This window comes from Pezoporus flaviventris, unplaced genomic scaffold (genome assembly GCF_033815535.1).
Source record: "Pezoporus flaviventris isolate CSIRO_AGI_PZ_B2104156 unplaced genomic scaffold, CSIRO_AGI_Pfla_v1 ptg000036l, whole genome shotgun sequence".
Taxonomy (NCBI): domain Eukaryota; kingdom Metazoa; phylum Chordata; class Aves; order Psittaciformes; family Psittacidae; genus Pezoporus; species Pezoporus flaviventris.
Genome location: NW_026892584.1, coordinates 13,875,858 through 14,004,591, shown reverse-complemented (window position 1 = coordinate 14,004,591; position 128,734 = coordinate 13,875,858). Strand labels below are relative to the sequence as shown.

Sequence of the window (128,734 nt, the reverse complement as noted above, 5' to 3'; positions counted from 1 at the left end):
CCACTGGAAGACTATCAAATACTATATCAAATTATATATATATATATATATATATATATATATATATATAAGGAACACACACCATTTCTTTCATAAAAGCTTTTCTCACTCCCTGTGAATAACAAGCTTAATTAATAGTTTGTGCAGCAACGAAAAAAAAAAACAAATTTTTAAAGCAAAACCCATTCCCCTTCAGACTCCTCCATGATCACCTGAAACCAAAAGCTCAGGTAAGCAACGTCACTCATGAACCAAAATGGCATCACTTGGGTGCTTTTCCTATGAGCAATCAGGGCCTTAACCCTACTCTCAAACCTGTCTCGAGGCTCTTGAGATTTGGAGCAGAACAAGAAATGCAGGCTTTGTTCTTCCTTTCCTTGTCCATCTAAGACTAGAGAGGATTTTCCTAACTTAACCTGTGGTTTAAACATCCCACGTCTTCAGTCTTCTGCTGGCAACCATGCTGATAATAAAGATGAGGACAGCAGGACATATCCAGTGGTAGTGCTGTTGATAATATGTGTACCAGGCATTGGCTTGCTCTCAAAGGCCAATGTCATCTACTGACATAAAAACCTGCCAGTGTCCTGCAAGTTCTGGATGAAACTCTGGGAGTGTGTTGGCTGACTCAGAAGGAACTTCCTCCTTCCCTTTCATCCACCAGCTATGCACTTAGCTCATACGGGTAAGAATTTTACACAGCTGCCATCCAAAATGTCAGGTGGATACAGCAATATTACTGCTATATTAAGGCAGACATCACAAGCGGCAGGTTTGACTCCAGGTTTTGGAAAACTTCTAGCCGAGCAAGGCTATAGGAATGGTTCACACCATATTGCTGTCCTCCTCTGATCTTTCAGCCCTTGTTTGAGTGACCCAAGAATAGCTGCAAACACTATTTACATTTGCCCTTGTTGCTTGAATACGTGCAGCTCAACTGTCCCTGACCCAAAGTCTGTACCTAAGGGCCTGGCACAGAACCCTTCTCTCATTCAAGATTTGTTCTCACTGAACCTGGGTTATGTGCCAGCCTGCTTTTTCATAGCTTTGCTTTTCCTCCCTCATCAGGTTTTATCAGGTGCCTGCTCACGTCTCTGTCAGAAGAGATGGGATAATGTGACATTTATTAGTATGATGCATCTGCAGAGCCTTGAAATGAAGTTCCACGTCTGAGAAAAAATTAGTTTCTAGGGGAAAGAGGAAAGGAGCCACCATGTAGGAAGCAGCTTCAAGGCTGTCCATGATTACTGAGCCAATGAACACAGTTTAACTGTAAAATTCTGTGCTTCATTTTTTTCCCCCATAAAAGCCTGCTTTGCACATGTGACTACAGCTTTGACAGCCAAGCTGGGCTTTACTCACACATCCTCAACAATGCACAAGTTCCTATCAAACAAGCCGTGGGACACCTGGGACAGCCCATGCTCTCTTTATGGCACTTCCTGTGACCAGTGGGCAATTCCTCCACAGATCCTAGCAGATGTCTTTCTGCCACAGATGCACAATGAAGGATGAAGCATTGCTCATTCTTTGTGTACTTTGTGCACACTGATCAGAAAGGAGTGAAATATGGGTTGAAACTCTCTGACCCACTCTGGCAGACATAGGTTGTGGTAAGGTCCTCGAGCCTCATCACAGAGCTTCCCACAAGAGAAAGGGTCAGAGGCCATGTTCCTCAGGTCTGGCTCAGAAAGAGGGACATCTTCTTCATGACTTTGTACAGAGCAGCATAGAGACACGCCCATGTGTAGGTGAGTGATACCACAAACACGTTCTGGTCTTGGCTTGCCAAGGTTATTCCATGTAAGTGAACGCGGACCTAAAGGAACTTAATGCAGCATTCAGACACCATGTATAACACCACCCCACCTAGAATAAAAAGACCTCAACTAAATATATTGAGAGTCCAGGGCAACTCAAACTCTTGAAACCTTTTGATAAGAAGTGCCCTGTTCCAAAGGACCCACCTGACAACGGAGAGTGAGAGCACACCTCACAACCAAAGTCGTGTTATTCAGGACATCATGTTCTATAATGATCATGTTATTCAGGACACATGTTAATTCCAAAGTTTCCATTTTAGTATTAGCTTCAGAAACTGAAGGGTGAAGAGAAAGTGGACATCTGTGGTGGAGCATACCCACTTTGGACAAACACTCTGGGGTGAGGCCTGACAAGCCAGTGAATTCTGGGTCAGGAAGCAAGCACTCATTCAAAGGGGATTTTTCCATCATTTTAAACGCCATCCACAGAGAGTGGTCAGGGGGGCCTTCTCGGGTTGAGGAGCTCTGAGACTTTCCTTCTTTTGGGCATCTTAGAGCAACAGCTTAATACCAACTCTTTTACAAGCTAGGTTATATGTTTTTGGAGGGGTTTTATAAGGTAAGCTTTTTCCAGCAAGGACCAATGGGATGCTAACACTTGCAGCACTGGGGTATGTGACAGGACAAAGGGCACATCCAGAACGTCCCTTTCAACTACAGTGACTAGTAATTAGCAACCAGCACCCACACTGCTGGCAGTACACCTGTTTTCTCAGCTGCAGAACAAGTACATGAGGTTCAGATTACAGCAGTGGATTGGATATGCTCCTCTCCCCGCTCCCACTGAGGACCAAGGGGCCTGGTCTCAGAGGATGGTGTTTGGCATGACAGATGACAGTAACAGGTATTAGCATGGCAAGAAGCCTGCAAGCACATCAGCATGTTCTGATGGGTTCTCATACGTGTCTGACAAAGCCCTAGAAAAGAATTTGGCTCACGAAGTTGTTGATTTATTTAACAACTTCCCAAAATAATTTTGAATTCCAAAAATCAATGGGGAAAGTTTGTATTTCATTGATTTTGAAACCCAACAAAGACAAAAATCAATTGTACCTCCACCACTCTGGTTCTCCTGTTAAACACTGGCACCAGGACTTTTTTCTTTATGCTTCCTGCACCACTTGCTGGTTAATAGCATGAAAAGAAAAAATAAATCCATGTTTCTAAACCTAAGTCAGTGCTTCACAGAAAGGAGGATCCACAGCAACTCTAGAGCAGCAGCTGATACTCTGCCATGCACAGGCTGGCTTCTTACACCTCTCAAACTCTTCCCCCTTCATCCTGTGCCTGTACCTTCAAATTCTGGGAGAGCTACTCCCTGGCCAGTGAACTTGCTAACAGGCTGAACTGTGCTGCTGCTATTGGTAATGAAAAAGGGTTGGGGTTATGTTTTACTGCAGCAGGAGCATGTTGTCCTCTGTACTGGCCTCCACTGCTTATGGGTCTTCCACAGCATCAGCATTTCAAGTGCTCCCACCCATCTTGCAGCGTGTGTGGCCAATGGACCCACAGCCACCTCACAGATACCCATCTACACACTTGCAGTGCCTGGCACAGGGTTGTGGGTGCTCAGCTCCTGGGCAGAAAACACCGATGTGGCTGCGGCTGCCCCTGCCCTTAGCCTCATGGCAACCCCTGTTGGGGCTGCAAACAAGGTTTCACGCTCTGGTTTGTCTCCACTTGAGCATGCAGGATGCCAGACTGAAGGCCTCCCAACATCAGGGGATGTTACCAGATAGCACAACTACAGATCTTGATAGCACAGTCCAATGGGAATAACAATAAATGCTGGATAAAGATAGAATAAGATTTTACTATACCCCTAAGGTCAACATAATACTTTTCTTAATAAAACAGCTGAGACCTACTGAAGGAAAAAAAAAAAAACCAAAAAAGAATCTCCCATATAATAGTGTCTCCTCTTTTAAAAATCTAGGACAAAGTGGAGAGTGCCAGATTGTCACTTCCCCTTGAGCAGTTAGAAAAAAGCCATGCTTCCTCCAAGAGATTCTGATCCTGGTTTATAAAAATCAGGGGGGAAAAGGAACTGTAAAGTATGTTAACATCAACCGTTAATGAAAGTTAGCAGTTTAATTAAAGGAGCGAGCAACTTGTGCATGGAGAGATTAGAGACACACATCCATCTCTAGGATGCACATGACTTCTGTCCAGGTTGGCAGAACCCAGGAAACACATATGGGATGAATGCTTCTGGTGTGGTAAACTGACCCCAGACTGCTCTGGCAATAACGGTAGGTAGAGACAGTCTTCCTGGGAAGAAGCCTGCCATCAGAACTTCACACAAGCTCTGCGACCACCCTCAGCACTGAAGCCTTGATTCTGAATCTGAAGTTACGTCGCCGAACTGTCCTTCTGATGTGTGTCATGTTTTTGGATTAAGTGGGTGGTAAAAAACATTGGCTAAAGTATTCATTTATTCAGATTCTCCTCAAAGTGGAGTTTGAGTATTAGCCCTTCTTTTGATGTTTAAAAGAAGGCCCAACCACAGAAGGACTCAGGCGCATGCAACACATACCTACACATTCCTAGATCCTGCTGAACACAACCAGCTTGTCCAAGCACACTCGCAGCCCAAAGCAGTCCCACAGTATTGCTCTGACAACAGGATCCAACCCTCAGAGAACGCAAAAGGATCCAGATGGCACACTCAGCCCTGTGCACGAGACAAGGTGATCTTTTATTAGCCAGGTTTCCTTTTAAAGGTGTTTCTTTTACACACAATATGTACTTTGTACAAAGTCCCACCTTCAGCTTCTGCCCTGACATCTGCCTCTTTCTGTACATCATCTCCTACCTGCTCATGCCTCTTACCCTTGACCCTCTCACCACACACATTCTTTAAGCCCCTCTCTTTGTTGTTGCTGTGGGGACATGGTTTTAGCTGTTGCTCTTTGCCAACACATCACATACACTGTGAGCTTGGAGTAGCTCTCGCTTTTCTCTCTTTCTACGATAACTAATTTGCACCCCATAATGTGCAGAAGGAATCTCGCTCTGCAGATAAAAGGTGGAATAACTCATAATGGAAGCAGCACTTTGGCCTGGAGAGTCTCAGGCTGCCCATGTCCTGCTCCCAGCATACTCCTAGTGCTCCTGGCAGAGGGATGCTATGGCCATTTTGCACAGCCCCTGGTCTAGGTGGTTTTTCACTTCCAGTTTTGCACTGCTGACCATCTTGCAGCTACAGAGCAGTATCTCCCACTTCCAGGAATCCCAGTCACACAGGGCCGTTCACAGTGCTGTTTACCAGATACACCAACCTCGCCTCAAAGACCATGAGCAGAAATACCAGGTAGAAAACACGCACACCTCATCTCCAAATGCCAGCAGGAGATTTGTCTAAGATCACACCTCACCGGCCACCTGAGCAGCCCGTGACAGGAGTGACCCAGCATCGCTCAGCACCGCTGGTAGACAAGACCAAGCTGGCAACACTCAGTGTCTAGTAGTAGAGCTCTAATGCACTGGGTGCTTCTCTCAGCCTGGACATCCTGAGCCTCTGTCTCCTTCCCCCATCTGCCTAGCTCCTCACAACTGGGAAATTAAGGTTTTGGGAACTGCTACCCAGCTACCAAAGCTCCCTGCAGCAGGCTAGCAGCTGTGGGAGAGACTACCACATGAGCACAGGAAGGCAAAGGAAGACTTCCTTGCCTCAGGAGCCCAGCCCAGAAGCCACAGCAGAGCTCTTGGCAGGTTAGCTACCAACCCCACAAGCCGTTTACAAAACCATGGGAAAATGCCACTTACCTTAATGGGGAGAGCAGCAGAACCTCATGCAAACACCAGAGCTCAGAGGAAACCAAGCCCCAGAGGCTGGCAGGGTGGTGACAGGCTGGTGACAGGATGCCGGTGGGGTCCAGTCCCTGGGAGTGTGCTGCTGCCACTGTCCTGGTTCGGACCTGCCTTTGCCATGCCCCAGGAGTGGCCTGCAGGAGTCCTTCTGCAGTGGCAGAGCCCTCAGCCCTGCCCTGCCCTGCCCTGCCACCAGCCCCCCTCCTCGTGGAGACAGGGTCATCTGTGAACCCGTATGAACTCCCCAGCCACTGCCTCCACATGCTGTCCCCTGCCCTAGCCTGCACTCAGCTCACATCTGCTGCATCCAAGGTCCTCAAAAGGGCCTGGATTTACTCCTGATCTGGAAGTCAAAGGTACTGACAGTGTCGGAATCAGTTTCCAGGTGCATCTCCCTATCATCACCCATGCAGCAGAACAGGCTCCTGAGTCCCAGCAGCCTGCAGACCAAGTTACTTGACCTGCTGCTCCCAGCCCTGCCCTAGCTTACTCTGTGAGCTTCAGCAGTGCCAGGCAACTCCAGAAATGCAATGGGCATTACTCATCTCCCAAAGCTGCTACAAGGGCTAATTGCTTGACACTTGGTTGCAATGCCCTCCAGAAGATGAAGGTGTGGTTCAGCACACTCATTATGCGGCTCATTACAGAAGTTAGTATTTACTAGATAAGGGAAATGGCATCCCAGGAGCAGCAGCATCATGAAGCTGCCTCCTTCCCTAGCATCATGTGATTTTGCAGGAGCTTGGATGCCCTTTCAGCTGGTTCTGCTATGAACCCTTGTGCTCCCCCTTCAGCTGTTGTCATCATCTCACTGGTTTCAGCTGTGTCTAGAAATGGACTGAGCTCTTACTTGGCATGGTTATACTCTTGTGGTATTCCACTTCACATCTTTATAGTGCCTGTTCAAGTGCTTTCTTGTGACTGAGAAGGAGAGTGGCTCCAAGTCCTACAGGGCACTGGCAGAGTGATGTGACTGCTACTGGGGAGCAAGTGATAGCCAAGCCATTGGCTGCCACAGCCACCTCTGGGGCAAAGACCAAGGTTCCCCTCTTCTCCACGGGCTGGTGGAGCATTATCTCCTCTGCCCAGCACTGTCGTGCAGATCCACATGCTGCTGCTGGTCACCTACTGCACTCAGAAGCCTGGCAGCAAGTCCCTGGCTCCCATCACTGCCAGACCCACTGTGAGGTTCCAGGGAAGGTGAAGGGCATGGCTCCCCCTCCACATGCTGTAAGGGTTTGAATCCCATCATTGTAAGTGTGTGCAAGGACAAGCATGTGCAATAAAGCCATGAGGTGAAGTTTATTTTGTCATGCCTTCAGAAAGACAGAAACCAGGAAACACATTTTATCTAGCCTCTCCATAGACACATCGCTGTCCCCGTTTCTTTATTGGTGGCTTCATGGCTTACTGCCTTCATGAGACAGAGAGCTGTTGCCATGAGGTCAGGGGACAGGCTGCAAGAGCAGCTTCATTGTTGGACTTGTTTAGTGGGTGTATTGAGATTTTAAGTCCTCTGCCAGCTTCCACAGTGTCGTGGTTTAAACCCAGTCAGGTAACTCGTTCACTCACTTTCCCCCCCTTCTTTCCCTCCCCCTACTCCCGGAGGGACGGAGAAGAGAATCGAAAAGAATGCAACTCCCACGGGTTGAGATAAGAACAGTTTAGTAACTAAGGTATAACACAAATCACTACTGCTACCACCAATGATAATAATGATAAAGGAAATAACAAGGGAACAGAATACATCACCTCACCACCAGCCGACCGATAACTCGCCCCCCCCAGCCCGACCAAGCACTGACCGATACCTCCTCCAGCCCTGCAGTCTCCCAGCCCTTCCAGCTCACTCCCAGTTACATCCCGGGCATGACGTGCTGTGGTATGGAATACCTCTTTGGTCAGTTTGGGTCAGGTGTCCTGTCTCTGCTTCCTCCTGCCTTCCCCTCCCCCCTGGCAGAGCATGAGGCTCACAAAGTCCTTGGCCAAACCAAAACATCCTTGTTATCAGCTCTGTTCCCGAGCTGAAAGTCAAAACACAGCACTGCACCAGCTACCAAGAAGGAGAAACATGACTGCTACTGCTGAACCCAGGACACACAGTGAACACGTGTTCAAAAAAAAAAGGGAGGAGAACAAAGAAAGATATTAACAGGAGCAAAGCCCCAATGCAACCCATCACTTCCCCCAGCTGCTGCTGTGTCTAATCATTTTCATAGTGTATCAGGAAGTGTGAAATCACTGATTAGTTTTATGACAGAGATTTTGATCACAGAAGGTGGGACATGAAACCTTCCTCTCCTGAATACAATTGCAGCTACCAACTCCCCCCCTTACCCAAGGTACTACCGGGGAAAGCAATGAGACAAAACACTCCAAACCAGGTCACCTCTTTTCTTGGATGGAAGCACACAGATGAGTGCCAGTCCTTGCTATAGAAACCTCACAGGATGCTGTGATGCTGAGCAGTGGAAGTTGCCTTCACGGATTTCTTACCAGCACACAGTAAATAAGACACTTCCACACTTACTCCAGGGCCCTACTGCCTGGAAAAGACTTGCACCACTCAGCAGCAGCAAAGGCAGAGCTCCGAGCCCAGCCACCCTGTCTGTGAAACATGAAGCACACAGACTCAGCCTCCAGGCACTCTTAACTGTCCAAGCACTGCATTCCTCTCATCCAGGTCAAAGGTCTCCACATCCTGTAGAACCAATTCAGGAAATGCAAACTCATGAGCTTCGGATGCCTTCTCTGGGCTTTTGGAGAACATGAGGACAAGCTGCCCCATCTGCATCCACAGCTTCCAGAGGAGGTCCTCTCCCTCACACAGTGCATTCACAGAGATAAGTGCAATGAGGTCCTGACCAGTCCCAACATTGCTGCAGTGCACAGGGCGAGACGCAGAGCTTCCAGTCACTTTAGCAGGGTACAGATTATGAAGAGATCAAGCCAAATCCTGATGTTATGGAAATTGTCTGGAACTTTGTCACTGTGAGCAGTATAGCCCATGCTACACTATGAGAGCTGCTGGAGAGCCTGGAGAAGCAGCACAGAGTGGTGGAGGGCAGAAAGCAAAGCGAGTTGTGTCCAGTATCTTCCAAGGGGAATTTACAGAAGCAGAATGAAACTTGGACTCCGTCCAGAACATCACAGTCAGCAGCCCACTGGTGGAGCATATCAGACCTTTAATGACAACTGCTGAGTTGATGCCGGCTACTAACAGGCAAGATCACAGACAAACAGGTCATTGGTTTGCTCCTGGCCTTGAACTGTTCTGGAAGCTGCTGCAGTCACACTGGCACTGCCTCAGTCTCTCAAAGAGACACATGCAACACACATGGAGACCTCCTGATGCAACCTGTATCTTTTCCGTGCGGTGAAGGACCTTGTCCTTCGTACACCACCCTGGGATTACAGTCTGACTGTTTATTATTTAATGAAGCAGGTGGAGAAGGGGATTGCCTGGAACAGCAACAGTTCTTCTGCTTCCCTGGCATGGGATGGTGTTAGCCAGCACAGGTGAAGAGACAGTCCTAATAGGCACCTGCCTTGACCATGTCCAGAAGAGAAGGCTAGTGTGGGCCAGGTCAGCACGCACAGGAGCAGTGCTATGGTCCAAATTGGACCAACCACATCAGAGCACCTGAACAGAGAGAAACCCTTGAGCCAGGATACAAAACTAAATCATAGTTTTATGGGCTAGGATAAAAGGGGAAGGATTTTGAAGTCTGCAAAGCATTTCTTCCCCTTTTTGCTGTGTTTTTTCCTTACTCCTTGTTTTAATATGATGGATCACCCGATAACGGCAGGCAGTCTCTCTGACTGACATGTACACCCAGGATAAAGGAGAGCAGGAAATTGGATCTGAGGTTCCATACTGTATTTCAGTGAGTTCTGGAGCCACCAGAATGAGATACTTGGTTGGATTGCTGGTGTCATCACACTCCCCACAGCTACAGACATGCAGCCCTGTGTTCAATTTCCTGCTGTCACTCATTGTGTGTAGTGCACAGCCAAAGAACAGGAGTATGAAGCATATCTGATTTAGAGATGTACATGAATGAGGCATAAGCCCTGGTTACAGTAGGAAATTGAACTGTTCATGAACACGGTTTTCACCAGGGAGCTTCCTCCTCTCCCTCTCTCCCCCACGCTGTGTTGTCCAGGGCTTAAAGTCACAACTGTTGCCTCTTTCACTAAGACATAGATGAATGGGTTTAATACTTGCTTTTCTAGCCCCACTTTCTCTGATCACTGAGAGGAAATCTCTGTCAATGTGTACCCTGTCACTTCTCCCTTCCTCCCTTGTCCCAGCTACTCTGGGCCATAGCAGAGATGATGATTATGGCTTGACTTCAGGAACAAAGGTTTGGGAAGGGCTTTACCAAGAGCACACCACTTGGTTGCCTTTGCTCTGCCACCCTCTGCAACCCACTGGAAAAGCTGGTTTGCCTGCTGAAGGGGACAAAGAAGGGAGGGGGCAAGGGTAAATTTCCATGATTAAATCTCCTTTTGGTTCCGATGTGGCTTTGCAGGAGCTATCAGGACATTTGGAATCTGTTCCCATTGCAGGCTTTGCGGGGTCCTCAAAACCAAACCCCATCAGACACTTCCTCAGCTGTTAGGCAGGCAGGAAGGCACTCTTCCAGAAGGACCATGAGGCTTACAGAAGCAAAGCCAGCCCTGATGTGGCACTGGCGCACTAAGTTCCGAATCCTCCACTGCTGATATTTTGAAGGAGATGAAGCCTGTGAATCCCAGCCTGGAGAAAAGCATTGCTACCAGAGCCTCTCTCTGAACTGGCCTCAAACAGCTTCATACCCCAGTGGTTTTGGAGTCCAGATCCTAGCTCACAGTCCTCACTCATCCTTTGCTACAAAGAGTCATTTGCACTTCTAGATTGCAGCCTGGATGAAAGACAGATGCAGTGAAATACTCAGGCAAGGTTTTTGCTCAACTACAGCCAGCCAGTCCTAAAATACATGGAGGTTTCATAAAAATGGTATTTTTATTTCAGATCTATGGGCTGGACAAGCATCTGAACATGCACGAGGTTAAATTGCTTCCCAGCTTTTGGGAATCTGCACTCTACCCCTATGGAAAGCTATTCCAATTGCCACACCACCTGGAAAACCACCCAGCAACAATATTCTTTGCCTTGCTGGCCCATAAGGCTGGACTGTAAAAGACAAGATATTGATGCAGCAACCTGATGTAATCAAGAGCTATAAAAGGCAAAGCAGTAAATCATTTGGATTCATCTGTCTGTCTGTGCACTTAGCTGCTCTTGATGTTTTCTAAAGCATCCAATAAATAAAACTGCATTTAACAGTCACACAGCAATTTTCCTTGCAAAACCTTGGGCTTGCACTGGCAATGGGGGGTGGTGGGGGAGGAATGTGGCTGGGAAGTAGGTCAAGAACTGTCCAGAATTATGAATTCTTTCTCTTTTTATTCTTTCCTGCAGGTGGGTCATTGAAACTTATCTCACTGTTGAGCACAGCTGTTGAAAAAAGTGGCTCTTGCTGCTTCCAGGGTTAGAGTCAACCATATTCTTTACTGAGCTTTCCCTCAGTGCTCTTAGGAATGATCATCAAGCCCACTTATAAGACCTAAAATGAGAGCTGCAGGTGTGACAGAAGCTTGTGCAATGCAATCTGGAAATGTGGAGTTAGGTCTGTCTTTAATGCTTTGGTTAGGACCATCAAGACCTGCCCTAGAGGGCAGGAGAAGCCAGGGCAGAGGAAGAAATGCTGGGTGCAGCTTCCCTCCTGAGCAAGAACTGCTGTTGCCCAGAGCTGTGAGATCAGGTAAGCTGGAGAAATGCGCACGAGGGCAGTAGCAAAAGAGGTTCTTATCCTTACAAAAGAGGACCAGGAGCCCAGAGTCCTCTACACAGCACAGAAGTGGGTCGAGGTCTGCTCCATGCCAGGAACTCTGATTTCAGCACAGCCCACAGAATCACAGAGGCACCTTATGGGTTTCAGATACAGTAAAGCACATTTTTGTTCCAGCCCATGAGACAAGCTTTGCTTTTCCTCTGCATCACAAGACTCTGGTTTCCAAAGAATCCGTCAAGATATAAAGAAGGTAAATGAGATCAGTGATTCCCATCAGCTTTTAAAGCAACTGAAGAGACACCTGAGGAGCTGGAAAGAACCATAGGTTACACAGAAACGGAAGAATTTTCTCATTTACCATAATTCCTGACAAGCAGGGGAAGACAAATCCTCTTTCTTCACCTACTTGGCCCCAGCAATTAGACAAACCCTGAGGCCTCCTGAGAGAGAAAACAGTACCAGTAGCTCAGGCTTTCAGTAAAACACTGCGGACTACCTCACCAGAGCACATCCATTGCAGGTGAGTGCTATTGAACCAGCCAGCTCTGGAGGTGGGTGGCTGGTGCCCAAGTGTCCCTGACACTTGCAGAGCTACTTTAACTTACCCCAGCTGAAGATTTTCCCCATTGGTTGACATTTAACTGCCCCGGTTTCTGCAGGATTTATCAAGAAGTCAGGCATTCAAAGTGACTCATCCCAGCTAAGCCAGAGCCAGCAAGAGCTGTCACACTGCACAGTACTCTGGCTGCCCAAAGGGGGGTGTCAGTAATGTAGAGTGACCGGATCCTCCTTTGCCTCATTAACTTGGGCATCAGTGGTGTGTTGCAGGGCATCCGTCATGTTGGATAAACCCCTCCTGTGCACTAGAGGTGTGGGTGATGGGAGACTCTCCCTCTGTTTTGCAATGGGGGAATGTTCATACCAACACTGCGGCAAACTTCAGTTACACCAGAGCACGTACAGAGCAGCCCAACTGGCTTGCATGCAGCTACACTAGGATAAACAGGAAGAAAATCCCTAATTATAATAACCTGTCAAGTATCTTGCACCTTCCCCCACTCTCTTCCATTGCCTTCATAGCCTGTCTCTCTCCCTGTCAGCCTGCTCCTGATTTTTAATGGGTTTGCAGTATATTGGGACTGAGGATAAAGCTTACATGTGAGCAGGTAAATCAGAGGCAGCAGAGCAGTACCCCACAAAGCCTGGAGGAGGATGTGGCATGTGCTCCCAAAGGAGATGGGCACTGTGGTCAGCAGCAGGTCCTTCGTCACCAGGCTCTGATAACAGGCCTATGTGTGCACGCAACAGATTAATTTTACTCCATGGGCCCCCTTCATTCTCCTTCCGATTCCAAACTCCGGGCTTGGACCACAGGCATTCCTCACTAGAGGGCAGCAGGATGCCTTTAGAGATGGACAGAGCAGAGCCAGCTGGGCTACAAGACAGTCCAGCCCTCTGGATCCAGAGTGAGCAATAAATAGGACAATACACAGGCCATGGTTTGGATGGTGCTACCACTGTCACAGCCAGTACATGGGGCCAGGAGGGAGCTGGCCCAGCAAAGCCCTGGCCAAGCGGGCAAAGGGAGGGTTTTGCATTCAGAGTTACACTAAAGGGTCCAGGGCAGCAGTGCCTGATGTTAATATGTTTGGCACAGCATTAAAAGGAAGAGTAAATGAAATGGGAGGCCAGAGCATCAGCCTTGATGTAGCATATGAAAGGAGACATTTGTTATCAGAAGATCAGAGACGAGAAGGCGCCTCTGCAAAAAAAACCACCCAAATGGCTACAGCAGAAGGTTCAGTTGCCGAACAGCCACATGATGGGCAGGAATTTGGAAAGAGCTGCTTCTCCCTCTCAGACACACACACACAAACCTGCTTTTCCCTGGCTTGTTACAGAGAGAGGAGTTATGCGGGAAGGAGATGTGGGGTGAGGCTCTGCTCAAACAACAGAACTGCTAAAAGCTGTGGAAAACCAAACTGGGTGCACAAGATGAATTGAGCAGTTAACACTGAAGCAATACAATGTTTGTCACTGGGACCTCTGGAGTGAAAGAGAAGTGGAAATTACTCAGTGTGGGCAGGCAATCCTCTGTTTGAACAGCAGAAACAGCATTTTTAGGTTTACCGTAAGAGCCAGATTAGTCCAAGGGCATCGAAGGTAGCTTTCATTTTGTGGGCCAGGGATTTTCCATTCCAGTGCAGGCTGAAGCTGATGGACACAGGGCATCAGCTGCAGCCATCATCAACTCAGACCCATTCCTACTCAGTAGCTCCTTGCCTGACACCATCTGGATAACTGAGCAAAACAATTTTGGCCTCCTCCTGTAGATGGGGGTCTCCAGTGGAAGGCTGTTGTCACCATGGCCAGTCATCGCTCTTCACTCACAGCCTTCAATACTAGTTTAACCGTAAGGGAGGAGCAGCTTGCATTGCCCCAGTGCTGTCCCCTGGGATACTGATAGCTATTTGGATAAACCACTGACAGGGCAGGTATGAGAGAGCTTCAGTCTGCAAAGCTGAGCTAGCTAAACACCAAGCCATCCTTGGTCAGGCGGTGATTCTGGGACACAGATCTGCCAGCATATAAGCCAAGGACAACCATGGCCAGCTCCTTCCAAACCCATGCACAGAGGGAAGAAAGGTTTGTGCAGCATTTAAATTAGCTTCTCCAGCAATATTTGGACCTCCAAAATGCTCACATGTTTTAAGATGGCTTCCCAGAGCAATAAGGTGTTCCTATGTGTCTGTATGCTCTGTCACTCTCTGATCCTAGGCGGAACAAGACAAGAGCACAAGTAATTTGCCTGTGTTGTTAGGGAAATGGAAGCAGGACAGCAAGCCCCAGACCTATAAATGGTTAACTTTAAGTATGTAATTCTTAATTACATGCTTAGGCAAAGCCTAGGGTAATTTAGTAAGTTAACCATATAATTCCACTTTAACTGATGGGTAAGTCCCTAAAGTAAATGCTACGTGTACACAGGGCTGCTTCCTAACTCAGCCAAGACTAACTGAGAGCTGGAGAGGCCTTGCTTGAGTGGCCTTGGGGATGCTTTAGCAAGGTACTGTACACCAGTGTGCACACAAGTGGACAACGGAGCCACATCCTGGATTTGCACAACAATTCCAAGCCACCAAGAGTGCAGCTCTGGATGAGAATATCCATGTTTACTAGAAGAGGGGTAGATGTGAACGTACACAGGGCACACAGGCTGACGAGGGCTGGCCCCATCCACACTTTAGGCCAGGCAGCCCTAAAGCCACCCCAGCAGAAGGATGTGCACCTTTCCATCTGCCAGAAGAGCTCCAGCAGCCAGCCAGCCAGCTCACCTCTTCTCACCCCAGCACAGCTGTGCTGTGAGGAGTTTGTTGCACAAACCTGTCTACTTCTCAGGTGCACCACCTATAAAATTAGGTTAAAAATAGATATCCACCTTTAGAAAAGTATCTGGAGATCTTCAGGTGAGTGCTGTGCAAATAGAGACTGTCATCATTAACAACCAAGATGAAAATAAATAGTGGGGGGGAGGGAGATCTGCACTAAACCTTTTGATGGGAAAAAAATTATTGCAGTCACATTTACTCTTTGAAAAATTTCCTCAACTCTGATCAGGCTAAACAAAATTAGCAATGAACACAGGGCAGGCTGGCTGCCTGAGGATGCCTCTGAACCAGCACCTCTCCCCAGGAGCTGAAGGAGTGTCACCTTGTCCTGGGAGACAGGAGCAGAGCATGCCTTGTCCCAGGAGGTGTAGGGGCAGCACAGTGGCTGCAGGACCAGGCTCAGCTCCCTCCACTGGTGTTTGAAGGCTTGCTGCTCTTGGGGAACCTCCATACCCTTAGAGTGAAGTTTTCCATTTCTGCATTCAAGTCAAGACATGAAGCTGTGTATCAAGTGAAAATACACCAGAAAGGAGGAAAAGAAAGCCAGCAGTGTGGCATAATTCATCTTACGGGTGGCTGTCATGCGGTGAGAGGTAAACACGAAACAAAAGTCTTGGTACCGAAAAAACATCACACTTCTGCTGGTGCCAGTACAATGGAGAACGACTTAATTTGACACTCAAGGGAAGAGGTAGAGGGAGGAAGGGAAAGAGGCAAGGATTGCCTGCCACTCTTGGACATGTAAAGGAGGCTCTGGGACAACAGGACCTGTTTAAAGCATTACAGCACTAACTGTGCATCTACCTTGCTTGGCAAGGAGGGTCACCTAAGCCACAGATAGCACCTTCACCAAGGCACAGGAAGCTGCAGCGAACGGCCGTGCACACAACAGTCAGCCCCCCTCAAGCAGTTGTACCCCTCCTGCTTCTTTATCTTCCTGGGCACTGAACAATGTGCTAAAACCCAGTGCAAACCACTCCTCCAGCTCTTACAGCTGGTGCCCACCTGCATCTGCCAGAGCTGGGCCCAGGGACACAGAGTGAACAGCTACAAGTGACCTCTAACTGTCTGAGCTGCATGCCAACAGCACCAAGGAATTTATCCACAGCAGATGAATGTTGTTCTAGGTATTGTGTAAATGCAGGGAGACTAGGCTTTGATTACCAGCTTACGAAGGCTAGGGAAAGGGTGGAAACAACAGGGAATTACTCCCTTTTCCTGGATGCAGCAGAGCAACAGCATGTGATTACAAAGGGAGAGTCTAACAGACCTCATCTGCCTCCTTAGAAATTGAGGGACAATTTCTTTCAACAGCAGCATCAGTAATTTCTCCAATGCCAATAGTCAGCTCAAAATAGACAGCACAAATGCTCATTGGCATCTCAGAGGTGAACAGTAAATATGCATTCATTGTTGAACAGATGCCCTCCTCTCTTCCTCATGATAGATCTTTATCTTTCTGCCTAAGAAGCAAGCAGAAAAGAGCATTGCTAAGTAGCTTCCATTAAGATAACGTCACCTTGCTAGGGCTGCCTACTCTCTGGGCACAACGTGGTGAACATCCCAAAGCATGTTGCGTATGCTGAGTTTTATTCCAACTGGATATAGTTTGGAGGGTAGAATCACCTGGGAAGAGATGCTTGAGAAGACAACAAGCAGAGATGCGTGATGGAGGAGGTACAGCTGAGGAGCTGGAAGAGGAAGGAAGCTTGCAGCAAGGAGGAAATGGTTCTGGCCCTGGCCAATACCAATATCTCTCAGTCAGTCTGTGACTCAGTCAATCCACTCTGAGCATGACATTTTCCTTGGTAGAACACGTCCTCTCTCCAGTTTCTCTGCTCTAATGCACTGATGCTTTCATTTCAAAAGGTGAAATGATTACAAGGGATGCTAAAAATATACATGGGCTTTCATTCCACTCCCCTGTCTCTGGTGGACCAGAATTTCCATCTTTCCTGTTAACCAACACAGAGATTTTATCTGAAAGATGTTCAGGGGCACAAGACCATTTCTTTCTTTTCATTATCTCCCTCCTTTATACAACATTTACAGCCCAGTCTAGTTCTTTGGGTGACCATCAGTTAGCAATCTCCCAGCCCAACCAAAGGAAAAAGCTTTTCTCCTACCCATCATTGTATCTGCCAGCCCTTCAGCATGATTAAAGGTCTAACCCGGTAATGTCCAAGTTTCTCATGCTGTTGGCCACTTCAGCTACTGTTTGAGGTTCTCACAGCCCCTTCCTTGCCATAGACTGAGTATGCAGCAGACACACAGAGCTGGGGCCCATCACACGTGCAGCAGCCACATGCTCCCACAGAGCACAAGCCTCCCAGAGGACAGACACCACAAAAGTCCTCCCAGCTCCTACCGCTCCTGGCTGCCCTGCAGAGGTAGGGGCCCGGAGAGCAGTGCACAGGCTGGGTAAATTGTCCTTCCAGGGGATACGGCTATGATGCATATATCAGGTGTTCCAATACTCATTCCAGAACAGAGATGAATATCCAGTCAGTCTCTATTGTACAAAGCCAGCTGAGCATTTAAAACCAGGAGGGGTTAGATTAAAAAAAAAAGTTAACGATACAAATGTTAAATTTTTCTTGCTCCAAATGCTTAATGTACTTGCAATTATGCTAAAATAAATACATATATGTATATATACACACACACCAGCCTACAGATGATATCAGACAGACTTTATGCAGGGAGCTCTTCAAACTGATGAGAAAGTATTTAATAAAAATACAGTTTATTCATGTAACATTAAGTCAGTCTCCAGCTTTAAATGCTTTTACGTCACATCTGAAGCATTTTCTTTTTCTGCTATGGTTTGAAAGACGTATCCAAATACTAAGTTACAGTAATTCCTGCTTATGCATTAGGTATTCAAAATAGAATCCTTAATTGCAAGTTGCAAAAGCTATAAATGGCAGGCAATAAATCTCAACAACAGAGGATCAAAAGGGAAGAAAAACCAGCAACATGGCTGGTTTTATGTAAAACCAGGACACATTAATCTGGTACAAGACCTCAGTTGTTAGATGGAGAATTTTACCTCAAGCAACAGATTAATGAAACGCTCTTGTATTAATAAGATTAAGGAGATACAAACATTTCTACTCAAAATCATTGTCAGTATCCAAAAAACCCTCAAGCTTTTCATTGCGCTTTTAGAAGAAAATGCCCTTATACCTCTGATTTGTACACACAAAAGCAGGGGACTATTTAATAGATACCTCTTTTAATAAACACTCCAAAATTTTCATTTCAAAATTTCATAGAATAAATGGATGTCTGAAAGCATTTTTACCACTTCTTTTGTGGTCCCCCATGAGATGACTTTAAATTAAAGACTCTTTCACATGTGCTTGGACCAAATGAAACAGTTTTCCAGCTCCTATGATAGTCAAAAATGAACTAAATATGTTTTATATACATATTTTTATGTATAGGTGTGTGTATATATATATACATAAATAAATGCTAAGAGTTTCAAAAAGCTCCAGAGACATTCTTCAGAGCTTCTGCCTCAAGGACAGCACAGCCTGCACCCTCTCCATGTCCTGAGCAGACCACTGGCTCGTGGTGTGAGAGTCCTGCCAGGACCAAGGCACTGAGCCACAGCGCCCAGGAGGGACCGACAGTGATGCTGCCAGGCCCTCACTGCACAGGATGTTCCATTTCTACAGAAACTTGAAGAAAACAGATGTTTTCCTTCCACTGAGCCACCAGCAGCGCCCTGCCCTCCCAGTGCACCGGCTCTCTGCTGTAGTTCACTCCAGCCTGTCTGTGGCTCAGCAGCAAGCCAGCCATGCAGAGCAGCAGTCTTCCAGCAGCCTTCCCAGCTCAGCGGGATTTCCTCATACAATGACATCCCCAACCACGACACGAGGAGGAACAAGAGCCTAGCAAAAGGGGCCAGCAGCTAGCATGACACTTCTCTAGTTCAGCTTCTAATGGGATAATGAAGTGTGATTTCAGGTAGGAACAGCTTCTGTTAGACATCAGAGGCCTGAGGCCATGTACTCCCAGAGAGAAAGAAGCTACCCTTGGTAAACAGATTTCACTTGGACTGAAAATTCGCAGTGTTTATTCACTGATTTGTTTCAGGAAAGCTGTTTCAGTGGCTTCCCTGCCATTATTGATTCAAATACATTTGCTAATTATTTGGAACACAGTTGAGATTTGCCCAGCTGCTGCAGTTATCTGGGATTTACCAAACAAGAGTTACCAGCTGATAAACGCGGTTCTTCCATCAGACAACTCATCAGATTACTTACACACTGGAGCAGGGCGCACTGCCACGTATGGAAATGAGAGCCTTGCTTGTCCCCTGAGGAGAGCCCAAGCGCTCCTACGTCAGTTCAAAGCTCTTCAAAGAGACACAGATAGAGCTTGCCTTCAAAGTAACTGTAGTTTCTTATTTATTTCTACCTTTTCCTTTTTTTTTAATAACAAAACAGTCATAATTATTAATCATGATTGTTTTCAGTGAATCTAATTGCAGTGTTCCCTAAAGCATAGCAATACTCCCTCTGTGCCCAGCCAACTGAAATAGAAAAATCACATCCCAAAAATAGCAGCAAGAGACAGTGAACAAAACCTGGCCTCCCACAGCTTGTGCCATTAAACCAGACGTATCTTTGAGACAAAATCAGCTGGGAGACTAAGACTCTGGAAGACATCACTACATTCCCACAAAAGCCAACCAGAGATTTCCTGCAGCAGAAATCTCCTTCATCCCTCCCTATGCCAAGGCATATAGAGCTAGCTGGTACTGCCCCAGAAGAGGTTTTAGAAGGTACTTGGCCAGCCCTCCTTAGGTGGAAAGCAAATTCACAACATCCTCCATGTATCTCCTCTACAAAGGGTAGCTGCAGAGACAAGGAAGGAGTTTTTAAATGATCTCTGCCAACACAAGGACCGGAAGATACCCTGTAGTTACAGGGTTTGATGTAGGAATGCTGGAGTGAAATTCCTTTATTCAAGTTGCACACAAGGTTCTGCTCTATCATTTTATGGTCTCTTCCAGAGATCATATATGTGGTTTCTTGTTCCATGAGTGACTTAGGGAAAAAAAACCAAACCAAACAAACCAACCCCCACATGCATCATGTACTTAAACTCATGCAACTGTTCCATATAAACCCTGAGGTGGGCCTACGATAGACAGCAAAACAGAGACTGCTCTGGAAAGAAACTGCCAGAAAAATGTGCAAAGATCTCTGGACAAAACCCACTTGGAGACCTCCTCATTTGAAGGGTTAGACTCTGTAGCTGCATCAGGATGAAAAACAAACTGGGAAGGAACACATCACCTGCACTATATCACAGGCTGTAACAGGTGCACCAACTTACTGTCACAGTAGTTAAAATGGGCCACAGCTCAGGAAGGGAAGGCATGGAAAAACCCAACGTTCCAACAAAATCTCAAATAAAATAGCCTCCAAAGTTTTTTGTCTGGGACTTCAGCATCGTACTCCCCTTTCTGACTGCTCAACAAACTTTTCCATTGCAGATTAATAGGTCCCTGTATAAAAACCAGGATTAGGTAAGGTCTTCAGGCACTAAGTCCAGCTGGCAATTACAGTGGCCCTTGTGGATATTAGCTTTGAATTAAAAAGTTTAGAACTACCAAAACTAGAAAAACATACTTATATTACCACAGTACTTTAAGGTCTTCCTACGTAAGAGAGATTTTTTGCCTGGTCCCAGAAGATGCAGGGGTGCAAAGCTCTCAGAGAACTTTACCTGTGGTGTCTTCCAAAATGTTTTGGTTTATATTTTCTCCAGGCATTAAAGGAACTTAAAAAATAAAAAAAAAAAAAATATTAAAAAATCCCCTATTACACGTAAACATAACTGTTGTCCTCCCACTACACTGCAATCCCTCCCACTCTACAAAACCCAGACCCACCTGCCTTTTGAAACAGACTTCAGGACAATGCATCTCAGCTGTGCTTGCAAGGCAGTTTAAAGGAGACTTTTAAAAGCTTCCAGGTCTCTTAAAGAGCCTGAATGATAATAGTTACAGATGGAAAAGAGCTAGGAGGTCACTGACTCCACCCTGCTGCCAGGGCAGAAGAGTCCCCAAAGAGAGGAGATGCCAAGACTTAACTGGTACTACACTTGACCTTAGCCCAAAAACCAAGAAGCAGTAATGGGGAGGGGACTGAGGATAAAAGCAACTGGCAGCTGCAGAAGAGCTATGCGCTCTGCAGAAGAGATTCAGGCAAACCTCTTTGGAATAATACTTAGAATTTATGATGTTAGGCAGATGGTATTTGAGTTGCTGCTCTTCATACATAATCCTGAAAGGTCTGTGCCAGTTCTCTACTGTAATAGTAATGCTGGTTTGCATGCAACAAGAAGCCTGAAGTAGCATCAATAACGTTGTCTCACAGGGCCAGTTTGCTGACACACTGTTAGTGCCCTTACTGTACACAAGATTATCTTTAATGACAGAAAATATGTCTTTATTGCTCCCTCTTGACTTGAAGGAGACTATGAATCCTCTGACCTTGTTGCTCATACAACATGAACTTTGGCTGAAGGATGCTCTATGCAAAACTTTGCTTTTCAAGTAGGAAAGATGTATTCCTGCTTCAGACAGCAGACAGGACTGCACTCAGTGCTGCCCAAGAAACCCTATGGCATGACTTCCCCTTGTCTGTGCCATAGTTTTCCCTGGGAAGGTAGCTTAGATACGTTACCACTATAGTAGGCAACGCTGGGATTGCAATTTCTATCTAAACAGCAGTATGACAGAGTAAGATATTTACTAATCTTTGTAATAATAATTTACTGAGATAATCTTTATTCAAGCTGTCAAGAAACTCAGCAGCTTCTCAAGAGAAAGAAGAAATAAGACATTTAAAAATATGGCAATATCAGAGCTGCCCCAATTTTCAAACTCATTCAGAGCCCATAACTCTGACCCAGAGGGTTCAGGGAGGGAAGCTCAAGGGCACTAGCAGAATAATACAGACTCTTGCTGTTTTTGCAAGCACCCATCCAAATGTTTTATCTTAACTTCCATGAATGTCAAAAATGGAGTCCCCCTGACTGCTTACTAAATGAAGAGATTTCTTTGGGTCCAGCTCACCCAAAGATAGCCTTGTAAAGGCAAAGTGATCAAAGCTCGTAATCTAAGTGCCTTACGCATCAGCCGAAGGGAAGAAGCAGTGGAGCACAATTCAACACCCACTTTGGTGTACATCTACCTTTGTATGAGGTGATCACTGTCTGCATGCACCTTGATGTTAATGTTTGCCTGGACACTTGACTTCAATGGAGCTACCATGTGTGTCAGTGGGAATATTAATTATCTTCTGTATAACCTGGGCAGGCATTCACTGCACAGAACCAACTAAGGCAACAATCCTCATCCCTCAGAGGTGCTCCATGCCAGTCCCCACCTTGGCAGGGCACTGACTGCAATGGGGTGCTATGTTCCAGCTCTCCACTGTCTGTGTACAGAAAACGGAATTCAGTCTTTGGGGCAGCCTAAATATGTGTGTGTGTATGTGCATATGTATGTATCTATCTACTATATTTGATATATAATGCACACAGTCTAAAAAAAAGCTATAACAGTCATATGGCAGCACATGAGACCTTAAGGTATTATATATTCTCAAAATTTCAGATCTGCTACACCTCTTCATGCAAAGAAAGCAGAAAGCAATTGAATCCTCCAAGAGCAAAAGAACAAGGACAAAAGAACAAGGCACAGCAATACCTTGGTTGACTGCTGAAGGAGTTTCTAGATCATGGTTATCTCTGTGCAGAGAGCACAGAGCAGAACTAACACCTGTTCTCCCACTAGTTTCTTGGCATTATGTGAACACACAGAGAGGGAAATGCAAAAAGACTGTATGGAATATGTCAGCTGAAGTGGATAGAGTTTGCCAGCAACAGAACTAAAAAAAAAAAGAAAAATCAAGAAAATACTCCTATTTGGGAGCAGTCTTGGTGGTTTTAATCTTAGGGAGCTGTAGACAATCCCGTGCATCCTTCTACTGCTAGCAAAGAAGATGGGGGGAAACAGTAGACTCCTCAGGGATAAATAGATGTGAGACCTGTGTATGATATGACACATGTAGAGGTCACTATCAAGTTAGTGAGGTTGACCTAAAATAATAATGTGGAAATCTGGCTTTGCCAGGACATTATAGCTGCACTTTGAAGATCATATACAGTATTTGTTAGATGGATCTGACAGATAACATTGAACAACCCTGTGTAGCTTCAAGGGACAGAGACTGCTCCATTTTTAATTTCTGTTGTGAATAATTCATTACAGAGGTAAGAAATCTTCTTGACCAGATGAAAGGTAAGAGATAAAGGTCTCCTCCTCCTACTCGGATTCAAAATCATTGACCATCCAGCTGGGTCTGTCCATAGAAAGTAGAGGTTACTATATCCAGCTTTTTCTTGCAAAGTCTGAATAACCTGGATTAGTGAGAAACCTCAGTACACTTAACAGAAAATGACATTCTATGCTGGCCATGGAAAATACAAAAAAAAAACCCAGACATTCAAACAAGCATTTAAGGTATTTGAATTTCTGATTATTTAAAATATAGAGGGCTTTAGCTAAACTGAAACATACCATGAATATTCCCAGCTGTTCCCTCTCCAATGGCTTCCATAAGTCAAACTGCAAAACACTGTGTTGTAATTCACTTTGAACCTAAAAATCTCGTATGAGCGCCAGGGTGAACTTTCAAAAACTGACCAAACTGCATAGAAGTTCATCCACATTTAAAGGATGATAAAAATAAAGCATGTGATTTTGCTGCCCATTACTGCAGCACAGCCAATAAGGATGTTTGCACTTCACAGGGAGCACACAGCCCAGAAGGCCCGTTACAAGAAATGTGCAAACTCAGACTTTTGTTCTGAGTTTAACTTTAATCACATCTACAGCCCAGTCAGGATGCTTGGAAGGCAAAATGCATCTGCAGTGGGATGGATAGCTAAGTAATGGTAAAACATGACTCCAGAATTGGATGGACTATAGTTGCTTGAAATATATGTGAACGTGAGTAAGACTTCTGTCTTTCATCGCCAATTTGCTACCAGACAGGGATCTTAAAATTATGGAATTTGGCCTGTTTAGGCCAAGCACTTAAACAGGAGTGATGTCTTTTTTTAGACTGGGAAAAATGTTGTCTTTCTTCTTATTATGACATATGAGCACACTATTTGAATATCTAATAAAAAATTACATTATTTTATATCATCATTTGTGGATGCTCCATCCCTGGCAATGCTCAAGGCTGGATGGGGCTTTGAGCAACCTGGTCTAGTGGAAGGTGTTCTTGCCCATGGCAGAGCACTGGAACTAGCTTTAAGGTCCCTTCCAACTCAAACCATTCTGTGATTCTGTAAGATGAACTAAACAGAAATAAATTCAGGTTGTGGTATTTGGGAAAGCAGGGAGGGAGGGGAAGTAGCTTTTAGAAGGAACTTCATCTGTTTGTGTAGAAGTTAAAACAGTATCACCTGAGATAGACAGCAGAATACTGGATGCAGTAAGGGGTAGGTCTTTCCTCTCGAGTTACTGAGTACCAAAATGCTCAGTTAAATTGCAAGCAGGCAACTTCCCGAACACAGGTGTACACATCCACAAAGGTGTGCAGCAATGCACTCATCCATGAGCAGGATCCACATTCGCAACATAATGAAGGAACTGACTGGTACAGCTGATACAAGAACTTTTCCAGTCTTACTTTTTTAGTCTGTTTGATTGATATTTTGCAACCTGTTCATTGTGATGGATCTCTCTTGATAGATCTTTACTGTTATTGAGATCACTTTTTGTGAAAAGCTTGGGAAGCTGTTGAAACATTTTGCGCTGACACTCTTTAAAGTGAAAAACACGCTTTTCAGATTCAGTGGTGGGTTTTCATTTCTAGGGCTAAACTGAGGAAAAAGAATCAAGAAAGGAAAAACATGAAAAGCAAAATAAAACATTGCTGTTCACCCAAAGAAAAGTATTTCTAAAACCACCACCTTGCAAATCGTTATACTCAAACTTTTCATTCTGACTTGAGACAAGTATTTTTTAAGCTCAAAAATTTTTCCTTAGACAGAAACAATTTTCCTTCCTTCTCTATCCAGAGGGACCAGTGAGAAAGAACACACTGTATATTACCATTTTTGTCCCTAAGCTTTTTTCTTTCCACATCTTCTTTTCTCTTATTTCCTTTTTTTCACATTCCTTTTCCTTATTTTTCTTTCTTAAAACGCCCCATCTATTGCAGAACAGAAGAAACCTGAGTCTGAAATGCAAGATTCTTTGCTCTTGCTCTCTTCTTTTTCTCTGTTTATTCGGGAGTATGAAAAGAGCTATATTAAGCTAAAATTTTATTCTGATGTCCTCTGTTCAACAAAAGATAGTCCAATAAAGCCACTGAATCACAGGTAACAGTTCTCTGGGCAACTTTATTAGGAACTGACAGCTGGTGATGGATGACGATCTCATCTTTTAAAGAAAAAGGTACATTTAATTTCCTTTGTACATAAACCATAGAGCACAACATTGTATATCTAAAGATAAAAAGAGACGGTATATGCTGGGTGCCATACTTAAGGGGATCTAATACTGGGTTCATGTTTCTGAGCTTACATTCAGGACACCTTCAAATTAATTTAGAAACCACTGTTCTGCAATTCCTGGTAGGCAGACGTTAAAAAATGAACTTTTTTTTTAAAAAGAGGGTGACATTTTACAGCCAGTTCCATTACAAAAGAGCAGCTCAGAGACAGAGCCATTATTTTTCAGGAGGAACACTGAAAAGCAGGACAGAAAGAGGAGCGAGAATGATTTGTAAGGCACAGAGATGAGTTTACTGATGATCCTGCCTGGGATTAAGCCATACTCCTGGGAGCCACTGGGCCTCCTTAAGATTGATACCATAATGGATTTGGTACCGAAGACCCGCAGCGAAGTTAGTACTGAACATCAAAGATCTCATCAACTACTTCGAAACAGACATGCAACGTAAGTATGGTCATTTTTTCCATCAACTGAAGCACATCAAGCTAGACTCCAAGTGTGCTGTGTGGAAGCGCATAAATTTCTCCTACAGAGGCACTGGCAATACACAGTTTCACCTCATTTCTGGTTTTTGGATTTGGGTTTCTTTTTAACCCTTTCTCAAATGACCTGTGTCTGTGATACATATACTACTTTCTTTTTCACATTTGCGATGTATAACCACTTTTTATATGTGCTTTCTGCAGCACTATCAGCTGCTGCTTTGGTTGAATTTAATTTTAACATAGCTCCCAAGCCACACGGAGATGGTGAGGGTGAGGCTTTAATTGCTGGTCTGTGTAATGCAAGACAGTTAAACATGCAGTTAAAGTACACGTTGAACAAGAAAATACAGTCGGCCTGAGTCCAGTGGTATGAAAGACTGCTTTAGGTTCCTGGGGTGAGGACAAGTTTAAGAAAAACATCTGCATGGAGCTTTTGTTCCCAAGTCTAGAAACTGTGTGTTGGCTGAGTCTGGCTGCAGGTCTTTGCAGGAAAAGGAGACCTAACAGTGAGCACTTACCTTCCTTTGATTAAAACCTTCTAGTTCACAAGTCTAAAACAGAGTGGAAATTTTTTTTGTGAACCTTGCTCCACTGAAGGATGAAAAGAGGTTTTCCACTGAAAACACTGACAAAAAGCAACCTTTCTAACCATCAAAGTTTATGGAAAATTCTTTGGCCATATTCATGTAAAAATAGTTACTCTGCTTTTCCTAAAACTTCACATCATTCCCTTCTTTTCTCTGTTTCTTTGTTCTTATTTCTTTTCCAGTGGACATGAAGTAGTTAGTAGCAAAGGATAATACTAGGCTTTCCCATTTTTTGCAGAAAGAAAAGCCTCCAGAAAATACAAGATCTAAAAATGAAACTTGCCCTGGACTTGTGCTGGAAATTCAAATATAGCAACTCACAGCAAATGCAAGATCATCAAGAAGTACAAGGATCTATGCAGTTATTTCTGAAGGTGAAACCTACTGTTTTAAGTTTCACCTATATACACACACATACAGTGAAAGAAAAAGTGTCTGTGTAAAACATCCAAAGAACAGCGACCTTTAAATCACTCCATGTTGCTGCTTCTCTGTGAAGAAATGGGACCTTTCTGGGACTGTCCCCAGATGATGATGAGGTATATTTAAGTTGTAATTCAGAAGTCTCTACATTCTTTATTCTGGTCTAAAAGTCCCATCACTCATCCGTTATTAAGCCATAACCTTAATTTTTTGTGTAGCTGGAGCCATTTTCAAGACCTTGGAGGATCACTACTGGCAAAATTGTTCTCTGCATCTTGATTCTAAAAGTTTTAAACATCCAGCTGCTCATCCAGATGTATTTAGGAGATCTGAAATTCAACTGCTATGCTATTAAGTAGGTTTTGAAGCCTTTTTTTGCTCACAGTAGCTACAGCTTTCACTGAGTGTCTCCTTCACCTGTGTTACAGCTGAACTAAGATATTCAGCATTTTCTCATTTGGGTCATCCATGAGTCTGCAAATTGAAAGTACTACAGGAGGAACACACTCAATAAGTAGGATCCACAGGGCTGATCTCATACAGAAATCCGGTTCGCATTTTGGGCTACAGATAGCTGCTGCTGGGAACCATCCAGCAAGATTCCCGCTGGTGCTACACTGTGCTCTCTCTACCCCTAGAGACAGGTGTCCCAGTTTCCCTCCCCTCTGTGTCCAACTGCTTTTATTATGGAGGATCCCAGGGACCAATCTTGCCAGTTTCTTTGAAGAATATTTATCCTGTATTGTTAAAACAGGGATTTTGAAACTGATTTTTCAGTCCACATACACACATACACACAAACCCAGTCAGGTTTCCTTCTTTTACTTCTAATTTCAGCAACACAAATCAGAAGATCTGGCTTCTTCAGTCCTCTCTTTTAGCCCTTAAATACTTCACACCTCTCATTAAAGCTTTGCTTCATTCCCCTCAGACCGGTATATGTCAGTTACTAAAGAGGACGAAAAAACGTCAATCACTGTCTCTGACTAACACTTGTATTTAATTACCTCTGACTCCCCCCAGCCACAGATGCTTAGAATAACAATTCAGGAATTCCACAAGGTTGTCTCCAGGTGCCTTAAGAGATAACCAGAAATGCTATAATGTGGCTTTCAAAAGGACAGCTCAAATAAGCAGCCAAACTAAGCACAAATCCTGAACCAATTGAAGTTTGCATCATCTCTTGCTAGTGTTGTGAACTATAATTCTCCACATTTCTGGAGTGGCTTCTACTTTAGGTTACATGACAACTTAAGAGACTTTAACTGACTCTCAACATGCCTTCCATAAGTATTATTATTTCCAATTCACTGGCTAGGAAAAGCATAGCAAAATACATGAAGCCATTGGTCAAGTGCATGGCAATAAAGAGAAACTGCTGAAATAGCTCTCCCTATTTTATGAGAAGTACAGTTGCCAAAAGTTACTTTGGGGCTTTTTTGTTTGATTGGGGTTTGGGTTTGGGTTTGTTGTTTTTTTTTTTTTAATTTATAAATGTGTCAACAGCATTAAAAGAAAGAAAAAAATAAACCATAAAGAATTTTTGAGTGGACTATCAATAGATAGGGGCTGTCTCTTAAAAGGGAAGTTGAAGAAAAGGGTGACTTGGAAAGTTTTCCAACTGCATGTGTTTCTCAGAGATGCTAACATAAATCCATCACTTTCCAGAGACACCACTTCAAAGGTAGTTACAAATATGCCCAACGAAAATACAGAAAATATAGTGCCTATGAAAAAGTGAGGGGTAGGGGACCCTACAACCAGCAAGCAACCAACTAAAACTAGGTCCTAAGTTACGACATAAGAAGTGTTCTCCATAAAAGTAATTACTCACTGTATTCCAGACTTGCTGAAATAAGATGACTATTCCCAAAACAGTCTTTTTGGAATATCAAGTTACTAAGAATATATTAAATATTTCTGTGAGTGTTTTGTTCATCATTATTTTTCACTGAATGCTTTCAAACTAGAATCCACTGTTAACCTGCGCTCTACTTCTTCATTTCTCTGAACAGGAGTTTTACCAGTCCATTGTTAACACCTCATCAAAAGTTTCATTCCATTTGAAAAATTGACTACATGCTTCTTTATTGAACTATCCCAGTAGAAGGGTCCTGAATGGTAGCCTGGTGTCCTCTAACAGCAAACATTTGCCACACAAAGACAAATCTAAAAAGACAAGCATTTCAGCAGAATTCATCAAAAGATAAAAAATTTATGTGCACATGCACAAATATACATGTAATAATACATGTAAGATGAACTTTGCCACTGTACAGTAGTTCAGAAAGATTCTGCTACAATACTTGCTCACAGAGAAACAGTGCAGTTCTTGTTGAGGAAGAATTTTTCCAACTTCAGCTGAGAAGTTGCTGTGCAAAGGTCCTGCCTGCACAAAGATATCAATAAACTAATCACAAAAATCTAACCACAGCTAAAGAAATGTTATTTGACCAATTACAAGCTGACATGCTGTATATGCCTCTGTACGGTTAAGTTCCTGGAAATGACATACAAGAACACTATTTAGCCAAAAATGTGCTCACTGCTTCGAACAGCTCATGTGCCTGTGAAGTCCCTTCCAAGCTTAAGAGCCTGAAGTCATGCAGGGGCTCTCTAGAGCAGCATTTATCTGGTCACATGTATCTAGATGACAGCACTGTTGTTCTCATTAGGATGATAACTCCTGGTACTGACAAGTGACTCCTGAAATGTTATTCCTTGCTGAAGCATCGTGGTTTTGAATGACAGGGACTGAAAAACAATGGAATATTCTCAGTAAAATAATCAGCTATTTTTTTTAATTAAGAATTCATACATGCAGCCTATAGAACTCTGTGCAAACAGATGCAAAGAAAGAGCTTCACATAATACAGTGCCTTTTGGATTGGTTTCAGTTACTTGTATGTACACCAGCTCAGTGCAATCCCCTCTTCCCATGTGTATTCATGAAACTGTATTGAAAACTGAGACAGTCCAGCCTGAGACTGTTTTGTTTGGTTGGGTTTGTTTGGTTGGTTTTTTGCAGAGGCACCAAAGTAGGCTTGCTCAGTCACTGTCTCTTGAGACGGAGAGCTTCCCGCTGTTGCTTCTGAACATTCCTAGAATCTTCCCCCAGACGGGGTCCTCTGATGTTCTCCCAGTTATTTAGGCCAGTCTTATTCAGCTTCTGCAGACAAACAGCAAAAATAACAGTGTGACCTTGACAGCCCATGATTTAAAGTAAGTATTATTATAAATGGTTTTCTTTTAACACAAGAAGCTCAGTATCAGTATTGGGTTGATGAACTTTCATCTACCCTGCAAGAGAAGTTCAACAGCAAGGAAAAAAACACATGGGAGTTATCAGTATAGTTACATTAATATAGTTACATCACTCCATCTGCTTATTAACTGAGAAATAGAAGGAAGCATTATCGCATCTGAACATGACTGAAGGTATCCTGTATTCACTTCTTCTTTCTTCTTTCACCTTGTTTTCCAGATCTGTTCTTCAACTGCAAGTCTGCCATGTACTGAAGTAGTGGAGCATTGGTATAGCTCAAGCAGAAGATTAGCAATTAGTGATCTGAAGTATCCTGTCAGCACAAATACCCTGTCAACACAAAGCACACTGGAAAAGTTGAATTATCTAGCACAAAGGAAGACAGTAATAAGGCAATCCCCTTCAATTCATGTGAGTTTAACTTCAGAGAGGTATGTAATGCTTTCTGCTGCCTAAGTTTCTCATGGCACCCAGCCATCACAGATAAGTCTCTAAGTCATGTATGAGATACACTAACTGACCAAACTGTCAGACATTTAAAAACTATCTAGATTTTATTTACCACACTGCCTATTCTTATCATTGCCAGTCAGAAGAACTAATAACTGCCATATTTATCTAGCCTTAGAGACACACAAAAATGAAGAACAGGAGTTCTCCTGACCTCACCTATCAAGTGCTGCAGTTGAACAACACAAACATACTGCATCTCCACAGTCCTTAGAGACTGACACTTAGAGAAGAGACTTAGAAGGCTGTTCCCAGCAGACACAGGGAATACCAGCCAGAGGGAATACTCACATACCAGCCTGTGGAACAGTACATCAGATATAGTGGGGGTCTGCCAACAGGAGACTGAGGAGGGGGTCCACTCCATTGCCAGAACCAGGGCTGCTCTACACACTAGTAAATAGGGCAATCCTCCATACCATTAATGATACATACTGCAGTGGGATTTAAACATCTGGTTTATGATCAGGGCCTCATCTCAGCAAATGCTGTAAAAATACATCAGAAAATAGTTAACCCTGCCCTGAGCCTGTGGTCTAATTTGCTTACTGTCAATTGTCCAAATCAATGCTAAACACTGAAAGACCTGAATAACAGTCACAGAATAATTCAACAGCTATAACAGAACTGCTGCTATTAGTCCGTGTTACGTAAGAGTTTTCTGCCACTTCTACAATTGAGGAAATTGCAATGAGTTTAGTCAGATATCAAAAGAAATTAGGTAACATTCAACAGAAGTTACATAAGAACATGTACACAAACACAGCAGACTCACAAAGTAGGAGCAATTGAATATTTTGTACAGTGGACTTGGCACTTCTTTCTGAAGAATTGTCTTCACTACTTTATACATCTTATGATTAGCCAATACTTCATTTCAACGGGATGGAATCTGAGCTGACAGGGAAAGAGGGAGAAGGAGGGAAGGTATCCATCATTCCATGCAGCAGCAACTATCCATTCTGGTTGCAAATTAAGAATTTATCATCTTATTCTATTGGAAGTGTCAAAGAAACTACACTGAAAATAACCCTGTGCTTTAACAGAAGCATGCTGATTTTATTAAACACAAAGGCACCACACAGCTGTGAGGATCTGAACTATTGCCAAAGGTGCTCAGCTCCCAAAGTCTGAACAAGAAATAACATTTAAAATACACATAACAAAACTTGTAGTATCTAAAGACAGGCTATATAAAGAAGTCTATCAAAAGAGACATGCATACTGGAGGTCCTTACCAGAAGTCCATATTAATCTGCCACTGAAACTTCACAAAGGCTTTTCAGAGAGAAGGTTTGTCCAAAACAGGAAATATTTCAAAGCTAAACAAACTGGTACAAGAAAATACTTTGGCAGTTTCCAACAGGAAGCATAAAGGTACCCAGAAAACACTGTGATATACTGACAAAATAAAGCCACTAAGGTTTATGTACAGCAAATGGCATTGCCTGAAACTACATAACAGATGAGATCTATTGATAGTTATTTTTATCAATTAAGATATAAAGATTAATGAATACATAGACTGTATTTTTAATTTTTATTCTCATTATATTTATAAAGATCATTAACATTTAGTGTCACGTATAAAAATTGTCTTTGATAACTGGCTGCAATTCAAGAAGAAAGCATCTTCTATACTGGCACATGGCAGTATCTGCAGAAATTAGCAGTTTATGGGACAGGTATCTGTTCAGTCATCAGAAGGCAGCATGATTAGACAATGCAATTTTCTAAACTGATGCTATCAATTTTGCAAGAATAGAAGACTCCTGATGCATGTGGATAAGCACAAGGAGTATCACCAGTGAAAGGGGACCTGAAAATCTGGTCTGCAATGCTTTCCTACTGTACAGGTATTTTTGTAAGTATCTACCTGTGCTGGTTTTGACTGGGATAGAGTTAATTTTCTTCTTAGTAGCTAGTATATGGCTCTCTTTTGGATTTGTGTTGAAAGGGATGTTTTCCTTATTGCTGAGCAGTGCTTGCACAGGGTTAAGGCCTTTTCAGCTTCTCACCCTCGCCCACCAGCAAGGAGGCTGGGGTGCACAAGAGCCTGGTACAATTTCTCATTTAATTTCTTTTCCCTTTTTGGCCACCTGAACTCTGCTCAATTAACTTCATGGAGACATCACATAAGGACGGTAAACTATCACTTCTGGCTTTTACTAAATTGAAATCCATATGAATTGGCAGTCTAAAAACCAAAAAGCTTTTTCTTCCAATTCAAATGCACTATGTCAGTCATCGGAGACTACAGTGAAATGTAATCAGATCAGACCAATACCACTTTTCCTGCTTGTCTCAAATAGCCCAAAGGATATTGAAAATTAGCTGTTTAAATTAAGATCAGTGTAGTCCATTAAATCTACCAATTCACTTCCTAAATCAGCTAAACTGCCTCTTAAAACTACAAGTCTGACAGAAGCTGTAAATTTAAGAAAAAAAAAAAAAAGAAGCTGTGCAGAGGGGCACAAACAACAACAACAAAAAAAAACAAAGCTCAACAAAAAAATCCTGTTGAACCATTTGCCACGCACTTGACTTCTAAGACTTTAGTTAAACAACTTGCCTGGTGCAAAGGTACCTATAAGGATGTAGAGAGATCTTCACTTCTTAATTGCTGGTTCAGATGCTTGGTATTAAGTAAAAGCCATAATCCTCTCTCAGCCTTAAAATACAATAACATTTTAAAAAAGAGCTTGAATTCTGTTCTTGCAGGACAGCCCTCATTTAGAGCTACTGGTGCTCAGGCTGAGTTCATTCAAGGTGGTCACTTGCAAAAAAACTATTTGACTTTGGTCTTTTGTTTCCCACATGCGAAAGGACGGATAAGAAAATCCTGTTTACTTTACAGCCTGATACAATAAATTCTGTGATGAGCACCACAGAAAGAAATTGTTCTAATTCAGAGAGACAATTACTTTCCATCATTATAGTAAGCAAACCCATTTTCAGATAAAAGATAAGCAGGGAAGAATGTGTCCTCATGGCTGAAAGATGCAGTGAAAGAAATGCATGAAACAAGCCCAGTTTTGCACAGGTGTCAAAACAGCTTGAAGACCATATAAGAGATATTTAGGAACTCTGTTATGACATATAGATGCAGAAGTACAGTACTAAGGCTAAAGCTGAAACTGCTGTCTTGTGCATAAATCTTAACTTTACCGTCACACTGATATGGCCTTATTGGTTTTTTCACAGCTTTCTTCAAGAGCCAACTTTCTGACATCTCATTTTTTTAATATAAACTTAGTGTTACTTACTCTGTTTAGGACGTGACATGATTTAATATCTGTGATCAGTGATTTAATAATCTGTGATTTAACAGACTGTGATTAGTGATTAAATCCTAAGATTCTAAAAATTCTTTTTTTTTTCCAACTAGAGAATGTTCTGGTTTTATGCTATTAGTATACAAGCAAGTCAGCAAGCAGCATGCTATGGCCAGAATAAGATTCTTCTGTTCATCAAGAGAATTTGGTTTGTTTTGGTTTTTTACATGTAAGCATCCAAAGAGCTGCTTCACTTTTTGGCTTTGCTGAAGACTGGCAAAAAATACAATGCTAAAACCAACAGAAGTTCCGTTGCTTACTTCAGTGGGATCCACTATCAGCCATCTATGGCACAATTAACTGATTTATGGTGAACTCATTTAAAGGCTGTTTCCCTATTTTCACTTTAATTATGCCAATTCAACACTATGTGGAGCTATGCCCCAATCACAAAAATAAAACAGATTAGGAAAACAAATGCATACTGCTTATGAGTGAACCTGTTTAAGCATAAGACGGGGCAAACACTTGAACTGGCAAACCTGGAGAAATCATTGACAGAAAACAGAAACATCTGCAAATGGCTATATTGTAAAAGATGTGTATCAAGGAACTGCACCACCAATTTGTCTGTGCATCATTTTTCCATTTTTTTCTAAGATCAGAACTTGCCTCCATCTCAGAGATGTCACAGAATTTAATTAATATCTGCAGAGTGCTGCCATAGTTTTGTGTGGAAATACTAGAGTGATGCAAATTACCCAGTAAACTGAACAATTATAACACTTGGTTAAAACTACATGATTACACAGCCCTGAGTTTTTAAAATAACAGAAAATAACGCAGGCAGATAGACCTCCATCTAGGAACTAGGATTTGCCATGATGTCCTCCTAACTGACAGTTTCCCTTCTTAAAATGAAGAAAGTCTTAATAACCATGTTAAATGTCAGAGGATAACCCAGTGCCATTTATGCATTACACCTGCAGATCACCCAAGATGCACTTCCCGGTCACAAACTCTATGGGTAAAGTTAAGGGAACTCATCTATAGGTCATTTACTTTCAGCTTATCTTCTTTTCTTCAGCAAAAATGAAACTCTGAAAGATCCACTGTAAAGAATAGCATGAGTGCAGCACTACACTTTCAAGATCAAACATCCAAAATTCAGCAAATTCCACTTTTAATTAAGCAATGAAGTACATTTTCATTTCCCTTGTGTACAGAAGTTTTCTCAAGCTACAGATAAAGTTCCCCAGAAAGAGAAGGACTCCTTATTAAGGTTTATCTCTGACTTTACTGCTTGGGAGACCTACCCAAGTTAACAGGACCAAAGAACTTCCCAACCTTGAGAGCCTGATCTTGCAAACTTTCAATTATATTAAACTTTGTAAAGGTATGTCTTAGTTACTGCAGCACAACCCTCTAAAAGAAGAGCAGTCAGGGACAGGCTTTTGGGATGTTTTCAGGATCTTGTTCAACTTACATAAAGGTGAGCTTGGCTGAAGGGGATATGTGATCTTTTGAAATGCAGGAGTGCAGTTAAGAGCATAAAATGACAGTCCTGTGGCTGGTAGGAAGAACATACGGATTTCCACAGCACATCCCTGTCTGGAACCAACAAAAGCCTCCTGACTCCCCAGAGAAGGTTTATTTCAAGCATCTTGCTAGAACTATAAATACCTGGAAATGTCAAGATTTTTTTTTACTTTGTGTATATAAAATCTGGCACTTTATGTCCACCTAATAATGATAAAAAGATACTCTAATCAAAAAATAAAAAGGTGTACGAGGATCAAAATGTATTAGATGCATGATGTGGTTTTCCTTCTGAAGAGATGTGAAAAATAAGCTTTTACAGGTTTTTATGTAAGAAGAAGAAGCTGTGATGAACATCACAGCAAAAGGCTAAGAGATTACCACAAGAAATGATCAGTTGCCACTATGAAACTACTTGAGAAGTGGGTGGGTATAAGAAAAGAAACAACTAGAGAAGGCTCAGGACAACATGTTAAATTAAACTTAAATCCAGGCCATTAAACAACTACCTTAAAGTAACACGCTCCTTCAAATCATCAACCAACCTTACTGAGTAGTTGACCCTTCTGAACTAGTGAGTTAAATCCTCTGTTTCTCACATGCTGCTCCTCTATCCTGGCCTCAAGTTATTTCAGCTAACAGTCACACAGAGTTAGTGTAGTTCAGGACTTTTGTTTCTTATCTACACTTTCCTGCTGATTTTCCACTCATCTCTCTTCCAAAACTTGCTTGTCAAATACTGAAACAGAATGCTTTTCTCTGTGTAGAAACTACAGAGAAATGTTTTGTCTAACATTAACAGAGCAACTTCAGTCCTTTCAGCCATAAATATTTTCTTTCAGTTCTGTCAGTGGCCACTGTTTGATCTGTGGTGTTGGGCAGATTTCCCACAGGAAAAAAAAAAAAAAGAAAAAAGAAAAGTAGTGGTTCTGTTTGATGAGGACAGTAATATGAGTGTTAGTCCTCCACTATATTGCCAGTAACAGAAAAGCTACTTCTCAGCAAAAAACTGCTAAATATACAGTATGCAAATCATTTGAGAATAAATCTACTTTTCACTGTATCAGAACCAACAGGTCTTCAAAATCAAAGCAGAAGGACTTCTATCTGAAAAGGATCAAGACATCTACCTAAATTTTCACAAGAGTGAAGGGGAAGTTTTAGAAGGTAAGTTCTGGGGTCTTTCTATAGTTGGAGGCTATTTTGGTTTTGAACTGCATTGCACTTGAAGACTCTCCTGTTATTTTCATGTTAGAGCTGTAAGATGGCACAGCAGGACACCTGGCTGTCCCATCAGTTGCTAAGAAGATGCTATGAACAAGATGGAGTATTACATACTGAATTGCCAACAGCATTTTCCTCATCCTCTGAACTTGCTCAGTGATGTCTCCCAGCTATACTTGGGCAAAACTCAAGTCTTACCACATATACAATGAAGTCAGAGGTTGAAATAATGAAACTCCCCATTCAATTTTCAAATTTTTGATTATTTTAAAAGTGTGTAAACTCCATGGTCAGTCTCCACCATCATCTTGCATCACATTTTTCCATTTGATCAGTAAGCCTCTTAGGACAGACAGTAACCAGCACTCTGACAGTAACTTGCTATTGCAGAGTATATTTGTACAGTATAGTTAGAGCCTTAAAGATGGGCTGCAGTAATTTGAGACTAAAAGAACACATAAGAATTGTATAACAATGTTTTAAAGTATATTTCAAATTTAGCCTAAGCATCCATGTGGGCATCATCTGGAACTATGCTGACAGTCACAGAATATTCCAGATAGTGTTTATGAAATCGGCAAAAAAAAGCACAGTAAAACAAACAGAAGGATATTCTTGCAAAAAGGCACTTTGCCTGGTTGACAAGACAAGAACAAGAGCTTCCTTCAAAACTATCTATCTGTTTTGCTGTACCCCTCTTCAGAGGCACTCCATGAGAGGAATGTATATAGCCTCAGCTGTGTAGCTAAATTCCCATACACTAAAGTTACTAACTAAAGCTACTTCATACCAAAGATCTACCAATTCCCCACAGGGGGCCCATTAATATGACAGAAGTGCTTAACATTTCCACCTAGTCAGCTGCATAAGAAAATATTCCCAATACTGCCTGGTAGAAGTTAGCGGCATCCCTTAGGACAATAAATGAAAGAATTCAGCCATGCTGTGTGGATGCCACTTTTCCTACTCAAACTTCTTTTCTGTAACTGAGACAACACACAGTGCTGGCCCTAACATGGTAAGAGTTGGTTCATTCCTCCGGGACTAAAAGAAAAAGGGAGCACAAGCAGGTATGAAGGATTCTGTTTTGGAGAAAGGGTGAGGAGAAGATGTTATATTTAAAATAGGTATTTATATGTCCTGACCATGTTTGCTGCCTGACTGCACTGTTAACTGCTTCACTTTGTTCTCCATTTGTGAGAAATGAGTGTCTTCTTATGGGAAAAGAGAACTGCAAATGCCACACACATGAAAGAAACAACTCACAGTTAAAGAAAACCATGTGCAAAAAGATACGCCATAAATATAAGCAGGAAAGAATTTACAGGGCTGCTCAATAGAGATGAGTTCCAGATATAAGACCAGTAAAAAGGAAAACCCTGTGAAGTTTCCTCTGGAGGCTGAGTGTCTTTCTTCCTGCAAGAAGGCTTTTCCACCAGAACTCTTCCTGTGCCATACCAGTCACCAAAACACGCCTTCTTGCGTTTCTCTGATCACATTTTGAACTATGGCACAAAAGACGTGAGATGTCAAGAAAAGGAGCAAACTATAGCCTCGCTATATCCTCACGACATCCACTCAGAATAAAATGCCTAGCGCAAACTATTTTAACTAAAATCCTTGCCCCTGGCAGTTTCCATTAATAATAAGCTATTATCACTTTGTTCTTCTCTACAAAACAGTAAGTAATGAAAAATTACAGTGAAATAAAAACTCAAGATCATTTTACACATGAATAAACTGAAATCCAAGAAACCCCGCTCATCCCAGACACAACCTGAAGGACAATTGGAACCTAATGGCTGGGCTGAACAACGCACTGACCACAAAGAGCTCATGGAAGGGATGGAGCAATTAAGGGGCGAAAGAATAATAACTCAATCTCATTTAGTCAACAGTCACAAGGAGGGCTTTTTTCCCAACATGTTTGTCATATCTCAAACAGCTCAAGGTATTTAGCCACTAGTATCTTCACAGACACTGAAATAAACCTATTCAATACCCTAATCTGTTAATTCTTCAACAACAGCAAATTCGCTAATCCTCTGGTACTGATAATGGCAGCAACAAGATACTTGCTGATTTCAACTACTGGCATTGAGGAATTACTTTCCTTCTAGAGTAGTCCTGGTGTCCAGACAATTCAATGCATCTATTTAGTACTATAAATTACTATGTTAGTAAAAGTTTCATCCTTTCTGCTGGCACTACAACCCCTGCAGTTATGTCAAATGAACTTTAACTGGTTTGAATCTTTTTCAGAAAAGCTTATTCAAATTCTTTTTTTTTTACTCTTAAGACAGGAAATACACAGGTTCTATTCCCAAGCCACCGCTTCATGTATCTGCTTTTACTTTGTGAATTGTCCTGAATAAACATTTTAATACTGTAATTGCAATACTTTTGCTGTAAGTCTCAGGACAAACAGTTACACAATTTTTGTCCAGAGATAATGTTGACCTTTTAAAATTTATCAGATTATGAGGCACAAAAACTGTTCAATATTCATATACTTAAGTCAAGAAAGCAGCGTTCTCTATACTGCACATTCACAGACCAGCATATACTTATGCTACTCACTTATGTCATGCTGAGTCCAATAGCTTGCAACCAGTTGAAAGAAAAATTAAAACAGCTTTGATACTCTGAAAGGCACAGAACCTATTTTGCTTGCTGTTGTGTTCAAACAGTGTTCCCATGTATTAATAATGGACCTTAGTTCTAAGTTTAGTATCCTTGATGCAATAAAAAAGAAAAAAAATCTTCAGCAGCTAGCACCTCCTTCTTATGAAGGTATTTATATATATAACTAACATTGGGTTTGGTACCTTTAAAGAGATTTAAATTGTTACATTTCTTTTAAGGCACTTTCTCGAGACCTAAGTTGATGCATTCAGCCTGTTCTGCAACCTATCCCATTTTTAAAGCCCCGTTCAAAATGTGGACAACAGAAGTAGAATCATAGAATGGTCTGAGTTGGAAGGGACCTTAAAGATCGCCTAGTTCCAGCCCCCTGCCACAGGCAGGGACACCTTCCACTAGACCAGGTGAAAGCCCCGTCCAACCTGGCCTTGAACACTGCCAGTGATGGGGCAGCCACAGCTTCTCTGGGCAACCTGTGTCAGTGCCTCACCACCCTCATAGTAAAGAATTTCTTCCTAACGCCTAACCTAAAAATACCCTCTTTCAGTTTAAAACCATTCCCCCATTAAAGTAGATATAGTATTTCAGTACTAGCCTCATCAGTGCCACAGCCAGAAGTAAAATCACCTGCTCCTACCACCTATCACTCCTGTTTATATTCATAAAGACTAAATCAGCTTTATGTGCAACAGCATCACGGTAGAAGATCAATCCAAATTATTTATTCACTCACTCCTAAATCTTTTCCAGAGCTGCTGCTTTCCACAATGCAGTCCACTCTGGCCTGCATTTCCAGTTTTTTAAACAAGTATCTTTGGCTGCTTTAAAAGGTACTTTGCTTATTTAATGGGCCCAGCTTACCACGTCAAACAAACAACTCTCTGTCCCTGACTTGCCATACTTTTACTGTTTCAATACTTTTGTGTCACATGCACATCAGTAATGATTTACGATTTCTTCCATATCCCTGAAAAAAGTAGTCAGTATTGCCCAGATATATCCCAAATTTCACAGAACACTTAAAAGTATCACCATCCTGTCTGTTTACGATTCCCAAAGAACCATTAATTCCCAGATTGTGATTTTCAGCAGCCATTGAAGTCTTCCAAGCATTTTCTTGGAACTCTGCAATAAACCAGCAGACCCTAACAGATATTAAATAACATCTTGTTTGGTTATTGAGAGGTTTGGAAGTACATCTCTTGTCTCTTCTGATTTGAATACCATTTTCTCTAAAAGAAATATAAATAAATTTTTTGAATGATGCTACTCTGTCAACATGGTTACTCATGATTTTACATCCTCATTTTATTCTTAGTCTCCTGCAACACCATCCTCTTACCCATATCCTTGTCAGCTTACTTATCAGACAACTCTCTGTTGTCTTTACTGTCTTTTATCAATCTTCTCTGCTTTATAACTTCTCATTTACTGTTTCCATAGCAATCCTTCACACTACTTATTTATTGTGATTTTTTTTTTCCTCTGCCTTCAATTGCCAGTGGTTCCCACTGGATATCACAAACTTGATTCAAACTTAATTGACTTTTCTATTTTAACATGTTAATAAATTCTACTTGAAGATGTTGTTTATTTGATTGAAAAAAAACTAAACAATTCTTTATTCTGGGAATTGACGTAACTGACTAAGGCCAGCTTTTTTAGTGTGCACTAGACCATTAATTTCACAGAAGTTCAGAAACCAAATGTTAGGAATTAGGAATGTTATTTTGAGATAGCATTCAAACAGTGAAAAGGAAAGTACTGTGAATGTTAAACATCTGTGAGAATGTTTTTCATTCATCACATTAATCAGGTTTTTATCCCCTCTCTTTCAAACAATATATTTGTCCTTTCAAATAAAATACTCCAGGCTTTTGTCACAGGTCAAACACTTGACATTTTTTACAGGGTGTTCTACAAGACCCAGCTCAGCAGCAGAACTACATTCACATTAGTATCAGCGTCACTAGTGGACAGAGGCATGATTTATTGGGCAAAAGGAAGCAACAAGGACTAATTGGCCATATGAGGACACATAAGTGTGTGAGAGGAATACAGAAACAGCAGGGAAGACATGCAAAGGTAGCTTGCTCTTCTGTCATGCCCCAGGGCCCAAGATAAATGGCATTATTAACAGAGCTGAGATAAAAGAAATTCAGTACAAATTACACATGCAAATTCTTCCTTCCTTAGAATAGTATAAGAAAATATAACTACATGAAATAAAATACTTTTTGTACAGATTGAGAAAATATACTTAGGTAAATTAGAAGGTGAAAAACTGCCTCTATGTGATTTCCTCACAGTAAATTGATTAAAACTGTGATTACAACTTTTTAATCACCACCAACACACTGGAGACAAAATGCAGACTTCAACGTGTTTGAAATCATAGAATCATAGAATAGTTAGGGTTGGAAAGGACCTTAAGATCATCTAGTTCCAACCCCCCTGCCATGGGCAGGGACACCTCACACTAAACCATCTCACCCAAGGCTTTGTCCAACCTGGCCTTGAGCACTGCCAGGGATGGAGCATTCACAGCTTCCCTGGGCAACCTATTCCAGCACCTCAACACCTTCACAGTAAAAAACTTCTTCCTAAAATATCTAACCTAAACTCCCCCTGTTTAAGTTTTGCAATATGCACATAAAGGCTTATGTTTACAGCAGAAATGATGACTTTCTAAAAGAATTCAGTATGTATTTGTCCTGGGTTCAGCAGTAGCAGTCATTTGTCTCCTTCGTGGTAGCTGGTGCAGTGCTGTGTTTTGACTTCCAGCCTGGGAACAGTGCTGGTGATACCGATGTTTTCGGTTGTTGCTAAGTGATGTTTACCCTGACCGGGGACTTTGTGAGCCTCATGCTCTGCCAGGGAGGAGGGGAAGCCAGGAGGAAGCAGAGACGGGGCGCCTGACCCAGGCTAGCCAAAGAGGTATTCTATACCACAGCACGTCATGGCCGGGGTGGGGGGTAACTGGGAGTTACCCGGAAGGACACGGGCTTCCGGGTGGGACTCGTTTCTTGGCCGGTGGTATCGTATTCTCTTCCCTTGTTATTTTCTCTTGTCATTGTTGTCGGTGGTGGCAGCGGTGGTGATTTGTGTTGTACATTGGTTGCTGGACTGTTCTTGTCTCAACCCGTGGGAGTTGTACTCTTTCGATCCTCCTCCCTGTTCCTCCGGGAGTAGGGAAGAGGAGAGCCCTGGGGGGGGGGGGGGGTGCTCGATTGCTCTCAGCCCAGCGCCATGAGTGAACATGCTGTCTGGCTAGGGTTTAAACCATGACAGTATTCAATACATACATTTCTATAAGAACAATAAGTTATTTATAAAAGTCTTAGGGAAGGCCAATAGACATTTGCATGCATCAGGTAACCATGCTTCAGAAGAGCTGGCCTGGTATCCTCAGTAACAGCTGCAGATATAATGCTAATAATACTGTAAAATAAGGCTTTACATATCAAAACAGCAACCTTTTTTTTTTTTTTTAACTGTCCCTGATCTCTTATCATGCCCTATTTAGTAGGAGCCACCAGTGTAAACCTCCTGTGTGACCTATATACAGAATTAGAAGATGTCCTTAAGAGCTGCATTTTGGACAAGTAAAAAAATAAATGGGGAAAAACCCCTGTCAAGACTCCCTAGCCTTGAACACATAGGGTCCACGGAATCCTGCTTTCCTAAATGTCAGCTGTAACTCTGTGATTGGCTAGATTTTTTGCACCAGAATAAAGAGGTAACATTGAACAAAATTGCCAAATACTCGGTGTGGAGCCTGCTGGTATGAAGCATGAAACGCATATGCCTAGTGCTTGCAAGTTGGTGCCCATAGTAAAGCATATATTGAGATTAGAGTTCAAAACAATAATCTGAATCATTATGTTGAAATGCCAATTTTTGTTGAACTGCAAAATTTTGTTGAACTGCTGTGTCCTCTATAACATCCAAACACTACTGGGAACATTCTGCAGTTTAGATTAAGGAAAAAAAAATAATAAAAAGATTGCTTCTGTCATTTCTGTCCATCAGGAAGTAGCCTCATTACCCAAGCAAGCTTGTAATATGTTGTTATGCTAGTTGTATTTTATTACCATTGATTTATCTACAAAGATAATGCAATTATGGCTATTTAAATATTATCCTTCAGCTATTTACTTCTGGAGAGCACGCAAGTCATATCTGAATACAGATCAGTTGATTTTGAGGTTAAGTATTGAGTTAAACAGATATATGTGGTTCTTTTTACTGCTTGTGGTTCTTCCACATAAGTAAACCAGAGCAGCCTTACAGTATATTCTATGGAAAGTGAGAGACACAATAATCCCAGAGGCAATCAGAACTTAATGGATTTGTATTTTTTTGAGTTTCCACTGGAGCTCTCCGTATGTACTCAGGGATCAAATCTTTTTATTCCCTACACAGATATTTTTATTCCCTTTTTATACATCATAAACTACAGTTCTTGGTAGAAGGGGAACAGCCCAAAACTGTTTACAATAGTAGTAAAACACTGCCACAAACCTGGCAGGTAGGCAGATGTTCTGTGAAAAATACATGTGAAAAAGGCATGTGAAAATACAAAAGTTATTTTTATTTCAGAAAAATGAAAAAAGAGTGATACAAAAGAAAGTTTTTATTAGCAAGACCATGTGCTGCCACTTGGACATCTAAATATGAGAGCTATGGGTGCAATCAAGCTATTCAAAGGCTTGTTACAGGAATGTGGTATGGGAAGAAAAAGAAACCCTGTGTTCAGCATACAGACCATAGAGATAGATAAAGCATTAGCAGGACATTTTATCCAAGTACTTTTAAGACATAAAAAAATCCCTTAAATAGCTTTATGCTTTGTTTCTAGATAAAGGGAGACTTTTTCTCATTTTCCTAACATGACTTTATTTAGGCCTGAAGATTTATGAAACTCTGGATATTAAATTGGCTAAAACAGCCATTTTGGAGCTCAGTAATATTTGAAGAAAATAAATCATTGAGGAAAGAGTGAAATATTTCTCTATTAAATTTTCTGAAATACTGAAAAACGAATGGCAGTTTTACAGAAGACACACATTAAGTTTCTGAAGCAAGAAATAACAGAAAGCACATCAAGCACATTGTTTTGTAATTTGGTCTAAAGACCATCAAAACCTCATGCAGTACAAGTGCTGGCATATATGTACACACATTCCATCTAAGGCCAACATCAGCCCTACACCTATAGACTAGTTAACCACAGAAATAGTGGATTTTGTTTGTACCACTGTACTTGGTACCCGGACAGCAAAGTAAAGCTGTGTTCAGAAAGAAGCACTGCATGTTCAAAACCCTTTCTTTACATAAAACCTTGTTTTTATTGGACATCACTGAGTCAAAGGCAGATGGCTGATCTAATTTTAGTTAGGGACAGATACAACCCACCAGTGGCCAGAGTAATCAAGGGTAGCCAAGCTTACGAGCCCTAAGCAACAAATTTATTTTACCTCATATTCAGATTCCAGTGTCACAGTGTTCTGTTTTAATTTTTCTTTCAAAGCTGGATCAACCTGCAAGACAAACAAAAATACAGCAAAAATGTTTGCTTTAAGGAATTTTACTTTTTTTTTAAGAAAACTTAACCTCAAATAAATTAAATATTGGTACAAGCAAACCCTTCTCTCCTTTAAATGAGTTTATATGCTATTTGTTCATGTACCAGGATGAGACAGGTCAACAGCCGAACTCTTCAAATCAAAAAGCAGCATTCTTGAAACTAGCCCTGCACTTGTATCACCTCAGATACTTAAATGTGTAACTCTTCAGTTCGAAAATGTGAAACTAAAGAAAGCCTTAAATGAAACAAGACCAAGAAAGAGAAAATTCTTATCACATTACATATTTTCCTCCTGAACGTTGTGTTCAGTGAGTAGGTATACAATACATTCTGGTTTTCAAAGTCTAAGCATGAGTCAAACATCCAGTTTTCTGGGGAACACACAGCTCTTTCTTAGTTTTGATTATGTACTGACAATGCCAGCAATTCCTGCCACCTTTCAGAGAAATTTGTTCAAGGAACAAATGCAAGAACAGACATGCCAGTGAACCACAGCAGATGCATTCCAGGTTTTAACTTTTCCAGAGCCCAAAATAAGTTATGTTCATCCCTCCCTTTGCTAAGTAACATCTGTCTCCCACAGGCCTAAGCACAAAAGCAAAGGAGAAAAAGATAATTAGCATTCTTCATACTTAGAGAACACATTTTATGTTCTCCTCAGACATCAGCCATGTATGCAGTATTCAGACATAGTCATTGGCTAACCAATTAAAATATCAGATAAATCTGCCATGAGAAAACATTCTCATTTTCAGACCTTAAATACAACCAGTGTTAAACAAACCAGAGATGTAAAGAGACTGGCAACGTGCTTAGTTCTATATTCCTGGTACACTAGTCTAACTAAAACTAGTTCAGTGAAGAAAAGTTGTTATTCTTCACTTGTTGCTTCTTGATCTGAATGAAAAGGGCACAGTTACCCTCAACACAACCAACCTGAAATGTCTATAAGCAGTCTAGAAAAGAAAAAGGAGGTAGCACATGATATAGAATTTGCCTGGTTGATGAGAAGACACATTTTCAGATTGTGCACCAACACAAGCTCCTCATACTCAGAGGTACTTGAAATACCTATACTATCTTTATTAATACTGCTCTGAAGAATAATTTCCCTAAGCCATAATGTTCCACTTGATTACAGTTACTGCCTACTAGTTAGTATGCAGCCTGTGAGACTTCAATTCCTACGGATGCTCAGACAGGTAAGTCTAACACCATCTGTACAAGGCCAGAGGTTTGACTTCCCTATCTCATCACAACCCAGGAGGCAATCAATCTCTCAAGCAATCAAGGAGGTTCCTTGATTGTGTGGAAGACAACTTCGTCTTGCAAGTAATAGAGGAGCCGACAAGGAGAGGTGCCATGCTTGACCTCGTGCTCACCAACAGGCTCGTTGGAAACAGGACCCTCCAGGGCAGCCTTGGATGCAGCAATCACGAGATGGTCGAATTTGAGATCCTCAGGACAGTGAGAAGAGCGTGCAGCAAGCTCACTGCCCTGGACTTCAAGGGGGCAGACTTTGGCCTCTTCAGGAACCTGCTTAGTAAGGTTGCATGGGACATAGCCCAAGAGGGCAGGGGGGCCCAAGACTCTTGGTTGATATTCAAGGATCACCTGCTACAAGCTCAGGAGTGTTGCATCCCAACTAGAAGGAAGTGCAGCAGGAGGGCCAGAGGACCTCCTTGGATGGATAAGGAGCTCCTGAGGAAAATTCAAATGAAAAAAAGAGGCTTATAAAAAGTGCAAGGACAGGCGGCCTGGGAAGAGTACAGGGATATTGTTCTGGAAGCTAGGGACCAGGTTAGGAAAGCTAAGGCTCAGTTAGAATTAAACTTGCCTAGGGATGCTAAGAATTACAGCAAGGGATTCTACAGGTACGTAGCACATAAAAAGCAGACAAGGGAGAATGTAGGCCCCCTCTAGAAGCTCTCGGGAGAACTGGCTACACAGGATTTGGAGAAGGCTGAGGTTCTGAATGACTTCTTTGCCTTGGTCTTCACTGGCAAAAGCTCTGACCACACCACCCAAGTCTTGGAAAGCAGACGCAGGGACTGTGAGAATGAAGACCTTGGGTTAAAACTTACACAGGGGAAGATTAGATTGGCTATAAGGAGGAAATTCTTTCCTGTTAGGGTGGTGAGGCACTGGAATAGGTTGCCCAGGGAACCTGTGAATGCTCTATCCCTGGCAGTGTTCAAGGCCAGGTTGGACAAAGCCTTGGGTGAGATGGTTTAGTGTGAGGTGTCCCTGCCCATGGCAGGGGGGTTGGAACTAGATGATCTTAAGGTCCTTTCCAACCCTAAATATTCTATGATTCTATGATTAAATCTGGTCATAGAAATTATGTTTTTGCAACCTCCAGACTCTTTACATATGGGAAAGAAGCCAAAACATCTAAAATGGTTAGAGTTTGTACAGGATACAGCTCCCACCTTCTTTGTAATTAAAAAAGCTGTATAAAACAAGGCACTGTCTCTGCAGTGGCCCTCAACATCAGATAAAAAATTAAATGCTATTTTTCTGCCTTGGCATTCAAGGCTTCCATAGAACTGCCCTTCATTAAAGATGGATTGCCTCACTCCTGTGACCATGACCTCAACAACAGCCATGCTTCATTAGAACTACAAACCCATCCATCACATGTGCAGAAATGCAAACTCTTTGGGCAGCCAGACAGGCTTTGGAGCTTGCTTTCACAGAGATAAGAGTGATCATGGACCTCACTGTATTCAGAACTAAATGCAAACACTATTCGTTATGCTTGGTGTTCTTGCAATACACATACGGGGAAAAAAATGCTCCAGAAGTAAAGGAGCAAGAGAATTTTATTTCTTCGTACATTTTCCCTTCATTTAATAATAAGGCACCTGAGAAAACATAGCGGGAGCAGCATTTTTAGTTAATTAACCCCAGCCAGAATTTATCTTACAAAGACAGCTCAATATCCCCACTATCAAGTTTTATTTTAACAATTTTTAGCTCTCTTGCATGACCACATTTGTGTAAGGTAAAGGGAAACAAGCAATCTACTGCTGCTTATCCTCCCAGGACCCTCTATCCTCAGACTTCCTTGTGTCTTCTTTCTCTATTGCCTCACAAACGGAGAAGACTAGCTAAAACTGATAAAACACTCATAACTTTTGATGCTGTTGCTTTAATATTGACAAAAAAGCAGGAATAAAAGAGGCTAATTGAAATTTCTTAGGAAAAAGTTATCTTGTAAATGAGAGATGAAGAGAAGCTGCTGCTTCTTCAGAACCAGGAATTTTATTCAGCAAATTAACTTAACAAAAAAAGGCTAATTAAGCCCTGTTTTGAGGGCAAACTATATCCACATCTTGTCAAACTTTTAGTATTTAACATACAGGTACATGAAAGACTTAAAGTCCACTCTGCAGGGCATATTATTTTGGTCAAGACTTAAAGTCCACTCTGCAGAGCATACTATTTTGCTCAAAGTTCCACAAAAACAAAAACAAAGGGGACACAAGCACACAAGTGTGCATTTCTTCATCTTTACCTTCTCTTTACCTTTATTGCTCCCTACATACTTACCCACATAGCATAATTTAAACATGCTTGACTCCACACAGAAATTGAGTCATCTGCACGTTCTAAAGCCTTGACTGCAAAACCCTGTTTTGCAGTTGCCAAATGGAAACAGACAGGTTACCATTTTCAGAACCAAGATGACAGTTGAGAAGAAGTGTATTATAAAGTCCTGTTTCCACAGTGTTTGTATGATGCTGCACTATTTTTGCAACATCAAAAGAACAAAAAGAAGAAAAGAAAACAGAATGGTGCTATTTTCATTCAGAAAAGGCAGAAAAATATCAACAGGAGCCATGATCACAGATCGTAACCACAGAACACTTAAAATGGGGGCAAAGCCATTAAAGTGCCCATGCCAAAGCAGTAGCTCCTTTGTATTACACGTTTGCCACAAGATCCAAATAAAAACACATACATTTTGCTTCCATGATGACTGCTATGCCAACACATATGCTGCCAAATGAGCTAGAAGTATTCAGCTATGTACTGGTAAATGAATCATCAGCTAAATTATGAATACAAATCTCTATTAGTAAATAGGATAAGGGGAGCAGAAAAAGTCCAAATGCCAAAGTAGCCTGGCAGTGTCCTCTGCGCCATTATCTAGGAGGCAGGAAGGAACAGGAAAAAATATCCCTTTATGCTAGTGGACTCATTCTTGTCAGGCAAAATCTCAGATTCTCCTTTAAGTCCATTTACAGTCAAGCTTTGTTTCTAAATACGGAATTCAAAGATGTGTAGAACTATAATTACAGCGTAACTTCATGTTAAATTCCTACTGAAATACTTGATGTAAGTATTCAGACAGCTTTCATGAGATGGTGACTACAAGGCTTCAAAACCGTTGCTGTAAATTGCGTTTTTCAAGTCTTTACTGTTGGGTTGTTTTTTTTTTTCCTGGGGCGTGGGTTGTTTTCTGTTTGTGGGGTTTTTGGTTTGGTTTGTTTTTTTTTGTTTTGGCTTTTTTCCTTTGCAGCACTTGTGGCAAAAATGAAACATTCTCACGGTTATTTTCCATATTACATCAATTAGAAGTGCAAGGGCAGGTATATTGACACATTTCAAAAAGGGTTAAAGAAGAAAGTTTTCAAATTAGAATTCTGTCCCATTTCAGACTCCACTGTCCCTGCAGATTTATCTTTCCTTAACTTCAAAAGATACAGACTTAAAAATAAATAAATTCTTAGATGGCTAAAAGTAATAGGGGTTAAGCACAAAAATATTCCTAGAAATCTTAGTAGGCAGCTATTTGAGGCTTTAAATCCCTAAAAAAAAATTTAAAATGTGGCTGCCACTTCTCTTTCCAATGAGAATCTGGACAGAATTTCTAGGTGGAAAAAAAGGCGCATCTCAGGGTGCAGGCAAGAGGCCTCACTTTAGAGCAAAGCAGGAATATCTGGTGCTTGCCATCCCTACCAAAAACTAGGGACTCCTGCAGCTCACTGTGACAAACTGTTGGCCTCTCTATATTCATTTCAGTAAAGGGAAATTTTGTTTATGACACAAATATTTCTGGTACAGTTATAAACCTAAATGTGCTGCTACTAAAAAATATCTCTCGCTAACAATTTTGTACTGATCCTCAGTGACCACAGTTCATTTTGGTTCAGAGGCAAATAATACAGACAGAAAGCAACTGTACAATTTGTGAATGTCACTAACTTCACCTCCAGGATATGGAAAGAACAGCTCTCCCACAATGGAACCCGAAGAACACCACTGCTATCCCCTTTTAATGTTCAGAGGGATGGAACACCTCTCCTATGAGAAAGGCTGAGAGAGTTGGAGTTGTTCAGCCTGAAGAGAAGGCTCTAGGGAGACCTTACTGTAGCCTTTCAGTACTTAAAGAGGGCTTTATCAGGAAGATGGAGACAGAATTTTTATTAGAGCCGTTGTGATAGCACAAGGGGTAAAAGTTTCAAATGACAAAAGATTTAATCTAGATAGAAAGAAGATACTTTTCACAATGAGGGTGGTAAAACACTGGCACAGGTTGCCCAGAGAAGTGGTGGATGTGCTATCCTTGGAGACATTCAAGGCCAGGCTGGATGTGGTTCTGAGCAACGTGATCTAACTGAAGATGTCCCTGCTCATTGCAAGCGGGGTGGACTGGATGGTCTTTAAACGTCTCTTCCAACCTCAACCATTCTATGAAACAGGGGAATGCAAAGCAGACTAGTAGTGTCACTCCTGTTCAGCAGAGTCAATTCATATTCTAATTTTCAGGGTAGCACCCCAGGTGTCCACAATATATGTATGCCTAGATCTCTAACTTAAATAGCCACCTTTCACAAGCAGTCTCTCTCAGATATAACCATTATTATTTATTTGTCCACTTACTATTTGTGACCATGGGTTTTAGCACTAACCAAGTCTCCAATATACTGCATCTTCTAAAATTAAGGGTTCAATTACTACACAAAGAAACTGTCAGGAGAAAACCACGTCATGAGAAGAGGACTGTGCTTTTAACAGTCTCCTCTCACAAAAGTCACTGCAGTAAATTGTATACTGGGTATCCAGAGACTTGCATGTACTGACCAAATATTTGCATGCAAAGTCTTAGAACTCCAGCAAACATTTCCAGAAGGCAGTAGGAGATGTTTCTACACTAAAACTAGTTATTTTTCTAAAACATGAGTATCCTTTCCTATCCTATCCTCCACAAAAAGAATATACCATTGAAAAAGATTTTACCTTTTAATCTGGAAATGGGTAAAGACAATGGCTTGAATGCAATGAACATGAATTAACCTTGGTTTATTTCCATCTGCTCACACTAGCATAAAAGATGGGACACAATTCTGCTGCAGTATCCACAGCACAGAGAGTCCATAAAATGACTGTTTATATGAAATTCTTCATTTTGCTCTCCCCACCCATTCTTCAAAATTAAAGAGTAAATTAGAACCACCAGGTCTGGCTCTCCCAAAAGAAAATCTTTGAAAACATTTAACATATGCCTAACTCCCCTACATAGAGAATGAGCAATCTTGCATGGATCGGTCAGCTTTTATCTTCCTTGACAAGAAAAGACTCCCATAAATTGTTACAAGTCTGTCATAAATATTGCAAATTGTGGTCTCTGAGCAGAAAGAGAAGCTGTAGACAAGAGAGGATAAACCCCAGGACTCAGGAAGTGCAGTGTAAACCACAGCAAAGCTGATCACCATTCTACTTAAGGAATTAAAGAAACAAAGCTTGTAAAGACTGTAAAGTACAACAAAAGTTGTACTTATGCCAAACTCCTGGCATACATTTTTTTGGCAACAGAGGCAAAACATACCAAGTTGTGCAACTTCATTTACAAGATCCTTTAACTATGTTATTTATAACATTTAATACATTAAAAACACTCAGGTAATGCTACATTCTTCACTACGAGGGTGTTGAGGCCCTGGTACAGGTTGCCCAGAGAAGCTGTGGCTGCCACATCCCTGGCAGTGTTCAAGGCCAGCTTGGACAGGGCTTTCAGGAACCTGGCCTAGTGGAAGGTGTCCCTCCCCATGGCAGGGGGTTTGGAACTGGATGATCTTTAAGGCCCCTTCCAACCCAAACCATTCTATGATTCTAAACTGCTTATACTTGGATAGGAATAACACAGGGGAGACAGCTGAGACTATGTGCAAAACCTGGCTTTGTGTCCTTTGTTTCCTAATATCTGCATAGAATACAGACAGTTAAACAAACAAACAAACAAATCAACCCAGTCTCTGACATAAAACAATGCAGACATTTCCAAAGGAGCAATACAAAATAGCAGCAGTTCCCAGAGTTACAGTACACGGTGCACCAGTCATCTCCTAAAATCCAAATCTTTTATTTGCTTACAGATGGACCAAAAAAAAAAAAAAAAGACCTACAGTCCCAAATGCTGAACCATGCATTTTCACATGATAATGCCATGGAAAATGCAATTAAGCTAATTGCATAAAAAAAGCCAATATGATGATCCCATACTTCAGCAAGCACTTAAGCATTTCTAGATTTCTCATATATAAGGTCATCAAAACTAACAGAAGTTTTATAGCTTTCAGTTCTGAGAAGAAAGTACTCTGGCATTTAATCAATGATTTGTATGCTTTTGCATCCAGCTTGATTTGCAGGTGCACAATTTTGATTTATTTGATTTATAAAATACAAATCAGAGCCTTAAACCTCAGCTCCGAGTAAGCTAGCATTAATTTAATTTCACAGTAAAAATCAGTGCAAAATTTGTTCCTTCCAGTATAAAGTATTTCAATAGACAAAAAAAAACAACAATCCACAAGTCTGAAACCAACAAGAAGACCCTTGGTACTTCTGAAAGGACCCTGCAAGGAAAAGCAAATTTTGCTGCATGCATAAAGATGAACCAGTTCCAAGTATAGACCCAACCACACCTCTTCCCTCAAAATCATAATGGCAGAGCTCTCCTATACAGCATCTCAAAGCTGGCATTCCTGGGATTTGCTACATCTTTTTTTTCCCGCAATCCAACAGTACAAAGAGCACGCTAAGTATTTGTGCAATGTCTCCCAATCCCCTTTCTACTTTCTTCCAAAAAAAGACGTATAGGAGTATAGGACCTCCCAGGTGAAATGGCTGGAGTATGCCAGCCACAGGTCTAAACTATGGAAGAAAGACGAAAGTTGGTGAGAGAATTCTATGCATTTATTTATCATCACAGGAAGGAGTGAAAAGTAAGACAACAGCACATTCCTTCCTGTGGGTCAAAATGTGGACTGCTGGTCACAAAAACTGTGATTCTTAGGCTGGAACAAGAGTTGCTGAATTTGCTGAGTCAGCCATCACAAAACCCCGACAGAGAAAACAGCAAGAGGAATGAGCTGCCTATTTCAAAAACATTAAAATACAACTTCTCAAGGTGCCTTTGTAAAGGCTCTTTAATATGCTACACCTGTCCTGCTACAGCTACTTAGACATCGTGAAGTACAGGGCATAAACGAAACACCCTTAAGGTATCAGTGCAAAAAAGGAAATGTTACATAAAGCAGTACTTAAAAAAACCCTTTCCTTCTCCTCAATGTGTAGGTATAATACATGAAAAATTAATGAAATCTACTAAAAGGCTTCAAGTTCTGAAATACTGGTTTTATCATAATTTAACTTACATGTGATCTCTTTGGAGGATAAACCTCTGAAAATTCGTTATAATTTGTCTGCTGTTAATACACATATTTGACATCCACATTTTCAAATGCATTTTCTACATATTTCAGTTAACCCATCAGCATGCTATTTAGTTACTATCAGTACAGCATTAACCAATGTATGCAAGATGGAAGTCCAGTTCTAATCCCTGGAAGTGTTCAAGGGCAGTTTGGATGGGGCTTTGAGCAACATGCCTGGCCCATGGCAGGAGGGTTGGAACTGGATCATCTTTAAGGTCACTTCCAACCCTAACTTTTACTGTATGATAATATACAAAACGTTGAACTCCTGCATTCAGAAACACGTCATCTTTTTTGGCAAAAGCAAAAGCTTTTACTTTGAATAAAAGCTATACAAATACAAAAGAAACTTTGTTAAGAGTTCTTGAGTATTTACTAAGTAATTATTTGCTGTATCTAAATTACAGGGTTAATTGGTCTCATGTGCACCAACTTGCTGGGAGTAATGGACATGCTACTGAAAGATGCATCTAAGGACTTACAGAGAGTGTGAGTTTGAGACCAGTATTTAGGTAAAAAAAAAAAACAAACCATACAAACAAAAAAAACCCACCTTTTGCCTCTAAATGGAAGATACTTAATAGCTAGAAACAATAAAGACAAAATACACATTTTAGATGCAAATCCTGCAGAGTCAACATTCTTTATCATATTTTTAAAATATTGCTTTTTAATGGCTATGTATCTACTATACAAGTTAAAGCTGGAACATTGGTGCAAATACCATTTAAGCTTTTCCTTATTACTCCCTTAGTCACATCCTAACTGGACAAAATTAGCCTCTTTGTGGTAACTCTGAAAAACAGAAAAAGTCACTTAAGTTTCTGTTAAAAGCAAGTAACTTCCAGACAGAAATCATAAACTGGCATTTGAAGCCATCATGCAAGCAGTCTGTGTTCCTCTTGTTTTCATACTTTCATTCCTGTACTAGCAGACAGGATAGGATTGGAGAGGGTGTACTCCTTAGTTCTGTGCTTCAGCAGAAATACCTGTGCACTGATCGTTCAATTCGACTCATCTTGGTAAATTAATCCTGGCAGCAGCTCATTTTAACACAAGAGCACAACCAAAGGCACCATACAATATCTAAACCACTATCTTTTGCTTGGTGTATCAGGGACACATTTAAAGTGAAAAGTCTAACTACCTCATAGGAGGCCAAACCTTAAAGTTTCAGTGAATGCACTGAAGCTTCAATAAAACAACAAAACCCACCACAAAAACCCAAACTCCCAAAAATCGCAACAACCAACCTTCTCATGTAGGAACAGAGCTACTCTGATTCTTCAAATGTCATATAAACACGTAACACAGTTAAAAGAACGCACAAGCACACATACAGATTAGGAATGCTTTCCTGAATCAAACATAAACATATGTAAATGTTTATGCATTTTTTTTTTTTCTAAAAGTATAACTTAATGCCTAAGGCCTGTCCTGAACCACGTGAAAATATACTTGCTATCCTCATGCAAACAAGCCCAGATTTCACAAAACAACAGCAAGAAAATATATATACAACGTTTCCGCTGGCTCAAAATAACCAACAGTGTAAAACCAAACCAAAATGTCTGCTCTTTTGTTAACACTAAAATCTGTTAGTTATGTTTTAAAATTTAGTTTCTATTTATAATACAAACCTCCAAACTTTCAGTAAGCATTGAAACCTGCTTTGATGTTTTTCTGTCTGTTTGAACAGAAACAATTATCAGAATCCAGTGTGAACTTACCGAAATTGCTTTCGTTGTTCTGAAACTGCATTTCTACAAATTATGTATTGAGAACTCCCCAACTACCAAATTCTAATAACTGCCATCCTAAATTTGCATGTCTTAAATTAACACTTCTCATCATACGGTTCACATAACATTTAAGTAAAAATACTTTCCACACTGACATCTAGTGAAGTTTTACAGTAAGAAAAAAGCCTATTCTAATATTTTGCACTTACAGAAAGCTTTTAAACTTCCGAATTACCTATATTTTCTATTGCTACAATTTGCAACATGATTATACATCATGCACTATTTTCTTTTGAGAGATATTTTGCCACCATTTTAATAAATAACATGTTTACCTGCCAAAGGTTCAGACATTCTGATCAGTAAAATAGAAAAAGTTATGTAATTAGATGTAAAACATCAGTAGCAAAGTTACTTTTCTTCCTATCATGCCAGATGTACTTAAAAAGCTAAACATCCAATATTAACAAAACAATTCTATTACATTCACTGGGAATTATGAATGCAAAATATTTTAATTCATACATTTTAGTTACTAATAAGACAAGTCATCTCTCTTCCCTATGCAGTATCCAGAAATCTTGTATCCCTACATTCTTTCAGTAATCAATGAAAAAAGAGAGATTCCTCTGGGAATACCTAAATTAGTCTCCTGCTCTAAGTCATCCCAGAGCTTGGTAGGCTTTATGAACAGTACACATAGTCTTTGAGAAGACTTCGCAGAAGTGAGGGACTGTTACAGAGAGCTTGTGAATTTCTTGACCCCATAGCTGCCATATATGCATAGGGACAAAATACTATCTCAGATACCTTCTACCCTCCTCGAGCTGCACTCCAGGGAGGCAAGACATGATGTTGTACAAGCTACAACATTAATTTCAGCACTCATTAAGTTTCTAAAGGCAAAGTCTCATTTTTATGCCTCATTGAGAAAAGGCAGTTAAGCACTGCCTGACAACATACAGGAGGTTCAGTGCTGACTCTGGGGAAAACGTATCACCTATTGAATCACAAGCAAACCTATAAATGCTTTCTGCAGTGACAGATATTTGAAGAGAGACAGATAATGCATTTTCCCTTCTCATTAGTGATCGTACTCCAGATAAAAGTTTGGGCTATGCTATTTCAGACAGCTGCATAGCTGAAGTTTGCAACAGAACAAATTGACTCAAGTCTTTCTAACCTCAAAACACAAAGAAGAAGACAGCAAAGGACCATTTAAGTAGAGATTGCACCTCAGAACGGAAACACTCCTGGGTAAATTGTATTCAACACTTTCTTGGTAAAAACTGTAGTAGACTTGTAAACTTCTCCAAGTCCAGAAGTGCAGAAAATCGTGACCTAAGAACTGAGACTCCAGAACTTCCTTTTGAGCTCCAGTATGCTGACACCATGGCCATTGGCTTCATGAGATGAGTCTGAAAAGCTGGATGTTTTCTGGTGCTTGATGGAGGTGAGGAGAAAAATTGCTGGATATTAAATTATGTTTTGGCTAAAAGCTGCCTGAAGCTAAATTACACACTTGTAATCACTTCAATTGCAAGGCAAAAATACCAGTAATTAATTGTGGCAATGTGACAAGATTTAGAGGAACCAAAATGAGTTCTTGATAGTATATAAAATGTAAAAATCTGAGAGCTATCAACATTTCATGTACTTAAATTAGTTCCACTTGCAGTGGCGTCAGAACGAGTTTCTCCGGTTAACAACCTTCTCTTCATCTGAATCTAATCTTGACAACAGAAACTCCATCAAGAATTATGAAATGGAAAAATGGCTCCTGTTTAAAACAAGGAACTCTTAATACTTGCACTTTATTTTGTATTTCATCACAGAGAAGCTCAATAATCTGAGGTAAAGCTGCCATATGTCCAGGTTAATCCAATCACAGCGCTTTTTTTCAACACAGAAATCTCGTCCTGGCAAAATAAATAAATAAATAAATAAATAAATAAATAAATAAATAGCATGCAAATTTGGCCATGTGCCTGGAATTTCCAGATGGTGGGCAGCACAGTCAGGTGGCAGCTTTAATGTGGCTGCTTGATGCTTGGAAATCCTGAACAATGTAAATCCACTGGGACTTTTGTGCATCTGACTTATGTGCAGAACATACCTAACATGTTCCCTCTACTGAGTACTCCCAAGTAAGATCTGCCAGATAGGATCCAAACAATGTCCTGTATTTCCTGGCCATAAATATGAGAGCCCTCACATCAACTACTCATTCTAATGCAATCTTTTAAGGGCATCCACAACTGCATATACATGTAAGAAAGCAAATTAAAATAGGCAAATAGCACTTGGCACACGTATTAGTACACACATCTGAAGATTCAGAACTAGATTTACAGAGATCTAGCACCTGGTTATGTAGCAAAATCCACAGCCTGAATTAGACTTCTGGAATTAAAAAAAAAGGGCAAGAGAAGATTTAGATTCTTAGAAAGAGGACACACACTGTGAGGCAATTAGAGCAGCAGTAACTACAGACAGACAAGAGGAAAGACTGAAGAGTTTTTAAGAACCAGCCAACTCACCCCAAGATTTGAAAAGATACCTCCTTCCAGTTAGGATTCATAGTCTTCAGTCATCTCAGAGTGAGGCAGACCACACTTTGTTCATTTTAAAGAAAAGAACAAATCCCTCGTTTCAGAGAAGGAACAATGTCCTTACAAAATGGAACTCTACTTCAAGATGCTTAATATCAAATACTCATTTCATAAAAACACAGAAATTCTAAATGGCATAGAAATTAAGACCCAGGTTTCCCCTACTTCACATATCTAATCTAACCACTAAGTCACAATAACATTTTCTCTCTCGTTCTCCCAATTTCTTAATTACTTCATACTGAGATGAATTTTAAAAAGAAAAGCTGGTAATGCCTGTAGCTTCAGGCAATCTACAAATTTACAGTTACTGAATGTTTCCCAGAGAAAGGACATGTGCGTTGAAACTCCCATCCACATCCTCTGTCTGAAACAATGAATCACAGGAAGTTCGTGTGAAGCCTCACAAGTTGCGCTCACAGCATGTTTACCAGAGCTCACATCTCAGCTAACACAAATTGAAGAACATCTATGTAATGGAGCCTAAAAGATTTACTATGTATTTAAGAAACGCCAAGCTATGCAGCACCACGAAAACTATGGTAGTAGAGAGCCTGTCCAAAAGCAGAATTTTAGGTACGTAAAGGATCTTCAGTCTAAAAGCAACATACATGCAGGTAGTTGAGAATGGAAGTTTTAAGAATCAAAACTCTCAATCTGAAACTTTAAGTTAATTTTCCAAATCTTTATAAAAGGCACAAGAATCCCCTGCCTCTTAGATACATGCCATTTTTGACTGAATTATGTTTATTAATGTATCCTTACACACAGGATATAGCATGACATCACAGCATAGACAACAGAAGAGCCTTGCAATTTCTACAGCAGTAACCATGCACACCTAGAAACTCACAGGCAAGGGCTTTTCTTCATTAAAAAAAAACTTATTAAAAAATTTTAGACAAGGATTCAGTTGAACACCTCATCATAATTATTATTTAGCATCTGTGGCCAAACTCAGTATCATTAACAATATATTTTCATATTCATTGCCAAAAAATTATGCTGGCACAATATTACAAGATTGAAACTAAAGACCCATTTAAAAAATGGATATTTCAAAGTTAAAAATTAGAACAGCTTTAATTCTTCATCAATAAATACGCATATTACCAAAATAATCTCTGTATTACTATTAACATCATCCCATCCAGATTTCATGAGACAGTCCCAACTTTTAACAACCACATTGTGATTTTGAGAGCCCATAGCTGTTTCAGGGTATTAACTGAAGTCTTTTGGTATTGAGAGGTCTCCTGGTTTCATCAGAACAGGCCAGATAACCTTGGTCTCATTTTTTTAAACATTATGCAAGATGGTATGAAAGGACAATCACAAGTAATACATCATCTCCGGGCTGTCCTACAGTGCTTTAAGCTGTTTGTGGTGACAATAAGCAGTAGGTCTAGGTGGATTCAATCGCCGGAAATCATTCAAAAACACACATATAGTGTCAGCCTCAGAATGGGGAAACAAAAATCTTACTGAATTCCCAGACTGACCCTGTATTTATCTTTTACAGAAAAATGGTGGTTAATGCACTAAACTGAAACAATGTCTGATAAATGAAAACATACACCTCTGTCTGACACCACAGCAAATTCAGTAAGCTGCTGTTTAGAGACAAAGTGGGGAAATTATCTGAGATAAAGCAAAATGGATTAGTTTTTGCTGAAATCAATGCAAAAAACATGAACCCCAACTCGAGCAGCTGAACCTCAAAATCTTCAAGAATAGCATGGATAAAGAGCTCATTTTCATACAATCCTCTGGACTGAACTGAAACAAGAAAGAAAATTTATGTCTGAACATCTGGTACCACCACAATATAGAGTAAGAAAAGCTCTGCTACCCTTTCATTTCTGTGCCATATTGCAGGACTGAAATTACTACCTGGGATGGTTCTGAACCATGGTCAAAAGATGTAACAAGTTCCAAATTTCCCCTGCCAACAGAAACAAAGGGCACCTGCTTAGCCATCAATCAAAAGCCAGGCTGCCTTGCTTAACATCCAATTCTAAAACCCTCCACAAAGCAGGCCATGCTTGAAAGCAAGGTCTGTGCTTTAATTTAGTAAAATGTGCTTCATTACATAAACAACTTACAAAGATTTTTTTTTTTTCTCCTGTAAGCAATGATAAATGAATGTCTCTCACATTATCTAAAGCACCAAATAACATTTCACTGTATTATTTTCTTAATTTTGGGGGGACCTAGGACCAAGCTCATTAATGAATTTAGTTTTTGAAAATCAACTAAATCTACTTACACAAGGAAATTAGCCAAATTTTTCCTTCATTAGACTTGAGACTCACACTAACCTGACCTGCTTAAGCAAAAATAAAAGATAACAATAATCACCAACACCGATCCCTTGCCACACTGTGCTTGTGTAATTAGCTTACTGAAACCAATTAAACACATGAATATATATTTATAAAAAAAGAAATGCTAAAATGATAGATGAGAAGAGTTAATTATTCTTCCAAGTTCAGTGACACTAAAATGATTCCAAACTCTCCAGAACCACAGAATTCCTCAGACACAAACAATGGATTAAGTAAGAGCTTCTCTACCTTCAAGCCATCTGCTAGACTGCCAATAAAGCTCCAGGGAAATAATATTTAGGGCAGGCTTTATCTCACCTAATTCTATCCATCTCAACTTTTGACTTGAAGCATAAAGTCTGTATCTAGGCTCCTCCTACTATCAGCTGAACAGAGATGGGCATATCTAGAGAAAATAAATCCCATTTTAACATATGTGTCCCAAAACCTAACTCATCTGCACCTGAAGTTAGGCAGAGGTTTATCTCACCCACCATTCATTGGTCAAATGAAATATAAATAAATTCAGACACAGAAATAGGAGCAGGTATTTATTTAAATTTCACTAAATTCTAATAATACAAATAACCCAGAGTATTTTGAATACTAACAGTGTTAATTTAAATTGACCTTAGCATAGGTAGGGAGTACTGACACAGCAGGAAGTCTAGAGAATGAGTATAAATTCATGTGGAACAAAATCAAGCAGAAAGCCTGCAGAACACACAGGATAAGTAAGTGCATGGAAAGATCTGGGCTGACAGCAATAGCATTAAGTCCATTAGTTGTCATTAGAACAAACTACACCACCGTGGGCTTTGCCAGTCCAATCCAATCACAATGACTTGGCTATCCAGATTACTCCTTGAAATGGTGAAATCAGTCAACTTTTGGCCAGGCCTTTACATCCTGCTGTAATACTGCTTGCTATCTCAGTTAAATTGTTAGTATCTTTGATAGCTTTGCAGAGAGAGCAAATACTGCTATTTATACTCAAATAAGAAAAGTAAGATACTTTGCAATAAAGCAGCTCTATCTAGCACTAGTAGCTCGCAATATGTTTAATGATAGGGACAATCTGCTGACTTCCACAACTATAAGTAAAAAACAGCATTATTTGTGTCATTTTAAATGCTACAGACATATTCAAAGGTTTAGGTTATTTTGGTTTTAAATCTTCACCTCATATGATATACATTATTTAAAGGAAGAAAATTATGTGACATATAAAAACACAAGACATTTTTCAGTAACCATACTAACTTTACAATCTTTTAAATTACATTTAATTCTGTAACACTTTTATCTTTCTCACAGCAACCCCCCCCCGGGAAGAGGGTGTAAACCAAATAAACCGAAAAACCGAACCAAACTTTTGCTGGGGCACAGAAATCCTATCCAGGTGGAGTTCATAGGCAGGTAAAACAGAAGCAATAATCAACAATTTTAGTTTTAATACTTCAGGGCACGCCTATGTGTGTGTACAACTCCTGCAGACATCCCTGAGCAAGTTTACATAATGAAGCAATAAGAATGTGCCAGCCAGCAACACAGCATGGTCTTGTCCAGTCACTCACAAATGTATTCCCCTTTTTTGGGTGGATGTTGCAACCTCATTCAAGCACTGCGCTGCTGCAATTGTCACCATCTCAACTCAAATGTTTGAAACAAACTGCAGGCTGTCTGTAAACCAGAGTAATGTTTTGACTGCAACACAAAAGCATTCTAATAGGTGGATACCACTTCTCAACTATCCTGTTATTATAATGAGAAAATACTGGACTGATACCCCAGTCTTTCCTAAGGCAAATGCAAGTCGTGTTCTCCCCTGATATAAAGGCCTCATGGAAACCGGTCAGTCTTCTGTTCCTGTTTCCTCCTACACTACTTCACCCCGACTCAAAACACTTGAATTAATGGATCTCACCTCAGAAAATAGTTTCTTAAGTACTCATAAAAATGTAAAGAATTCCTTCTATTTGAATTAATTAACTTTTCTTTCCCCATGTAAAGTAGAGCAGTAGTAATTATCTCCCTTTTGTAGACTGAGAAAGCGAGACTCATTAGAACTCAGTGACTTGCTCACAGGCAGAGAGGACCTGAGGCAGAGGGAATGGAGGCAAGAACCTGAACGATGGAAATAAAATTTCCAATGAGATCAGTTATTTAAACTGCATGCTGCTATGGGTCCCCTAACACCATTCATGAGCTGCAAGACACGATGTTAAAAGGACAACACCAGGAACCCAGTAACAATATTCTAAAACTGTAACACTGAGTATAACCGACCAACAGTCAACACATTTAAATCACTATCAACCCCAATTATGAGAGCAGGTATAAACCAGTGACGTGTCAGAATGTCATAAGCGACCATATTAGCTTTCTTTCTCTTCCACTCCTCATTCTTTTCTTTTTCAAAGGTCAGCAAAGCTTCTGGGATAATCCTCTATACACCATATGTGCTCTTCTTCCCAACTCCAAGTTCTAGGATTATAAAATGAAAGCCGAGATCCTCACAGTTATATCATTTCACGAGTTAGGACTTCAAGACACCAAGTAAATACAATGCATGAGAATTGACAATGACAACATTAACACTTTGCAGGTGTCTATAAGCAATATCTCATGGATAAACACATGCCAATCAATTGGTCAAAAAGATTACCTACGGAACTCAAAACACTGCCATTCCCTTTACAGAAATTTTAAAGGCAATCTACTCAGTCTGCACAAAAAAAGCTTTACATTCCCAGCACACCTACTTATGAATATGCTTCACATGACCACCATAGCTCCTTTTATACTCTTTTTGGGTTTACAGTTTTATTGCTCATAAAGGATGGATGGTACTCTGAAAGAACACGTCAGGTATTTTCATTTTCACTTGGATTTTAATTCCTAAAGTACTGCACAATGGTCATATACATTCTAATGCACAAGAGCAGATTCAAGGATGAAACTCGTGCAGGAGAAAAGATCAAACTTCTGTCTTTTTGACTCTTTACTACCTCTACTTCCTGCTTCACTAAGACAGAAAGCATTATTCTTCTCATATTTTAGCATTCTACTTTTAGGGTGCACTCAATTTGCACAAGACAAAGTGAATAGGACCTACACAGTTTGTAAACACTGAAGAGGCCAGTATTGTAACAGTCATACGTAATCCACAGCAGGAACTGCCTCCAGACTTCAAAGGTTAACTGGTATTTGGTTTCCTGACAAAATGACCCAGAGATTCCTAAAAGTGCTTCTGCTTCATGTTACCCTGGAGGAACTTGCTCAGTCCCATCCCCTCCCCATATTCTGAGAACCTATTTTGCAATAATATTTCTTCAACAAAGCCGTTTTGGAGCATACAAACTCTATTTTATTAGTCTAATTGATTTGCTGATGAGATGGAAGTCCAGATTTTCCCAGGTAGTTAATATGCTGCTTCTCTTCAACACCCTGCAGTAAGTACCACTCAGCAGTACAGACCATTCCACATGTCCAAGATTCTTGTATCCAAATCAGATCTGAATCAGCAAGTATCTACCATGCTTTGAGTGTCAATAGTAGGCACATAGTAAACAATTTTTTATTATGTACTTAAAATATTTTCTGTATATTTAATAGAAGTCACATTTTCTGTAAAAAAACTCAGTAAATAAGCATGTCTGTTCAGTTACATACTCAACAAGAAGACAGACAAAGGGCCTAGTTTTCCAATTAATTGTAAAGGCATTTGGAAAAACGCCTATACAAACATACTCATTTCTTCTCCATTAATTCTACATGATTTTCCCATAAGCATACCTGGTTTTATATAACCAATTTTCATTTGCATAAATTCTTCCCAGAAAAAAAAACACTGCCTAACCTAATGATTTCTCTATTAATGGACATTTTGGCAACAATAGATAACGGAGAAATCCTTGATTAGTTTCAGGAGAATTCTGACTAGCCTAAACAGGCACTTGCATCAATAAGAGTCTCAGGGTAAGCTCATTTTAAATGCAGAACATTCAGTATGCTGAGGGAACATGACTGATGTAGGTATCCTGAGCAAATTAAGGTGTACCTAAAATGGTCTATTTTTGTTGCTTTTGCAAGAGACGGGCATATATGAAGCCCTGATATCCAAAGATGCTATACTAAATGGGTAAAATATCTGAGATGCTAACATCTCCTCTTCAACTGTAGCTCTAGGCTCTGCCTCTTTCTCATACACATCGTCTGAGCCTTAGCCCAAGATGCCAGGCAATGGCCCAAATGAACAAGAGGACAGAATTCCTTTTGTAGTCCCTTCCCACCCCCACTCCAGTCACAGCTGTAGGCTCCATCTCTCTCACAACCGTAACCCTCATCCTACACCAGTGCATCACCACTACACCATACTCCCTCAAAAGTCCAAACCATTTTCTCTTAAATTTTTATTCCTTTATCAAGCAAAACATTTCAAAAGCCAGTCTGACATAACATAGGCATTATCACTAATGCAGCTTTTGCTCATTAAGCCACAAGAATACAAAGTGGCAGTTATAACCCCTTAGCCACTGAAACACAGACACTAGTTCTACTATAACACTTCCTTCAGAATATCACTGTCAAGTGAGAACTTGCCTACTTACGTGATTTTCCTCTCAGCACAATGAGAATGGTTAGACTGAAAAAGGACAAATACTTTTGAAGGGCAGAGATCCTGGTTTAACATTTTAAATATAGTAGAGATATACCACAAAAGGTTGCCTGTCTATCTAGCAGTTTAATTATCAAGAAAACAAGTTTAGGAGTAACTATAATATAGAATCATAGAATCATAGAACAGTTCAGGTTGGAAAGCACCTTAAGATCATCAAGTTCCAAACTCCCTGGGCAGGGATGCCTCACACTAGACTATGTTGTCCAAGGCTCTGTTCAACCTGGCCTTGAACACTGCCAGGGATGGAGCATTCACCACTTCTTTGGGTGACCTGTTTCAGTGCCTCACCACCCTCACAGTAAAGAACTTCCTCCTTATATCTAACCTGAACTTACCCTGTTTAAATTTGAACTCATTACCTCTTGACTTATCACTGCAGTCCCTGATGAGGGGACTCCATGCTTACAAAAGCGGGGATATTATAGTTTGCAAATCCTTACAACATGACCAGAAAAGACAGACACTAGGTATTACAAATCCTAGGCTACTTTTGGATGTGTTGCTTAACTTCCTGCAACCTCAATTTTTTCAGTAGTAAAATGGAAATAATCCTGCCTTTTCTGACAGTAATGCTATAAAGCTTAATTCATTTAAATTCTGTGAAAGTCTTTGAAGCTTCTTTTATGAAAAGTGCTATTTAATTAAACATTGTTATTATTCCAAAGGAGCAACTGTAAGAAAAAAATCCTATTTATTTTATTGCCTACTGCAATTTGCAAATACCTGTCCAACCCCCAAAAAGGCACACTTGTCCCTGTTCGCATACGGATTTACGTTAGCCCAAGTGCGTTAATATGAGAAAAGCATATTCTACTCCAACACAGAAACATTTTAACCAGTGACAAACTAAACAGATGTTATGACCATCAAGATTTTTAATAGCAGTTTTAAATTACTTAGATTAACATTCTTTTTCTGAGTTTCATGTACATTTTAAGCTAGTTTCTCTTTATGAGTTAAAATATACTTTAGTCTCTTTTGCTGTCTTATTTAATGAATTAGAATGGTTATTAAGTCTGTTTTTATGGACATAGAAACAGATATTAATGGCACACATTGCTTTGATTTGTCTTTCTGCAAACAAGCTCAAAGTTGGTGCTGCTAGTTCTCAGCCAGTACTGCATCGTTCTTCATTAAAATTTCATCTATTCTCAAATAAAATCATAAAGAATAAATAAAAATAAAACCAAAAGAAATGCTGTAACCTTAAGTAATAGTAATACCAGTTAGAGCAGAATCCAGATGTCCTATTCTAGCTTTCAGAGCTTAGGAACTCCAGGGTGTAGTAGCTTCCCCTCAGAGCTTTCATGCATTATTATCTATTTCAGAGATGCTTCCCTTGCTAATAGATGCTGGGACAAGTTGCCTCATAGATCTAAATAAGCACAACTATTACCATCTTCCCTCAGCTGCAGTCACAGTGCAGATCATGGAGGTCAAATGTAGTTCACTGAATATGAATCAGACCAAAATACTGACAGAAACACAGCAGGCAAATTCTTGACAACCCCATCTGTTGGAAAACCCCTCAGTTTTCCAACCCTATCTGGTTGGAAAAACAAGGCTCCAACTGGTCCTAAATGCCCACGACTGAAAGGAAATAACTAAGATAGGACTGGAGAAAACATTTGTAAAATAACTCTCCCCTGTCTATGGGCTGTGTAAAATACGGAACTGAACACAGGTATGCCACAAAGTGCTTATCTCGGCCAACACAGAGCCAAGCCCTGAAAAGCATCTGACATTATATACTCCATGCCAAGCATTGTTTGAAAACAAAACCTTTCAAAATACCAGTTTTCTCAGTCTACCTTAGTCTCTGTCTACATTAGTCAGAGCCCAGAAAGCCAACCGTATCCTGGGCTGCATCAAAAGGAACGTGACCAGCAGGTCGAAGGAGGTGATCCTGCCCCTCTACTCTGCTCCTGTGAGACCTCACCTGGAGTATTGTGTGCAGTTCTGGTGTCCTCAACATAAAAAGGACATGGAACTGTTGGAACAAGTCCAGAGGAGGGCCATGAGGATGATCAGAGGACTGGAGCACCTCCCGTATGAAGACAGGCTGAGGAAGTTGGGGCTGTTCAGCCTGCAGAAGAGAAGGCTGTGTGGAGACCTCATAGCAGCCTTCCAGTATCTGAAGGGGACCTATAGGGATGCTGGGGAGGGACTCTTCATTAGGGACTGTAGTGAGAGGACAAGGGGCAACAGGTTAAAACTTAAACAGGGGAAGTTTAGATTGGCTATAAGGAGGAAATTCTTTCCTGTTAGGGTGGTGAGGCACTGGAATGGGTTGCCCAGGGAGCTTTTGAATGCTCCATCCCTGGCAGTGTTCAAGGCCAGGTTGGATGAAGCCTTGGGTGAGACCGTTTAGTGTGAGGTGTCCCTGCCCATGGCAGGGGGGGTGGAACTAGATGATCGTAAGGTCCTTTCCAACCCTAACTATTCTAGTCTTAGTCTACATTTCTTATTCTCTGTAATAAACTCCTAGACGTGCTATGCTTCTTTCTCAGGATTCAGAACTGCCATTTATAATCAGTCAGCCTAAGGAAAAATGTTTTTCTGTTACTTATGTTGATCTGTTTCACAGACAGTAGAAAGATTTATCATTGTGTCAGCCCCTTTATTGCCACCTACACCACTCACTGTCCAAGAGACAGCTGCAGCCCAGGGCCCAGGGGTGAAAGGCAATCCCCAATACCTATAGCTTGCTTGTCCTAGCAATTCTTTAGAAGACAGTAAACATACAAAATGAAATGAAAAGAAAACCATTTCAACTACCTTGCCATGTAGTTTGTGGACATCATATCTTATTTGAGCAAATTCACGGAGTCCCAAAGATCCTCCAATAAGATACAGCTGAAAAACAACAAAATGAAAACAATGTGTTATTACTATTATGAAAAAGAACATTTTGCATACTTATAAAGAGCACTCAGGGAGCATCCTGACCCAATTCATTTACCAAGGGACCCTACTATTCTTCCAACAGAAACACCAGGAGCTGAAAAAAATAACCAACTGAAAGGTATGTATAGGAGAGTAAGTAGATACAAAATCAGAGCCTTCTTCCACTCTCTAGGTACAGATTTCACAAATTTCTCTTATATACCAAGACAGCTGCTTCAGGACTCATATTTTCCAGGGACTTCCTCTCCTCAAACACCTTCTTTTCCCTCCCCACATGGCTTCCTGGCATAACTGCAGCAAAGCAACCTTTACCTCACCACTACTGGATTTACTCTTATTATTTTCCAACTCTATGGGGAAGTAACAATGCCACATTGACTTACTCTGATGTCTGTCAGTAAGAGATCTAACTAAACATCAGAACAGCTGATTTGAGCTGTGGTTCAGTGACACATTATCACATAGGCTAAGAAATCATATCCAGCACACCTACGCTTTTATTATTGCCTTCTTAGTTGTCTTTCAACTCTCTCCACACCTGTAAAGCTTATGAATACAAATAATAAAGGAAGAAATGAGTGGGGGGGGAAACTTCATATCCACATAAATTGTTCAATTATCCTTTATTATGACAGAGGGAGATCATAAAACTGTCTATATTTTACAACTAAAAATGGCAGACCAACAGAAGATCAAGTATCGTTAACAAACACCATTAAGGACTTGAAAAATTAGTGTAGAAATCTAGCTACTCTGTGGAAGAATCACACTTCTTGCTCTTGCTCTGACCTGACAGACTGTCTGCTGTTCTCTGTTAAGGCAGACATACAGGAGGCCAAAAACCGTCACTTCTAAAGACATAAATCTAAGGAAGGTGGAAGCATGAGAAAGCTCTAAGGACCTGAGTGAAAAAAAAACAAAAAGAAACCCCACAAAATCGAAAAACAAAGCCTAATACCACCGCATTTTATCATCACACATTAGTGTTACAGCCCTTCAATACAGGCTGTTGCTGCACGGGATACTGCTTTCTACACATTGCTGGTAGATTTCTTGCTACATATTAGGTTTGCAGCTATGGCCTGTGTCCAACAATTGTTATAATTATGCTGCACAGGTAAGGTAGTCAAAAATGTGTTTTTCCAAAAAGTATGCTATCCAATGTTCAGGTCACTGAGACAAAAAGCCATATTCATTCAAATTAATGAGGGAAGGGGAAGAAAGGGGGAAAAAAGGAAAAAAAAGCCTTCTATGTTTATTTTTTCTAAAAGTTGCAGGACTTGCAGGGCTACGTTATTTCCTATCAATCAGGTGAAAACTACTCACCAGCATGTGAATGTAGCGCCCACACTCACTTAGATACTAGTAAGTTACAGATTAGCAGCCAAGAACTAATGTACTCTCTTCACAGGACAGGGAACTCTTCACCAATAGGCAGGAGTTACAGGGCCCACAGTCTCTTTTTGGCATGGCCCTTTCAATAAGCCTAAGAAGCTAGCTGTTAATTAGAAACAAACACATCAACATTCTGTGATACGAACATCCAGCTGACAGGCCACAGAATGCTGATTTCAGAAAGCCAATCAGAAAATCATCATGTGCTAGCAAGCTAACTTTCAGTGACTAGAAATTTGACCTAGCAAAAATCGGATGGCACTGTCCTTGTATCATAACTGTTCAAGGAATTAATGACACTCTTGCAAATACTGAATCATCAAAATACACAATAGAAAAAAAGGTGTTTGTATAAAGGGGAACAGTCTTCCTCATACATCAGTATTTTGGTAAGAAAGAGCAACAGGAAAGAGAAAAAAAAGTATTCAAAATAGTTAAAAAACAAAACAAAACAACATTAGTCAGGATTTATTTAACCAAAGCAGAAGATTTGTCAGCTGAACATACGGTAATGCATAATGCCAAAAGTCTCAAGGATCAGACTGTAATTGAATTTTAATATGGTTGACACCTCAGCATAAATTTTCATTAGCTGCTTTTCTCTAACTCCTAACAAGTATTATGCTAATTAACAGCCATGAGTTAACTTTGAGCCCTAAAGAACAGAAATCAGAAGTGCTACAGACAAATTTATGGCTGTTACAAACCACAGTTCATTGTTGTTAGAGTGGCTATGACAGGGCAAAAGCAACTACACTAGAAATGGTTTAGCACACAGTTGTTAAACAAGGTAGAAAGTAGCAATTACTTGTGACAACAACTGAAAATTAGTTTGCCTAACAACAAACTTCCAGGGAGTATATACCATTATGAGATGCAATACAAACAAGTGGCAGGCCTTTAACTGGCCCGCTCCTCATAATCCAACTATTATTTAAAATAATGAAAAGGTACATTGTGGCTTACAAAGCCATTCTCCAAGCTAAAAAAAGAATTCTTACATTCTTTACCTTTGATCATTTAAAATTATGTAACATACACTGTAACTAAGGCAAATTAAGTAGAAGGTTTTTAAGTGAAATAAGTCATGTGCTACTTATTTTGTCTCATCATACCCTATCACTTGCTTGACAGCAACCATCTGGTTATACAGTGCATTTTACATTGGCAACTATACATAAAATAAAGAAGTTGCACACATACACCTCAGTTCCTATAGAGAGGTTTTATCATGTGACTAATTTTACTCACATCACCTTTATACTACTGGGGTAGTATAGCTGTCCTGGGTTCAGCAGTAGCAGTCATGTTTCTCCTTCTTGGTAGCTGGTGCAGTGCAGTGTTTTGACTTTCAGCTCGGGAACAGAGCTGATAACAAGGATGCTTTGGTTTGGCCAAGGACTTTGTGAGCCTCATGCTCTGCCAGGGAGGAGGGGAAGCCAGGAGGAAGCAGAGACAGGACACCTGACCCAAACTGACCAAAGAGGTATTCCATACCACAGCACGTCATGCCCTGGATGTAACTGGGAGTTAGCCGGAAGGGCTGGGAGACTGCAGGGTTGGAGGAGGTATCGGTCGGTGCTTGGTCGGGCTGAGGGGGGGCAAGTTATCGGTCAGCTGGTGCTGAGGTGTTGTATTCTCTTCCCTTGTTATTTCCTTTATCATTATTATTATTGGTGGTAGCAGTAGTGATTTGTGTTATACCTTAGTTACTAAACTGTTCTTATCTCAACCCGTGGGAGTTGCATTCTTTTCGATTCTCCTCTCCATCCCTCCGAGAGCAGGGGGAGGGCAAGAAAGGGGGGGAAAGTGAGCGAACGAATTACCTGACTGGGTTTAAACCACGACAATAGCCCACCTGGTTTCTGATGTGCTTTTGCTCTTCATGCAGCATAAACAACGCAACTACCCTGGCAAGTTGGCATATTTCGCTTATGAGGCATTACAGGTGTGGTTAGTTGCCTTTACACTTCCAATACTGCAATGGTTGATTTACCTTATGATGAAACATTAGTTAGGCTGCATCAAAACATGCTGATGCTGTAAGAAATTACAAATGCCACTGACATATTACACAGTGTAATGCTGGAAGGTTAGGATTAAGATTTAATAATTTTCAAAAGCACAGAATATACATAAAAATATAAGTAATATGTTTGCAAGTTTACCTGACCAATTTTCTAAAGAACCAAATACGATGTCTAAGATTTCATTGTAAAACCAGACCAGAATGATTTAATCAACCAAGAATATGTCAATATAGTTATCTGACAGCCCTGAGCAGGAATTGCTTTGATCTATACAAGCCAGAACAGCAATGAACAGCTATTCAATCAAATTTTTGAAAACTCTGTTCAAAAGCCAATAAAAGAAGGTATAAATGAATTTATGCAACTATGATAGCATTAAGGGTAGTAAAGGACTCAGTGACTGACAATGCATTGAGTGGAAATATCAGTCTTGGTTTAAGTCTCTCCTTTCTCTTTTTTTGCATTAGAAGATGTCCTCACTACCTTCGTTTAAGTTGACGGCATTTAAAGGGAAGAACGTACATATGCAAACAACAGTGAAGCATCAGGAGTCACCAGTCAAAATAATTCGAAGTGGGATAAGACTCAAAAGGTCCAGCAACATTATCAGCTTGTTTGGTTTGGCATATTCTGTATGTTTCACAGACATTTCTGGTTTTCCAATTTGTAACATAATCTCTATATTAATGAATACATACATGAAGGGCCTAGAGCACAAGTCTTATGAGAAGTGGCTGAGGGAACTGGGGTTGCTTAGCCTAGAAAAACAGGAGGCTCAAGGAAGACCTTCATCCTCTCTACAACCACCTGAAAGGAGGCTGTGTGTTGGTCTCTTCTACCAAGTAGCAAGCAATAGGATGAGAGGAAATGGCCTCAGGTTGCACTAGGGTAGGTTTATTTTGGATATTAGGAAAGATTTCTTCACCAAAAGGACTGTCAAGCACTGGAACAGGCTGTCCAGGGAAGTGGTGGAGTCACCATCCCTGGAGGCGTTTAAAAGATGTGTAGATGTGGCACTTTGGGACATGGTTTAGTGGTGGATCTGGCAGTGCTTGGTTAACAGTTGGACTCAATGATCTTAAAGGTCTTTTCCAACCTAAACAGTTCTGTGATTCCTTGCAAAACACTCTTCAGTTAAAAAAAGCACTACAATGGACAAATTTGCTCAATGCAAGCCAAGGGAAACAGTGAAGCCGAGTATGTTCCATCCACTAGTCCAGACATAAAGGAAACAGTAGAACCTATTCAGGACACCATATAAATAACACAGGTTGGCACCATTCTAATTAAGTCAGGCTCAAGTTCACCCTCCCGTTAACAGAAAAGGAAAAAGCCATGCCATATATAATGAAAATTTAAAATATATTTTCCTTCATTCTGATTTTAGAATCATGAGATGTTATGGTATTGGTATCTGAAGAGCACTCAAACTGGGAGTTAAAAAATACCTGCATTATTTAATTGCAAGGGATTCATTTTATATGCTTCAGAATGTGGAGCAAAAAATGTTACTATGTAGTGAACATCACCTGTTTAGATACTTGAATACATTCAGCAGACTGATTAAATAGTAACAATTTCTCACTTTTTTTCTTACACCTGAAGTTTACCATAAGAAAGCAAAAAACATAAAACATACTAGTTAACCAGCACTTAACACCAAAGCAAACAGCTTAACAGCACTGTTAGCACAACTCCCATTAAAGATCTCACATTGGATTATTTCTTTATGTTTCAGTGAGTACACAAAAAACCTCTACAATGTTGTAATGCAATTATGCATGCATAAAAGACTTGCATGTTCCAAAACAAAATGTATGACAGGATGTGACATTGGAGCACCATCTGTCACATACACTCAGAAACCTCAATAAATGTTTTATGTAAAGAAATGACATCAAATTCTCTTTAATAACATTCTTTTAAAAATTCTATTTGTTCACTTCGCCACTGGGAAGTGTGTTATGCAATGAGTTATGGATGGCATCAGACTGATCCCTTTAACCACATCTTAGGATGGGAAATACTTAAATTTGTTACCAACCACAATGAGATGGCCACTGGGGACTCATAACAACAATACCAGGGACTTAGAGCAGATCCCTGCTTCTTTAGTTTCCTGCATAATCTGAAGCTGCCACTTTCAGTTCCTTGGGTTAACAAAGTAACAAGAAACTAATCCTCCAGCAGCACCAGCAATTTACCGTATTACAGGCATCCCTGTTGTTAGCGAAAGCCGTTCCTACAATAGCACCAGTTGTGAAAGCCAGATTACAAAATTACATTTGTCATAAATCCCTAAATTAACCAAATCACAGTATTTAGTGCTGGCAATACACATTATGCAGTGGTGGAAAATGTCATGATACATATGACTAGAGAAGGAACATCGTAATTTTCTGACCTCTTCTTCAAGACTGCTGCTGCAAAACCCTCCAGCTATTCATTAGGAGCTTCAAAACTAGAACAGTCATGTGAAATATTTTATTTTAGTTTGCAGTGGTCACAATAAAAAAGGTTTTGGGGGTTCCTTTTTAAGGAACTGATACATGTACAGTGCAAGACTGGTGAAAGATGGCAATTTGACAGCCCAGAAGACTGAAGTCTCTATTATGTTCCCTAAATAAAGTAGGAGGGCAAACTGCCAGTCCCAGAAAAGACCTAGGCAATTCATCTTAACCTGAAGCGCCCCCCTCTGCCAGCTCTAACTCTCAAGAGTTTATTCCCCAGTCATTCCAGTACTTGTCTCTAATGCAGAAACTGCTGAGAGAAAAACAGCTCAAAGTCTTCTCAAAAACTTCCTAAATCATCTCCCTACCGTTGATAGGAACAGAAGGGGTCTACCTTTTCTTCTAGTCTGCAACAAATGAAATCATTTTTAGTTCTGATCAAAGGCCTCCTTTGGGGGAAAACAGAAACCAAAACTATGAATCCCTTAGTAGTTATTCTGTTCAAAAGCTCAACAAAGTAAGAGAATGCACTGACTTACCACACATACAAGAACTGACAAACTGTAGAAAGATTGAACTGCATTATATTCAAAAATGGATGATACATGCTAGTGGATGACTGCATGGATATGAAGCTGGCAACCCAGGCCAGCAGCTAGTTTGAACTGGAGCCAGCTGTAGCTGACTGACAGAGCAGAAGAGTGCAGTTTTCACAGCATGCAGAACTCAGCAGAATATTAAACTGGACCCAAGTTTATCAATATCAGGTTAATTGGCTCAGTACAGAGAATGGTCAAAGCAATTATTTCTGAAATTGCAAATACAAATGGCTATGGGCCAGAGCACAACAAAAACTGCCCATATCCTTTCAATGCTACTATTCAATGTCTCAGGAAAAAAACTAAACCTCTGTTTACTAAGATGTCCATTTCATAACAGGTTGGGAAGCACAAAAAAGATCATTTAATAGAAACCAATATAAGAACAGTGCAGAAGAGACAGAAACCCATATGTTCCTCAGCACAAGTGAAAAAAGCCATTTTCAGCCACAGCATTGTCATTTTGCACTATACACGTTGCTTGGGCTGGTCAGATGACAAGGGAATTTCACCCCGCAGCTGCAACTGTTTGAAAACCAAGTCTGTCGTGGTGGTGAAGCTGCAGTTTCTGAACACCATCTTCTCATCTTTCATATGCTTCTAAAAGCCAAAATCTTGATTCCTTATAAAAGTACCATTGTGATTACTAATTGGCTCAAATCAAGCCAAAGTGTACTACAGTGGGAAACTGTTTACGTCTCACGACATCCTTGTGTTCTTGTGATGTGTTAGGATGAAACTTGCATTAAAGAACATAAAAAGAAACCACTACTGGTCAAGTAATACTTCCCTGTTGACAATGGTAGACAGGGATGAAGATGAAATGTACTACAGAGAAAATATTAATCTTACACCATTACCCTCACCACCCTATGAAGAAGGTGGCTAAAAGCACTAAGTGAAAACTGGCAATTCTGTACTTATGTTTCTGTTCTGAGGATCGACACAGAACATCAGCTCCCCGCAGTGCCAGTTAGTCCATTCTAACAGCAATAAACAATGCAAATACATTCTTTATGTTTTAAAATGAAACAGAGGGGATATCTGGAAGACCTAAAGAGCGTCTATTTTCTTGTCTAACATTTACTGAAAAATAGTAATCAAAGATTAAGAATCAAAAGTTTAAGGCATTGATTCAAAATATGAACTCCCACATTTTAAGGCCTGACGGTCAACTGAAAGATGGAAGTCAGCTAATTCAGACTGAACAAGCTGGGGTCCACAGAGGCCCATTCAGCTTAAACACACTGGCTTCCACTCCTGCACAAACAGTTCCAGGGGATGGTTTTGTCTGAACAGCTCCACACTCTGCTGTGGACTCAAACACACACAGACGAAGAGGAGATGCAAAGCAGAAGCACAGCAGAAGTCAAAGACATATCTCATCACAAGCTTAGAGACCCAATATTTATAATACAAGTCACTGAAGCATAAAAGCAACACTCTGTGATTTGCTGATTGGGAGCAACCAATTTGAAATTCTAAACCCAGTTTTGTATTTATTGCTTTTCTATGCTACAAACGTAATGCTTGTGACTTTTACAGTCAATCACAATTTATCTACAAATATTAAAAGTCAGAATTCTCTTCTCATAGGTAAATGTTAACTTCTAGTCATCTCTCAAAAGCATATTAACATTTAAATCAACTGTTCTGCATATGTCAAATTTTATTGCAAAGCTACATGAAGTAATATATATTAATAAAATTGCTGCAATTCAATATTATGAATTGTTCAAGGCAATAATGTGAATAATGTTAACAATAACACTGACATATCTAAAAGTGAAAAATGCTGATTGCAGTAATCACATAATAAACAATATCAGAACAAATATCAGAACAATAAACAATATCAGAACAAATATCAGACCAATAAACATTTTCTATGCATAGACACCAGTGGCAACAATAGATCTCAGAAACATCATTATTCCTGAGAAGACTTTCCCGTATTTCTCAGTGTTCAGGTTTTATAAGCCTGAATCCCTCCAGAATCCATGGGAAAAAAATTGTGCCTTGTATTCAGCATAGCCAAGGACTCCGAATTCAGCAGTTTTTTATGAAATTAATTAGTAATGTTGTATTTAGATAAATCTGTGGCAACGTAGCTATTTAAATACATTTAAAAGATGAAAATATCACTTCCCTGCCCATTAATCTTGTAAAACTTTTGCTTTCAGCAACTCACAGCACCAGAAAATACCATTTCACAATATCTGCAGAAAATTTCTGAGGAGTCCAGATGACCCTGACTTCACCAGTGAACAAAACTAATGCAGAGACATGTAATTTCATGTCCTAATGTCTGGGAAAGGCATTTTGTTTTGTTTTGTTTTGTTTATCAAAAAGGGTGAGAGACAACTGGTTTGTTAACAAAGGCCTGAGATGCCACTGACCTTCTCTAATGGTGCCTGGAAGAACTGACCACATCACTTCAGCACTGTTAGGGACTCTCTAACCTGACCTTTTTTCTTGTCCTCTACATGATGTGCATTCTTGGCGTCTCTTGACAAAGTGTTTATCGAAGTAAACTTGCACTTGCAAGGCAGCAATGTAGATGGCATTGTAGTACAGTCTGGGTACACAAACACTGATGGAAGCAGATTTTAGAAACATGTTTCTTCACCAAAAAAAAAAGGATAAAAATTCACTGTTCAAGCTTCCTCCATCTTCTCTTTTGGCAACACTAGCACAGCACATAGAACACTAAAGACAAGATCCAGGAAGAGAAGCAAAGTACTTGTAAAAGTAGTCAGTACAGGACGGAGTGGGGGGAGGGAGAAAACAAGCAAAAACCCCCAAATAAAGTAATAATCTACAGCTATATAAATATGGAAAATGTTGCAGCATACTGCAAATTTGAAACTTGCAGCTCTACATATATCGTACAATATACTTTTTTTTAGGAGTGCAATAAAAATCAGCAAATGAGCCTCAGACTACATTTGCTGTTTGCTAAGATGCCGCCTCAGATCCTCAGAATTTCATTTTTCCCTTTGAACACAGTTGACAGCAGAACTGCAACTGCATCTATGCATTCATTTTGCAACTTACAGAGTATGAAAGATCCTTGTCTAGAGTTGTCTAGAGACAGGACCACAAATGTAAGTTTTGGAAAGTGGTGTGAGCATATGATACAATGTTTTTTTAATACGTGTGTTAGAATAGTATTGCTTTGCAATTTCAAAATCCAAACATGTTTCCTCAATGATCTAGAATCACCATATCATACCTGTCTGAAAATATACATTTATCTTGTCTAAAAATATAACTTCCTGCAACCTTTAAACATTCTAACAGCACTACAGAAGTAACTTTAGATGTCCAGTGTCTCATAAGAAGTGTATGACACTGGATCCACTAGCTGTAATACCAAAGAGCCTTCCTCTCTCAGGATCTTATAGAAGCATCACAGCAGCAACAGGATATTAATAGACTCACCAGTTCTGGTCACAGAATCATAGAATGGTTAAGGTTGGAAGGGACCTTAAAGATCATCCAGCTCCAACCCCTCTTCCATGGGCAGGGACACCTTCCACTAAACCAGGGTGCTCAAGATCCCCTGAGGAATATAAAGGAACAGTGACTGAAGCTCTTCTTCTGTAACAGAACCAAGAACACTGAAGAGTTGCAAGATAAGCTTCAGTATAAGGAAAGAGTTCCCATTATCATGATAGGAAACGGTGATGTCAGTACAGATGACAAAGATGGTTTAAGTTACCACAGAGGTAGCAGAGCTTTCCAGCACAACAGCAGTTTTTACACATACATCTGTAAGGTCACTGGAGTTCATCCCAGCATCTACACAGATGTTACTATCTTTACCAATGCTTTAGGACTACTCACCCTGTAGCAATCAAGCTGTTAAGATATTCCATGCCAGTCTACATCACTCTCCCCTGCATGCTTACTGTTTTATGCCATGTAGAGATATCTGTAAGATTTACATAATTAAACAATCACAAATTAAGGTTTTCTGCAGGTTTCATTCTTACCTCCTACAGTCTTGTTGATGCTTACAAAGAAACACACCTATCTTCTCAAAAAGTATGACTGAAAACTGTGATTTACACATCTTACTCTGAAAGCTGCTGTCAGTTTGAGGTTTAAAGGTCAACCAAGAATATTTCTTTTTCACTGAAATATTCTAAGAGCAAAGAACAAAGCAAAAAGGATCAAGATAATTTACACTAAAAAGAAGTATTTTAAACGTATATTTGTGCATGTGTGTGTATAATGAGAAACTCACCTGTCTCTGAATTATTTCTTTAACTATCTCTAACTTTGGAGCCCTTAGAAAAAGTAGCACAGGGATTTTTTCATCTAAATTTGCAGTGTAAGAAGGGAAGACATGAAAGCCGTTTGATTTTTTTTTCCTTTGAAAAATCAAATATGGTACTGATGAAAAGTCCAGCAGTACTAAAGAGTAAAGTCCAGTAAGTTCCTAGTAAAAGAAATGCTGCAGAGGATGTAAGAATCTAACAGAAACCTTTGGTTTCAGTATTATCAATAAATTCAGTAGAATTTAAAGGGTTAAAAAGGCATGCTCCTTCTAATTCTGTGTATAGCTTCACTGTCTTTTTTGCTGTAACTTATCTTCTAGCACAATTCTGTTCAGCTTCAGAGATGCTTTCAGAGTTCAATAGACACCTGGGAAGCTGACAAGAATTACATGAAGTTTCCTTTTTCTTACTCCTCGGGAAGCCTTTGGGCAGCAACACAGAAACATTCTGAAGCATTCAGAGGAGAGAATAATTTTAAGGCAGGGAGACATGAAACCTTAGAAAGAAATATAATAGACTATTTCTCTATATAACATTGTCTCTGGAGAAAAGAGCTCTGTGGTAACAGAAATGGAATGAAATTAGGTAGTACAAAGTCAAAGAAACCAGCCCCAAAGATTTCTGCTATAACCTCTGTCAGATTGTACAAAAACACTAGGAGGGCCAAAAAGACAACCACAGGTCTACCTTAGCCTGCAAAGCTGAAGTCCTAGCTCCAGCACTGACGAAGAACTTAGAAAATCTATGCCTCTGCTGCCAGACGGCTGTTAACCTCTCCTTAAAAATCCTAAGCATGTACCACGAGTGCACTTTCCTAATGAAGAACAGTATTTTCCTTACATCTTCTCTGAAGCTAGTTTGCTTTGGTACTTCTTTCCCAAGCTATAGGGAAAGCAATCACCACTCTCAGTATATGATGTACAGAACTTCTCAGCCTTTTCTAAAATAAACTAAGTCAATTCCTTCAAGCATTCCTTAAAGGTGGAATGCCTGCTGTATCTTTCATGTTTCTCTAATCCTGACTTTACAGCTTGTCTTTGTCATCTCTGCAATGGCACCACAATGCTGGGAAATTACTCCAGCTGAGGACTTTGAGTAGACTGTAAGAGTCCTGTTCTGTGTTTTACACTACTTTTGACAAGTTTCGGTGTCTTACAATAACATCTCTGTCTTTTCACAGTATTACAGCTCACAGCTGAAGATGTCCCTGCTCATTGCAGGAGGGTTGGGCTAGATGACCTCTGAAGGTCCCTGCCAACCCAAACTACTCTATGATTCTATTATTCTGCAAGACCTATCCCACCTAAGATACCTTTCAATTTCAAAGGCACCTAATAACTACATTTTATAATGTATTTTTAATCCTTTTAAAGTCCTTACTCTAGAACCTCTGTAGTATGACTTAAAAAAAAAAAAATGGGCTTAAACTTTTTTAACTCCAACAAGTGTCACTGTCCTTTGGGCCACTCCATTTTTTCTGCTGCATGCTGCTTCATATTTGAGGAAAAAGTCAATAATTTCTCTAGCAGTATTATTAAAAGTTAGAATTTAACCTACTTTAACCTACTCTTTATCCACTTCTTTTTTTGCTTACTTTCTGTGAACCAACTGTATATACAGAAAACCAGACATGAATTGCACAAACAGAAACAACAATGTCCCGGCGGCAGTTTTTGTCCATCTCCCGGAGTTTTTATACATAAGTGCACCCAAGTTGTTAATTTTTTCCTCTAATGCGCACAGGTACTTAAGATAAGCAAGTGCAATCCATTACGCTGCATCTCTTACAATCTTGGTTTATTCCTTTGACTTTATTGACCTTTTCTAGCCTCAACTATTCTAAGTAGTTACGCCTCACCTATTAGTTCTACTATAACTCTAACCTATCAACTCTAACTCAAATTCTTTTAACTGTATGTACAAATTACCAGATGATTGCTGCTGCGGCTTGAAATCCGCTGAAAAGCTTAAGAAAGTTAGACAAACACGCAAGCAGTGCTTTAAACTAGAAACACCAAAACCTGATCACCAGAGAGGCTGCTCAGGTATTGGAACAGGATTCCCAGGGAGTGGCAGAATCACGGTTCCTCCAAATGTTCAGAAACCGTGTGGATGAGGCCCTCAGTGACATGGTTTAGTGGTGGTCTTGGCAGCCCTGACTTAACCGTTGGACTTGATGATCCTAAAGGTCTTTTCCAGCCTCGCTGTTTCTATGATTCGAAGACGCGTTTTCCTCATCCCTGTCAGGACACACCGCAGAGTCCTACCGGCCGCTCCCCACAAGCATGCAGGCGGCGGCACCGTCCCGCAGCTCACTCAAAACCCGCTCCTCCTCCTGCCACCATAAATTCATCCCCCGCTCTCCCCTGACACCGACGCGGGCTTCCCCGCAGTGCACCGGCCCCATGGGCGGGCCGGGCCGGGGCGGGGCGTACTGCCAGCCCTGAGGCACCGGCGGGAGCACCGCACGCTCGGAGGCCGCTCGCCTAGGCCGGGGTGGGGCCTGCCGCCGCTTCTCCTGCCCGGTGCCGGTACAACCCCCCATTCTGCTCACCAACAGAGGGACCCCGAAGGTCATGGTGCGGCTCCTCCAAAGCTTCCGGAGCCTCTCCATCGTCCTCCCGCCTCCGGCCCGGCATTAGCGCTTCCGGCGAAGCACGGGTCCGCCGCCATAGCGGCCCCTCTGCCGCGGCAACGCGCCCGGGCAAGACGGGTTCCGCGGCCGTATCTGCGGGTTGCGCTGCCGGTTGCGCACCAGTGGGTGTCTGGTAGCAGGAGCCGACTTCGGAGGGTGGGCCTTTGTTTTCCTGCGTCGTTATCCCTTATCCCGATTGTACATTTGAAGTAAGAAAAGTGCTAAAACAAACATGCTGTGCCAGGAATGAATGGTAAATTAGGCTTTTAAAATGTCTTCGTGTTTAAGAATCTGTTATAAAATGCTGTTAAATTTCAGAGGTAAAGCCCAATACTTCAAGCACGTATTCATGTCCCCGAGGAGGCTGAACGTAGCTTTCTGGTCCAGGTTACCATACAGTGAGTTAAGCATTCTTTTACCTTGTGAAATACTGTAAGAAGGTTTTCTGTGTGAAGCATGCCTCTGGAGTCCTGGTTCTCTCCTATTGCTTTATGTGGAACTCGGGGGCAGAACAGAAACACAAGCGTGATGGCTGGCTGGCTTTTGTCCCATCACGAACTGAGTGTTTCTGGAGAAAAGCTCTGGGGAAGCCTCTTATCACTTTCCTCCAGAGAAGGACCAGTGCACATAAAAATTCAGTGCACATAATCTGCTGCTGGCTATTGGCAGGCACTCTGGAAACTTCTGACGTATTAAGCCTGCACTGCTGGTTTAGGCAGCGATGACCACAACTGCAGGGTGCAACAGTACATTGTGTAACTTGATTTCTGGACAGCAGGATGGAGAACAGGATGGAAATCTTATTAAACATCCATGGACAAGCCAGAATTGGTGCTGGACTGGATACCAAGAGCTGCAGAAATGCTCACAATTCAGTATTGGCTGTGAATAGGCAAGATTAATAAGGAACATGACTTTAGTTCAATACAGAACTTGAAGCAGTTTGCTCAGAGGATGACAATGGGAGGTGTATTGTAAGGGGTTTGTTGCCCAGACATGCATCACTTCAAGAAGTGGTGGAGTGACGGCCCAAAAATAGGCTGGGGAAGGGCGGCTCTGGAGCCAAGTTTTAGATCTGTGGGAGCAGAAGGAAAAGCTGAAGGAAATACTGACCTTCCCAACAGATATTTTCTTCTACTGATCTAATATAGAGCCAGTCCTAACTTTAACATTCTAACCATGGACACTACAAGAAGCCACTTGGAACATAAGAAAGCTCTCTAGATTTGCAAAAAGTCACTGATTTGCAAAAACACAACTATTTTTATTTGGAACAATAAAACATAAATAAACTCATATATATAGGCGATGATAGTCTCCATCACCAAGCTCTGTCTTGCAGGTTGGGCAAGTGTTGGCATTCATAAGGGAATAATAAAGACAGTGGTTGCAGAAGACGTGGCCGCATATGGTTGCCACAAGATGTCATCCGTTTTGCACAATCTGGAAGAAAAAACAGCACAAGAGGAATTTGGTGTGAAGAATTATGCTTTGCTGGTCTATTGGCACCAGGAAGAGAGGACTTGGGTGCCTGGGATCAGTACATTACTGATTAAAGGAACCCAAAGGTCTTTCAGTGCCCCCTTGGGAAGTGTTTCTGGCACTGTGTTGACCACCAAGAAATGACTTTGACTTGCAAGCCAGCTTGACCTTCACAGTGAGGTCTGTACCTCAAACCAGCTGTCTGCAGCATCCCACATCACCCAGCAGAGAGGCTCGGCTCACCCCGCACCCTGTTCTCCCTCTGACAAAAAAGAAGCCACGACAAAATGCAGATCCTTACCGCCAAGTAGAAATCCATGTAGATCAGACATCTAATGGTACCAGGTGGCCTTGTGGTAAAGAGAACAAAAGCAGAAAGAACACACATCCATTAATGTCACTGTGCATTGAGGGTAACAGGTTCCTATAATGTCATATCATCCCCCAACTGCACAGATTGGCCATGATGCATTTCATCTGAAGGTCCCTGTGTACCTTTCACTCTCTTCATTTGTTGCATGTAATAAGCAGTTAGGATGACCCTTCCCTAAAGGAAACAGGGTCTTGCTTCTCATTACGGGGGATGATGTAGTCAGTCCCCCTGCTCTACTGTTACAAGTAACAGCAGTCTGTAGCACAGCGCAGCACAGGTATGACAGCATTAATCTTCAACAGGTCAGAAATAAGGGGTTTGTGACAAAAGCATCTAGCTGTCCTTTGGAAACCGTTCATTCCACGAACTCTTTCCTTATCAAATCTGTCACGATAAGAAGCAGGTTTTCAGATATTTTGGGTGTGTCCTTCAGGTATTACAAGCATTTCAACATACGTCAAGCCATACTGTAAAATATATTAGATCCTGAGTTGATGAACAATAGAAGAAAACCTTGTGTTCGGTTTTGTTGGGTTTTAAAAAAAAGAAGTTCTATTCAAGAAATGCAAATAGATTTTATGACTGAAATTCACATGGTAATCAAACATAACCCAAAAGCTTGGAAAAAATCAGAATTTAGAGAGACACATTAGCTGTTACATACATATCATTACATCTTGACTCATCTGGATCACCTCTAGCTGGAACAGTGATATCCGACTGTTGCTGGACTCTTGGTCCAGAATTTCCCCCTTCTTGCTGGTTCTCTGTAATTTAATGACAGCAAGTTAGATACAGTATAAAATCTATAGCCCTGGAACTATCCTGAATTGTGTGGTTATGAATAGCTTTCAACATGTCCTACACTGCAGGAACTCCACTGCAATAAAGGATAAACCCCTCTTTCAACATTTTCTTATTCAAAGCAGGTGAATTCCAGTGCTAAAAGTGATGATTACAAGTGACTTTGTCCTTACAGACTTTCTGTATTTGGAAAACAAGAAAACATATTTTGAGCAGCTTTGATGCATTTTATTTCAGATACATCCTGCAAGCTCTGATAGTGACTGTAAAGTACAGAATAGATCCATTCTGAAAGACACTGTCCAGATATTTTAGCACTGTCCTCTGCCTTTTGGAAAAGCAGTTTCAATCCATGCTGCTCATGTTCATTGGAAAAAAACAAAACCAAAACAAAAAAAAGTTGAGGAAAAATCATTAGCAATTGTAAAACGTCAGCTTACCTTCAGCAGGCCTCTTCCGGTATATATGGTGTCATGGTTTAAGCCCTAGCCAGACAGCATGTTCACTCACTCCCAGTGAGTGGTGCCGGGCTGAGAGCAATCGAGGCCCCCCCCCCCCGGGGGTCTCCCCTTCCCTGCTCCCAGAGGAATGGGGAGGAGGATCGAAAGAGTGCAACTCCCACGGGTTGAGACAAGAACAGTCCAGCAACCAATGTACAACACAAATCACCACCGCTACCACCACCGACAACAATGATAAGAGAAAATAACAAGGGAAGAGAATACGATACCACCGGCCAAGAAACAAGTCCCACCCAGAAGCCCGTGTCCTTCCGGGTAACTCCCAGTTACCCCCCACCCCGGCCATGACGTGCTGTGGTATGGAATACCTCCCTGGCTAGCCTGGGTCAGGCGCCCCGTCTCTGCTTCCTCCCGGCTTCCCCTCCTCCCTGGCAGAGCATGAGCCTCACAAAGTCCTCGGTCAGGGTAAACATCACTTAGCAACAACCGAAAACATCGGTATCACCAGCACTGTTCCCAGGCTGGAAGTCAAAACACAGCACTGCACCAGCTACCACGAAGGAGAAACATGACTGCTACTGCTGAACCCAGGACATATGGGAAGTGAGAGAGAAGAAAATACAGTTAGACTTGGTGTGCGCACCGGTGTTACATACCTTAAAGATCAAAACATTAGCTAAGTGCTGACAACAACAGCAGCTGAGAAGGGCAGGGTATCATTCTCTCATTTTGATGAAGAATTTTAGAAGTAGTAGTAGATTAGCTGCTACTCTGGAAACTAGCTGTTGCTTCTGGTTTTGCTCAAGATGCCGCAAAAGGATAGAAATGGAGGCAGCTAAAGAAGCCCCTGAACACCATCTTTCCTTCTCCCCCTAATTGGATTTAGGCTGGAAGAAATTCCTTCTTTTCTGATATCAAGAAACACGCCTATCAGACTAAAAGGTGCTGAAAAAAACAACAAGAAAACCAAGCCCACTACGGTCTCTGATGGAACTAAAGGTGGGGCAATGCAGATTCTGCCATAAAGCTCAATGCCTTCCCTTTGCCAAGCTCAGGAACAATCCCAGGAGGAAATACCTCTCCACATGATTCCTGCTGCTTGCTTCTGGTTTGCAAGGCAGCAATGGAATCTCAAAACTGAGGTCATACACAGCACTGTGGATTGGATCAAATACTATTCTACCATGGAGCACAAGAGAAGACTAATTTGACTACAAGGTTTAGCTAAGAGTGCCATTCACTAATTACCTCAATATGAACAATGAAAATGACAACCATTTCTTGAGGAGGATTAGGTTCACCTGATTCAGGAGAGTAAGAACATGAGAATGTGAGAATCAAGATCAGAGGCTGCAGAGGAATAAAATGTCCTGCCACTATAGAACTGTATTGAGGAACAAAATTTCCCTAAGGTAGATAGAGCATAAAACATACAGCTCTGGAACATTCCTTGAAATGCAGGATTATCTAGAGTCTATAACTTCTTTAGTTCGTAGAGCCATAGAATCATGGCATGGTTTGGGTTGGAAGGGACCTTAAAGATCATATAGTTCCAACCCCACTGAAACTGGTGGCAGATGATTCCGTCACACAGTACAGGCCAAAATATCCCTTTTGTCCATTTCTTACTCAAAGCAAGAATTCCAGTGGTAAAAGCGATAATTAAATTAATATCAAATTTATGTTTGCAGAACTTGTGCATTTGGAACATAAGAAAACATTTTGCACAGCTTTGATTTCAGATACTTCCTACAAGTTCTGACAGTGACTATCAAGGACAGACTGGATCCATTTGTATGATGCTTTAGCATTATCATTTGCCTTTTGGAAAAGGCAGTTTCAATCCATGCTGCTCAAATTCATTGGAAAACACAGCCCCCAGGACATGAGTTTAGGACAATCCCATTATCAATTGTAAAACATCAATTCACCTTCATCCTCCAACTGGTATCAATACATACGGGAAGGGAGAGAAAAGAAACTACAATTAGACTTCGGTGTGCACCCCCAGTGTCACATACAAACCACATCAGCTAAGCAATGTCAACAAAAAAGCTTAGAATGGTAGGATATCGCTCTCTAATTTTGCAGAAGAATATGAAAAGTAGTAGCAGATCAGCTGCTGCTCTGAAAACGTGGTTGCTTCTGCTTTTGCTCATGCTGCTGCAAAGGGGTGGAAATGAAGGCAGCTTATGACCAAGAATAACAGCCTCCTCCCGCCCCCCCCAGCTTCAGAATCCCCTAATTGGATTTAGGCTGGAAGAGATTCTTTCCCCATTTCTCCCTCAAACAGGCCAATTCAGGTGTGATATCCAGAAACACTTCCTATCAGACCAACAGCTGATCAAGAAAAAAAACACACAACCCCAAAGCCCACGATGGTGCCTGCTGGAACTAAACCTGGGCTATGCAAATATTTGTGTAAAGTCTGAGGCCTTTCCTTTGCAAAGGCTCAGGAAGAAGCCCTGGATGTGGTACCACCCCATGTGATTCCTGCTGCTTGCTTCTGTTTTGCAAGCTAGCAGTGGCATCATAAAAGTGATGTTAAAAACTACAGTATCAAATGGATCAAGTGTTATTCTAGCTGCAAAAAGAGCAGTAAATGTAAAAAAAGATTTTTTAAGGCCTTTAGGAGTAGTCCTAGAGACTGAGTCATACAGACCCTGTATGTACTACTTTACTTAGTGAAAAAGAGCGTCTACATCCTTAGGAATGTTGTACTTGAAATGTATTTATCATCATGTCTACTCTATATAGAGGCATATGATCACCTCTGGACTGCTTAAAGTGATGCACTGACAACTCAACATTGAATGTAAAATCCATCTTTAACGATGCATTCCCTCAGGAAGCACAACAGAAATCAATTAGATTTGACTACAAGGTTTAGGTAAGTGTGCCAATCACTCCTTACCTCATCAGAATCATCCTGAGTGGGAGCAAGGATATCAGATAAAGAAGATTCACTTGAGGAGGAATCTACTTCTTCAGGAGCTTAAACACAGAATGTGAGAATCAAAATCAGAGATTGCAGGGGAATAAAACTTCCTGCCACTTCTGCAAGTTGCACTGCCAGAAGGACAGAATTTTCCTAAGTTAGAAAGAGTGTAAAATATATAGCTCTGGAACATTCCTTAAAGTGCAGGATTCTGTAGTGTCTGTAACTACATCTATTTTCCTCACTGCAATACATGCTAAAAATAATCTTCTGGAATATTTCATATTCAGATATTCCAGTGGTAAAGAACTTGTGAATTAGGAAAATAAAATCAGACTTTGCACAGCTTTGCTTTCAGATAGTCTCTACAAGCTCTGAGAGTGACTATCAAGCATAGATTGGATCCAGTCCCCAGATTACTAAGTACTGTCCTTTGCCTTTGGGAAAAGGCAGCTTCAATCCATGCTGCTCGAGTTCATGCAAAAACACACCCCCCCAAAAAAAGATTAAGTTTAGGACAATCCCATTATCAATTGCATCAAGTCACCTTCTGCATCAGTCTTCCATCAGATCATATGGGAAGGGAGAGAAAACACAATTAGACTTTGGTGTGCCCACCTGGTGTCACGTACAAACAACACATCAGCTAAGCAATGTCAACAATTAATGTTATGAACCACCAGAACATGCTCCTCCCTCCTCCCCACTTTCAGTACTCCCTATTTGGATTCAGAATCAACCCTACGTTTTACATCTGCATTCACGACCTCCATTTACTTTTACCATACAGATCTTCAAAGATAGGTCCAATACACATTTCATTGAATTCTTCAGTGCCCTGGCATTCAGTCTTCCAGATCCCTCAAGCTCAGTACTTACCAGTAGAGTTCATTCATGGCAGCACCATGATGAGTGTCCTGGGTTCAGCAGTAGCAGTTAGTTTTCTCCTTCTTGGTAGCTGGTACAGTGCTGTGTTTTTCACTTTCGGCCTGGGAACAGTGCTGATAACACCGATGTTTTTAGTTACCGTTCAAATGTTTTAGCCTGGCCAAGGACTTTCTGAGCCTCATGCTCTGCCAGGGAGGAGGGGAAGCTGGGAGGAAGCAGAGACAGGACACCTGACCCAAACTAGCCAAAGAGGTATTCCATACCACAGCACGTCATGCGCGGGGATGTAACTGAGAGTTACCTGGATGGGTTAGAGGACTGCGGAGTTGGAGGAGGTATCAGTCAGTGCTTGGTCAGGTGGGGTGGGGAGAGTTATCGGTCAGCTGGTGCTGAGGTGTTGTATTCTCTTCCCTTGTTATTTCTCTTATCATTATTATTACTGGTGGTAGCAGCAGTGATTTGTTATACTTAGTTACAAAACTGTTCTTATCTCAACCCGTGGGAGTTGCATTCTTTTCAGTTCTCCTTTCCATCCCTCCGGGAGTAGGGGGAGGAAAAGAAGGGGGGGAGTGAGTGAATGAGCTGCCTGACTGGTTTTAAACCACGACAATGAGTATGCCAGACTTTCTCTGAGCCTTGGGCTAACACTCAGTGAATGAGGGGTCTGCTCCTGAGAGAATGTCATACACGAAATGCATTTCTCATCATGTCTACTCTACAAAAACGCATACAATCACCTCTAGGCTGGGTAAACAGGTGCACTGACAACTTTGAATTTCAAATCTTTCCTTAAGGATGGATTCTATCCGGAAGCAAGACAGAAAACCTATTTGACTACCAGGTTCAGGTAAATGTGCCATTCACACCTTACCTCATCAAAGTCAACCAGAGTGAAATCAATGACTGCAGGATTGGAAGACAGGCCTACAAGATCTTCTAATTCTTCAGGAGCTTAAAAGCAGTGCCTGGCCCTGGCACTGAGGCAGCTCTGAGCGGCCCTGTCCCACCACCAGCCTCTCTCTCCTGCCCCGGCCCTCACCTGGTGCCTTCTCTGCTCGCTTGGCCTGCCTCTTTATCCACGGGCATCTTCCACATCCTGGGACACTGAACTGCCGTGGGCTTCCAGGGGTCTTTCTCAGTCAAAAACCCAGAGAAAGGAAGAGGTTCAAGTACAAAAAGGAATTGCAAGGAAGCAATAACTATCGATTCCTTTTACTCCTTCAGGTAGCACCTTGTTCAAAAGTGCAGATCACTCACTGCCGGAGAACAATGTTCTTCCAAACCTACAAGAGGAGAAGAGAGAACATTACCTATCCGTAATGATTGTCCTCTTCAATACAGCCCTCTCCAAGGCTCGCATTCCTGACTCACCACTTTCTGTCCTAAGCTAGAGGGGATGACCCAGAAGAAATAATGCCCAGTGCCAGATTTCCGGAGTTGGCACCTTCCAGTAAATCTTGTCCAAAGAACAGTTGCAGGCGCTTTAGGCAAGACCTGGCAGAGACACCAATGGACACAGAAAAACATCATCTAGAAGCACAAATGGGGAGAGGAGCAGCTGGAGACGAGCCTTGCAGAAAGGGAGCTGGGGGTGCTGGTTGACAGCAGGCTCAGTAGGAGTACCTCCCCTCCTCAGCTTGAGGCCATTTCTTCTCATTCTATCCCTTATTCCTTGGGAGAGGAGACCAGGCATCTCCTGGCACCAGCCTCCTCTCAGGCAGCTGTAGAGAGCAATAAGTTCCTCCCTGAGCCTTCTCTTCTCCAGACTAAGGCCCCGCAATTCCCTCAGCCGTTCCTCACCACACTTGTGCTCTAGGCCCTTCACCAGCTCCGTTGCCCTTCTCTGGCCCCACTCCAGCACCTCAATGACTGTCCTGGAGCAGGAGCCTAGGTCTGAACACAGCACGGGTGGAGAACAGATCTCGCCTCAGTACCCAACTCAGTCAGTTGTCAGTAAGCTTGCTGTTTCTGCATACCATACTAGACTCTTGGTAAAATCCAAGGTTTCCCTTCACCCCCCAGAAGGGGCCAACCAACTGGCAAAAACACAGGTCAAGGCTATGGTGAGCACACTGTGAAAGAAGTACAGGAACGTGACCACCCTTCATCCCCAGAGGTAACCCACTAAATCCACAGCTTCTTGTCCCTCTTGCGCTGGAGCACCCAAGGAAAACTGGCCTTTTTCTTTTCTTCATCTTTTTCCCTGTAAGGTACCACGAGCAAGCAGCTGCTATGGCCCTTAAAGCACCTCGACAGCATTAACACTGGGCTGCTTCTCTTCATTCAGCTATCGCTGTAAGCAGTCTCTACAGTTGTTCCATCAATTCGCTGCTTTTGGGGACACAAGTGCCAGCTCCTTGTTGTCACTGCACTACCCTGGGACTCCTGCAGTCCTTACCTGGGGTTTGTATTACCCACGTGAGCATGCAGTAACTAAACCTGTGTAACTTTCCAGCAGTTCCCAGACTGCCACAATGCAGAAACTGCATATTCCAGATACTGGCACTGAACCAAAGCAATTCCAAACCAGGGTGGGAAGGGATTGCATTTCTTCAGCAAGCCTTCATGGAACAAAGCTCTGTCTACATGACTCCATCCAGAAACATCCCTAAACATCCTCATAAGAAACCAAAATGCTCTACTTTTGGGTTGCAATCTTCAAAACACAACTTGAGACAGCTCATTAGAAGATCTGCTTTCATTGAAGGCTTCCCACAGATCCCTCAGACAGGCAAGCAAAAACACCTTAGGTACCAACGTCAATTAAACGCATTCTACAACTGTGCTGCCCCAGAGCGCAGAACGGTGCACATCACGGTTTTCTGGAGCAACCAGCTGCCAAAAGGTGTCTCAGCTTAATTTTGGAGCTTCTCATAGATGCAGATGTGGATCATAGAATACTGATTTTAATTATCTCTCCTATATAGATTGATTTGTTTGTATTGCTCATCTGGGATTCCACATCCCAGCTTGCAGATTTTAGCTGTAACAGGTTTAAAGCAGACATTTATGACTCAGTCCTGTAGAGAAAAAGGCAAAACCAGCTGTCTGGATAACAGTGCATAAACTTGTGTGTTCCTGCCTTGCTTCAAGAGAGGAATGCTCTCTCCAGGAACATGTCTCAGACTTCTCTTCTTTTTCAAAGATGCACATTTCAAGAAAGCTGGACAACCCTCAGGGCAAAGGGACATTAAACTTCTCTCTCAACAAGCTGCTGAGCCACTATTGCTACCAAGCATCCTTTAAAGCCTCAGCTTCCTAAATCCAGGGCAATACAACTATTTACTGTCAAATTCTATCAACAAGGCTAAAACCATCAGGTGTCACTGTAACAACTGAAGAGAACAGCCAAGCAGTCGCATTGAACTTGAAGCATTACACTGGGAACGCTCGGTACTGTAGAAGCTCTGTGGGTACTTTGGGATTCAGCTGACAAGAGGGCAGCAGACATAGAAAGAAATAGTACAAGAGAAATAGGGAGAGAGGTTATTTGAGGGCAGAGTGGGCTATGTCTAAAGGTTCATGATGTGGCTGAGGGGCTCCTCATCTGCTGTGTCCCCCTGATCCTCCTTGTGGAGGCTGAGGCTGACATGGTTCTGCAGGACTGCTGGGGTCAGCCACTCCTTGAGGAGGCAGCTCTGGAGGAGGGGGATGCATGAGCTGAAGTGGGCCAGGCACTTCACACAGTGGGGGATCTCCTTCCCACATAGAATCTGTGGAGCAAACAAAAAAAAAAGGAGCATAGTTAATAGTACCACTACACGTGCATAGTGGCAATGTCATCCCCATCTGCACCACCACCTCAGCAGGGTGAATTCTGTGTTGCTTAGAAGAGAGCTGTTTGAAATGTAGGGAGCACCTTCTGCAGTCAGAAACAGCTGTGAATGTGCAAATACACAGAGCCCCGCCAGCCATAGCCCTTGTCAGCGTCATAGCAGAGACAGGGGAAAACATTCGTGGCTTTGGGTGTTCTGTTCTCCAGGCAGTCCGTGGATAAAAGGACAGGCCTGCTGGCGCTTCTCAACCGAGACAATGATGCTCATTTCCCAAGTAACCCAAAAATTTTTGAAAAATATTTAGGCTGTTGCTGGCCAGACCCTGAGGAGCACAGAGCAGGTGGATGGAGATGGCAAAGAAGCTGTTCTTGCTGCTCACTTTTCTTCCTTGGGCTGACACAACAGATCAGTCAAGTTAAAGTATCTTGAGGGTCCTTTCCTGTCCTAGCACATCACCCTTTAATTTCTCTTCATATGGCATTTCCTAAATGTCAGAAAGAAAGCAACAAACAGAAAAAATACTAGCTTCTCAGTAGGCCTGTGTTTCATCATAGATGCTCCTGGCACTGATTTGGGTTACACTCTGCTACCACAGATGCTGTTTTCCAAGGTCATACCATATTCAGCACAGTGAAGCAACTTGCTGTGTACAGGCAGACCCTTTCTTCTGTAGCATTTGACCACAGATATGTACAGGTGCCAGATTTTAGTAGCTGTAGCTGGCTTAGGCTACAGAAGGAAAGTTTCCATTTTACCGTTTCCCTTACCAGACACAGGAAAGGCACGTGGAACTGATCAGCCACGATGCCTCAAGAGCTGGTCTTTAGAAAATAATAGTGTTTGTGTGGCCCCACACCAGCATACTAGACCCTGAAGTCTGTGGCAGGTACAGGTCATAATACCTAAACTCTCCGTCCCTCCCAGTGCTGTCTCCCACGGAGCCAGACAGGCAGGGAGGAAACTCCACCCCAAAGACCTTGCACCACAATTTACATGAGTTAGTGGTCCCAGGGTTGTCCATACTATACCTTCTGCCAATACTAAATTCCTCTGCTTTTCCTCCATCTAAACCTACACTTAATACTAATTACTACAAAAACTAAAGGATGTTTGTCCGTATGAAGACAGGCTGAGGAAGCCGGGGCTGTTCAGCCTGGAGAAGAGAAGGCTGCGGGGAGACCTCATAGCAGCCTTCCAGTATCTGAAGGGGGCCTATAGGGATGCTGAGGAGGGACTCTTCATTAGGGACTGTAGTGAGAGGACAAGGGGTAATGGGTTAAAACTTAAACAGGGGAAGTTTAGATTGGATATAAGGAGGAAGTTCTTTACTGTGAGGGTGGTGAGGCACTGGAATAGGTTGCCAGGAAGGTTGTGAATGCTCCATCCCCAGCAGTGTTCAAGACCAGGTTGGACGAGGCCTTGGGTGATACAGTTTAGCGTGAGGTGTCCCTGCCCATGGCAGGGGGTTGGAACTAGATGATCTTAAGGTCCTTTCCAACCCTAACTATTCTATGATTCTATGATTTGAAACCAGGTCTGGCTTTCCCAGTGACCTCTTAGCCTCCCAGCATGTCAGATTGGACTGATGGTTTGACTTAGCAGAAGTGAAAGGAGATGGGAGCTATACATTTAGCCATGTGTGTACACATGGATAACCAGGAATGAATAATTATCCACTGCATTTGCTACTTAGGGCTGCGGTTCCCAAAAAGCACTGTCTGCACTGCTTGATGATGGTCCGTACAGAGCAATTTCCATAGACCCTGTAAGTCTGTAACGGAGTGTGTGTGGGGGAAGAAGGAGTAACAGTAACTGGGTGACTTCTCAGAATGTTTCTAAAACATATTCATTGTGTTAAACAGCTACACATGCTCTGCCCTGCTGATTTCCATGCAAGTAATTGCTCCAACTGATCCTAGCTTGTTGAGTTGCTGCAGACTGGGTAGCATGGTTGCAGGCAGGGTGGAGAGTCAGTATACTGGGTCTGCTCTTTGCAACAGCTTGACAGCACAGGCGGGTGGGTTCGAGTGGTGGTGTAACTTGGTGTTTTCCAGCCTTTTGAACTTGTGATTTCCTTTTGGAAATCTGCCTTCAATCAGATGAATGACAGCAGCTCAGTTACAGAATGTGCTGTGATTTCTGACTCTGTGTTTTTTCTTTCATTCTCTTAATACAGTAATTACAGATGTTTCTTACTCCTTTACCTTGAAAGAGCACAGTTGCCACTACTAACATCAGTTTTCTAATACTCCAATGATCTGTGACTTTCTTGATGCCCTTTTTGAAACCCTCTGTTTGAGAAGTACAAATAATTAAAGTTATTCATTGTTGCTTTTTGTACTACCACTTGGTACAGAACTGTTAGGTTTTTGAGCCTATGGTAACAAGTGGCTCTTTAAACACACAGGACCTTGTTTTGATTTGGAGGATGTGACTGGCTTCAGTGGAGTGACTCTGGACTTAACACCAGTGCTGAAGCAGAATCTGGCTCTCTGGTACATCCAGGCCAAATATTATGGTCAATTATCCCTCAAGTTTTTTGGTGGTGTTCTAGGCCAGGTTGGACAGAGCCTTCGGTGACATGGTTTAGTGTGAGGTGTCCCTGCCCATGGCAGGGGAGTTGGAACTAGGTGATCTTAAGGTCCTTTCCAACCCTAACTATTCTATGATTCTATAATCCACTCTAGATTATTTGGATTATTTGGCAAGATGTCTGTCACTGGCAAGGGAAATGCAGGGCTTGGAGGTTTCAAGAGAATTTCAGGGAGCACATCTGGAGCAGTTGCTAGAGGATGGGCTGTGCCGCATTATACTTGTTACAGCTGATAACCCATGTGTCCTGAGCATGATCTAAGCCCTACTCCAACAGTCACCTCGAGGATAAGGGAATTAGCTTGCTCCAACAGCATAGGGTTTCCAAAGAGGTATGGAGAAGGTGGCAAATCTGTAACTGTCCTTATTTGACTACAGAATTCCCTTTCTTTAGACATGCATTGTTTAAAAATCAGTGTGTGAAATTGAAGACATTATCATTAGGTATCAAAGAATAAGCTGAGCCATTTAGCTGCTAAAATTACTTGCAATCATAGACTGTTCTTAACCTAATACACCCCAAGGACTTTTATTTCACTTCTTACCGCATACTACTTCACCTCAGATACAGCTATGTGAACCTGCATTTCAACATTTTTAATCTGGGGACAACTACTTTATTAGGAATTCTTCCTCTCCATCCAGATCCCTGGCTTTTATTGCTAAGCTATCACCTGAGCCTATAAGCAGATGACCTCTCCCCCTGCATTTAAGACTCATTCATAGAAAACTTGCTGATCCATTTGATTTTCTCACCAGATATATCTGACCATTTTCACAAGATACTTAAAAGTGTATTCAAAGTGTTCTACTCTGATGCTGAACCTGAGGCAAAGCCAAAAAGTGCAGCACAACTGCCTCTACATTTTGCAGTGTTTCTCTTTCTTCCTCTCCAGGAACTTGGGCAACATATTGCCAGTGTAGAAAGTGACTCAGTTCAGGCTTCTTGTGGTGTATGAGTGCATGCAAGTTTAGTTCTCAAGCAGTCTTAACTCTCGATAAAGACTTCCCCCCAGATATTAACAGAAAAACAAAACCAGGGTATGATTCTTCAGAAAATTAGCTGAAACAACAGAACAGCACAAGATAAGATTCCCTGAAATGGAAACACCATTTTCAAGAGTTGGCTTTCTTTGCTAAGCAGATCCCCTAGCAACTAAAATAGCATTTCCCAATGTGGAAGCAATGTTGAGATGTTTGCCTTTCATGTATGAGAGCTTCTTCACCCAGAATGAAATAGTGAGGCAAGGCAGAGACAGAAGAACAGAGATGAGTGGGCATGAGGTCGTCAATCAGCAAAAGGCACTTTGCGGAGCTTAAGGATAATGATGAAGTCAAAGTGCTTTCCCTTTCCTCAGTCACGCATGTCCTCACCTCTTGTCCGTGAAGACTTGTTACTATTCCACAGCAAAACACAATGCTCAACAGGAGCAAAAGGGCAATGGTGGGGAATGGGGATATGTTTTTCACTCCTTGACATAAAGAATATTGTGCTGGAGCATCCAGCAGGACCTAGCTAATGAAGAAACATTAAATAAACCTGATGGAATGAGATTAAGCCAACTGAGTTTAAATAAAACAGCACAAGCAAGATGAAGTGGCTGTTTTCCAGTTGCGTATGAAGCCACAGAGAAATCTACCTACTGCTGCTCTTCAGAGCAATTGTCAGCTGAAAACCACAAGCTGTAACGATAATAAACTCATAGAACCCTGTTACCATCTATTGTTTCCATCAACAGGACTCTTTTTTTAGATGTTTTAGAGTTTAGGATTTTATAGGATTTTTTCTTCCTTGCCAAAGTGAGGTTTTCTCTTTTAAAAGGGGTAAACATCTTTGTGACGGGTCACATACTTGTTCTGTCAGAGTTAGCAAATAAACTATTATGGCTCAGAAATCACTGGTCCTGTCCATCATACCAAATAGTCCTGATACCATCCCTTCAGGAAACTTAATATATCTGCAGTGGAGCCTGAGGTTGACACTGGACAACAAAGTAGCTGAGGCTTTTGATACATAGCAGACCAGAGAGGACAGTCAAAGAAACAAATAGTCACAGAAGGACTAAGCCTGTATGAGATACAAGCCTGATATGAGCTCAGCAGCTGGTTACAGTTTATCTGAGGCAGAAGAGTGGGACGGGAAGCCCTTTGGAATACTTATGTACTCCAAAGACTGGACTTCTGGCAGCAGTGCCTGGAACACCTCAGCCTACATAGGGCTTCCCTAACCTTTGAAAACCTGCTGTGCCCAGCTATGATTTTCGAGCATAGCACTTCCCTTCCTCATCTTTTGCTCACCATCAGGTCCCTGGAGGTGTAAATTATTAACCCACAGAGGCAGGCAGTCCTGATCACAGACTGAAAGACAGCACTTGGGATAGTAAGCACAGCTTCTGATTACTCACCAAGAGACCAGTTCCCCTTTCAGGCAGAAACTTCATCGAAGGCTGCATACACTTGCAGCTTCCACTGAGCGGCATCTCATAATAGAAAGCCAAGTCTCCCACAGCGGCACCTGCTTCTGGGAACTGTATAAGAACTGCAAATGACCCAGCTGGCTTCTGCAGAGTCAACTGGAAACAGCAGTTCAGACATCCATGGCTGAAGCCAAACATACAGGAGAAATGGGACCTGACATTTTGGGTGCTATTTCTAGGCAACTGTCAAATCCACACCAGGACTTGAACTCATCAAGAAACAAGTAATTTGGGATACAAAAAGATCCTCTGAACATCTTAAGCTTTGTTGTTTTGCACTAAACAGTCCCTGGTTAAAATGTACAAACTGCCCTGGGAGTAAGGGCTGCACCCCATTACTCCTTCCTCCCCTAAGTACCCTAAGAACTAGGCATTGCTGCTCAGCAGGGCCTTACTGCTTTCCCTGTAAAACTTTACTGTGAGCAGGGGAACAGACTAACAGCTGGGAAACAGGAATTTAAATGCCATCCAGTAACGGAAGAAGCAGTCTCTCCTGCCTTCTAGAGGACAATGCTATCAATGCACTGCATTTTGTGAAGGCTTTGGGTCTATGTGCATATGCTAGACATTATCTGAGATAGTCTAACAGGCTGAGCCCCTTTCAAAATAAAGTGAAGGGCTGGTTAGTTGTAGATCCTAAGAGAAAGCTCTCAAACGTAACAGGTCCTGTGCTGTGCTGAGTGGTGTAATTTGGGCAATTCAGGCTATGCACAGAAGTATAACTAAAGGCACTTAGGAATTTTTCTTAAGTGAGCCCTCCCAAAGGCACCATGTAGGGCTATGATTCATAAAAACAAAGATGAGCAAGGCAACATTACAATTTCTCAAACAATACATGGTAATTACTTCCATTTTTGTCTTCATACTGAGGCTTGAAGAGTTCAGCATTGAACATCTGCTGAACCACCCACTGCCACTCCCACCTGGTAGTCTTGCTAGAAATACAGTGGCATCCACATGGGGCATGTATCCATTTTGTACAGTATTCCCTTGGAAGTGTCTGAGAGAGTACAACGGACTTCTATTGGTGCTTGAGGAGTTTAACACACAGCCCAGAGCACCCTAAGAGCAAAGCCTTTAGAGCCTAAAGAGAATCTTTGCAGTGTTTGCACAAGCTGGCTCGTACAAGGCCTAGACAATATAGCATATGCGATGCCTATCAGCATTTCCGAATAAGGCCATTAGATACAAACCAGCACATGTGCCCAGGCAGCCAAAAATTGTACGTAGAAAGAGCAGCACAGCAAAGCAATGAAGTTGAAGTTTGTATATGGACACATCTGGAATAAACCATTAGCCTAATGCACCAAGTTTTTGCCACCTTGCAAAAACTAAAGTTGTAGTAGAACTGCCCAGTGCTGGCAGAGCTAAAGGAGTTTGAGTGCATGAACAAGGAACATACCTCTAGCTCTGCACTCCTGACAGGCTGCTGTACATGGTGCAGATACTGAAAATAACATTCCTGACAGAGAACAAACATACAGCTTTCACAACACACTTGAAAGCATAATCTCACCTTGGGAGAGTTGGCAAGCTAGGATCAATTGCTTGAAACAGATTTATTATAGAAATTGTCCTTTTTACACAACAACTATACTCTAGGGAACATAACTAGCCTGTGGGGATCAAGAGAATAGATGTGGTGGCACTATAGGGCCATGAAGGTGCAGGCAGCACACATTTAGCAGAGCCAGGAATGGCCTGCATCTTGCAGAGGAAAGGATACAGCTGAGAAACTGTAGATGAGAATGAACAAACTCTGTAATGAGGAGGTAGCAACTTCAGCCAAAGGCAAGCAAAGAAACAAAAAACATTTTAAATGAATTTAAGCAACTGCCTAAAATGTCCCCATTCTCCTATGCAATCCCTTTTTGTTCCACAGCAGGCAGGACACTGCCACTCCTATGGGTCCTCTCCAAGACTTCAGGTGTTTCTCTCATGTAAAGCAGCAGAAACATCTGCATTGTCTGTCTGAGACTAACCAGGAGTGAGGAGAAAGGAAAGCATTGAAAGGAGAGACTGATACCCACAGTTTTTCTTACCCCTGATGATGTTAGTTTGAACATGTCAGTCATCTCTGTGGTCCTGTGTTGGAAGGACATAGGTGCCTCTAGGCAGGAGTTTGCATGCAGGGAGATGCCAAGAACAGACACGATGGAGTCTCTGGGAGTTTAACCCAGCTCTGGGTGAAATAAGACAGCTGCCTTATAGCACCTCTGCACTGTTCCAGCTTCACTGGCCAGGCCACAGTGGAGAGGCCTGGTGGCTGGAAATGTGATATCTTGATGAACCACATTCAGCGCCGAATTCTGAGTGGCATTGCTGATTAGTTATGTACCAACACTGGAGAATGGCAGTACCCTCTTTGAGCAAGAAGGTCCTTGTAACCAGCACTTACAAGTGCAGCCAGCAGCTGCAGGGTGACAAGGTGGCCAGCAAGTGGCCTCGTAACAGATGACCATTTTGGGAATTCTGAGTATAATTAAGTCCAGGCTTGTTAGTGGCGTTTATATTAACGATTCTCCCACCAAATGAATCAACAACTACAATTCATTCATGTTATCACAATGGCATAAAGAGGAACTGCTTTCTATCAAGTGCTATTTCAAGACCGTTGGCTGAGAGCAGCTGTTGCCTAATAGGGTCACCCTTTCAAGTGTTATGGACATGCTTGGACATGCCCAGGCCAACCCCTATGCATAGAAGGATGGACATCAAGAGCATCTATTTCTTTTCCTGAATAGCTAACTATGAAAATCCTGTGTTTCAGTCTCAAGCCTTGTTTCCTACCATTAAGTGAGCAGCAGGTTACTGCGGTTGGAGATACAATCAGAAGAGAGAATACAAGAACTCGCAGGAACAGGGAAAGACCTTTCATCTGGCAGTGTTGGCAGACCTCATAAGCAAAAGGTTCCAGTCTCAAAAACCTATCAACATGCTTAGACAGTTCATTTACGCTGCTGACACTTTATCAACAGGCAGTGGGGAAAAGGACAGGGATTTTCCCTAGCGTTTTCTTCTATGGAAAGAAGGCAGCTGTTCTCAGCCATTCGCACACACAAAGGCGCAGTCCCATGATGGTGTGACTAGAGATGAATTCCCAGAGAGTGCGAATATTATGCTTATTTATAAGAGATCACGAAACTGGGGTTTGGTTTGGTAAAACAGATTAAAAAAAAAAAACTAAACCAAACCACAAATACAAACAAACAACAAACAAACAAAAAATCCAGATAAAATAAGTACCTTTTTGGTTAGGAAGATCATCTTAAAGGGCAAACCTGAAGTAACTGCAGAAGCACACGTGACAAATCAGCCCTTTTCCAAAAATTTAAATGATGTGCTAAAATCTTGCCATTTAGGGGACTTGATTTTTCCATCCTAAGCCATAAGGATAAGTTTATGGGTGCAGGGTGCCTTTATTTATAAGCTTCTTCTAAACATACGTGGCAGTTAAAAACCAGAAAACAAACGCAGCCTGTTCCCCACAGCGCTAACAGCGTTCAAAGGCTGCAGCAACGAAGCAAGTCTCTCCATCAGCTTCTGTGAGGAGTGGCTCAGGCACCAGGAAATAAAGCTTTACGAATGTTCTTTCATGTCCTGTGGTTGGTTGGTTGCTTGTTCATTCATTTTCTCCTTTCCCTTTCGTCTGTTGGAAGCACTGTGCCCCTGCCATTAACAGAACTGCGTGTAGGCTTTTATGCAGCAGAACACCTATCTTCTCCTCCGCAACAGAGGCAACTGAAAAGCAATTGTTGACTAAGGAAAACATGAGTATTACTTGGCTCCTTAGGATCTGCTGAAGACTGGTTTGTAAAAGGCTCTGCTGCTTTTCAATTCAAATAACACCTGCAGCTCCCTTCTCTGGTATTTAATCCTTTCTCTCTGATAACATTCAAGCTAAGGAGAGCTTCCTAGTTTTTAATAACATTATGATAAGAACTCATAGGTGCCTGAGGATGGACGTGAAAAGCTTGATTCTTGAACTATTTCCTGATGATTAAAATATTGCCTTCATTTGGTCCTTGGTTCAGCAAACCTGCCTTTTTCAGAGAAAAGTCAAGCTCCTGTATGGAAAGCAGGATTCTGATTTAACTTTGTTACATGCTGCCAGCTCTGCCTTCACTGAAAAAGGACAGGTGGATAGCCAGAGAGAAAAGAATATGCACTGACTACCACCTCCCGTCACTTCAGCACAGCTCCTGGTGGAATTTGAGTAGCTGCAGCGCTTATTACATGGATGAAAGTAGCTGTGGTGGAGATTGAGTAGCTGTGGAACTGGTCATCAGAGTTTGAGTAGCTACAGTGCTTGTCATGGAAACTGGAATAGCTGCAATGCTTGTCTTTGGGGCTTGAGTAGCCACAGTGCTTGCCACGGGGGTTTGAGTGGCCTTAGTGCATGTCACAGGCATTGATGTAACCAAAATCCCTGTTGCCAGAATTTGAGTATCCACAGTGCCTGTCACTGGAGTCTGAGTCCCTCTCCTTCAAGGCACAGTGCTCCTCACAGGGGTTGGAGCAGCCACAGTAAGCTGTTTAAGCCTAAGCAACATCTGAACCATACTCAACAACATGCTAGCTCGTACAAATACAGCCAGGTTGGTTTCAAGGGTATTCAAAGGCTATTCCAAATCTTTAAACTTGTCAGATACTGCTGTAATTATCCTGGAGGAGAAGGAAGATATTGGAAGGAAGGAAAGAAGGAAGGAATAGGTAAAGGAATGACGGAAGCCGTAGGAAGCCATTTCTGCTAACGGTTGGCTCTCCATGTCCAAACGCGCCATTGTTAACCGTTGCCACCAGATGGCTCCCGAGGAACAAAAGTGACCACAGTACTGAGAGCACAGACAGGATGAGCCTCGTGACCAGCGAGTCTATCGGATCGTAACCCAGCACTCCAAAGTACAACAAAATTATACCCTTAGCCCAAGCCCCATGGATAAACATCACCACAGGGAATCACAGGATGCTTTGGGTTGGAAGGGGCCTTAAAGCTCATCCAGTTCCAACCCCTGTCCCACAGGCAGGGACGCCTTCTGCTAGATCAGGTTGCTCAAAGACTTCTCCAACCTGGCCTTGAACACTGCCAGGGATGGAGGATATAAAAAGAACCATAGCAGTAGCAACTGCACACCAGCTGAGGATCTACATGCAAGTGCTGGTGAATTGACTGCTTTTCCTTTGGCTTTCCTAGTGGGTAATAGCTCTCAATATTAGACATTTGTTTAAAACACAAATCAGCAATTAAAGGGCAAGGATAAACCTAAAACTGACATTAGCACTGCCTGAACACACTTATATGCCAGGTCCAGCAATAAGAACAGAAACAAGTCAGAGCAGATGAATCTGAGCTGTTCACCACATACATGCAGCCAGTGTGTGAAATCTCCATACAGAGATGAGGACTGCAAGGAAATGTGTGTGCATGACACCCAGCCATGTGTACCACTGCTCTGAGCCATAAGACCAGCACCACTCAGAACATGCACGTCAGCCAGCACGAAGCAGCCACTGCAATACACCTGGTTTGTGGGAATGCAGTAGAACAAAAGATGTCCATTCCTCCTACATCCAGGTCCCCCGTATTTTCCACTACAGATATGATGGCGTAAACTCATGCTGGACCCACTTTATGGCGCTTTCAGGTTATAAAATCATGCTCAAGTGTGCATAATGACACATAGAACACATGCTCAGTTAACACTGGGTGTCAGAGCATGAGAAGACATCAGCAGAACTGTATACTAAAAACGTCATGGAGAAAAGTTGCATCTAGGCCCTTAAAAAACAAAAGAAGCAAGACACTCTACACAAACTAACCAATTCTTCATGGTTTCTTCAAGCAAAGTTTTGGATATTTCCAGCATGCACTGCTTTAAACAGACATCTCAATTCCTTAATGTCCCTACATTTTCCCTTGAAAATCCAGTCACTCACTGAAAAAGCTACTACATTTAAAACTAGGTACATTACCTAACCCTGTAAACCCAGGTATGCAGCCAGACATCTCAAATACATTATCAGATCTTCAGCTTGAATGTTTTTCACCACTGAAGCTTGAAATTTTGCTTGCAAATTACTCCCATTGCCTTGGAAAAGCATGTGCCAGGAGACTTTCCTTAGAAGACAGAGGCTGCAGGTTGCATGGATGTGCCAATTAGAAGTGCAGTAGCAGATAACCAAAGTCTGTTTTCTGGCAGATGGGTTTATAAATCCAGAAGGGAATTTGCCGTTAAAACAAAAAATAAAGATGTCTGCACCAACATGTTAAGACTCACGTAGTCTGCAATTTCTCCCTAAGACCATACATGCACATATACGTACATTTTTATATCCACATATATATACATAAAAACTAGAAACCAAGCAGCAAACATGCACAGCAAGTGTATTAATCTACTAGAGACATGAAAGATAATAAAAATTGATAGATTCCATCTAAACTATCCATTATCGTGTAAGGGACTGCATTAACATATATAGTAGTGGATAATCACAGTAGATAAGTAAGATTGATACAGAAATACATGCACTTTCAAGAGACATGCTACATCAACATGCACCTTACAGCCTGGTTTTCAAAGCTACTGATCAGCCAAAAACCCTCTGAGGTCTAAAGGGCACAAAAGTTTAAAAGACTCATTAGCAGTGAGTTTACCTCACTCAGCTGCAACTTAGCTCAAGGTGCAGAGAGTCAATACTTCTATGGGTTTGTTCCTCCAGTAAGCAGTTAACTCACTGTATCAGTAGACAGGAGTGCTGCTGCATGACCAAGCCTAGCAGGGATTCAGTTGGCCAGCATATGAGATCAAGGCACCTGACGTGACAGGATGCTGAGACGGGATTTTTCTTTGACAATCCTAGAAGACAAAACTTGGGAGACAACAAAGAGGAAAGTTAAGGCATTCACTGAATACATTGGAACAATATCCACTGTGGAAGGATGTGAGGGTGGAAGCACAGACCCAGAGATAGACCCCAATCTTGTCCCATACTCCCTTCTGATAAATATTAGTTGATGTTGCCTCAGGGGCATGGGTCGAGACCCATATTAACAAGTCTTTCAGTCTATCTTCTTTCACAGTAACCCCCTTCTTTGCTAGGAATTTTACTAGTACTCTGTACACCGATTTGTGCTCAGGGGATACTGAATTTCCCATGTCCCCGTTCCCAGCCGCTTACCTCAGTCAGGAGTATCAGTTAATTGCCGCAGCCTTTCGGAGTTTGGCTGGGTGTCCTAACCGCTCGCCGAGCCACGGCCCTCTGTCTTGCCCCTGTTTGGGCGCCATTTGCTTGAGTAATTATTTCTAAACATAGTTCTCTGCTATCACTACTCATTACATCATCACTTCCACTTCCCCTTGACTACACATTCTTTATCTTGTCTTAAGCATCCTCCTGTTTCCAAATTTACAGTCCTCAGAAATTATCTTGATGCTCCTTCTTCAGTTTCACCCGATGTTCTTTCTCCAGTTCTTCCTGACTTGTCCCGTTCACTTCTCCCAAGGTTTGTGGCTGGTAAGAGTCCAGATGTCCGGGCTCTCGTTCAGATCTACTGGCGCAGCTTCTTGTGCAGCACTCCCCACAGAAGGATATCTAACAGGATGCTGGTCAAAGAACAGTATTTACCAGATCCCAGCTGACACTTTGCTAATATTGCCCAGAGTACAGTGAGACCTACTGAGAACCCTTACTTAAGGTACAGTAAGATGAAAAAGATTTCAGTACCATACCACACAAAGCAGGATTCCATTTACAAAGGTAATCTCAACTGCACACACTCGACATTCTTTATTCAGACACAAGATACTTGTACGTATCCGTGCTGCCATGCATGAGGGTGATCTGCTTCAGACACCGTATTTTTGAGGTGGTCTGTAAGGCCTAAAAACTTCCCATTTCAGGCAGTGATTTACTTGCCAAGTCAGTCAGCCTCTTCCCGGCAATGAAACCGAGTTTCCCCCGCTCCCACCTCCCCAGGGCCGCAATCGTGTGAACACACGCACATCGTACTGCAGAGGAGCACCGGGTGAGTGCAAACCACGGCAGCCACGACTGGGCGCAGGACGAACCACCGCCCGGACGGCCGGCCCACCCGCACCCCCTCGCAGCCTGGCCCCGGCCCCGGCCCCGGCCCCGGCCCCGGCCCCGGCCCCGGCCCCACGCTACCACACACACCGAGGAACTAGCGGATCCCGCCGACCCGCGCGGAGACACGCGCCACAACCAATCACCGCCCCGGACACGCCCCTCCGCCTCTTATTGGTCCGCCCGCCTGACGCCCCGCCCCTACCGCAGCGCGATAGACGGGTTTGTGCGGGAGCTGGTACGCGAGCCACTGTCCTTTGTGTACACCAGGACGTACCAGGGGCCGGTCGTTGTTCCTGTGTATTTAGAGGTTTAGTGGCCTTGGAGTTCCGGCTAGGATATGCTGGTGAGAAGCCATTGTGGTTTAATCCCCAGCCCGGGCGGGATGGGGAGGAGAATCGAAAGAAAGTAACCCCGTGGGTTGACATAAGAACAGTTTAATAACTAAAGTACACTAATAATAACAAAAATAATAATGATAAGGGAAATAAGGGCAGAGAATATAAAACTAAAAGGGAAAAGGAAAAGAAAACAATAACCAGCAGTGATGCACAGTACAATTGCTCACCCCCCACCAGCTGATACCCTGCCCGACCCAGGCAGCAACTGGTCCCTTCCAGGTGACTTCCCCCAGTTTATATACCGGGCAGGACGTGCTGTGTTATGGAATACCTCTTTGGCTAGTTTGGGTCAGGTGTCCTGTCTCTGCTTCCTCCCAGCTTCTTGTGTCTCTCCTTACTGGCAGAGCATGAGACAGAGCAGTCCTTCATCAGAGTAAGCACTACTAAGCAACAACTAAACCATGGGTGTGTTTTCAGCGTTGCTGTCAGACTAAAGCCAAAACACAGCACTGCACCAGCTACTAGGAAGAAAAACAACTCTAACCCGGCTTAAACAAGGACAGAAGCAGTAGTCTGATGAGGTATATTCATTCTTCTGAACATTTGTAACATGACTTTCAGTATCCACCACCTTTTGCAAGCTGTGGCGTAGCAGCAGGAGTGCCTTTCTGGCAAAGCTCAGTTTAATACCAGTGTGTTTTGGACATGTTTTTTGCAATGAGTAAAGGAACAATGGCTGAATAAGTTGGATTCAGACTTTGATAATTGCCACCAAGGAGGAAAATGGAGAAAAATGTACAGGCTAACAGGCTCTTGCTACTCTGGACTATGAAAAACACAGGCATTCCACCATAACCTAGACATAACTTTTCTCATATAACCCCTAAACTATGCAAGTCTCTGGTTTACTAGACATTATAGTCTACTGGCAACAGCATTGCTTAAGTAGAGACTGCTGAACTAAATACTGAATCAAATAGTAGAGATCAGTTCCTTGTTGATTGTTTTGCTATTTTTAGTGCTGCTGCCTATGCTAAAAGGTTACACAGCAGCAGCTGACAGCTGCTTGGGCAAACCCTATCAGCAGTGGATCTTTGAAGCTTTTATATATCACATTATGTACATGTATATACAGACTCATATATATCTGAGCTACATCCTGGAGTGTGGAGCCAGCACCATGAAATGGTAGCAGGCGCAGGACTTCCTTTAAGGCATGGGTGCCCATTTTAGAACAAGCACCCTATCTCCTGGAGTCAGCTCCTTTGAGTTATTTCTGGGTTACCCGAAGAAGAGTCATCAAAAAAAAAGTGCAGAAAACAGCATTGTGCACACACAGGGGCAGTCCACATTTGAGATGCTTTTACATTGTGCCAGTGGCATTGAACAGGTGAAGAAAGAGCTCTTGCTATCTCAAATCATGTCAGGATTTCAGCTACTGCTGCTAATCTGGCCACAGATGAAAGTGTCGCTGAAATCATTCACACATCCCAGTGTAAGTTTAGATCCCAGAAATTTGCTTTCTGAATGAGCAATGAGGAGGAATTGATACTGTGGTCCATCAGTTAATTAAAAGTAGACAAAATACAGAGCTGGCCAGCACTCCACATTAAGGACTCAATTTAAGCCATGTCTGTGTATATATTGTACTGACATATCATCACATCTTTCATGTAGGACACTGATATCTACTGAAATGTTCCCTCCCTCATTTCCAGGGAAGGAGGAAGGGAGAAGGAAACTGCAATTTAAGAGAATTAGAAGAGGCAATTGAAGGAGGGAGGAGGACTGTCTGCTGTAGAACACATTATCTGGCAGGACCAAGCACAATAATGGAGGAAGTAATGAGAAGCTGTTGAGCTAGGCTGGGGGGGCACATGGCCCTTAGGGTTGGTGTAGTGGGGAACAAGCACATTTCGAGGAAGAACAGTCTCGGGCAGAAAAAAGGAAAATGCTCATGCAGAAGCCCAGATGTGGACTAGGAAAATATGGGCACTGAAAACAAAAAGCTGTCATCAAGCAAGCAAAGAAAATGGGATGTCATGAATGTACTCACCTCTTTCCCTGTGATGCACAGTGAGCGTCAATCAGTCAGGCTGTTTCCTCTGGGAATCCCAGAGGACATAATTTTGAAGTGTTTAGAGATCTTTGCAACTTTCGTACCTCGTGTGAAAATGTGGGGTGCTAAGACATGCTTGCATTAGCAGATTTTCATAGAATATGAAAGTAGTATGAAAGGTAGGGATAGGACAAAGGGTAACAGGCTAAAACTTAAACAGGGGAAGTTTAGATTGGATATAAGGAGGAAGTTCTTTACTGTAAGTGTGGAGAGGCACTGGAATGGGTTGCCCAGAAAAGCTGTGAATGCTCCATCCCTGGCAGTGTTCAAGGCCAGGTTCGACAGAGCCTTGGGTGACATGGTTTAGTGTGAGGTGTCCCTGCCCATAGCAGGGGGTTGGAACTAGATGATCTTAAGGTCCTTTCCAACCCTAACTATTCTATGATTCTATGATTCTATGATAATATAAATGAGGGCTAAGCCACCATTGAGCTTTCAGTTCGTTTGTATTTGTGCCGGATTGCCAGGAGAGCAGAGATTATGAGATGTAATGAAATTCTGTTAAAGGGGATTGGGCTGGAGGTGCAGGAAAGGGGATTTTATATAAGTTTAAACAGAATGGCTCCGATATAGTCAAGCTATGTCCCAGACCTTAACCCATTCAGGGATTTTGCACTGACTGAGCTAGAAACCAAAAGGTAGGTCTGCGTTTAAGAAATAAAACATTTCTGTTTTAAGAACAGATTTTGGTAGGGAATATTTGCTCTTGTAGACTGTTCACATAAACTTAGCCAGTTGATGCAGTGCAAAGAATAGCCAAACGTCTCCTGTCCATTTTGTCTAAGAAAAGGTGGAACTACATCCCTTAAAACACGTGGAAAGTTCAAACTCCCTCCTTTGCATTGTAACCACCCTTTTCATCCCCTCCTGCCAGGGAGAGCTGTCCCCTAGAAGCATCATCCCTCCAACCCTGTATGTGGTAGGTACAAGCTCCTATAACACTTTTAACTTGGTTTAGGCCAGATTCACCTCTGGTATAACTCCAGTCTAATTAAACCAAGAACCTATTTAGCTGCTACCATTTTTCTCCATAACCATCTTCTCACAGAGGATATGCCTCTGCCAACTCTCAGGCTGTGATTAGGGAAGAGTCTGTATGGAACTGTTGACAATATGTTTGCAGAGTACTAAATACCATTTAATATGATCTGTAAATATTTCCACTTGGAGGAAGAGATTTGCTCTTTGCATAGTTTGCATGCTGGCATCTGCTAGGCTGAATAAATTACTACTGAAAAAAATAGTCCATGCTTATTTTTGGAACTATTTTATTAAAGAATTTTTGGAACTATTTTATTAAAGACAATGGTGTGATAAGGAAATACATTCCTTGTGAATTACATTCTCCCTAAGATTTCAGTGCTGGAGTTCGTACTATTGCTCTGTGCAATTGGGGAAGCATACACTGCAGAAGCACAGACTTTCCTAGCAAGGAACCCTAGTAAGGCTGACACAAGGGACATTTTAGCTGGGGAAGTAGAGTCCTTATCCAGCAGGACTAGTGCCTGCAGTCAGCTCTACAATGGCTAGCTTTGGCATGACAATCTTGAAGGGATTTGACCACAGTTCCTCTCTGGTCTTGCATCTTTCCTAGCCCTGAATTCAGTTCCCCCAAATCATAAGTCTGGGCAGCTCTTGTAATTTTGAGTCTTTTCTGAGCATTCTAGCTTCCTTGGTCAAGATACTGCATGAGAGTCTTGACTGGCTTTTAAAATAGCTTTTGTGTATGTGAGGCGATGTCTGAAAATGTGAAATAAGTGCCCCTAGAAGTGGAAATGTGGGTATGCATATCTCAAGTGAGCTGAACTCCTCATTCTTGAGCATAGGGATTCCCATCCATTGACAAGTCAAATTTAATAGCTAATGTTCAAAATGCTCTTTATCAAGTTATTTTAAAGCTAAGATTCTCATGTAATACCATAATTGTAGCAGTGCGCACCAAAGAATTGGTCACAGGGACAGAACATCAAACAGACTGCATTTTGAGTTATTATAAAGAATTAAAGACCTTCAGACATCTAAAAAACATCTTCCCTGTGCATCCACAGAACATTACAGCCACAGGTATAACTTTACTCACAACCCATCAGGATGTTCCAGTTGTGTTCAGACTCCTAGAACTGTGCCACTGGCGTCATGTTACTGTAGCTTCATCATGAAAAACTGATATCACGCTCTGCCAGAAATCCTGCCTCTCTGAAGCCATGGGAATTTCTGAAGCATGAGTTAAAACATATATTAACTCCTCACATCTAAAAAGCAGCATGAAAGGTATTTCCAGCAGGCCATCAGCAGGCATGTATTGTATCTGACATCATGGCACAATGTGTTGCAATGTCCTGTACTTTAGTAGCTTTTTCCTTAGTGGCTAGCTTTGTCTCCTAGAGCAGCTCCTTGCTAGGCTTATAATCCTTGATAGAATGGAAGACAACGTACAGACTGAAAGCAGAGGGGACCTGGGACAGAAGAGAGCGATGGACTGTGGAAGAGTTAGGGCAGAAAGGGGATGCTAGCAAGTTTGCCTTTGGGTGATAGTACAAGGCAGAAAGCAGCTCTTGAGAAGTTTCTAACCACAGTCCCACCATGTTACTCTGCTATCACACTGCAACATGGAAAGTCTCTTATCAGATACTTGCATCAGAGACTGCAACATAATAGTTCATCCATGGCAGATGTGTCATGTGAGGCTGGGTGCAAATGCTGTTGTAGCTCATCTCTGCAGCTGACAGCTACACTCCACTGATGTGGCCTGGTATATAGAATCATAGAATAGTTAGGGTTGGAAAGGAGCTTAAGATCATCTAGTTCCAACCCCCCTGCCATGGGCAGGGACACCTCACACTAAACCATCTCACCTAAGGCTTCATCCAACCTGGCCTTGAGCACTGCTAGTAGGCGATGGTGCCATCATATAGCATAGGGTTATATAATAACACCAGAACTGGAGCATACAATACAAATTCAGAACAATTCCCAAGGGTCAAATTTCAAGCTTCTTGGCTGTCCTAGCATTTTGGATGTCTCATGATGCAGTGATTCTAACATCACTACAAAGGGCGAGCATGTGGTGTTCTCTACCGCTGGTTTGTAATGTTCTTGCGAAACAGATGTGGAACGTGTCTGATGGGTACTGTACAGACATACACAACAAGAGATGGTCCTCACTCCTGAAACACAATACTGAAGAAGAGTGGACAGCCTTTGTCTTCACTAATGGGGGTGGAAAAGGAGAAGGGACATCAGGGCATTAACTGATGAATTTTTCTTAAGGCAAAGGGAAACATGCTTGGTCAGTACAACCTGCCCTGTCCACACAAAGATTTTAAGCACACTTCTCCCTCTGGTGTGGCCATACAGGGAAGTAGAAGGGTTGGGAGAGAGATCAGAAGTGCCATGCCAGGGATATAGCTGAATCCTCGTGAGAGCTACTACTGTTGACCTGGTTTCTGCTCTGCTGTGTTTAGCTCATCCGTAAGGATTTCTGACTCCCAACAGAATGCTCTGCATTGGCTGTTTCCCCTTTTAAAGGACAACCCAAGCTGATGCGAAAGATGTATTTGGGAGCAGCAGTCAATCCCTTCAGAAAGTAAAGTTGGAAAACCAACATAAGCAAAAAGCTAAATAGTGGGAAAAGTGGGTTCCTGAGTGGGGTGGCAGAGAATAAGCAACCACCATCTTTAAAAAATAAAAAAAGAAAGTAGTCACCAAATCCCATCTTTGCTAGAGCTATGCCAGGAGGATTCCTAAACTGAGAGATTAGGGGTGCTTAAAAATAATAACCTGGAACTTGAGCCTGTATCCTTTAGGATGAAAGCAGGGTTTGTCATGCTTGAAGAGATCAGCCACATAAGGAATCAATCTCAAATGTTACTTTCCCAATCAACTAGGCAGCACACTTTGCACCACACCTGATTTTGAGTGCAACTTATTCAAATCAAATACAGGGCTTCCTGCTTCAGTCCTCTTCTCCCTCCCTTCTCACACCGTAAACCGGGACCTTTATCCTATGCCAAGAACACCTAACAATTACATGCAGCTGAAGCCAGAGCTAACTAAATGCTCTGCAAATGTTGCTGTTGGTTTGATTTTTTCAGCCTCTGTGTGCACGACAATGGATTTGCCAATGAATTTTGCATTGTTTTCTATCTACTCTCTGCCTCAACAGTAGCATCCATTGAACATCAGCCTTCTGCCCTTAGACAGGCATAGAAGGAAGAGACTGTAGTACTTACATAACTCAGAAAAACAAAGATCATTGCAACAATGCCTGGCAGTGCTGCTGTCAGCCTCGTGCCTCATGGCATTTCTGCAAGACACCATTCTGACCACCACCTTACCACTCCAGGGTTTATAGCTTCGATGTTAAAATGTGAAGTTAACAGAAACCTGCACAAATGAATTCGGCGTGGAGCAGGTGTGATTTCAGTGTGTTGTGATACAAAACCAAAGCTAGTTATTTTAAAGCAAAGCCTTTTGACTGGATTCAGACGAGTTCCGAGGCATCCCTGTGTAGAAAGAGGCACTGTGTTATTAACAAGCCATCACTGTCTGTACCTGTAGTTTTTTAAAGAAAGAAAAATCACCCCAAACAAATCACAGAGTAGTCTAAACATTGGAAGCACTGATGGAAAGACACAGTAGCTGCTCTAATGATATAGCACATGCACAAACACCTACATCTTTATTTTTAACAGGGGTCCATGCAGTGTCTGCAGAAGCTGGAAGACAGCAGTGCATGGTGCCATTCTCCTCCTGAAATCAGGTACAGCCAGGACAAGAGAGGTCAGTTAAGCAGTAACATACTTTCTGGTGCTTAGTTTCCTAAATAACAATCCATTTAACATTAACTGAGCTGATTATGGATTTTTTTCCCTTTCCATGTGGGGGGCATATCCCAGCTGAGGGATTCAGAACTTCCCCAGGGCTGGCAGGGGAAAGGGCAGCAGAAGGCAGCAGTCTCAGAGGGGGAACTCTTGGTGGTGTATGGGAGTTCCCACTCTAGTCTGCCCAGGACACTGTGGGCTTCCCAGCCTCCACCCACGAAAGCCCAGGGGATCAGAGGGACTCCACACGATCTCCTGTTGCTGCACCAGTTGTCCTGCACAGCTTGGCAAAGCAGCTGCGAAGAAACACCAGGCTGTCAGAGGGGTCAGCCTAACATGGGAGCATGTAGGGGAGCCTTGCTCATTACCCCACACACTGTTGCACATTTCTGAGACAAGCTGGGCTGTTTTGTACATGTCCAACTCCGGCTCTAAAGAGATCTGAGCTTCATACTGCAGTCTGGGCTAAGATGTTCCCCAGTCTGCTGCTGTTGTGGCAAATGGGCCTCCTTTGACCTCTACGCCCCTCAAAGACCACTTCTCACAAACAGTGCAGAACAAGAGACTGTCATGAGCTGCTTGCTTGGATCCGTTACCTTTTCGATTGACTTCAAAGTGCTCTTCAAAGTACTTGATCTTACAGTTCACTGTGATCTCAGATCATAGCAGTGTCTCCTGCTCCTCATTCAGGATGGCAGGTGTGCACTGCCTCCATCCTTACAACTGGATCATTTAACTCTGAAACCTAATGATAATAACTTTAAAATATCAGTCGTTTAGAGGTAGCACCCAGCTGCTCAAGCCTAAAATGACACTACTCTTTCCTTACCCTGTAATCATACACATAAACAGTGGTGGGAAAAATAAAAGTGGCTCCAAAAATATATATACACAAAAATACATCCATGTCTCTAAACCATCAGTGGACAAATACTTGCTTTCTTTGGCTTCACATGCTTTATTTTCATTAAGATGACAGACTGAATGTGAATGCAGAAGCACTGCCTAACACAACAGCAAACTATAAGTATGCAAATGTCCATATTAGTGATTAGATATTTTATCTGTTGCTTTGTATATATGGCCTAAGTGTTGCTTTCTAAATGGTACTAAAATGTGTGTTCTTATATTGTTCTTAACCGCTCCTACATACACATTCAGTATACCAGAGATCACCACCTGTCAGCATCCCTGTTCAGGACTTCAGAGCATCACCTTCAAAACAGGAAACGACCACTTGCAAAACATTGACTCATACTGACCTTGCTGGCCCACAGGGTAAATAATAGCCTCTAGCTTCTGTATATGCAGAAACCAGATAATCTCTTCTGGGTCATGTGTTTTCTGTGTGGCTCTCCTTCCTCTGAGGTCTTTCTGTTCACAGTAAAGTTCAAATATTTGCAATGTCTAGTCCTGTTGTCACCTTGGACTTCACATGTAAAGCTAAGACATTCCAGGCAGACCAGCATGGAAGGTGAGGTGTGTTGTGGTAGCGTGCATCAGTGTGCACGCAAAGAGTTGTAGTCAATGGCTCAATGTCTGGCTGGAGACCAGTAACGAGTGGTGTCCCTCAGGGATTGGTGTTGGGACCAGTCGTGTTCAACGCTTTTGTCAGCGACATGGACAGTGGGATTGAGTGCACCCTCAGCAAGTTTGCCGATGACACCAAGATGTGTGGTTCGGTTGATACGCTGGAGGGAAGGAATGCCATCCAGAGGGACCTCGACACACTTGTGAGGTGGGCTGATGCCAACCTCATGAAGTTTAACCATGCCAAGTGCAAGGTCCTACACTTGGGTCAGAGCAATCCCAGGCACAGCTACAGGTTGGGCAAACAAGAGGTTCAGAGCAGCCCTGAAGAGAAGGACTTGGGGGTGTTGGTCGATGAGAAAATGAACATGAGCCGGCTTCAGTGTGTGCTCGCAGCCCAGAAAGCCAACCGTATCCTGGGCTGCATCAAAAGCAGCGTGACCAGCAGGTTGCAGGAGGTGATCCTGCCCCTCTACTCTGCTCCTGTGAGACCTCACCTGGAGTATTGTGTGCAGTTCTGGTGTCCTCAACATAAAAAGGACATGGAACTGTTGGAACAAGTCCAGAGGAGGGCCATGAGGATGATCAGGGGACTGGAGCACCTCCCGTATGAAGACAGGCTGAGGAAGTTGGGGCTGTTCAGCCTGGAGAAGAGAAGGCTGCGTGGAGACCTCATAGCAGCCTTCCAGTATCTGAGGGGGGCTATAAGGATACTGGGGAGGGACTCTTCATTAGGGGCTGTAGTGACGGGACAAAGGGTAACAGGTTAAAACTTAAACAGAAGTTTAGATTGGATATAAGGAAGAAATTTTTTCCTGTTAGGGTGGTGAGGCACTGGAATGGGTTGCCCAGGGAAGTTGTGAATGCTCCATCCCTGGTGGTGTTCAAGGCCAGGTTGGACAGAGCCTTGGGTGACATGGTTTAGTGTGAGGTGTCCCTGCCCATGGCAGGGGGTTGGAACTAGATGATCTTAAGGTCCTTTCCAACCCTAACTATTCTATGATTCTATGACCCAGGCCTGCCCTTCAGCAATGCCAATTGGTCTGCTTGAAGAGTGTTTCATAGAGGAGAGAGGGAAAGCACTGAAGAGAGAAGTAAGAATGTTCCATTATGAGAGGAAAGAAGAGTTTAAGCAGGAGCTGTTGCATAGGTCCTTAGAAATATTCTTACACCAAACTCCACCAGGTCTCATGGGTAGAGTATGGTACTCAGACTAAATCTGTTTTTTTGTAAGAAGAAAGAGGACAGAGAGAAGAAAATGATGCAAATAATAATCACACTGTACTGTCATCTGACAAATATGCCTAAGGACAGCACAATACTTCCAGGTGGTTCAACTCCTGCAAAACTACTTAGTGGTTACAGAGCAGTATCTGCCACCATCAGTCGTATGGCATGGACTGGATTACTTGGCCATGGGCCCATTCAATCAAAGTACTTTTTAATATAACCCTGTGAAAGAAGGAACACCAAGAAATAAGAGTTTTATTCCAAGCTGACAAGAGTGGTGTGGAGAAGAGAAAAGCACAGGCTATGTCTTGGATAGAGACACGGTGACTGTGATAAAACACAAGCTGAACACAGAAATATGGAGCCTTGCAAAAGACTTAGCAAAATCAGCTAATACAGTTTTGGGATGAGTTAACAGGAGCTCTCTGTTGGTATAGAGGAAAAAATTTACTTTATTGGTTACTAAGAATTATCTTTGGGTTGGCAGAAGCCACATAGATTGATCATTCTTGAGGGAAGAGAAAACAGATCACAAAGCTGACTATTCAAACAAAGCTTCTTTTCTTGCCTTTTACTCTCATGAATTTTCCTTGCCTGTAGGAGAAAAAAATAGAGCTAAGTTACTGGTCTCTGTATTTCCCTAGCTCCTTTCTTTGGGGATAATAACCCAGTTCAGCAGCTGTTACGTCCTTCGGGCCAGTAACCTTAGCCAGACATTTCATGCCAAGAGAGAAAGAGCAGAAGATGAGGAGGGAGCAGGTGGCTTGGGAGTTCATATCAAAGGTTTGTGTATCCTAAGGAGATGTATATAGGGGGAGCGCAGTAAAAAGGACCTGAAAATTATTCAGAGCTGGCAACTGGCAATCAGATTTAGAGGCATGAGTCATATCTGTACATTAGACACCTCTTTGGTAATTTAGAAGTATTCCTTCAACAGTGAGAAATAAGATAGGACTCAGTATCCCTGACACTGCAAAGGCATAGAAAAAAAATGCATCCATCAGGAAAGAAAAACCCTTAAGCAAACAATTATACTTGCAGCTTTTTTTGTCTATCTGTATGAAGCAATACGGCCACGTGCCACTTCTCTACTTGCTTGGTCATCAGAAAGAACCCAACTAGAGCAAGTTTCATCACTCCTGTCCAGATGAAATGTTCACAGCTGTTGGCATAGAAACAGTGGAAAAAAATCACTGACACTGTATGAGGCCCCTACTTCCGCTTGATCTGAGGCTGGCATCATGCTATTTGAATTAATAAGGTACTGGTGCAGACCTTCTAAACCCTGAGTGGTTGCACAATGCATTGAGTGAGAACATAACACACAGAAAAAAACTGTCACTGCTGGCATATGAGTGAATGAGTGAGATATGTGGCCCCCCATTCATTAATGACTTAAGTGCGGCAACTATTTTTCACTACATCTTTCAAACCACATCAAACCTTCATCAGACCAAACAAGTTAGACAGTACTTCATATAGTTCACACATTTACCCAAAATCCTATGTAAAACTCTCTAGATTTTTAGTAGATCACAAGCCATTTTTAGTAGTTTTTAACTTACTTATATTAGATCACAATATCTATTTTTAATACACTAGAAAGCAGAAGGGGAAGTGAAAGCTGGAGTTCCCACACAGGAGGGCTAGCACCCTTCAAAGAAGTAACTACATTTATGGATAGCAACCATGGCTTGCAGCCTTCCCTTTGAAAGGGCTAAAGCCTCTAAAAGAGCCAGGGTATCTTCCACAGAGAAAGGTATTGTTCAGGTCTTGTGCTTACTCAATGATGTACCTTTCCTTTGGTGTTTGTGGGAGCAGCAGGTGGGCTTCAGAGTTTATCTCACTTCAGAAGCTCAACTGATCTGGGAAATGGTATAGTTTATAGCCACTACACCAGGTCAGGAGCTGCCAAAACCAGCTACAGAGTTAGCCACCCTTGGAGTACCAGAAGGGATCAGTTATTGTCAGGCATCTCAGGAGGCTGCTGCCACTTTCAGCCTCTGATTTTCACCTGCTGATGTTGCTGCAAAACACAGGATTATTCAGCATCCTTCCCGTCTTCTGCTAGCTTGGTGTTGACTACTTGCTAGGTACCAGGAGACATTACTCATCACATGAGAATGAAAATTGTGATTAGCCATATTTTTTGCAGCTGGGCTTTCAAACTAGTTTAATTTTGCCAAGGGTTACTGTTGTCAAGCTGTTCTTTTCTTTTTGGTTCATGTTAAGTTTCATTTGAGCTGATTGTTTCTCCCTGGTAAAGCAGCCACAGACCTGACACAAAAGAGGTTCCCAATCCAAGCACTTTTTTTTAATCCTCAGGTACATATTTGTTGCTCTGCCTTCCCCATGAACTGAAACTTATAGTCCTACCTTCCAATACAGCTGGGGTGTGTGGGAAAGAAAAGTTGTATTCTCTGATGCTGAGTTCCTATGAGCCGAGACAATAAGGAGGAAGGATCTTGGCAGTACCCCAATAAACAAGAGGAGGCACAAAGCCTATATCCATTTTGAGACAGAAAGAAAGCCACACAATATGCATGATGATCTAGGAGTCACCAGAACCACCCATCTTACCTGGCTTTTCTTCTCTCTCATCACAGCACTGCCAGGATAAATACAAACCTCAGGGGAAAACAGCATTTGTTGCTATATTGAATGGTCTCTAGTAATTGCTGCTGATTTTGCCTTCTCACACAGCCCTACATTGTTAATCAAGATCACCCTCATCAGAGAAGCAGGAGCCTTTAGGAGGAGGAATTTCAGAGATGACCTTTTGGAAATTAACTCTGATGCTTTGGGCCTGACTTACCTGCAGCATTGTCAACTCTGGCTATTTTGCAGTCTTGCAGTAGGGCTTTGGGGCCGTGGGTTTCCAGCCTCCTAGTGATGATTTACATACCTGAGCTTTCACTCACTAGTAATAATACAGACTTATAATTCTTAGGCTTCTATAAAAAAGTTTAAGAGCAAGAGTATCCTGTAGCCTACAGTAATCATCAGAGAGCTATGTTTTTAGGGAAAGAAAGCAAAAAAAAATCCTGTTTCAGGGTGCTTAACATTGAACTAGCACATACGATTCATATGATCACACTCCCCCTTGAGGCATCTCAAGGTTAAAATCAATCCTTGACTCTAGCCAGATTCTCACTGGGCTAATAGAACACCTTCTTCCAACCTAGTTGTCCCACCACCACAGACTAAGGGCACCAGTCCTTCTTCACCATCAAGTGACAGCTCAGCTAAGCCTTTCATTGCTCTCTACATCCAACAACTTTAGCAGGTGGAGCAGAACAAAGTAAATTGATCTGTAATTCATAGAATCACAGAATGGTTTGGGTTGGAAGGGACCTTAAAGATCATCCAGTTCTAATTCCCTGCCATGGGCAGGGACACCTTACACTAGACCAGGTTGCTCAAAGCCCTGTCCAGCCTGGCCTTGAGCACTACCAGGGGTGGGGCATCCACAGCTTCCCTGGGCAACCTGTGCCAGTGCCTCATCACCCTCATAGTAAAGAACTTCTTCCTAGATCTACCCTTTTTTGGTTTAAAGCCATTCCACCTTGTCCTATCACTGCTTGTCCTTGTGAAAAGCCTTTCTCTAGCTTTCACGTAGGCCCCTTTAGGTACTAGAAGACTGCTATATGGTCTCCCCAGCTAACCAAGCCCAACTTTCTTAGCATGTCTCCATAGGAAAAGTGCTCCAGCCCTCTGATTATCTTTGTGGCCCTCCTCTGAACTCACTCCAACAGGTCTACATCCTTCCTTTTGGTCATCCAAGACCTGTGTTAGAAAAATATGATAGCCACCCCACTCCTTGACAATTCCTTGGGCTCACAGTGTTATAACAGGGCTAAAAACCCCAAACCCAGCAGTGATACACAAATCTTGTTGTGCTCTCATAAAGAATTACTCTGTCCTTGCAGCTTGTGTTCTGATGCCTCTGATGGTCCCTGGGACTGCTTCACCCTGTGGGTGACACTGGGTTGTGTGGTCTTGCTTTGCTGAAGGGAGCTAAACCCTTGCTGAAAGCTGGCAGGGAAAGTGACTGTTTTACCATCGGAAGCTAGGTCACCTGAGAGGAGCAGCCCTCCCTCCTCCCCACAGGTTTTTATTTCTGATCCAATGGAAGTCAGTACATGTATCATTAAAACCTGGTGCTTCTTTTTCCAGCTGTTTCTTCCTGACTCTGGAAATCTTCATGCATGGCGATGCATGAAGATTTGTAATGCAGCATATCTGTATGCCCTAGAGGTTGCCAGTTCCTGCCAATGCCAATCCATATGGGATTATTCAGGTGTAAAAGAGTCCAAGATTTGACCCCTAGCCTATGAACATTTCTGTTTGCAAGGGAACTTTCCAAGTATTTCTTCTGATTTTGGGGTGACAGGTGGTCTGCCTCCATGCTCTGACTCCCCAGACATCTAAGCAGATGTTAGCAGGTAGATGACATCTGGAATTCACCCTTGTAAACCACTGAGTCAGCATCAAGCAATAAAACCACATTCCAGCTCAGTTAGCAAGGTCTTTCCCTCAGGGCTGGACTGCAGTGGCTGCCAAAGGAAAACAGAAGGAATTGAAAGGCTCCAACAACACCATCAGACTTCAGAGCAAGGGCATGGGCAGATCTGTGGGCATCCTGACTTTACCCTTTGCCAGCCAACCTCTTCCCCCTTTGCTGTTCACTAATGTAGATTTAGCATCAGCTGGCAGAAAAATTGTGCAAGACTATACAAGGTCAGAGATCCTTGTATTTCGCAGAGTTTTCTTGGACTTCATCATTTGCTACTGGAACCACTGCCCCTAGTACCACGTTACAGATATTGACACCTCCTCTTAAGCAGGATGTTTAAGAAGCAATAGCCTCTTATTGTGGCAATAGTCACAATAATAGACAACCTTCTGGACAGCATTTGCTACTGGGTTATGAAGGACAACTGACTGATGAAAGTCTCTACCTAAACAGAGAGGTACCTTGTAGAGGAATCATATGCAGAGTAATTTGCATGTTTTTTTCTCTCTGCAGACTGTTCTGTATTCACTGTTAGGCGGAAATGAGTGGCAGAAAGGGGAAAGTGCCAAGCCTTATGTTAAGAGTCGTGGCTGGCAAACTGCTGTGGGTGAAGAGGTCTCCAGGAGGATGAGCTAAGTTTTGCTTTCCTGGGGTTGGAGGGAGAAGGAGGGTATTTTTGTTTAACAAAACCCTGCAAAGGCAGCGACGACTTGGCTGCAAACCGAAAAGGAAGGGTAAGGCAGGAGAGGGCGCCACCGGTTTGCTGGCAGATCCCACTTCCCCTGGCAGGCTTTGCTGATCCCGGCTGACACAAGTCCGATCCAAAGCTGATTGAGCTGTTTCCATCAAGTGCAGCAAACTCCGGATAAAGCGGACAGCAGAGAGATCAGAGCGCGACATGCTGAAACTTCCCTTCAAGGAGGGGGAGGCGGGTTGGTAATGTCCCTTGTAGGGTGTTATCCTAAGGGTGAATTTCTCCTGATGAACGCTCTGGCTTAAACCCAGAGGCACCACACAAAACATGCTCATGGCCTGTGCAGCACGGAGCAGCTGTGGCTCTGTGAGTCTCATGGTGTGTCACTTACTGTGGGGCAGTATGTCCCCCCTGCGTTCCTCTCTCTGCCTTGCTCCTGCCACCGATGGTAGAGGAATCGCTGCAGGAAGCAAGCCACAGCCTGGGCATGAAGGGAGTGAGGTGCTGGGCACATACTTGCATGCTGCAAGTCCCTTTGTGCTGCCACTTCCCGCTTGAGTTGTGACAGCTCAGCTTCAAAGGTCCGTCACACTCGTGCAGCTTCCCAGCATTAACAAGCAGGGGAGGAGGAGGGCGTGCTGCTGAGGTATCTGCAGTTCATTTTCTCCTGTCTTGAAGGAACACAGCTGTGCCTTCACTCTGTGCATAGGAGGAGCAGTGCAGGCTGCCGCTAGGAAGGGAGAGAAGAGTGGAAAGCTCTCATTTGCAAATATGATGTACAACTGCTTTTTCTTACTCAGGGTACACACTGAAGAGCTCACTGGCCTTGCAACATACTGGTTCCACTCGCATATTGCTGAACAGAAGCAAATGGGAGTATTTGGGAGCAAGAAGTAGAGGGATCGGGAAGGGGAGGGCACTGCAGAGTGATCCCTGAGTCTCCTTGCAAAGTATCACAGACCCTTTCTGAGAGCCTGCATTTTCAAACACACAGCTGGAGGATAGCTCTGCAGGTATGGGGTTTGGGGAAGAGGGAATGGAGTCCGGCAGGGAGTGGACCTCGTGGCTGGGGTTGAGGATGATACAAAGCCCAGCAGACAGGAAAGCTGGAGGAGTAAAATAGGGAAATGGCACAAAGCAAATTTTCCTGAGTCCCCAGGGATTTTCTGCTCCCCAGTGCAAGGCCTGGCAGAGGCCTCAGGATCAGGCAGAGCTCTGGAGAGGACTGAAGGTTCCAGCTACTGGCGGGGGGGGGGGGGGGCTTTGGAGAATGAACAGAGGGGGTTTCTTCTAAGGAACCATGCCCCCACTTCCTACTTCTCCTTGCCCACCACAGGCTGCTGGTGGTCCTCACCGCCAGGGCACGCAGGGGCCACCCTCAAAGGATGACTTCGGCTTGCACTCAGTACCAACCTGAGCCTCTAGGAGCAATGGCGTTGCTGTTTCTGGGAGGAGAAGATGATTCAAGGTGACTACAACATGGTTGTTTCAGAAAGAATACCCAGCTCTAGTGTTGCTTCCCCTCAGCAGGAAATGCACCAGCATCTCCCAGGTTCTCTCTGCTGTCTCTCCTTGACACTAGCAGTTTCTGTGTTTGATGATGCATTTTTTTACTTGCTGCTTGGTACCACCTTCACTTCTTTTCCTTCTACCAAACACTCTTCCAAGAGCGAGGCACCAAGGCAGTGCCTGAGTGTGTCCCAGCCTACACACACTGCCAGATCATGGGCACAACAGTGGGATAGGAGATCTGGCAGCACAGGGGTTAAGCCATTCTGCTCTGGCTATCCTGGTCTCTTCCCTCCCATCTTCTACCTTGAAGTAATCAGTGGGTTTCAGCCTTGCAGGCATGCAGAGGGCATCCAGCTGCTCTTGTACAGGCAGTAGTATCCTTTAAGCTGCTGAGGACTAGCTGTCTGAAGGAATCATTTCCAGGGACACATTCAGAGTTGAAGGATGAAATAGAAAGAAGAAAACAAGCAGAGAGAAAGCAGAGAGGTGCACCTTATTCCAGTTAACACAGAGGCCAAGGTCTCAGTGTTTGTATCTCCCACTTAAGAAAGCGAGGGATTGTTTTTCAGAGGCCTTGACTTAAAAATACAACAAACATATAAAGAAAGACTCATCTCTGTGGAGAAGAGTACAGCTGTATGTCACTCGCTGTCTCAAACTGAGTTTCCACAGGCTGGCTCAGGAGATGGGTGGCAGGTAAGAACATGGACAGAAAAAGTGCATTTTTCTAGAGCAGGTCACAGCAAGCAATAAGATGCAATGGCATTTGATCAGCCTAGCTGGCCTGGCAAGCAGCCAGCCTAGGATAAGGCAAGAGAGGCCATGGTTTTACAGAGCTGGTAGCTTTCTTTTGTCTGAAAGAGTCTAGCAGTTGCAAGACTACAGAGAAGCATCTACGTGGGTACCTCTTCTCTTTCCTTCTATGCCATCAAGTTACCTAACTCGCCTTATTCAAGGGAAGAGAGATGACACAGAGACTGTTAGCAATCTACTGCATGTTTGCTGATATGTTAGACACAGTTTGCAGCTTTCAGCCATCCTGTGCCCCTTGTGAAATCAGTGTTTCAGATGGCATACAAGAAATTAACAGAGATAATCAACCTCTGCCTCCTCTGATACAAAAGCTCAGAGGGCTCAATGAAGGCAAGATGTGGCAGATTAGAAACCTTCAGGAGGAGGTGGCTTTCACATGATGTACACTGATGCTGCAGAACTGCCCACAGCAGGATGTGGTGGATGCTGGAAGGGAAAGACCCAGCAGATTCAGGGACAGAACTGCAAGGACACAGAAGCTGTACTTGGCTCAGCTAGCTCCTAAACCATACCTTGGTGAAGGCTATGAAAACCCTCAGCAGCTTCACTCTGGTCTGGCTTGTGGGGTGTTTATCAGAGGACTGGGAAGTGGGTTGCTTGCAGAAATTAATCGTGTTGTCACAACACACTAAAAATCTGGAAAAGCTGTTGGCCAAATGACCAGTTTGAACCCCATGTCCTCCTTAGAGGCTGGTGCCTGAGCTGGGGAAGAATCAAAACAGGTCAATAGTCTATTGACTGACATCACCATTGTCCTGGGTTCAGCAGTAGCAGTCATTTTTCCCCTTCTTGGTAGCTGGTGCAGTGCAGTGTTTTGACTTTCGGCCTGGGAGCAGAACTGATAGCGATGTTTTGGTTTGGCCAAGGACTTTGTGAGCCTCATGCTCTGCCAGGGAGGAGGGGAAGCCAGGAGGAAGCAGAGACAGGACACCTGACCCAAACTGACCAAAGAGGTATTCCATACCACAGCACGTCATGCCCAGGAGGTAACTGGGAGTTAGCCAGAAGGGCTGGGAGACTGCAGGGTTGGAGGAGGTATCGGTCGGAGCTTGGTCGGGCTTGGGGGGCGAGTGATCAGGTCGGCTGGTGCTGAGGTGTTGTATTCTCTTCCCTTGTTATTTCCTTTATCATTATTATCACTGGTGGTAGCAGTAGTGATTTGTGTTATACCTTAGTTACTAAACTGTTCTTATCTCAACCCGTGGGAGTTGCATTCTTTTCGATTCTCCTCTCCGTCCCTCTGAGAGCAGGGGGAGGGCAAGAAAGGGGGGGAAGTGAGTGAACGAGTTACCTGACTGGGTTTAAACCACGACAACCATTAATTCAACCACTATCTGAGATAAGGAAAGAGTATTGTCTTGGACATAGTCAAGAGTGAATTATGCACATTTACAGTCGCATATCTCCGTGAGTGTCACCACTTCTCAGCAAAAATAATAGCAGAAATAGAAAATACCCTTAATAAAAATGAAATAATAAACAGAAACAACATCCTCCCCAAAAAAACCCAAACAAATGAAAACACCCCTAACAACAAATTCTTAACATTGGTGAATGTAGTGTCCTGGCAGAATCCCTTTGGAATTTGTTTAGTAAAGGCTTTAAAGAGGCTGGGCTAGCGGGACACACAGCTCTGGGCAGAGATGACCCTATCCAGGAAGGCTGTGTGGCTGCAAGACGCCATGTGCTGCAAGTCTTCCAGAGACCAGGCTATGCTCCCTTCAAATTTTCCCAAGAGTCTCAGGTCCAATGGGACTACATCCTAAGTCATGGTGTAGACCTCTGATTTGCTCTGTTCCTTAAAGGAAAATGAAGTCACTGCATAGGAGGCCAAGTTAAAGGCTCAAGCATGTGAGGAGGAAGTGATCAGTGATCTGCATAAATTCCCAGCCACTTGATGGTTTCAGATTTGCTGACATCAGACTGTTGTTAGATTATTCATAATCTGAGGGGTGGGGAGACACAATTTATTATGTTTGCACCATGACCAGTAAAAATGTTGATACCTCTAATCATCATCATCATAAAAGGGAATATTAGTAATAAAACCAGTCATACAATCATTGAATGGTTTGGGTTGGAAGGTACTTTAGACTTCATCTAGTTCCAATCCCCCTGCAACAGAGGACACTAGACCCCCCCCCCATGCAGCAGTAGACTGGGTTGCTCAAAGGCCTGTTCAACCTGGCCTTGAACAATTCCAGGGATGGGGCATTCACAGCTTCTCTGGGCAACCTGTGCTAGTGCCTCACCACCCTCATGGGAAAGAATTTCTTCCCAATGTCTAATTTCAGTCTACGCTCTTCTAGTTTAAAGCCTTTTCCCCTAGTCCTAACGCTACATGCCCTTGTAAAAAGTCTCTCACCAGCTTTCTTATTAGCAAAGAGGCTCGCTAACTTCATTGTAGAAGGCTGAAATAGCTTACAATTTCTTCAGACTCACACATGCAGCACAAACAACAGGAAGGGAAGGGAAAGGATACACCAGAAACATTTGGGTTTATTTAGTAAATCTTTGCAGCATCAGAGGAAGCCTCTGCATGGCTCCAAATCACTCCCTGGTATGGGGCTGCTGCTGTGCAGGTCCTCCCCGTGCAAAGAGACGCCCATCTAATGTTGAGTGCCCCAGAGATGAACACAGTACTCCATGTGGGGGTCTCCCCAGACTGGAGTAGAGGAGGATAACCACCTCCCTTGACCTGCTGGTCACGCTCCTTTTGGTGCAGCCCAGGATACGGTTGGCTTTCTGGGCTGCGAGCGCACACTGAAGCCGGCTCATGTTCATTTTCTCATTGACCAACACCCCCAAGACCTTCTCCGCAGGGCTGCTCTGAATCTCTTCTCCCCCCCAACCTGTAGCTGTGCCTGGGATTGCCCTGACACAGGTGTAGGACCTTGCACTTGGCCTTGTTAAGCTTCATGAGGTTGGCATTGGCCACCTCTCAAGTGTGTCAAGGTCCCTCCGGATGCCACCCCTTCCATCCACCACACAGCTTCGTGTCATCAGCAAACTTGCCTTTGCAAACAGCAAAATCCCACTGCCCTTCGCTCGGGACTGCAGCACCCAGTGGGGGGGGGGGGGGGGAAATTTCCTTCTTTCCACTTCTGCCACTTCTTCAGCCAAGAAAAAAAAAAATCTCCCCAAGCAGTTTGCAGCAAGGAACGTATGAGAAAAATGAGCAGTCTGACCTCTCTGGGAAGCAGAAATAAAATACAACCTCACACGCAGTTACAGTATTTTTCTGCAACCAGTTTATCATTAACCTGTGGAAAGCACAGTTCCCTCAGAAGGTTAAATGGTGCACACTTTATTTGCATTTGGATGCAAACTAAAATATCACTCATAAGAGGACTGAAATCCTGGAAGGGCAGATTGTATGCATTAAGCCTCAGGATTTGAATACTGTCAGAGAATATGCTGTTTCTTTTTACAGCTTGTTTCTGTCCTCAGCCACCCCAACAAAGAGAATAAATCAGTCTCTTCCCCCTTCCTGGAAAGTGAAAGGGGAAGATTCAACATCTGCTGATGAAGAGAATTTGAGTCGTTCAGTCTGCTGGTTGGAGTTGCTCAATCCAAAGTCTGAAAGGCAGGGATGGCAGCATCTCCACAGGGCTTGAAGTAGTGAGAGCCAGCCTGAGGCCATGTGTCTTACCAGGCATGTAGACACCAGCCCACTCTCCAAGGCAGCCCTGCCACATCCCCAGTGGCTGAAGCAAGTCAGTAGATCTGCCCTTGAATTTAGTTGTGAAGAGGGAGATAGTCTCGGGAAAAAACAAAACCCAAAACCTGTCAACTCCAACACTACTCATGCAGAGAGGCCAGGGCAAGACCCTGGCAGGGCAATCTGGGCTAAGCCTGCTCTGGAGGGGGTTTATGAGGAAATGCTGTCATTAGAGTAACATTCTAACGGCAACATGTTCTTTGGGGTACAACAGACTCTAGCTGCAGAGGAAAGGCAGTCAGGGATAGAAGATGGAGAGGTGCAGAACTGATGTCTCTGCTAAAGAAGGACATCATCTCTCCTTAACTACAACTGCCACTTTACTACCTGGGATAAATACTGTCTTTTGGGGAAGTGTCTCCCACAACAACTGCCTGTCCTGTCCTGTGACTTTTTTTCAGGCCCAGAGGATTATAAAGCTGGAAGAGAGCAGGGAAAATCTTCCCCGCAGCACATACACAAACAGCTTACAGGGAGATCAGGAACAGTTTCTGAATGCTAACAGTTTGGAGCACTAGGAAGACGCTTTTCTCTCACCTCACTGTAAGCCTGTCCTCCTGGGTATCCCAGCTCCTTGGGGCATCCTGGCATCTGGAAATGAGTTGCAGGCAGAGGATGGTATGTCCTCTCCTGGTATCTCTTATTCTAGGGAAACTTAACTAAAAAAACTAAACACAACAAAGCAACTCTGAAAGCAGTTAAACATTGCTTGCTTCATGCATATAAGCACTCTGGCATCACACATCAGCCTCTCTATACCCAAGGCATCCCATTCCTCACTGGAAGGCAGAAGCTGTCGCCTCATGTACACCCTGAGAAATTTCTCAGAAGAGGCTTCCTGGAGGACCTCACTTCCAAATGGAAGTGGCATCAGAAAGGACTCTCATAGGCCATCTCATAGGTCACCTTCCACCTTCACGCTACATGTGGGAGCTCAGCTCCTCCAGCTGCCCTGTTTTGTTCCCTGCCCATCACCTGAGTGGGGTCTGAGAAAGTCCTTACCACCTGAGAAAGAACCAGCTGGATGGCAAATACTCAGCAAGGCTACTGCCAACTTGCTTCTGCTGTTGTCCCTAGCTCAAGCAAGACAGAGAAGCACTGCTACACTTGTGTACACTTGTATATTTGTGTAAATGGCTGTGAGAGAGGAAATGGGGCTGCAGGATCAATACCACACAGGAATCAGGTGTCAGCTGCATCCTGCACAGACAGGTTTTCCTCCTGATGCATGTGGCAGACAGCGAGAAACGTGCTTGTTTTGGCCGGAACAACTGCCAGCCGAGCCCTGAACGTTTCCAAGGGAAAGGATAGAAAAATGGTGTCCAGGTTCTGCATTATACCAGCATTCAGGCACAAGCTGAGAAGAGGCTGTGATACCAGCAGCACCAAATGGCACATAGTTGAAGATGTCAGCAACGTTTGTTCTAACTACCTCCTTCTTCCAGTCAACTTCATATAGATAAGTATAGCCTCTATAGATAGCTCCTTTGCTAGTAAGACTCCAGGGCACTACTAGCTTTGTTCTTTTACCTATATTATCTTTGCAGCTTGCCTTTCTGCTGCCAGCAGGAGTAAACATGGCCTTTGTTTCTACATAGGGTAGGAGATGATGTCAGAGGTAGAATCATTTTCCAAATTTATGGGGTTTTTTCCCCTTTCTACCCCTAGATTTCCAAAGATTCAGGACAGAAGCTTTGCTTTGAGCCTTTACATAGTACATCCAACAAATCCTGTGACTGTAATTGGTTTTGTTAACTAAGCGAATAAAATTTTGTGAGTAAATGAATTAAATTCCAGTATGTCTACAAACATATGGGGACAGGATTATTTATGGCCTGTCACAAAACCACCAGCTTCTGATGAGCCAGATGCAGGTCATGCTACATCACATACTATACTTCCTAGCATGATACAAACAGAAGGTTGTTCACTAGGTAGCACAGGTCAAGTACAGCTGGTTCTTGTAGAGGATCTGCTATGAAGTTTAGCCGTTTCAAATCTCAGCATTTTTTATCTAGGATTACAAATAAGAAGATTATTTTCCCCCTTTTTTGGCACTGCATAAGAATCAAAACATGAGTTAATGCTCTAAAGATAATATCTAGCCATGGGCCAATTGTTAACACTGATGCAAAGAAAACTACACAAAAAATGGCATTGCAGAGCAGTTGCAAAAATCACATTGCAACCCAA

The 128,734-nt window shown here is 42.4% G+C and overlaps 1 protein-coding gene and 1 long non-coding RNA gene across 2 annotated transcripts; both read right to left on the bottom strand.

Annotated features, from left to right (window-relative positions):
• Positions 1-29,696: 29,696 nt before the first annotated feature.
• Positions 29,697-81,351, bottom strand: LOC133274262 (cytochrome c oxidase assembly protein COX16 homolog, mitochondrial). The gene is made up of 4 exons (XM_061463225.1): positions 81,283-81,351; positions 67,840-67,917; positions 44,861-44,923; positions 29,697-30,093 (listed from the first exon to the last, which is right to left on the bottom strand). Exons 1-4 carry the CDS (start codon positions 81,340-81,342, stop codon positions 29,977-29,979), a joined length of 318 nt encoding a protein of 105 aa, XP_061319209.1. The 5' UTR covers positions 81,343-81,351; the 3' UTR covers positions 29,697-29,976.
• A 1,261-nt stretch (positions 81,352-82,612) lies between these two features.
• LOC133274762 (uncharacterized) lies at positions 82,613-85,779 on the bottom strand. Its single transcript, XR_009745241.1, has 3 exons — positions 85,063-85,779; positions 83,883-84,473; positions 82,613-83,195 (listed from the first exon to the last, which is right to left on the bottom strand). It is a non-coding gene; the product is annotated as an uncharacterized LOC133274762 (long non-coding RNA).
• Between the last annotated feature and the right edge of the window lie 42,955 nt (positions 85,780-128,734).

Excerpts from the sequence above, each read along its gene's own strand:
- LOC133274262 (XM_061463225.1), bottom strand. The coding sequence starts at position 81,342 with ATGGAGAGGCTCCGGAAGCTTTGGAGGAGCCGCACCATGACCTTCGGG. Across the intron at positions 67,918-81,282 it reads CCTTCGGGGTCCCTCTGTTG|CTGTATCTTATTGGAGGATC; the intron begins GTGAGCAGAATG and ends GTTGTTTTTCAG. Across the intron at positions 30,094-44,860 it reads CACTGGAATCTGAATATGAG|AAGCTGAATAAGACTGGCCT; the intron begins GTAAAATAAATT and ends GTTTGTCTGCAG.